Raw genomic sequence first — 144,179 nt, 5'->3', positions numbered from 1 at the left:
TATGGGGAAAGTCAGTGGCGGTTCTGGCTTGAATGACGTCCTGGCCCTGGGTTTATAATAATAATTATATATTATAATATTCATTTTGCAGTGCACAAATCCTTCAATACAACCCCCGAAACCCCCTTTCTTCACCCTCAACACACCCCCGTATAGCCACCAAGTAATGTTACCTTATTTGATCATATACAGGGTCAGGCAAAATGATCTGACACATTTGTAGGTTAAATAAAAGGCAAATAAAGTAAAGAAACAAAAAAGTGTTTTTATTTTCAAAAAGTACATATAATGCCATTTTGCTTTGTTTTTCGTTTCTTTTTCAGTTGCTGCCATGAATTGGACTGGTGAGCATCGCGCTTTCATTGTGGAAACGTTAATCAAAACAAACGAATCTGTAACTGCAACACAACGAGCGTTCCGTTTGCACTTCAATCTTGGCAGACATGATCCTGTACCCGCTCCAAACACCATCTTGTTATGGGTTACCAACTTCAGAGCTACTGGATCTGCGTTGAGTCTGTGGACAATAATGGATCCCATTTGACTGATTTAATTTTTAAAACATAATGAAACAGAATGGCATTATATGTACTTTTCGAAAATAAAAACACTTTATTGTTTCTTTACTTTATTTGCCTTTTATTTAACCTACAAATGTGTCAGATCATTTTGCCTGACCCTGTACATTTCATAATGTGGTGTACATAAAGTGATCTGAACCTGAGCGGTGCTTTCTTATTGGACTTCTGTGCTCATCACAGCTTGTCGATAAACACTATGTTCAAGCATAAGGGTGTCCACGTGCACTTGGCACGAAGACGCCCTGGGCCGCAGTTTGGTTATTGACTTTGTGGTCGTGTCATCGGATTTGCAGCCATATGTTTTGGACACTCGGGTGAAGAGCACCGACCACCACCTGGTGGTGAGTTGGCTCCGATGGTGGAGGAGGATGCCCGTCAGACCTGGCAGGCCCAAACACATTGTGAGAGTCTGCTGGGAATGTCTGACGGAGTCCCATGAAAGAAGAAGTTTCAACTCCCAGCTCCGGGAAAGCTTTGACCATGTTCGGAAGAGGCGGCAGACATTGAGTCCGAATGGGCCATGTTCCGTGCCTCCATTGTTGAGGCGACTGATCTGAGTTGTGGCTGTTAGGTGGTCAAGTGCATGTCGTGGCAGTAATCCCAGAACCCGTTGGTGGACACCAGTGTTGAGGGATGCCATCAAGCTGAAGAAGGAGTCCTATCGGGTGTTTTTGGACTATGAGACTCCGGAGGCAGCTGACAGGCAGACCAAGTGTTCTGCGGCTCTGGCCGTCGCTGAGGCAAAAACTCGGACATGGGAGGTGTTCGGAGAAGCCATGGAGAACAACTTCCATGGCTTGAAGAGATTCTTGACCACCATCCGGCGTCTTAATAAAGGGGACCACCACCCCGGTCTGCCAATCCAGAGGCACTTCCTCCGATGTCCATGCGATGTTGCAAAGGCGTGTCAACCAAGACACATCCACGGCATTCAGGGCCTTGAGGAACTCCGGGCAGATCTCATCCACCCCTGGGGCCCTGCCACCCAGGAGCTTTTTCACAACCTCGGCAACCTCAGCCCCAGCGATAGGAGAGCCCACCGTGGAGTCCCCAGGCACCGCTTTCTCATTGGAAGACGTGTCAGACGTGTGTTCCAACTATTGTAAGATCACGCTTCTCAGCCTTCCTGGTAAGGTCTTAGGGGTTCTGGAGAGGAAGATCCATTGGATAGTTGAATCTCACATTCAGGAGGTGCAGTGTGGTTTTTGTCCTGGGCATGGAACTGTGGACCAGCGCTACAGTCTCGGCAGGGTCCTTGAGGGTGTATGGGAGTTTGCACCAGGAATATAGGGTATCGCACGACCTAATTCAGGTGGTTAGTTCCCATGACCGGTGTCAGAGTTTGGTTTGCATTGCCGGCATTCAGGACAGAAATCAACTAATCCAGACGGCATTTTTCTGCATTTAATCAGCTGACTTGTTTAGAGGTGGGACCGTTCAAGAGCTAATTAGACGACACACATAGGGGGATATGCAAATTTGTTTGTGTCTTTAAAAAGTAACATAACTTTAATGATATAAACTATAACTTTATGCTACTAAAATGACGTTATTTTTCCTTATCATATTATGACATTATTCTTGTATAATTGCAACTTTTTTCTCATTAGAATACAACTTTTTTCACTTAATATTTTGACTTTATTCTTTACTCTGTAAAATTACAGCGCTTTTTTCCCCATTTCCATTTCTGTTTTCATTTTTTTTTTAATTGTCCAACTATTTCAACTTCCTTCTTGCGCTTATGACCCACAATATTTTGACTTTATTCTTGTAACATTAGAACCTTTTCTTTTGACTTAACAAAAATGATATTATACTCTAAAACTGTATAAAGTATAACTTTAATCACTAGAACCTAATAACTTTATTATTTTTCCTCATCGTATTATGCAGTTATTAATTAAAATTAGATTACTAGAATACAACGTTTTTCTTTTTTTTGTTTTTTTTAATAATAATAAGCTTTTGTTATAAACATGAATTTGTGGAATTGAATATGGTTGGGAAAATAGCTCTTCAAAGCATTAAAAATAACGCTGTCAGGTCTGGCGAAGGCCAGGGTGAGCATCTCAAAATGCGGAGGAGACCAGAACCGCTTGTAACAAAAGGTCCTTCAACACAAAAAGTGTCCTCATCCAGAGGTAAAGAGCATACAAAACATTAGACGTACTAGGTACTAAAAGGTAACAAAAAATAGAAGAACTATGAGTTCAAGTACTACTGCATGGTGGTGCTGCATTGTCTTACGGGTGTTGGGAGTTGTGGCAACCATCTTTGAGGCGCATTACTGCACCTACCATGTTGGAGTGTGGCTCAGAATTACGAACGTGATACGGCAACCGGATCAGCCCGATCCTGTGTTGGAAGCCAATATTGTCCAATCTTCACAAATACAGCGGATCGGCAGCCGATCCCGACCCTGAAGATCGTGTCAGGACATTCCTATTTTGTTTTTTTTTTTAATGTTCCATGGGGCAATAAAAAAACTGGGCCGCACTTTGGACAGCATTGGATTAATGCATGCAATTCCAAGTCAGGAGACCAAATTCAGCATTAAACCTTGAATTATTCTAATGACATGTACTGTAAAATATAAAAACAATAGCTGAGTATGTGAGAATTGTGACCCTTCACATCCATTGAGAACGCCACCACGACCACACACTTTATGTGCCGTTTACGCCGCTTTGACAGGGAAGCGTCAGCCGTTGAGTCCCGGCCATGGTTGAGATGCAGCCAGCATAAAATATCCAATCCTCTGCAGGATCTTTTACGACAGGAATTTGGGATTCCCCCAACGTGCACATCAAGGGGCAGCGAGCCAAGCATTCCCCGCTGGCATACAAAATTAGCCTTGGCATTAATATGGAGATAACGCCTTACAACTCATTAAACACAAGTTCTCTTGATAAGCACAAGGAGGATGAGTCTTGGGAGTAGACAAATCCTACATTGTGATATAGAAGATATCATTGTTGGAACGCGGACAAAAAAATATGAACCAATGCGCAGAAAAAGTGTACCACAAGGGAACTTGCGTAACAAAGCTCACGTTGTGCAGGAGATGCACTTCTCCAACAACAAGGGGACGTGAAGGTTAAACACAGATCACCCCACCCCCTCCTCCTCCCCGTCTTCCTCTCTTTCTAATTACTGGGCCAGAGTGTGAGAGAGGATCTGCATAGCGACTCCAGAACAAACCAAATCTTCTTTGCTATCAAATATCGTGCGAGCGACCACAAACTGGGGCACACGCTAGACAATTCTGAATGCAGAAATTTGCAGTTGTGAATTTTTGAACTATCCTCTCTACAGTTCAAATTAAGGCTGGAACTCAGTCGAGCGCAAACCTCCACCAAGGCTCAAAAATCCTACACGTGCGGCAGGAATGGTTAGATTGAAAAATCTGTGTGCCGGCCCATGCAGTCCCACTCCAGTCCTGTTGGTGGCAGTAGCAAATTACAAAGTGTGTGTTTTTTTTTCCACTGCAGAAGCTTCTGCTCAGTCTCGTGGCTCACTTTCCCCACTTGACTCCTAATGCACAAGCAAACAGAGAAAATTGTACAGTCGTCCCTCATTTATAGCTGTTACCTGGGTCCAGACCCGACCATGATAAATGAATTTCCGCGATATAGGATTCAATGTTAATAAATGAATATTTTCGTACTTAGAGCATAGAAAACCTGTTTATGACTTTCTAAATACGGTTTTTAACATTATTAGAGCCCTGCAGACATGAAATAACACTCCTATAGTCACCTTTAGAGTGCTAATATTTTTTGTTTACAACACAATGCGCAACAAAAAAGGAAGAATCATTTTTGTTTGTTTTGTTTTGTTTGTTTGAAAAAATATATGTAGCCTATTAGCAATTGATGTGATACAGAGAGGGCGTAGGATTAAATAAGCTCTGCTTCTTCCTACTCCTTTTTGGGCATGTGGAATTGTGAATTGTAACGTGAAGCATTCAATGTCAACTGTACGCATGTTCAAAATAAATTAAACCATAAACTCACTTATGCTGCAGGGACTTGAGACGGCCGCTAGCTCGCAAGCAAAGCAGTTAGCCTCAAATTTATTTCTTCTAAACTTATAAAGCCACAACCATACCACTTCCAAACGGAATGGGAGAACCTTTTTTCACTCTATCATGTCGGACATCCATGGTTGACTTCATGCAGTGTTAAGGTAAAGTAATGTAAGCTAATGTCTCAATGGTTTGTGTCATTACTTTATAGCATCTTTCCTCGACGGAGACCACGGAAAAACACGCCAAGGTGGCAGTAAGTCAATCCATATTGTTTCTACTATTATTCTCTATTCTATGAATTTTAGAATAATATGGGTTTTCACGCCAAATTGCTAGCTAAATAGCGATTGCTGCCACTTCTAGCCTATCTAGCATTTGATATGTCAATTTCAGTTAGTAAATCCATTTTTTTTACTAGATGTCTTCTACAAATATTAAAATAATAATATGGGGTTTCATGCCAGGGCTAGCTAAGCAGAGATTGCTGCTTCCTTGGTTTTGTATCTTGCAATATAGAGTACTTGTTGTGGCCGGTTTTTATGTGTGTGTTATATCATAGTCATCACAACACACAACAAAATATCTGAAAGTGTTATGTGTGGATGTGTCACTTTCTTCGCTTTGCTGTGCGTTCATGGCCATGTTTGTTTGAATGTGGTTGCCTGGAAGTTAGCTAAACATCCCTGGAGTGGTCGCCAGCCAATCGCACGGCACACATAGACAAATGACCTTTCACACACACATTCATACCTATGGACAATTTAGAGTCGCCAATTAACCTAACATGCATGTTTTTGGAATGTGGGAGGAAACCGAAATGCCCGAAGAAAAGGCACGCACACACGGGGAGAACATGCAAACTCCACACAGACATGCCGATCTCCAATGGAGATTTGAAGCCAGAAAATGTTGACAAAAAATGTTCACAATAATAATATATTAAAATAATATAAAAGTATAATGTATATTATATGAAATAATATATAAATATTATAGATAATCTATAAATAATATTTTTGTGTCAATGTTTGTGACAATAAACATCAAAACTGCATTGTTTTGTGACGTGGTTAAATAAAGTTTGGCTGTCCTGTCCTATTTTTTTTTAATTGTACTTTTCTTAAAATTAATGTTAGAATCTCATCTCGTGGAACCAATCTCGTGTATCGTCTCGTCTCTTGACAGTCCAACAAGTTAATTTGACATTATATAGTATTCAAGGTGTGGCACAGTGTTCCTTCCTGTTACTGCTGAGCCTAATATTACTCCCCAAAACGTTCCATTTTCTAGAATATATTTTCCCCTCATCCCAGACTCTCTACTCAATCACCATAGGGCCTGAGAAATCAATTCAATAAGCCTTTGATCCGAAAAAGATGATTTTCTTTATTTTACTGATGCTGCTTCACCTCCCCTTAAGTTTTGTGTCACCTCCCCGAAAACCCCTGATGTATCGTACACTACCTATCATAATGATACTGTATCTTAGTTGGATGCTTCATGGTGTACTATTTCAACTTTAAAAGTGGGGCAAAAAGTATGAAAGTAATATTCTCACAGATATACTGCTGGTACTTTGATATTAGCATTAGCAGTTACTGCAGCAAGTAACATAATGATTTGACCCAAGGGATGCAGAACTGCTATCAAATGATGGATCTCAAAAACACAGTCAAAAGTTTGCAGATACAATAATGAAAGCATCATGCTAAAACATAATCTTATCAGAAAAAAAAGTTAGTGTCAGGCTTCACAGAGTTCTCCAATAGATGTAATCAGTCTGGAACTTGCCCGATTGTCATCGCGTCGCAAGCTTGCGGGGTCGTTTTATACAGGATGACACTCATTTCACTACTGTAGTTTCAAAATAAAGAGTTTTAGTTTTAATTGGGAGCGGAAAGCGCCAGCGTAGCACCGCGGGTAGTCTGTGTTCCAGTTTAACATTGACGCCTCAAGATGATTTTTTTTTTTCTACTATTCTGTGTACAGCTGGCACGCACGCAGACACACACACACACACACAGGCGTGCACAAAACACAAACACAAGTAGTACAGTTACAGAGCTGTTAAAATAACTGTTGACTGACTGCCTTCCTGCTGTCAATCATCGAATCATCTGAATAGATCATATAATCAGTTGCCAATTAGCATTTAAGTCAAATTACTTCATATTCAGCCTGGTAAAGAAATAAGCAGATGAGGCGTGCTGTGTTCCTTAACAAGAACAATGCAAGGCAAGCTTCTTTCTGTAGCACTGTTCATACACAGAGTGCTTATTTACAAAGGCAGAGAAAAATACACAGTGACATTAAATACATTTCATTACATTAACATAGATTAAATATGGTTTTATGATGATAAAAGTGCACTTGAAAGGCGAGAGTGAAGTTATAGATAAAATGATTATGTATTGAAAAGAACGCAGCAGTAAAACAAAAATGTTTTCAGGCCTGATAAGCTGACATTTTTAGCAGACTTCGGGTATTCAGGAGGGATGAAGGATCGGGAAATGATTAACATAAAGAGCAAATAATGAAAAACAAATAGTCGAAAAACATTGTTATCTTAGTTGCTCGTGTGTTTTCTTCATATTGTTCTGGCTATGCTTTTTTTATATACAAGTCTGACGAGAGGTAGGTATTTTCTAAGAATTCAATTTGAGTAAATATCAACGTACACTTTCAACACTGAACAACTAACTAATTGTGAAAAAGAGATGACCACTGCAGGATTGTGTTGCTATTGAAACTATGCCTTAACACATTTTTTTATATTCAGACAAACCTTTTCAGGTGTGTTGACTGGAAATTGACTGCAGATGACAGTCAAAGGTAAAAAGTCAAGGTAAAATTTCCACTTGTCATCCCTTAAAAAGTTGAATATAAGTCTGAATATGAGAAACTGCACATTGATTCAATAAGAAGACAAAATGAACCTAATCGAGTTACTTGAGAGTTAACACACGGGTGTCAAACTCAAGGCCCAGGGCCCAGATTCGGCCCACCGTATTGTTTTTTGGGGCCCACAAAGCCTGGAAATAATGCATGTCAAAGACACTTTAAAAAAAAATCCAATTTTTTCATAATTTTTAAAATATATTTTAATATTTATTAATTTATTGTTATTATTATTAATATTTACATTAATTGATTTAACTATTTTTAATATATTAAGCAAAAAAAAAATAAACGCCTGAAAATAATGCATGTCAAAAAGACACTTTAAAAAAAATCCAATTTTTTCATAATTTTTTAAATATATTTTAATATTTATTAATTTATTGTTATTATTATTAATATTTACATTAATTGATTTAACTATTTTTAATATATTAAGCAAAAAAAAAATAAACGCCTGAAAATAATGCATGTCAAAAAGACACTTAAAAAAAAATCCAATTTTTTCATAATTTTTTAAATATATTTTAATATTTATTAATTTATTGTGATTATTATTAATATTTACATTAATTGATTTAACTATTTTTAATATATTAAGCAAAAAAAAAAATAAACGCCTGAAAATAATGCATGTCAAAAAGACACTTAAAAAAATCCAATTTTTTCATAATTTTTAAAATATATTTTAATATTTATTAATTTATTGTTATTATTATTAATATTTACATTAATTGATTTAACTATTTTTTAATATATTAAGCAAAAAAAAAATAAACGCCTGAAAATAATGCATGTCAAAAAGACACTTATTTTTTTTATAATTTACTATATTCTACAGTATCTTTAAACATATTTTTCTAATTACAATTATCATTGTTATTAATTTTAATGAATTGCATTTAAAAAATATGTATTATATGAAGCAAAAAATAAAAGCCTGAAAATAATGCACATCAAAAATACTTTTTTTCTCATTTACAATTACATTTTAAATCTATTTTTATAATCTAGCCTCAGGCACAGAGTTACTATTATTAATATTAATATATTAATATTATTAATTTGAATTAATTAACTTAGTTATTAATATACAGGTATATATATATTTATTATATAAATAATATAATAAATAATGCACATCAAAAAGACACTTATTTTTTTTATAATTTACTATATTCTACAGTATCTTTAAACATATTTTTCTAATTACAATGATCATTGTTATTAATTTTAATGAATTGCATTTAAAAATATGTATTGTATGAAGCAAAAAATAAAAGCCTGAAAATAATGCACATCAAAAATACTTTTTTTTCTCATTTACAATTACATTTTAAATCTATTTTTATAATCTAGCCTCAGGCACAGAGTTACTATTATTAATATTATTAATATTAGTATATTAATACTAATTTGAATTCATTAACGTAGTTATTAATATACAGGTATAGATGTTATATAAATAATATAATAAATAATGCACATCAAAAAGACACTTATTTTTTGATAATGTACTATTTCTTAAATATTTTAATGTATTGTTAAAATTATTATTAGTAATAATTTAAATTGATTAATTCAAGTATCTTTTTATATGTTTAAGCCAAACATAAAAGACTGGAAATAATGCACGTCAAGAAGACACTTTTTTTTTTTTTATAATTTACTATTTTATATAGTATTTATATTGCATATTTTTATTATTATGAATTATGAATAACAAATTATTTTTGTATTATTTGTATTTTTTATTATTTTTTCTTTATATATTATATAAAGCAAAAAATAATTTTAAAAAGTGAAAATAAAAACCTTCTTGCTAAATGTATTTGTTCTGTCAATTTTGACAATTTTGGAGTTGTTGTCTAACCCCATTTAAAATAAATTACACAATTCAAATTCCTCTTAGGACCCTTGACTTCTTATTTCAATGTACATTATTGGTAAAAAAAAAAAATACACAATGAAAATGATAATCATCAAATGTGTAATATGATGAGGTGATTATACATTTATATGGTTTCACAGTTACGGGCGGCCCTTGCACCTTCGATGTGGCCCAGCATAAGAGTTTTATGCCCCTGCCTTAAAGGAAAATCCTTATGTGAGACATGAACACACATCTTTCTCTTTTCTGGGCGTTCTAAAGATATAAAAAAAAGAGATGAAAAGAGAAAGCTCATTCCTGCCCATAATGGGACACACCTATTCCGCCTACAAAGCCTGCTGTTAAAACACCTCCAAAACCTCCAACAAGGTTTTATGGTTTTACAGTGGTGTGAAAAAGTTAAATACATAAAGCGAACAATCACACGTTACCCAAAAACACAACACAATTCTTCTCAACAAGAGAGGAGAAATATGATCTTAGGGAAAAATTACACCTAAACCACTTATATGCACGAACAACACTAAACGATGCACTAAATGAGCGATTTCAATGCACATACAATGTCTAACCAGTCTTACACTGACTACTAACTCTTCATATCTAGTGAGTACATTGTCTTTAGCCAGTCATTATCAAACCGTGACTCTGTCAACTAGTTCAACAGCTATTATCAATTTATTACCATCGGTTGTACTTTGAACAAATGTATTGCAACTGGCGTGAAACGGATGAGCGGCAGCATTAAATAAGCTTCCTACTCTTTTGTGGACATGCAGAATTGTGAATTGTGTTATGTGACGTGCTCCAGTGTAATTTGTGTGCATGTTCAAAATGAATTAAACCGTTACACTTCAATGTTTCAGATAATAAAACACATATAAATATTAGTCAATCACAACACAACTGAGCACAACAAGAGATTAATTCAAGATTCAAGAGAGTTTTATTGTCATGTGCATGGTAAAACAGCAGTAATACCATGCAATGAAAATCTTATTCTGTTAAATCTCCCAAGAAAAGAAAGAAAACACAAGAAAGAATAAGAACATAAGAAACATAAACATATATACCAATAAATTAAGCAGCAACAAAAAGAAGAGACATTCATACAAATAAATATACAAATAAATAAGTAATAAATAAATAAAGTGCTATGAGTGTGTGTTGCGTGCGGCGTGTGTGAGTGCTTCGTTGAGAAGCCTGATGGCCTGTGGGTAAAAGCTGTTTGCCAGCCTTGTGGTCCTGGACTTCAAACTCCTGTAGCGTCTGCCTGACGGTAGGAGTGTGAATAATGAGTGTTGTGGATGTGTGCTGTCCTTGATGAGGTTGTGTGTTCTGCGTAGGACTCTAGTTTTATAAATGTCTTGCAGTGAGGGGAGGGCTGCCCCAACAATGTTCTGTGAGGTCTTGATCACCCGCTGGAGTGCCTTCCTATCACGTGTTGTACAGTTACCGTACCAAACAGTGATGGAGGCGGTAAGGACACTTTCGATAGTGCATCTGTAGAAGCAACTCAGGATTGTGGTGGGCATGCCAAATTTCCTCAGTCTTCTCAGGAAGTACAGTCTCCTTTGGGACTTCTTCAGAATTTGTTGGGTGTTGTGAGACCAGGTGAGGTCCTCGCTGATGTGTGTGCCAAGGAACTTGAAGGTTTTCACCCTCTCCACCTCAGTCCCATCAATAAACAGGGGTCTATGCGGCTCCTTTTTCCTTGTTCTTGGGTCGATGATCATCTCTTTAGTCTTATCTGTATTGAGAAGGAGATTGTTATCACTAATTGAGATCTATCAGTCTGAAAAAGGTTATAAAGCCTTTTCCAAAGCTTTGGGACTCCAACGAACCACAGTGAGAACCATTATCCACAAATAGTGAAAACATGGAACAGAGGTGAACCTTCCCAGGAGAGGCTGGCCGACCAAAAAATTACCCAAAGAGGCATCATCCAAGAGGTCACAAAAGACCCCACAACAACATCCAAAGAACTGCAGGCCTCACGTGCCTCAGTTAAAGGGATAGTTCGGATTTTTTTACATGCAGTTGTCCGACATCCCCATCAGCATTGTAGCCCAATAACAGCGATTTACCCCCCACTTGCTTTCCTGAATCCAGTTCTGGTCAGATTTCTGTGATGAAGAACGTAGTTCCACTTAGTTGCTGGGGACAATTAAGTAAAGAACTTATCAAAGCTTCTCAAAACAATATGCGTTCAAAAGATTAAAACTTTTGCATCACAAAAAGGCCTTCTTTAAAAAAAAAATCAGACCTCACAAAACGTTTGCCGTTGTATCTGTCTCCCGCCGTATCCCTAATGTTTTAATCTTTTCAAAGCATATTGTTTTGAGAAGCCAAACTTTTCAAACATGAAGGCTTGTCTCAATTTCACCACAAAACATCTTGATGATCCTCAAGACCTTTGGGAAATACTCTGTGGTCTGATGAGACAAAAGGTGAACTTTTTGGAAGGTGTGTGTCTCATTACATCTGGCCGTCAAGGCCATTTGGGGTAAAATGCTGCACTGCAGAAAAAGAACATCGTACCAACAGTAAAATATGGTGGTGGTATTCTGAATTCTGCTGTCGACCAAAAAATCCTTACGGAGAATGTCCGGCCATCTGTTCGTGACCTCAAGCTGAAACAAACCTGGGTTCTGCAGCAGGACAATGATCCAAAACACACTAGCAATTCCACCTCTGAATGGCTGAAGAAAAACAAAATAAAGTCCTTGGTGTGAGCCTGACCTGAATCCTATTGAGATGCTGTGGCATGACCTTAAAGAGGCGCTTCATGCTGGGAAACCCTCCAATGTGGCTGAATTACAACAATTCTGCAAAGATGAGCGGGCCAAAATTCCTCCACAGCGCTGTCAGATACTCATTGCAAGTTATTGCAAATGCTTGACTGCAGTTGTTGCTAAGGGTGGCCCAACCACAATCACTTTTTCACACAGGGCCATGTAGGTCTCAAAAATAAACACACAGCAGCAGTGGCGCCAGCTCCAGTATGCAGCCTTAGCTTTGGGCAGTGGTCTGAGGCATTGTGAGCGTGGCACTGACACGCTGCGGGCGAGTGTGTGGTGAACCTAGTCGCTAGCCAGCTAGTAGCTAGCCGTGTGTTGTGGAGAAGTGTTAATACGCCAGTAACATAGTTTGATTGGCGTAACAATGTTAATAATAATAATAACAATGTCGCTTGGTTAATATGCACGTCACATTATATGTAAATGCAGTGTTGGTAACGCTTTATAGGCGGAATAAGTGTCTTTAGAACGCACAAAAACGAGAAAGACATACGGTATGTGTTCATGTTTCACATATGGATTGTGGATGATGGGCAAAATTCCAAAAAAGTGCAGATTTCCTTCAACACAACTCCTAAAAGTCAATAGTCTACCCCCGCTGAACAACAGTCCAACATACTCTGCTGGAACATGTGCCACGCCTGATCAAAGAAGCTAGAAAGTGGCTGCTGAAGTGCCAATAACACTGGGATCATGTCTGATTTTTCACTCCCATTTTGCCACTTCTCCACTCTATAAAGCCACTGGACCGTGTGTGCCTTGGAAGGACGCCGCAGCTCCCCAATGTCTTTAATGCCAAGAAATGCTGCTTTGGCCACAAACAGACAAATCACTAGCCAATTCAATACCGAGCGGAGGCCTGTTTTCCTAAATGCCATTGTTTTTTTTATTTGTCTTTTTACATTCAGTTGGAGTGTTCTGTTATTGCCTAACATTCGATGCTTGCACAGCAACTCCCTGTAAAAGTTGACATCGCAGTCTTTCGTTTCTTGCGTTTATATCCCTTAATTGCCATGTCTGGCAGTTTCTCAATAACCAAAAGTTTCTAATGAGATCCGTTTACAAAAAAAAACTAAAAAAAAACTAACTAAGCTGTTCAGTTATGATTGACACAAAGACGTATTTTTATTAGCCCTTTAGCTACATGAGGAAGTCAAAATTGACGACAGCTACAGTGCAAAACCTGTGTCAACTCTGAAATCAAGGTCAGAAATACTTACAGTGTATTTTTGAACAAACAAGCATAGAAAATTTCACTTGCCAAAACACAATTTTACTTGCTTAATTTCAGCAAGTCACACAGTCTTGGTCTGTTGGCTTGTGCTTATTTTATGAAGTATATGAAAGATTTTACTACATATTACTTAAGATTAGCAAATTGGACTTGGAAACCTGGAAAGTGTGTGGTAAGAAAACTCTTGTTGGTCAAAAATATGTATGTTTTACCATGATTTTGTGTATTCAATCGTACTTAGTTTTCAGTTTTTGCTATGCTGTGCAGTTCTATACTAATGTAAACTCTTACTTACCTACAATGAATGACATACAGTGGCACCTCTGTTAGCATCCGCCCGTTAGCGTGTTTTTCTTAACGTAAAAAATTTAGGACAAAGTTTTGCCTCGGTTTTGGTGCATGTCCCAGTAAGCCAACAATATGGCACACGTCTTGTTGTGTTACTCAATACACTGCATGAGTCCAACTGTGTTCTTAATGTATTTTCATCACAAACGTACTTTTTGGCATCTTTGGCTTGCTAACAAAATGGCAACGGGACGTTAGCTATGTCGCCTGTCTATGATGTCATCAGAGGGTGACTAAAAAAATGACAGTTTTACATTCATAAAACAATTCATAGAAATGACGACCGAAAGGGATTAATTATCATAAATTGGAGACTCTAAATTGTCCATAGGTATGAATGTGAGTGTGAATGGTTGTTTGTCTATATGTGCCCTGCCATTGGCTGGCGACCCCCCGCCGCCCTAATGAGGCGAAGCGGCATAGAAGATGGATGGATGGGACAGATTAATTGGATTTACATCATTTCTTATGTGAAAAACTGATTCGGTTAGTGTCCGTTTCGGTTAGAGTCCAACCTTCTGGAACGAATTCATGACGCTGACCAAGTTTCCACTGCAGTGGTTCCCAAACTTTTTACAGTCACGTACCCTTTCAGACATTCGACCTGAAGCCACGCCCCCTACTGCTGGACACATAAAAAACATAAACCTTTGTATCTTAATCAACTTGAAATATTGAACAGAATTAATTGGTTAATTCATTTTATAGTACTTCCATGTTGAAAACGTGTGTATTTTCCATTGTCACATTTTGATAAAGTCTCACATGAGCACTGATAAATAGATGAGTAATCATCACGATGGCTACGGTTTAAGTTTGCATATTCATTGAATACCAAATTGAAGGGGAAAGTTGAACAATCATGATAAAGCAGTATTCAAAGAACAAAAGTGCATACCACCAATGATAGAGCCTCATTTTCGGGCAAATCCCGTAGGTTTTCACCACCGCGCCGTGCGAGGATTGGAACACCAATATAAACACTTTTAATGCACAAAATAATCACCACACTTACTTATGTATTCATATGATGCACACAGCAATGAACGACTTCATGCTGTCTCCCTTCTGCTCCGTTCTCCTCCGCTCGTAATTGTGTGTTAGGTGCTAATTGTTTTTCATTTTTATTTACGCACCCCTGTGATAATAATACCCCACTTTGGGAACCTAGGTTCTACTGTATTGTTAAATACAATCGAAATGACCTTTATGTCCTTGTAGCGGCATATTATCACACTGCTCTTGTAATAGATTATAATATATAGATCAGGGGGTTTTAAAGCTTCACAGCAAGAAGATTGCAGCAGCTTGAGAAGAACAAACAAAAAATCTATTTTTTAAAACTTCTATGCCGCTTCTCCTCATTAGGGTCGCAGGGGTATGCTGGAGCCTATCCCAGCCAGCCAATCACAGGGCACATATAGACAAACAACCATTCACACTCACATTCATACCTATGGACAATTTAGAGTCACCAATTAACCTAACATGCATGTTTTTGGAATGTGGGAGGAAACCGGAGTACCCGGAGAAAACCCACACACACACATGAGGAGAACATGCAAACTCCACACAGAAATGCCCCAAGGGAGAATCGAACCCAGGTCTTCCCGATCTCCAGACTGTGACTGTGTGGCCAACATGCTAACCACTAAGCCACCGTGCGGCCCCTCCACAAAATATACTGCAGAAAATGAATTTTTCTGGGAGTAAGGGTATTATATTCACCCAGGGGGGCTTCCTAATGTAGTGTGTGCAGCTACATTCTGGAGCAGAGCAACAATGAGCAAATCATGGAGCATAACCTCTGCTTTCACAATAAATGCTGAATAATACTGAAGATGAGAACTTTGCTCCTTTAGATTTTCTTATGTTAATGAGTCTTAAAAAAAAAAAAAAAAAAACACACAATTATATTCAAATACGTCAAGCAGACTGATTTGTAACCGTCAAGCGAAGCAGCTAAATCCTAGCATGGCCTCGTACGATCATACATTACAGTGTTTTACCGTATGTCACACGCCCACTAATTTGCATGCACCCCAAGCTCTTGTTAAAATGATGTAAAATTTTTGCACATCTAGAATAAAAAAAAAAATCTACCACTGAGCTCCTCATTCAATAAAGTCCTTCACACTTGAATTGAGTCATTACCAACTCACAGTGCCTGCAGAGAAGGGACAGCATCTGTAAAGCTGATGTTAATGGTGGGCTGTAAGGAAAGACTTTTCTTGTAACAAAAATGTAAAAAACAAAAACAAAAACAAATAGGAGAACAATCCGGCACTACCTGGATTCCATTCCTAGACCTTTTAGCATTGCAAAATAAGCCATTTTTTTTACCTTTTGGGGCAGATTTCCTTATTCACACATTTGTTCTTGGCTTAGAGCTTGACTACAAATATGTTTTTTTCATCTGTCACAGTATGACATCAATACGTGAAAAATACGCCCAACAAACTTAATTTACATGCTTGTCAAGCCTACGTTATATGTAGTGTAATATCTGTGACGTGTACGCCTTTAAGAGACGGGGGCCTGGGAAGGGATGTGTTTGACGTCAGCTAGCTACTGTAGAGTTGCTGAGTGTTAGCATGGTTAGCAGTGTGGAGGGTGCCAGTGACTGGCAACATGAGTTGTGGCTGACAGCAGTTCCTCTGTGAATTTTCACTGCGCCATTGCAGTAGTATTCTACTACACTTGCCACTAGATGTCACAAACGTCACGGAGCGTGCGGAGCGAGCCTATGTAATGTCTGTAATGTCTCATTTATGTTTAGGATGTCTTATTTTGTACTATTATCGCAACTATATTTGGTAATACAATTGTAAAAGTGACTATCGGAGTGTTATTTCACGTCTAGAAGGCTCTCATAAGTCTAAAAAACATATTTAAAAGGTCTTAAACAGGTTTTCTATGTTCAAACTATGTAAATATCCCATTTATAAATAAGGAATCCTACCTCGCAGATCAAAAAGTTAAGAGCAGTTGAAACATTACAAGAATTTACATTTTGTTGGATCATCAGGAGGTTCTAAGCAGAGCTTCAAAATGCAAAAAGAAATGTCTGAGACAAAAAACATTTTGAACTGAAACAGGCTGTTCATCAACTGACCAAAAGTTTACGACCATAGTGCAAAAAAAAAATAATAATAATTGTAATTTGAAATCCCCCTAAAATAGAAATAAAATATTCAAAATAGGACTCAGTAATGAGTAGCTGCACCATTCTTGTTAATCAGCTGAAAAATGGGTTTGTGCATGCTTGATGTCAGTGTTTCCAGGAGGCTAGTGGGAATGTTGGTCCAGGTGGTGAAGATGGCTTCACGGAGGGCATCCACTGTCTGGAATTGATTGTCCATTTTTGTAAACGTCCCTTGCCATCCATCCCCAAATGTTCTCAATTAGATTTAGATAAGAACACGCAGGATCGTCCAAAAGAGTGAGGTTATTAAAGAAGTCTTTTGTCAGGCGGGCATTGTGAACTGCAGTATTGTCCTTTTGAAAAAGCCAGTCATCATCACAGATGAGGGCCTTCAGTCATGAGGGATGCCCCCTGCAACATCTCCACATAGCCAGCTGCTGTTTGACGCCCCTGCACAACCTGAAGCTTCATTGTTCCATTGAGGGGCTATCCACACGGAAATATTTTCAGGTCAAAACGGCAAAGTATTTTATCATTTCAGCCTCTCATCCACACGGAAACAGTGTTCTGGGTACCCTAAAACGGTATTTTTTTTAAACGGGTTCCAGAGTGGGAAATTCTGAAAATGCCGGCTTGTGACGTTACAGACCCACCGCCACCCCATCACATGTCCAGAAGTGAGCTTTGATGACAAACCAACGTAATATCTCAATATTTCGAGTGACGACTCACCCCAGTCAACATTTTCCTGGTATTTTCTTGTGTTATACTCCATTATGACTCGCAGAACTAATTGCACTTCTCATAAGTCTAGTTGAGCCGTGGAAAGCGGAGAATGACGGACTTATGCACAGGCATTCTTTCTTCTTCTATGGTTTGGTCTGTCACAGCGCCACTCGTAGGTGTGCCTTGTGTATTACGTCATTTTCACTCGGTGATCAGTGACTGTCTAGATGCAAATATTTACCAATCTGGCACAGTTTAGATGCAAATTTTTTCAACCCGTCAAAAAAAAAAAAAAAAAAATCTCAGGAGTGTTCCTGTGTGGACAGGGACTGAGTGCTGCTCTGCTGCCACCTAATTGTTATTTGTTGCAGCACATCTACTGACCAGGGGAGGAGCTCAGGCAATCAGCGATGGACTATTTAGACCCTGCATTGCCTCTCACTTGTTGCCAGATTGTCTTCCTACGCACACCTGATTCCAACTCCTCTTTGCCTGGTATTTCTTGTTCCCTGGCTTGTGGTCATTCCTTGTAAAGTACCATGAGTAATACTGTTTTTCTGCCTGCCGGTTAGTGCAGTGTTTGTTTTTTGTTGTTGTTTCTAGTCTTTTTACTCTGCTTGGTTTTCAGCATCTTCTTTTGTTTGTAGTTTTTCCTACCACCTTTTGTGAGTGTTTTTTTTGTTAGTATATGTTTTTGTCTCCTGCTATCCGTGTGTGCACCCTTTTGTCTTACCATTTTCCCGTGGCTCGGCCCGGTGTTTGTGTTTCCTTTTGCCTTGTGAACATTCTCATTTTTGACTTAAACTTTTCTTATACGGAAGTCTTTGGTGTCTCCTCTGTGTTTGGAATCCTATTAGCGGCCACGCGCCATTTTGTGACACTGAAGGATCATTTATTTATTTACAGGGAAAGTGCATATTGATATATAGACATTTCTGTCATTATGCCAGAATTAGCCTAAAGGCTATTTTTCATCTGTAGTCCATGATGGCGCCCCCTCCACTGTGCCGTGTGGAAAACATCTCAGATGGGATCTCCTTGTCATGCCAGTAACGTTGGAAGCCATCAGGACCATCAAGGCTACATTTTTTCCTCATCAGAGAATAAAACTTTCTTCCACCTTTCAATGTCCCATGTTTCCTGCTCTCATGCAAATTTTAGGGATGTTTCGGGGTTTTTTGATGGTCTTGAACTTTTGATCAGCTGAAAAACATCCTATTTCAGTTCAACAACAAATTGCTTACTGAACAATTATTTGTCACTCCCATTTCTTCTTTTTGCTTTTAAAAGCTGTACTTAGAACCTACTTTAGATCCAACAGTGCAAAATGTAAATTCTTGCAATTTTTCAATTGGTCTAAAGATTTTGATGAGTGGATGAGGAAAAAAATCGAACCTGCAGTGTGAACGTAGCATTATTTCCCACTCTCCTTGCTACTCAGAAAATGTCACAGTCAATTTCATGTATGCAGTTGGAAGTTAAAAATATAAATGTAAAAGGCAATGCTACAATTTGTATAATAATGAAGCCCGCAAAAGGACTGCTCCTGAAAATGCACTCACAATTTGTTCACCTGAAAATGTCATTAAGTGTCAAAGTGCACTCATATTGCACATCCCATTTGTGTTATTCTATGTTGCATGGAAGTAATTGGCCACACAGAGCCTGTTTGCCACAATTAAATTAGTCATTAATACCTTTTCTCATAAAATAAAAAAAAAAAGCATGACACATGTGGGCCTTTTTAGCCGTCCATGTGAATGCCGGTAATAAATAATTATTTTCGAAGCAAAGCTTATCTATAATTATATCTGCTATTTGTAGCCCCATTATGTCCTGTTTGCACAAACATATTATGATACATTACAAGTACACAGATATGATCATTTGGAAAAGCCTCACACAGAGCAACTGGTTATTATCTGTCTACGCTGTGGTACATCACGACTATTTCCATTAAGCTGTGGTAATGACTTCACGGGCTAAGCCGTGGGATAAGGGTCACCTCGTTATTTATACTGAAATCCATTCAGTATGTGTGGAAATTCACACGCCTGCTTGCATGGCTCACTCATTATTCGATCAACAACTTGTCAACGCAAAGGAGGCTGCACGGCATTTGTGGAAACGAGGGCGTATAAAAGCAAACCAAGCAAGAATGTGGAGGATTTTCTGCAAGCACTGCCTTATATATAACTTAAAACCATAATAAATGGCCTCATGGTTATTAACAAGTATATAACAACCAGTGTTATATAGCGGTAAGGAGCAAACTGCTCAGCCAGCATTAACACCGCTGATAAGTTAATCGTGAACAAAAGTACAGCAGGTGTAACACACCAAAGGCTGAGTAGCACGACATTTAAAGCACATGCAGAGGTAGATAAAGCTGCTGGATGCCTCCCACTCGTGATACTTCAAATGCAGCAACTGCCATCTTGTAGAGTTAATAAATACTACATCAAGAGCTTGCCCATAGTGCCACCCAGCACAAGCTGTTAATACCAATGTTTTTAATTAGATTAGGGGTTATCTGCCTTTGCGGACCACACACCCGCTGAGTAGGACACTCGGTGGTTAAGGGAAGAGAAGTGTTAATTGGAACATTTATGGTATTTAATATGAGAGGGCCTGTATTCAGCAGGTTCCTCTAGCTGCTCAAAGAATGCCAACCTGAATACAGTAGTGTGCTGGGGGAGCAGCCTCAAGAAGAAGGACGCCACACGCCTGGACAAACTGGTGAGGAAGGCAGGCTGAGCTGGACAGCCTGACATCTGTGGCAGAGCAAAGGACACTGAGGAGGCTCCTTTCCATCATGGACAACCAGCATCATCCAATGCACAGCATCATCTCCTGACAGAACAGCAGTTTCAGTGGCAGATTACTATCACTGCCCTGTTCCACTGATAGAATGAGCAGATCATTCCTCCCCCCCACCATGCGACTTTTCAACACAAAAGAGGGGGAGCACTAAAAACACCCACAGGACTGGACTTACTAATTTACGTATTTCTTTATTTTTTCTTAGTCTATTTTCTTATTTTCCTTAACTCTCCTATTTTGTTTTGTTTGTTTTATTTTTAAGTGATTACGTTTTTTTAGGACACTTGCAGAGTTGCTGTAAACATGAATTTCTCTTGGAGATAAATAAAGTATCTATCTTTCTATTGATCTATCTAAAGGTGCCAACATCCAAATGGACAAATAGCATTTTTCGTGCCTTTCTCTGCTTTGAGCGATTTGGCAAAGTTAAGCTACTAACGTTAGCTATAATTGAACGTATAGCCTATAAGAGTAACAACAACATGACAGCAAATTGTTAATCGACTCTGTGAGACAGCTTTTGTGTGTGTGTGTGCGTGCGAGACACGGACATATACCTAAATACCAACATTTTTGAGTGACAGTCATGAACGCCAATTATTTTTATTTATATTTATTTACAACAATTTTTATACAGTTTAATTTGTAATCGTTTTTTTGCACTCTGTGTTCTTTTAAACCACTATTGGTAACATACGCTCGCCGGCAGTGGTGTTGTTATATTTTTTTGGTCTCAAAAAATGTAATTTGGCCCAGTCTTTTTAATACTTCAAGACACTAATCTTACAGGGACAGCAAATGATGTGTTTTAAAAAAGATTTGTCGTCCCTCGCCAAATCGGTCTTCTGATTTAATGGCTTCACTCTTATCATGGTGTTTCAAAATGTAGCAATGAATAAACCACCTCTGTTTGATGGTTTAGTACAGTCTATTATTGGTAAAAGAAAAAGGGCATGTTTAAGAAAAATTTACATTCATTTTTGCCTAAATTAAGCATTTTCAAGCAAAAAAAAAAAAACAAAACCAAAATGAACTACAAATATAAGACATTCAGAAAACGCATTGAAAGACACATTTATATGTAGTATTCTACACTAGTCACTAGGTGCCAGTAATGCTCCTGTAACGACCTGTTGGTGTAATGTTGATGTTCTAAATTCTGATGTTCGTGAACACACCTCGCTGTTAATGTTATTGGTGTATAAGGAGGAAGTGTTTTTGCTCTGGGAGAGAGAGCAAGGAGAAGAAAAGTGTGCGAGCTGAACTGCGTTCTTTGTTGGAATTGAGCACTCCTCTTGGACAGATTGTGTGACTGTGAGAACGCTACATTACATTAGCCACCGCAAGAAGTCCTGGAAGTAAAAAAAAACAAAACTCCCCCAATGCTAATATGTGTGTGTCTATTTTTTGTTTTATTTTCTATTATGTCTACAATATTGGGTAATAGGAGTGGTGAGCCGCACAGTGGTTAGCATGTTGGCCACACCGTCAGATCAGGAAGATCTGGGTTCGAATCTCCGTTGGGAATCTCTGTGTGGAGTTTGCATGTTCTTCCTGTGCATGTGTGGGTTTTCTTCGGGTACTACGGTTTCCTCCCACATTCCAAAACCATGCATGTTAGGTTAATTGACTCTAAATTGTCCATAGGTATGAATGTGAGTGTAAATAGTTGTTTGTCTATATGTGCCCTGCTATTGGCTGGCGACCAGTCCAGGGTGTGTCCCGCCTCTTGCCCAAAGTCAGCTGGGATAGGCTCCAGCATACCTGCAACAATAATGAGGATAAGCGGCATAGAAAATGATTGGATAGGAGTGGTGACCATAGGGGTGTTATTTCAAGTCTAGAGGGCTCTAATAATGGTACAAAAAACATATTTACAAGGTCGTAAACAGGTTTTTGTATGCTCTGACTACGAAAATATTCAGTTTATAAATAAGGAATCCTACTTTGCTTACCATGGTCGGGTTTGGAACCAATTAACAAAGGATGACTGTAATCCACAAACTAAATGACAATAGTTTCTCAGCTAAGTTTATTTTCCAAGGTTACATACTTATTTACTCCTATCCGTTCTCCATATCAGAGCAAACGCTAATGAATTTGTTCACTCCCTGTGTTCAATATATATTGCTCACAAAAAACGGTCAAGGACAATTACATAATTAAAAGCCCAATTTAAAAGCAAACAAGCACTACAAGTGAGCGAGACGTCTTTGTGAGACGGCATACAGTATGCCTCCAATTGAGGAATTGTGAGACTTTCAAGAAATTCAACTTTTATAATTTGGGATATTACTTACCTGGGTTTAACAAGGAGTGCTATGTGGGAAAGGTTTGACTTAAAATAGGCAGGTATGTCCCTGTTAATGTTCAAGAGTGGGAACTGCACGGCTCATTTGCTGTGAAAGAAAAAAGTAGGAAAAAAACGGACTTTTATCGAGTTGTGTTTCCTCTGGCACAGGCTTTGTGGATTGATCACTGGAGAAATGTTTAGATCGATCTACCGTTGCAAGAACTGGGAATTAGTATCATACAACCTCACCTGAACCAATGGCCTACATCAGGATAGGGCAAATTACGATCATATCCGCCCTGTTAAATATTTTAATCCAGCCTGTCGGATGTTTCTAAATGATTATTTTTTTAATCAAACATCAAAGCTGTAGCCGGCAATATGATTTGCAGTGTTATTTTCAAATTACCGTAAATCTTTAACTATCAAAATTATTATTGGGTCTGCATACAGAGCAGCAATGTGACGGAGAGAGACACGGAAGCAAACTTTCTATAGCAAGGTTCTGCAGAAAAGTGCTATTTCATTGTACATTTGGGCGTTTTTTTATCCTTTGCTTTCAGTTTTTCGTGTTTGTCAAATTTTTGCACTTGGTTAAAGAAGTTGTCGGGGAAGTAAACAAGGCTCTATGTAAATAATTACAAGTTCAATGTTTTATCGCTCATAGTTCATACTATAACGCGAGATTGACAGGCGGGCTTGGTGCGGCGTCTGCAGTGATACGGACTCTGCATTGGTCCGTTGTGGTTATGAAAACTGAGCCAAAAGGCAAAGCTCTCAATTTGGGAATTGGTCGATTTACATTCCTACCCTCACCTATGGTCATGAGCTTTGGGTTGTGACCAAAAGGACAAAGTCGCGGGTACAAGCGGCCGAAATGAGTTTTCCCGATAAGGTGGCTGGGCTCTCCCTTAGAAATAAGGTGAGAAGCACTGTCATCCAGGAAAAACTCTTGAGTAGAACCGCTGCTCCTCCACGTTGAGAGATAAGGTGGCTCGGGCATCTGGTCAGGATGCCTCCCGCACACCTCACTTGCCTCGGGGAAAACCACAGATACGTTGGAGAGACTCTCTCTCAGCTGGCCTGGGAACACCTCAGAATCTGCCAGAAGGAGCTGAACGAAGTAGCCGGGGAGAGAGCTCATATTATAACTCCCACATCCTTTATTTATGTACATTCTGGGTGTCTTATTCGGTAAAAACCTGCAAAATTAAATTCTGTTTTTGAGGTGGTCTGTCCGAACATTCTTAGCATTCTATCATTCACTGAAATCTTTTCCATTAACATGTCATATACTTTTACATTTGTTTTTACAGTACCTTAGGAGATTGAACATTTAATTTTGTTATACCTGTTATAATGACAATAAATGCATTGAACTCTATTCACTAATACAAGCAACCTTCAGATGTTTAAAGCAGTGGTCCCCAACTTTTTTGGACCCACGGACCGGCTTGTGTTCCCAAAAACCTCGGGCAGACCATTATAGGGATCAAATTTATCATATTTCTTATGTATTGCGTAAAACTAAGACAGGAACAACAGCAAATTAAAAGAACAAAATGGCACTTGGGATCTTCATTCCCACTTCCCCTTTATGCTTGTTGAGTGATCTCTCTACAATCAATGTGGAAACAAACCAAACTTCTCATCAGTGCATTAAGCATTGCCAAGAAAACAATTCTCATCACCTGGAAATCAAACACGAAATTGAACATAGCCCTTTACAAAAATCTCCTGTTAGATCATATAGCTACTGAGAGAATGTCTGCCGAATTAAAAGGACTGTCGGAATTTCATTTAATATGGGCATCTATAATTAATTCCCTGACCGAGGGGCTGAGGGTGTCTTGTCTGCCTTGTGGGGTGTGGTCTCTTACCTGTCTCAGGGAGGGGCTTGCTGGGTGGTAGGAGGCAGTCTCTCAGTGACAATTACACGTTCACACATACACATACACAGACATGCAAACTTACACACCTACAGACACACCTGTCCATGCATACATAGTCACACTTGCAGTACAAGTACTTCCCAACAAAACTCACAGATTTATCCTTTGTGTTATCATGTTGTTGGTTTTATTACAGTGACAATGTCAGCAATAACATTATAGTTATGCGTTAGTCGTGCATTACAGTTATTGACTCTGTTCACTATTATGGTTAATATTTTTATTACTACTATTACCGCAAATAAAGATGTTTCTGTATTATTCTGTGTTATAACTGTGGCTGTTGATATTATTTTGTTATATCCATTACGGTCCTTATGGCCGTTGTAGACATTTGCTGATTTCCTGTTTGTTTCTCTTGTTTTGTTATTGTTGTTTCAATTGTTGTTGTTGCTGTTGTTCTTGTCTCTCTTTGTATTGTCCCCCGCTTGTATTGTCTCCCCACTCTGTTTTATTTTCTCTTCCTTTCTATCCCCTCCTGCTCCGGTCCGGCCGCTCCAAATTTGCATAACAATAAACATCAAATAAATTCTAATAAAACATATTTAACAGTGGAAGAGTTTCTTACACTTTTCCCTGGCATAGCAAATCAGTTTAGCATGTAAGAACATTTAGATCAACAATACTATCTACCCCAGTGGCTTGACAAGACAAACAAAAAAATTGAACAAAATGAATACAGACCCACCATCCACCAGTACGACCACCAAATCAGAGGTAAGATGCCGGTATCTATGACAAAAGTTATCCATTCACTTGTAGCGGCTAGTTTTGGAGAAAAACAGTCAAGTGTTTGATAGCAACTGGACGTAAAACGTAAACTGTATGTACAATGAACGCTACGTAGCTATTTTTAAACTGTATGTGCAATGAACGCTATGTAGCTATTTTTAAACTGTATGTACAATGAATGCTACGTAGCTATTTTGACTGACATTACTACTCAGGTTATGGACACAACTGTTGAGGAATTTATGTGTAATTATCTTTATTACCATATTGAATTCAGAGAGATTATACGTCGCTGTTTGATGCGTGTGGTAAAAGGCAGTGTGCCAGCATAAATTAACTTTAAATTGCTAAACAAATATGTGCATTACCGCCCAATAACATCATCAAATCTTACCTTTATGCTTTCCCACATAAAGCTTCAACATTATTTGGGACCAAATATGAGGTGAAAGAAAAATTGTAAAAACACAGTACTGTAGACTATCTGTGCAGTGTGGGAGACAGCGCATGCACAATGGTGCATTCAAGGATCGTCGAACAAAGTGGTCGCTGCTCGCAACATACGTATACAATAAACAATGACAAACATGCAAAATCTTTGAGATTTTTAACTGTATATTATTTTTTGATTAAATACTGGCCCATATTTTAGAAAATTACTCTGCATATACATAAAATTCAATGTAATAATTTACTTTTTTTTTTTTTAAGCATTGCGCCACAAAGTGTTCCGCGGCCCCGCGGTTGGGGACCCCTGGTTTAAAGGACCCAAGTACATACAGCAAATGTTATGATACTTTTACATTTAAAATAAGACAAATGATTCCAGGTGGACTGTTATAATTAGAGGTGTTAAATTTTGTGTGTGTGTGTGTGTGTTTGTGTGTGTGTGTGTATACACTGTATATCAATCACAGTCAGGCAAGATGGACCACTGCCAGTCTAAATCCTTTTACAGCAATTGTTAGATTTGAAACCCGACGGGTGACTTGGCAGCAAATTTGTCCCCAGGTCTTATGAACATTCCAAGCTTAATTCTCCATCCCTATGATGCTCAGCTGTGGGGATTAAATATTCCTTCAATGGGGGAAAAGAAGGAGAAGAAACAAGTTGAAACACACGAAGAATACATGTGTAGCTAATCAGCTTTGGTCCCTCCCTCTGAGTGCTGCTGTCCCCTCTAGGCCCATTGATCCAGGAAGAAATGCCTCTTTCTTCCCTCAGGGGCTCTAATACCTGCAGGATGAGTGCCACACTGCTGCCAACTGCAGCAGATACACCCCAGCACAGCATGTGAACACACACTGAAGCTCCATGCAGCCCCCTGCTGTGCTTCGTGCAGTACAGCCGTTCTCCAAATTTTAATATGCACACTGCTGATATCCCCAAAACCCTCTGGAATAAATGGGATACAAGCATGTGGGGGAGCTGGATCAAATAATCTGCCTGTGCTAAAATAACAATGCACTTAAAAATGTGTTTATTATATTCGTCGTTGTAGTATGCAGTGTTGTAAGTGATGTTAACCACTGCACAACCACACTAACCACACTAAATAGAGCTACAATAAAGTAACACCAAGTAGCTAAGTAACACTCACATGTCAGGAAGGTTTTTGTAGAGCGCTATGGTCACCTGGTGGCATCTTGTTGTATTGTTTGGGACTCACAAGTGTTGAGATACACAGGTAAGCTTATCTACAGCACTTGCACTAAACTGCCACATCCTCTATGTTGTAGTAAGTTCCATATCCTTTTCTATGGCTTTATCGCACTTCTCTTTTTTTCCATTACTGATGGCGCTTATGTATTCTTGGACATTTGAGGCATTTTTTGCAGCAATTTCTGGTTAAATTCAAAACAGCTGCATTGCAGTGCATTGTATTAGAGCATTGGTGCCCACACTTTTTCAGCCTGCAAGCTGCTTTTAAAATCACCAAGAGTGTAAAGTATGTGTAATTATCTTTATTTGCCATATTGAATTGTGAATTATTGAATGATTTCGCCTATTTTGATTGCTTGTAAACTTTGAAACTGTGAATGTGAAATACTAATCATTAGTACAGTCAAACCTGTCTTAGCGGCCACCTGTATATAACGGCCACCTGCCTATAGCGGCCACTGAAAAATCCCTTGCAGAAAATCTACGTGTTATAGACCCTGTGTATAGTGGTCACCTGTCTAATGCGGCCAGCGGTCAATATCTGACCGCATATAGCGGCCAAAATACCGACTCAAGCAGAAGCTTCATGCACGAAAAAGTTTTGTTTTTTAATCAATGAAGCCATCGTGTGTAGACTTTAATTACTGAGTCCTAGCTCAGTCACAATCATTCACAAGATCCACACAAACTGTCAGTTGTTCCACATAAAAAAAGCCGTCTTCTTTGGAGCTTGTTGCAGACAGTGACACCGTTTATTTCCTGGTGTGAGACAATGTGCACTGGTCAATACTGTAATGCCCCTTGTTGTGGGGAAGAAGAGACTCATGTCGCCGATGCACTTTAATCGCTTTATTAACAGCGGAGAACACTGCAGGACTTTACATCCACGCCGACATCCACACACTTCCCAACTCTCTTGACACTCACAGTTAGCACTCAGCCTAGCTCTCCTGCTCGTGACGTCGCACCGTCACTTCCCGATGAACTAAAGCTGTAATGACACTCCCATATATATAGTAGCACAGCTTTGTTCTGTGGGTGGTGTAGAATAACAAGCCTAGTTGTTCTTTACAACTTTGATCCGCAGTCCCACAGTGCCCTCTACTGGTCAACATGTAACAGTATAATTATATGTATCTGCAAACACAACAAGCTTCTAATCACAGACATGTTAATATGTGCGTGCACAAATTCAAAATGGCCGCCAACCTGTCTATAACGGCCACCTGCCTATAGCGGCCACTTTTGCCGTTTCCCTTTAGTGGCCGCTATAGACAGGTTTGACTGTATTTACAATAGTGATTTCAGAGTTTACCGGATGGAGAAAAAAAAATCTAAAAAAAACCTACATGGCCCTGTGTAAAAAAGTGATTGCCCCCTAAGCCTAATAACTGGTTGGGCCACCCTTAGCAGCAACAACTGCAATCAAGAATTTGTGATAACTTGCAATGAGTCTCTTACAGCGACGTGGAGGAATTTTGGGCCACATCTTTACAGAATTGTTGTAATTCAGCTTCATTTTTGTCAGCCATTCAGAGGTGGACTTGCTGGAGTGTTTTGTATCACTCTCCTGCTGCAGAACCCAAGTTCATTCCAGCTTGAGGTCACAGATGGCCAGACATTCTCCTTCAGGATTTTTTGGTAGACAGCAGAATTCATGGTTCCATTTATCACAGCAAGTCTTCCAGGTCCTGAAGCAGCAAAACAACCCCAGACCATCACACTACCACCACCCCACTATACTGTTAGTATGATGTTCCTTTTCTGAATGTGGCGTTACTTTTACGCCCGATGTAATGGGCCACACACCTTCCAAAAAGTTCAGCTTTTGTCTCGTCAGACCACAGAGTATTTTCTCAAAGGTCTTGGGGATCATCAAGATGTTTTCTGACAAAATTGAGATGAGCCTTAATGTGCTTTTTGTTCAGCATAGGTTTTCTTCTTGGAACTCTGCCATGCATGCCGTTTTTGCCCAGTGTCTTCTGATGGTGGAGTCATAAACACTGACCTTAAGGCAAGTGAGACCTGCAGTTCTTTGGATGCTGTTGTGTTTTTTTTCACCTTTTGGATGAGTCGTTGCTGAGCTCTTGGGGTCACTCCTGGGAAGGTTCACCATTCTGCCATGTTTTCACCATTGGGGGGTAATGGCTCTCGCTGTGGTTCGCTGGAGTCCCAAAGCTTTAGAAAGTTTTATTTTTTTTCCTCCCTTAATATTATAATATACTGGATACGTTTCATTTAAGAACTGCATTTTGTGTTCAGTTGTGTTGTCGTTGACTAATATTTGATGATCTGATGATCATTGCAAAAAATAAAAATAAAAAAATCACTTTTTCACACCACTGTATATATAAAATGTAACTGGTAAACTCTGAAATTACTATTCTAAATACTAATGATTAGTATTTCACATTCACAGTTTACAGGTCATCAAAATAGGCAAAATCATTCAATAATTCACAATTCAATATGGTAATAAAGATAATTACACATAAATTCCTCAACAGTTGTGTCCATAACCTGAGTAGTAATGTCAGTCAAAATAGCTACGTAGCATTCATTGTACATACAGTTTAAAAATAGCTACATAGCGTTCATTGCACATACAGTTTAAAAATAGCTACGTAGCGTTCATTGTACATACGGTTTACGTTTTACGTCCAGTTGCTATCAAACACTTGACTGTTTTTCTCCAAAACTAGCCGCTACAAGTGAATGGATAACTTTTGTCATAGATACAGGCATCTTACCGCTGATTTACTTTATCCGTAATCGAAATACTAAAGGTGAACGTTGCATTTCCGTGTGTCGCTTGAGACGACGTCTGTTCACCACTTAATCTTGTTGTGAAGGAGCACCAGTGAATCAGGAGGGGATCTTAAAGTCATCTGATGTCATATAACATCTACAAAGTGTCATTTATGACGTGGGTAACACACGTGCTCCACATAATGGGAACCCCTGTATTAGAATATATTAAGTGTCTGAGATGTGCTCAATACAATGATATTATGTCTGTAGAGGCAAACTGTTTGGAGAAATGTATTTACTCAATGCAACAATGCGCCTCAATTAATTTTATTTGCGGGTTTTCTGTTGTTTTAGAGCACAGTTATTTGACCTATGGGATAATGATAAACCACAGCTGCTTGTTTCATCTTATGCAAACCCCCTAATACATCATCTATTAGTAGAATAAGAATCATTATACTATCACTGTTACCAGGAGGTTGCCCTTATTACAGTTCTATACGTTAGATCAGGGGTGTTCAAACTTTTTCCATAGAGGGCCACGTACTAAAAATGAAATGATGGAAGGGCCACTTTGATAAGACACGTATATGAAGTTATGTATATTTAAAGAAAAAAAAAAAGCATCTCAGCTTTATGATATACACTACCGGTCAAAAGTTTTAGAACACTCCAATTCCAATCGTGAAATAGTAGAGTTCATGACGCGATGCGCAGCCATGAAACAATTGACTTTTTTTCTACATAAGTAGCCGCTACAAGTAAATGGATAACTTTTGTTATAGATACAGGCGTCTTACCGCTGAGTTAGTTTATAGTAGTAGTATAGTTAATTTTTTCCGTAATCGGAATGATAAAAATGAAAGTCCTGTTCCTGTCCTGTTTTGTACCAATCTATTCTTTGTTAAAGAAACAGAATACTTACTTGGTGGTATTGCGGATTCATTGAGTTAAGAGCATCAAACTAAACTTTCCCCCACTGGAAACCAGATGGAAGTGACAATGGATGAAACTATACCTCATAAAGTATCTGGTGATAGGAAAACATGAAGTATGCATATGTTTGTGCCTCAGGTATTTGCCCTTCCTTTGTGTGCTTACATCTTATTTACTCCAGGGAGAATATACTGTCAGCAGTGTGAATACAGTATTGAAATTTTTGGTTTGCTTGAAGCTACACTGTAGTAAACAGAGCAGGGGCCTGTAAAAGCCATTTTTGAGATGGTAGGATGGAGTTGGTTTCATTTTATCGTGCAGGTGTATCTAATGTCGTGCATGTGCATACAAATGAACACAGAGGTAGCATTTATGTTAAAACCCAAACAATTACAATTCCATTATCTGCATGCTATTATTTTTGTGCAGCATAAGACACTTGAAATGGCACCCAGTTAAATATTTCAAAAGTCAACATTTTAACACCAGAAATTTGCTGCAGTGCATTAAAAGCAACTTTTCATGGACGCAAATCCATATGGTTATGACACTTACAGTATCTTTCATTACATACATTTGTATTATTAAATATACATATATACTGTACATATGTATATACATTGGTGTGAAAGTTTGCTCCCTTCCTGATTTTTTATTTTTTTGCATGTTTGTCACACTTAAATGTTTCAGATCCAACTAATTTAAATATTAGTCAGTGACAACACAACTGAACACACAATGCAGTTTTTAAATGAAACTTTGTATTATTAAGGGAGAAAAAAAAATCCAAGCCTACATGGCGTGAAATACGTGAAATATACCTTTAAAACATAACTTACCCGAGATTAATTGACATCTATCAGTCTGGAATAGTTATGAAGCCATTTCTAAAGCTTTGGGACTCCAGCGAACCACAGTGAGAGCCATTATCCACAAATGGCGAAAACATGGAACAGTGGTGAACCTTCCCAGGAGTGGCTGGCAAACCCAAGAGTGCAGCAACGACTCATCCAAGAGGTTACAAAAGACCCCACAACAACATCCAAAGAACTACAGGCCTCACTTGCCTCAGTGAAGGTTAGTGTTCAAGACTCCACAATAAGAAAGACACTGGGCAAAAATGGCTTGCATGGCGTTCCAAAGCAAAAACCACTGCTGAACAAAAATAACTTTAACGCTCGTCTCAATTTTACCAGAAAACACAAGAACAAAACACAAAATGAGTGGGCCAAAATTCCTCCACAGCGCTGTAAGAGACTCACTGCAAGTTATCGCAAATGCTTCATTGCAAGGGTGGCCCAACCAGTTACTGGTTTTATGGGCCAATCACTTTCTCACACAGAGCCATGTAGGTTTGGATTTTTTTTCTCCCTTAATAAAAAGTTTTATTTAAAAACAGCATTTTGTGCTCAGTTGTGCTGTCATTGACTAATATTTAAATGTGTCCGATGGTCTGAAACATTTAATTGTGACAAACATGCAAAAAAAATAAATAAAATCAGGAAACACTTTTTCACATCACTACATACACAGTTGTGTGCAAAAGTCAGGGCACCCTTTTAAAAACAGCATATTTTACATATTAAAAAATAATATTCATATTTATAGTCTCTCTGGAATATGGGAAAAAACAATACTATGAGGAAACATTAATGAAGAGTTACATTTTATTTCATAAATTGAACAAAATTACAAAAATAAAAACCATGATTTTGGCATGTGCAAAGGTCAGGGCACCATGAGTTTCAAAGTGTCAGATGCATTTTACAAGCTCAGACCTTTACCAGCTCATTAGACCCAAAGCATGTGTCAACAACTGTCATTCGGGAGCACCAGCTCGGGCCAATTTCAGGTTTTCTTAAACACAGCGAATCCACAAACTTGTGAAACCACTCAGCAACCCATGGTTCCTCTAAGAAGCTGTGTAAGACAAGAAAAATGAAAGTTATTGATGCCCACAATGCCAGGGAGAGCTACAAGAAGACAGCAAAACGTTTTAAACTTGCAGTTTCCACAATGCGACATTGCACAAACAAGACCTTCATGGAAGAGTCTGCAGAAAACATCACCTGTGTCCTCATCATAAAATGTCAAAGAATATGCAACAGAACATCTACAGAAGCCTGGTGACTTTTGGAAACAAGTGCTGTGGACTGATCACGTATAGAACTCTTTGCCAAATAAGCAAAGGTATGTTTGGAGAAAAAAGCAGCAGCATTTCATGAAAAGAACACCTTGCCAACTGTTATATATGGGAGTGGATCCATCATACTTTGTGGTTGTGTTGCAGCCAGTGGGGCAGGAAGCATTGCTTGGGTGGAGGGAAGAATGGATTCCATTAAAATACCAGCAAATTATGGAGGCAAATATCACAGTATGTGTATAAAAAAAAAAAAAAGCTTTAGCTGAAAAGAGGATGGCTTCTACAACAGGGTAATGATCCTAAACATACCTTAAAATCCACCATGGTCTACCTCAAGAAACGCATGCTAAAGGTTTTGGAATGGCCTTCACAGTCTCCAGACTTAATCATTGAAAATCTGTGGGTAGAGCTTAAAAGAGTGCATGCAAGACGACTCAAGAATACTGCAGAACCGGAAGCCTTTTGCAAGGAAGAATGGGGGAAAATCTCAAATAATAGGATCGAGAGTCTTGTAGTTGGCTATAAAAAGCATTTACAAGCTGTGACCTCTGTCAGGGGGGTGTTACTAAGTACTGACGCTGTCTGGTGCCCTGACTTTTGCACATGCCAAAGTTATGTTTATTTTTGTAATTTAGTTCAATTGATAAAATAAAATGCATTAATGTTTCCTGATCATATTGTCTTTTTCCCCATTTACAAGAGACTATAAATATTAATATTATTTTAATATAAAAAATATACTGTATTTAAAGGGGTGCCCTGACTTTCGCACACAACTGTATATACATATACATACATACATACACATATATTCATTGATTACCATTATGTGAATGTTTGCATCATAACTCCTCATTTGTTTGCTAACTTTTAAAACTTTTTTTTTTTCCAGCGGGTCACTTGTGTGCGTATGTATGCATGTGAGTGAGAGGAAGAAAAGCGTGGGGAGAAGTCATTCAGCACCACCGGTTGGTTTGCATGTGTATATATATAATTCTCGAATATAAGACATTTTTTCTAAAGAAAAAAATAACATCTTATATTTGGGTCAATAGAGTTACCATATTGTGGATTGCGCTGCAAAAGAAAGGTTTACTGCCTTATAGTGAGACATATGACATGTTTTTTTGCCTGTGGTCATCACAACCCTGATATAATCACACCTGAAAACACCAGAGATATAAATCCAGTACGTTTATTATAGCAGAAAGCACATTAGAGACCAGTGAGTTTACATATTGTCTTGTCAGTGTGGTACAGTTGTACACAGCAGGATATACAGTACAATAAATAAGCACAGTTTGGTGAGCTGTACAGTGGAAAACAGGCTGCTAAAAGTGATTTCAGTTGTTAACGGTCATTCCCACCATGTGTCCAACCTGCGAACATGTACCCTCTGCTTATAGTGGTATTCTTTCAGGTGCTTCTTCAAGGTGTTTGGGATGGGCAGTGTGTTGATGCCGTCATAGGTGGTGCAGCTGCTGATGACGGCGCGACAGATTTGCTGCAAGCTGAAGGGCTGCGTGCGAGGCATGGGGATGGACAGTAGCGGCTCGAAGAACATGCATGAGTTGGGGTCCTTGTAGTGCTCAACCAGGCCCGTGACGGTTGTCGCGTGGAAGACGCTCGGATCCCGCACGTCAAAGCTGAAATTGTGGTTCCACTGGTCGACGCGGGCGTGGAGCGAGCGACCGTAGCGGCGGAAGCTGACTGAGAAGAGGTAGTCCTCCTGGGCCGAGTCGCGCAGAAGGAAGGTGCCCTCAGGTTTCCCCTCCAGGAGCATCTCCGCCTCGTAGCGGTCCATGACGCCCCAGTAACAAGGCAGGTTGGTGATCTGCAGCAGGTCAGGAACTAAACAATGAATGTAGTCGATCTGAGTGTGAACGTGTGGGCTAGCTCTTGGGGGCGAGCTGGTCGCCTCTGGGTGGACCACAGACGTGGTGCTAACTTCATTAGCTGCTGAAGAGGAAGAGGAGGCCACCACCTCATCCAGGGTGTCCAAACAACTCTGCAGAAGAAGCTGATGCTGCTTCTGCCTCTGCAAGAGAAGCTGCTTCTGCTGATGAGCTGCAGGAGCTCGCTCGGCTCCCGTCAGCTCATTCACGCCGTGAGCCACTTTGGGCCCACGCCTGTGGAGCAAGTTAATTTGGGACGTCACCTCCAACGTGTGGATCTGTGCATTGGGCGGCGGCTCCACGCCTTGCTCGATGCTGATGCGCCTGCGCTCCCTCAGCCTATCATCCACATCCTCCGTCGGGAATGCCACGGTGGAAGCCAGAGCACCGCATGCCGCAGTGGTGTCGAGTATTGGGAGGTGGGTGATGGGGGCCGTGTGTTGCTTTATGAGATACCATTTCTGAGCCAGCTCTGACCCCGCGGGGAAAGGGCAGTCATCCAACATCAGCTCACTTAGATGGATCTTCCGTCTGGAGGAGGTGCAGCCTGCTGACAAGAAGAACGTGTGAGGAAGTGGTGGCGTGCTCTCTGCACTTTGTGTCTTAATGGGGAAACACTGCCCCATCGCATCTTGGATTTTTTGCCGAAGTGTCCGACTGCTAGCGCTGCTGCTCGATCCTCTGCAGTCTCCTTCACTGGGCGTAGATAACTCTGCGCAAGAGCTGACTGTTGCCAACCCTGCAGTGGATGTCGCTGGTTCAGATAGCAATAAGGTCGCAGCATCCACACTGTGACATCTCCAGCTTGCTTTCTGAGAAGAGGAGGCAGCAGCGGCCTTGTCCTTGCTTTCAAGGTCATTTAAGAAGTCTCCATATTCAAAGCCATCACTGACGGGTCGTTCAACGGCCGGCTCATGGGCAGCAAAACCTTTCCACTTGCCCTTAGCGCCCCTCTGCCCGCACCCTGTGTCTCGTCTCTCTTCTGAACGACTCAGTCTTACCTTGGGCCGGGCTGCCCTTTCTTGCTCCTTTCTACGGGCCCCAGACTCATTTGGTGAGGACATGGCGGATTATAATGGTGACTCGGAACAATCTGCAAAGGAAACAATCATACTTAAACATAACAAATTGCAGATGACATGAACCAGTAACCAATTACAAACACCAATCTTACCCAATACAGAGTTATGCAACAGCCATGACGGCAATAATTAGTTAGTACTTGCTCAGTTAATGGAATTAATATATACTACATAAATACAGGACAGAAATATGATGAGGTAGACTGCAATTTGGAAAAAGATAAATGGCAGAAGGCCTCAAAGTTATTTTTCAGACAAGTATTTAAAGCAACCGTCTATTGGACATTTGGATTTTGTTTTGTTTTGCTTTTGACAATGAACTTCTATTTTATTTAATATTGTTTTCCATTATCGTTTTCTTTTTTTTAATCATGCCAAAAGAAAAAAAACAAGCCAGTAAACACTTCTTTCCACAAAAATTAAAAAGTTGGTTTGGAATTGACAGGAAGAAAATGTTTTTGCTAAATTGCATGGTCTAATTCAAGCACAATCTTGGTTAATGCAACCACATTTTGAAAAAAATCCGTTTTCCTTCAAGGAAAAACTAACTAATCAGTAAATTTAATCATGATGCATAAACAGTCGTTAGTTCTGGTTTGTTATAACCACTAACTGCGGAGGCTCTTCTGACACAAAACTGTCACTACGTAAATAACGTGATTATGCCTGAAAATGTCAGACTGTAAATAAAATAAAAATGTACGGTGAATAAACTCTAGCACTGATGATGCTAACAGTACACTGCTGACAGGAAGCTACGTGCTAACTTGGAACACTTTCAACGACAATATCTTTATATAGAAAAACAAACTGTTTACATACGCACCTTAAGTGCACCTTAAGTTGGCCGCACGAAATTCACCACTGAGAGGACTTTGACTTCATCTTGGGTAAACTAATAACGTTGGCCAAGAGGCGGCTAGCTCTTGTTAGCTAGATAACAAACAGAACCGCTAAAGACCTTCAACCCGGAAGTTCTTACTATTTCGATGATGTCACTACTGATAAAGTGACGGGGAAAAGTATCATATTGTCACCGGATTACAGAACGTAGTATTAATTTTACGACAATGTGGATGTACAACAAAAATACAGTAAATGTGTAACTGTAGAAAAGACAACTTAAAAATACTCTAGTAATATGTTCACACATTCGAACTTCGGGACCAATAACTCCCAAGCGAAAGTTAGACAGCAAACGACAACGCAACAAACTATTTTTTTAATCAAAACGAGCTATTCTCTGTGCAGAATAACTTGGTCAACGATACCAGTGCGCAGAGACCGTCTACAAATGTGCACACCGAAAAGAAACAAACAATCATTCAATAATTTCACTTCTGTGAAGTGTAGTGCCACTAAACAATTAGCAGAAGAGGTGAGCTTGATGTCACTACACCTCACAGAAGTGAAGCCATTGAGTAATCTTTTGTTTTCGGTATGTACATTTGTAGCCAGTCCCTGCGCTGTGGTCTCGCTGCCAGAGAAAAATGTCAAGAAAATTCGTGACGAGATAAAAAACAAATCACAATTCTACATAAATCAAATCATTTTATAAAGTTTTACAATATTAGTAATAATAATTTTACAACATCGGAATTTCACGAGGAAAATTTTTTTATATTGTGAGGAAAAAAAAGACTAAATTCTATAGAAATAATGTTGCAATATTACAATAGTCTAATGATGTGTGCTAGTTAATATACCCTAAAATATATGGTACATGTCTCTAGAAAGAGTTGGCCTAAGATTTGCTCTATTTTGACATTGTCTTTTTTTGTAAACATGGAAAACCAATAGTCCTGTGCAATGTTAATTACGACAAACCACAAATTCTGTTGCAAAAAAAAAAACTGAACCTCTTTATTTGGACTGTCAAAAAGATCCGACAGATGCTGCACTTCAGACCATTCACAAATATGACTTACTAAAAAGTAAGCAATGGGATGCACAGGATTTCATAAAACATTAGAAAATGCCTGCAAATGTATCATAATGAAATAGAAACTGCAAAGACAAAGTAATGTTGAGTGTGTTGCTGTTAAGTCATGAATATAGTTTGGCAGGGACAGCAATGATCTCAATGTGACTGTTCATCTGAGCGGATGTTTATTTCCTGTGCCGAAAAGTATACTTTCTCACACATTTTTATGCATCACTGGAATGTAAACATGGAGTAAACATATTCCTTGGCCAGTTTGTTGTGTAGTGTTTTGATTAGTCATCAACTGTGGCTCAGAAATGCGTTGTCACACCCTGCTGCATCTTTATTCTGCGCTATACAGTGCCTCTCTCTGTCTGTGTGCAGCGCTTGCATGGACTAGGCTATGAAAAGGACCATCTGAGCCATATGTAACACAAGCCAAAGCTGATAACAATGAGTCAGCTCTGTTGAGGTCCTTGCTGGGCACGAGTGTGATGCATTTTTTTTTTTTTTTTTTTTTTTTTTTTTAGTAAGTCAGATCTATCCTAAGAGCCTGCTCTGAAGAAAACCATGACTCAAGATCAGGGAATTAACATGTTGTGCGGTTTCAGGCACCACATGAATACCTTATTGGGACATGACGGTCAACAATTTCAACATCGGAGTCCATAGAAAAAAGGGGTAAAGCATTTTTTTTTCTCCAAATCATGACAGCACATGTGAAGTGGGCGTTAATCTTAGAGATGTAAACAGGCATTATAAACACAACTTTAGTTGCAAGATTTCCGCTCACCATGTCCTCTTTTCTACAACAGTGCTGTATTAGTGTGGCAAAAACATGCGATTATAGAAAATAAGCATAAGTTATCAATATCAAGGGCGAGTAAAAAATACAGGTATCTGTATATGACCTTCTGCTGAAATAAAATGTCAATGGTTATCCTTGCCTCATGATGCAACCAAAAACAAAACAAAGTGACCCATAAAGACCATATTCAACGTGCATGCACCTCCACTCTGCCACATTCCAAGACAGAGGTTGTTAGAAGACCGCTTTTTTGTTATATTTTTTTAAACACTGATACCACTTGATAATGTCGAGGGTTTACTGAAACACAGACACAAACAGAAAATATGGACATCTTCGAGCACCTTGAAACGCATGATTCATCAAATCGTCACGTTGGCCGCACTGATGATGAGGGCGCGGAAAAAGAGCTGTTCTGTAAGTATGAACACTCTAGATTTGATCAAGCTTCGAGTCAAATCAGCTCTTGTGCAATAGTAGTACCACCCTCCTCGGCACAAGGCGAGATTCGTCATCATATGCGCAGTAGGGAGTTAAAATAACAAGACAAACTGCAGCCAACGTACATTTCTCAAACTGCTTTTTTTTTTTTTTTTTTTTTTAAGTTAAATCATTCTTGTTGCATTCATGTATACTCCTCCCAAATAAACCTTCTCTTTGGCTTTGTAGAAGTTGAGAAGGGGAGTGACTTCTTCTCAATGTCCAAAACACAGGTTAACACCTGCTGCTAAGTTACGTGCTCTTCCTTGTGCACTTTTAGTTTGGATGCCACAAAGCATCAAAAAGTAAACCTTGTTAGTACTAGTTCAGGAAGTGTATTCTTCAGCCAATTACAGTCTAGTGCCAACATGGTTGTATAAAAGTGCCTGACATCGGGCTGGAATTTTGCATGATGGGGAGAGGCCATGTTTGTTGCTGTTTGTTTCGGGAATAAGGAAATGAAGAAGAACTCATAGAGGGCCGCTTTAAGACAGCACCGATCCTTTTCTCTCAAGTTGTGCCATGTCACAGTCCTGCAAGTGACACGGTTGTTCACCTTCCTCACTGCCCTGCAATATAATAATTATCTGTATTCTGCTTTTTCTTTAATAAACTTAGTTGTATATAATAAAGTACAAAAATATTTGAACATATACACAGTTTTTTTTGTCATTATGTAGTGACTGCTTTGCCTGGTTTTCTTGAGCGTACGTAAATCTTTGTGCTGGGTGATGAGGAACTGAGCAGGCCTCAAGTATCTTTTATTTTTCTTCCCTCCATTCTTCTTTTCATATTGTCGATGTCCGGTCGGTTCCATCTGTGGCGGGCATGAGGGGGAAAAAAAAAAACAAGTCAAGACACATACAATGCAGAGTACAGTGGAACCTTGGTTAGCATCATTAATTCGTTCCAGACGGTTTGATTAACCGAAACAGACATTAACCAACTTTTTTTAGTCATTCTTACCTCCAGGTGTGCACAACCTACAGTTAAATCAAAATGTTTTAAATAATAGATATAAAAAGTTATTGGTTATCGGTCTTGAGAAGTAGGAAGTGATCGTATCGGTAAAGGCTTGAAAAAGTAATTATCGTGCATCCCTAAAAACTATAATTGTAAAACTATAAAAAGTGTTTTGTGTTAACATTGAGTCCCAGTTAAGGTCAGTGTCCATGACTCAACCACTGATGACATCATCGACAAGCAACGTAACGTAGATGACTTCCGGTTCTGGTTGCCATTTTGTTTGCTAGCTAATGGGATCCTAACAAGGACGTTTTGGGATTTTTAAAAATTACACATTAAGAACACAGTTGGCCTCACGCAGTGCATTAATGACACGAAAAGACGCGCGCCATATTGTACGAATGCACGCAAAATTGTGTCGTAAATTCTCAATGTTAACCAAAACACGCTAACTGAGGCGGGCGCTAACCAAGGTTCCACTGTAATTGCATGCATTACTTTTGAGTAGAGATTCTCAATACTGGCTTTTTACCGATATCTGTACCGATACTGTCCGTCACTTCATTCCCAATACCAATATCAACCGATACTGATATTGACAGCCGCTCTTCCTTCAAACTAACATCAGGCCACATCTTGTGTCATGAACAAATTACGCTCCTTTTACTGTAATGCCACCATTTCACAAATAAACACTGTTTGTCCTAAATGAGACATACGGCAATATGCAATTAAGTTATAAAAAAAAGTGCCATATTTATTTTGTACATTTCGCCTCGACAGTTAACCGCGGTTAATTGGTTCAAAAACGCAACTGTGATAAGTGAACTGCCACAAAGTAGGATTCCTTCTCAATAACTGGAATAATTTCATAGAACCTACAAAACCTGTTTATGACCATCTAAATACATTTTTTTTACATTATTAGCGTCCCTAACACATGAAATAACACCCCTATAGTCACCTTTACACTTGTATTACCCAATATAGCAGATATAATCAGAGAAAATAAGCAATTTAAGACATAAATAAAACGTGCGCTTGTTGTAATAAATGTGTTCCAGACACTTTGACAGGAAGTGACGCCAGGGGTTCAGCGTTTATTTTTAGCTGGATTGCAGCCATAACAGTAGCCCGTGTTATTATTATGATTATTATTATGTTATTATTATTGTGCCTGCTGTGAGATAATTCAAACCTGCAATAACAGCCTGTTGTTCCTGTGATCAAGTATGTTTTATTTACTGTCACCTAGTGACCAGTGTAGAATACTGCATATCACAATTTGAATGAGTCATCTTAATGACTTATATTGTATTTGTATTTCAGATCATTTAGCCATTGAAAATACTTAATTTAGGAAAAAAATACGTAAAATTTGCTTAAATATGAATTTTGTTTTAAATAATTGGCCATATTCAACCACGAAACAGCATGATTTATTTATTAACATATATTTTGAAAAACTGTGATAGAACAAAACTGCCAAATTCGAACCACAATGTGGCGAGGGACAACTGCAGTCATGAAAAATCCTGACCAATAGTCAACTAAAATAACATTATTATTGCTGCATGAACGCAAGCTGCGTGTAAGTCTGAGTGATTCTTCCTGTGGTGTCATATTGGACAAGAAGTATTAAAGACAGACACCTTAATCGCCCGTCGCAGCACTTTACAATCATTGCAAATTGCATATTTACAGTCCGTAGGCGAAACTTAAATAATTTCAAACCACCAACATACTGAGCTAGCAAGCTATGTTGCTGCAAGGAGCACGGCATCATCACTCCCGCGCTCATATCATTATCTGCAAAAAACGATGCTGATATGAATAGTTATCTCTTTTTTTATGCCACCATTGGCCGATATTATGGAAAATTCCTTCTTTATAGAGAGTTTTATACGCGACACAGACAAGCACACTCACCCCCTAAGGCGTGCTCTGTCATACTGAGGCACAGCGACTCCAGCGTAGGGTTGATCTCCAGGTCAGCTCCTGGAATTTGGCAATCTAACAGGAGGAGAGGAAAAATGGTCTCAGTCCACAAAATAATTCAGCATTCAATTTACAGTGCGAAAAAGTGTTTGCCCCCGTCCTGATGTCTTATTTTTTTACATGTTCGTCACACTTAAATGTTTCAGATCAAACAAATTTTATTATTAGTCAATGACAACATAACTGAATGCAAAATGCAGCTTTTTAATTAAACTTTTAATTATTAAGGGAGAAACAAATCCAAACCTACATCGCTCTGTGTGAAAAAATGATTGCCTCCCTGTTACAACATAATTTAACTGAGATTAATAAGAGATGTATCAGTATGGAAAACGTTATAAAGGCAATTCTAAAACTTTGGGACTCCAGCGAACCACAGTGAGAGCCATTATCCACAAATGGCAAAAACATGGAACAGGGGTGAACCTTGCCAGGAGTGGCCGGCCAAACAAAATGACCTCAAGAGCGCAGCGACAACTCATCCAAGAGGTCACAAAAGACCTCTTAACAACATCCAGAGAACTGCAGGCCACGCTTGCCTCAGTTAAGGTCAGTGTCCATGACTCAATCATAAGAAAGACACTGGTCAAAAACGGCCTGCATGGCAGACTTCTACGACGTAAACCACTGCTGAACAAAAATAACATTAAGGCTCGTCTCTGTTTTGACAGAAAACATCTTGATGATCCCTAAGACCTATGGGAAAATACTAACGCCGCATTTCATAAAAAGAACATCATACTGACAGTAAAATATGGTGGTGGTATTGTGATGGTCTGCAGCTCTTTTGCTGCTTCAGGATCTGGAAGACTTGCTGTGATAAATGGAACCATGAATTCTGCTGTTTACCAAAAAAATCTTGAAAGAGAATGTCCAGCCATCTGTTTGTGACCTCAAGCTGAAACCAACTTGGGTTCTGCAGCAGGACAATGATCCAAAACACACCAGCAAGTCCACCTCTGAATGGCTGAAGAACAAAATGAAGACTTTGGAGTGGCCTAGTCAAAGTCCAGACCTGAATCTGACTGAGATGCTGTGACATGACCTTAAAAGGTGGTTCATTCTGGCAAACCCTCCAAAGTGGCTGAATTACAACAATACTGCCAAGATGAGTGGGCCAAATTTCTCCACAGCACTGTAAGAGACTCGATGCAAGTTATCGCAAACATTTGAATGGGCGACCTGGTCTTCGCAGGCCAATCTGCTTCTTGGACATGGAACGTTTCTTCTCTGGTGAGGAAGGAGCCCGAGCTTGTGCAAGACGTTGAAACATTCCGAGTAGACAAAGTCGGACTCACTTTGACTCACAGTTTGGGTTCTGTAACCAAACTCCTAGAGAGGGGCTGGACCTTGTTCTACTCTGGAGTTGCTGCAAGGGAGAGGCGGTGAGCTGGTGTGGGCTTATTAATAGTCCCCCGGCTCGGTGCCTCAGTGTTGGAGCCATCCCTGATGAACGAGAGGGTCACTTCCCTACGCCTTCGGGTTGGGGAAAGAGTCCTGACTGTTTGTGCGTACGCTCCAAATGGCGGTTCAGAGTACCCAGCCTTCTTGCAGTCTATCAGAGGGGTGCTGGAGAGCACCCCCGCTGGTAACTACATAGTTCTACTAGGCGGCTTCAACGCCCATGTGGGCAATGACAGTGTGACATGGAGGGGCCTGATCGGGAGGAACTGCCAAACCACAGTTTGTCCATAACGGACAACATGTTCAAATATAAGGATGCCCACACTTGGCACCAGGACACCCTAGGCCTCGGGTCTATGATCGACTTTGGAGTTGTATCATCAGACCTGTGTATGCATGTTCTGGACACGCGGGTAAAGAGATGGGCTGAGCTGTCAACTGATCGCCACCTGGTGATGAGTTGGATTAGATGGCGGGGGAGGATGCTGGACACACCTAGGAGACCCAAACTTGTGGTGAGGGTGTGCAGGGAACGCCTGGCAGAGTCTCCCGTTCGTCTGAGCTTTGGCTGCAAGGTGGTCGGTACCAGTCGTGGCGCAAGCCCCAAACCATATAGTGGAAAGCCCCAAACCCGATAGTGGACACCAGAGGTCAGGGGTGCCATCAAGCTGAAGAAGGAGTCCTATCGAGCATGAATGGCTTGCGGGGCTCCTGGAGCAGCTGACAGGTACCAGCAGAGAAAGCAGAGTCTGAGGACATTAACGCGGACAGTTTCAGCACCGTGGCCAAGGTATCTGGGGTAGCCAAAAAACTCCCCAGTGGCAAAGCTCCGGAGGTGGACGAGTTCCTCAAGGCTCTGGAAGTTGAGGGACTGTCTTGGCTAACCGGAGAGTGTGTTCCAACTATAGGGAGATCACACTCCTCAGCCTCCCTGGGGAAGTCTATTCCAGGGTACTGGAGAGAAGGGTACGATTGTTAGTCAAACCTCGGCTACAGGAGGTACAATGTGGTTTTCGTCCAGTCGCAGAACACTGGCCCAGCTCTACACCCTTGCAGGGGTACTGGAGGGTACATGAGAGTTTGCCCAGCCGGTCTTCATGTGCTTTGTGGACTTGCAAAAGGCATTCGACCGTGTCCCTGTATGTGGTGCTCCGTCACATTTACAAGAAGAAAAATCCTATTATAAAACTCCTTCACTTAAAACAATTCAGCCATGATTTTACATGACAATAATATTAATTTACAAGAATAGATTGTAATTTAGGTGGAAAATTCGTAGATTTAGAAAAATGAAATCATTCAGAATTTTTCATTCAAGAATTTATGAACATTTTAATATTATTAGAATAAAGTCAGAATATTACAATAATTTTTTTTTAATGAGTTAATTTTAAAAGCATTTAATGAGAACAATATCATATAATGGGAAGTGCAAATATAAGAAAAAAGTCTTAATTTTGGTAGAATAAAGTTACAATACTATAACAGTAATACAACGAGAATAATGAGAATAAATAAAATTATACTATTACCGCATTAATGCTACGAGAATAATGAGAATAAACATTAAAAAATCTAATATTATGAGAAAAAAGATAAACATATAGATAGATACGATATTACAATATAAATACATACATTAACATATATGCACATACATATATGTACAATATACAAAACAATACAGATATTACAATAGATAGAGGCAGTGGCTGCTGGTCTCAAACTTGTGCCTTAATTTGGTGTGAATTTTTAAATTAAAATTACAATTTAGCAGAGGTGTGGACTCAAGTCACAATTATGATGACTTTGGACTCTGACAATATCAGACTCGCAACTGGACTTTGAACTTTGACATCAATGACTCAGGACATGACTCGGACTTTAGTCTGATGACTTTAAAATACTTGAGATTTTCAGTGAGTGCATTGAGTAAAATGTGCCCCCATTCAAAATACTCAACTCACGTGACCTCTTTGTTATTTGTAGCAAGACAAGCAAAGTTCTCAAGACAGGAAATGAGCTATGAATGCTTGCTGACTAATAATTGGCCATGTTATGGTTCAGATGTAATTGTGCTAAAAGATGCTTTACACATAAGTAAATGCTACATGTAGTGATGGCAACTGACCAAGCCAGTGAACAGTTCGCCAGTAACACCCATATTTTGCAATGGTATTCACAGTGGCCTACTTTGGGAAATATAAATAAACTGTGTATTCAAATACAAGTCGCAAGCACCCGCACGTATTTGCGTCTTCAGCAGGTAAGTCTATGTCATGAAAGGGGTCAACATTGACACTGTCTGAACATGACAGGAGCATTAAAAGAGAACTCTGCAACACTGCTTGTGTGTGGCATCTGGCAAATGAGCCAAGGGCCGCAAGAGCTCGTGTGTGTGTCTTGCACAATGTGACAGATTGTTTACAGCGACACACTGCTCGCCTGTCTTGTTATGGTGTCTCCAGCACAGAGGGAGAGCAGCTCGCTTTTTTTGGAATCGGACCAATAACTTTTTTTTCTTTTTAATGTTGTCCAGCATGTCTAGCGTGGAAATGTTTGGATGCCTTTTCGTGCTCTAAATAACTACTCTAGTTGTCTGTGTAAAAAAACAAAACAAAACAAAAAACAACACTCGACAATGTGTCTTTCACAAGCAGGAAAACATGAACAGGAAGTACAGTGGAAAGTTGATTGACTAATTAACTCTGTCTGCGTCAATAATGGGTGCTTGGAGAAGAATGATATACATAGGAAGTTCCACTGGGTAAGCTGTTTTGTGGTTTTATAGCGACTAACTTCTTTTTGCACTTGTGTGACAATTAAAAATGTGAAAAATTTGATCTGTGAGGCATATCTGCAACATGAAACACTTTTGAATTACACCTTCTTCATTAAAGTTACGTCTTGTATGGTTACTTTAGGTTGATTGGGACAGTTTCAAGGCCTGTCCACACGGGAATGTCTTTTTTGGCGGTTTGAAAAAAAGTCGCGCCCACACTGTTCCGGATTAGTATATATTTGAATCCAGACGGGAATGCATCACTGAGTGAAAATGATGTAATACACAAGGCACACCTACGTGTGGCGCTGCGAACAGGCATGCAGACGGAACCATGTGATACTCCAAACCACAGAAGAAGAAAGAATGCATAAGTCCATCGTCAAGGCACATCAAGACTTATTAGAAGTGGAATTACTCCTGCGAGTCATTATGGAGTAAAAGACAACAAAATATCAGGAGAATGTCGACAAAGGTGAGTCATATCCGTTAAATATTCAGATATTATGTTGGCTTGTCGTCAAAGCTCGCTTCTGGTCACGCGATGGAGACGAGGTGGCGGTGGGTCAGTGATGTCATCGTTCTCGTATTGCCTGTCTACAGGGCAACGACAAGCCGGCTTTTTCTGATTTTCTCACTCTGGAAGCCGTTTTTTTAAAAAAAATACAGTTTCAGCTCACCCAGAACGCCATTCCCGTGTGTATGAGAGGCTGGAACGATAAAATACTTTGCTGTATGTTTTCTTGGCGTATTACTGATATCTAGTGACCAGTGTAGAATACTACAACTCACCATGTCTTTGAATGCATCTTCTGAATGACTTATGTTTGTATTTTTGTCATTGAGCCAATTTCATGGCGCAACATCAACATGGAGACATGTGTAGCGTGGCGAAGTTAGTTTTACGTTGGACGTTGGATATTCGGCTTCGTAGCTACAGCGGTAGTTCCCTCTCCTGGGTCATGTTGTAGGCAGCTGGCAGTGGAAGTGCCGCTCTAACCGCTGGTTGATAATAGGAACCGCACAAACACTACTAAACATATCGAAACGGCGGCGAAAAACCTTGGAAACTCCTCTGTTACGGAGCGTGAATGGAAGCTAGCATGGTTCGCTGAGTTTTGCGAGCGCAGCTGTGTGTGTGCGCGTGTGTGTGTGCTCAACTCAGGCTGGATGAGTATTTTTTTCATTGTGTTGTGTTTTACTGCTTTAATGTAAGGACCATTTTACAATGCCCACTGACGTCGTGCAGGTTCTGAGTGAACAAAGAAGAGAGGCACGTTTGTCTTGCACCTAACGCGCATCAACCGTCAATTGCCATTCTCAACACACACACACACACACACACACACACAACAAATTCCGGCCTTCTAAAGAAGAGTAAGTCACATTTGTCTAATTGTGTAAACAAAACAAGGGTGTCATTAAAATAACTTAGCGTTAATAATGCAATTGGAATTACATCTGTGACGTCTGTGTCATTAACCCAAATAGCACACACTCTATTCTCGTAAAACAAGTGGAAAATGTAAAAAACTGAATTCTAAAAAAATTTTAAACAAAGAAAATAGAATTTGAGAACAAATAAAACGGATTTCATAGGGCCCTAAGCGTTCGTGTTTGTAAATCACACCACAAGTTGATCTCTAACCATGTCAAATGATTAGTCCTAACCTAAAAGTATTTTGCACACCCATTTTGTCCAATTTGATCTTTTATTGGATATTTTATTGGATTAGGGACCTGACTCACAGAGGTTTGTTGCAAAAGCCAAACAATATTGTTGGTCATGCTGTGTAATCCCACAAATTCATGTTTGTAACAAAAGTGTATTGTTATTATTAAAAAAACGAACAAACAAAAAAGATCGGTACCGAATTGGCAAAACTATTAAAATAAATAAATAAATAAATAAATAAAAATTCAGTCAGATCAGAAGCCAAAAAATGTGGATCCGGACATCCCTAATAAAAATCTGTTCCAGTGTCCAGGAACAGGTGTGTTCTCAACCTTAGAGCTTCTACTACACAACACAGCAGCAACAGAACCAATGGTGTAATAGTGGAAAGGAACAAACTGCCCACTCAGCATTAATACTGCTGATGAGTTCATTGTAAACAATAGTACGGCAAGTGTCACATACTAACAAGCATTAGTTTCACACTGGTAGCTGAGCAGCGCAACCAACATTTTAATGTGCATGCAGAGGTAGAGTCATGGGCAAAAGTTCGAGAGTGACTTAACTTTGGTGATTCAATAACTCTGCTGCCTCAGTATTTTTTAAGAAAATATTTCACGTGTCTGTTGTACACTGAGAAAACAATTTCCGTGGGCGTCACAAAAATTAAAAATGAATCTGCAAAGTTACTGAACCACAAAATTTAATTCACTCCCAAACGTTTTGGCCGTGACAAGATAAAGATGCTGGGTTATGAAGGTTAATTTGTTTCAATTTTACCAAAGATTTTTTTTTTGTAAGTTTTTTTTTACAGAATTTAGAGTAAGTAACTGATTTTTTTGTGAACTGAACTTTTTTTTTTTAAGTGAAATTATGCTGAAAGTTGAATTAAAAATTTACAAGTAAAATGCCTGTGGTTAAAAATTCAGTTTGTTAAAATACGGTGTTTTTAAAATTCCGTTTATAAAATTCAGAGTATAAAATTTTGGTGTAAAAAAAAATTCAGTGCAAATAATTTCAATATTTCAAAACTCTCACACACAAGTTTTGTAACACCCGTGTCACATGACTACGTAAGCACTTTATACCTAACCAAATTTCAAAACACATGCATTTCGCTTACAAATTTTTATTCAATTACATTTCCAGCGTAAAATCATGTTTAAAAAAAAAATCAGTTCACAAATTTGAAAGGCAAAAAATTCAGTTGCATAAATTCAGTGTCTAAAAAACGCTTTAGTATTAAGGAAACAAATTTACTTTCATACTTGATGCTGACCACTCACGATATTTCAAATCCAACTACTGCCATCTTGTGGAATTCATAAGAAACAATATGAAGAGGCTGCCAATAAGACATGCGGTATTATGTTATTTTAAGAAAAAAATTAAGACTTCTCTATGTTCACGATACCTTGCTGCTGGAACATGAGCATGGTTTGCGGGGAGGTGTGTACAGGAAGTGAGTGGGTCCGCTGCACAGAGCTGCGACTTTGACTTGGCATGCTGTTACTGCCCCCGGGGTTGGCAAACCACAGACTCTAAATGAGGACAAATTTACAAATGAGTCATCTTATTCATTCAGGTCAGTCACTGAACAAAACGTGGTGAAGTTATCTAAAATCATAATGAAGATGGAAACAAATGACACAAAGCACCGTGTGTGCGATACTGACTTGTCGACCCTGGCCTGCCAGCGTGGGGTTAGTGAGTGTGTGGCGAGGAGAAGCGCCCCCAATCCCACCGGGACTCAGCAGACCTATACGCCCGGCCTGAAGTCCTCGAGGCGTTATCTGGAACTGCCTCTGGCCCCGTCTGCCCACACCTCCACTCACAGAGCCTGCTGTGGGGAGGGAGTTGGATCCGTAGGCCCAGCTGGAGCAACAACAGACAACAAGCCAAAAGAAAATAAACCAGGAGCCTGTGCTGCACTGTTGGAATGGCTTACTTCACGTGAAATGGGGGGTGATGTTTTTGAGGGTGCGCACGCTCAGCTCACCCTTTCTGTCGGTACACGGGCATGTCCAACATTGCTTTCCGAGGGACAAGGCGTAGCAGTTTGTGGACCTGCTGCTTCCAAGATACCAGACGCTTCTTGTGTGTTTCTGTGAAAGCCTTAGAGCGAGGAAGGAAAATGCCACTCTTTCACTCATTTTGAGGTGAGACAAAAAAAGGTTTGTTGGATATCTTCCGAGCACTGATGAGATTTACTTTGTTCCTTCTCACCTCATGTGTTAGACACTTCTCAATGAGCTGAAGGTAACAGGTGATATTCTCCTCATCTGGCCGGGACACAAGCAGCTGCGTGCACACTGCAATAAAGATGGAGGGTGTGCCAGTTCATGTGGAATGCGCAAAGAATACTGACAAGTGTGGTTAATAACTTCATTAATTAATGATCTATTAATCAACTTGATTAATAACTTACTAATAACGGGTTACGTACTTGCTCCTGTAAATGAATAAAAAACTTACCATAATTTCCAGTGTATAAGCTGCTATTTATTTCCTCACACTTTGAACCCTGCGACTTACACAGTGATGCGGCTAATTTGTGGTTGCGCTCTGGACATCTCGTGTGCTTTATGCAGCCACCCTCATCATTGGTGATGTGCGATACCACTGATTTCTTTTACGATACTGAGTAAAATTCAGGTTGGTATCAGCAATACCGATCCGATACCGATACTTTGCCAATACAGCTAATGTGTCAGGTGAATGTAAAAAAGTTGCGTATTTCAAATTATAGCATAGCTCATAAAATAAGAGTAATTTATTCATTTATGTTAAACAACTGCATAGCATTTAGACAAGGCCAGTTACTTTTAACTGTGTTCCTGTTAATGATATATATGACCTGAAATGCCTGAAGTGTCAAAGTATCGATATTTTGATTTGAGAATCGATTTTAGAGCCTAAAGATGTGGTATCGGAGGTATCAATATTTCAGTAATGATCCGCACCTCACTACTCATCATGAAGAACGCGTGGAGAGGTGCATGTTGAAGGCGATCAATCTAGCGGCTTTTGCTTGGGTCTGCCGTTGGATCTTGGCAGCGTGGAGCGGTGTCGGGAGGTCCATTGTTGCCGGCGGGTTTCGAGGGGCTGGACTGCTGCGTGCTGGGGAGGACAGCAGGGGCACGGGGGCTTATTTGCCTCGGGGTGAGGGTAATGCTGGCAGCGACAACAAAAGAAGGAGAGAGACCGGCGGCGTGTGTGCTGAGGGAATTGTGGGGCTGTTCAGTTCCAACACTTGAAGAGGACGACTTCAATGGTTTTAGTTCCCAGGAGGAGGATGTGGACAGCGATGAAGGACTGTTCTGGTAGCCTACTGTTAACTAGTCATATTACACGCACTGTTCGGCAATGTTTGGGGAAAAAAACATTTATTTTATTAAGTTTAAAAATCTTTCTGTCTAATATCTTTCTATGTACTAAATATCCCACAACAGGGTTTCACATAGGATTTTTTTAAGCTGTGGTGGTGGGCTGCACAGACTGTCGCCGCTGCGTCATGCCACTGCTGCAGCAATTTTAAAAAATATATTTAAATTTACTGTCGGTAATAATGCCAACATTAGGGTCGTTTTCACAAGCTTGAATAACAAATGCATTAATTAACTTTAAATACCTTTCTCTCTGCCTTCTCTTCCTCCCCTTATCAGTCTAGTGCCAACAGGGCAAATGGGCATTTCTGGCAATGTTTTTATGGTATTTGATATTGATATTTTATATGTTATTTCAAACTAATTGTGGTCAGTATGTAAATAATAGGCTATACATGTATCTATATAGCACAGGTATGCTCAAGCTTTTTAAGCCAGTGGGCTACTTTTAACATGACCAGGTCCCATAGATCTACCCCCTACTATAAACATACAGAATATATATATTTAGAATATTTATTAATACAAGTATTTATGTACATTGTACATGTACATTGGGGTGCACACAATCAAAATGATCTACCTCTTACTGTAAAACAAACAGCATATATAAAATCTAACCAGTACACAACTATTATACTAAATACTAATGATTAGTATTTCACATTCACAGTTTCAAAGTTTACAGGTCATCCAAGTAGTTCTCGTTCATTAATTCACAATTCAAATAAATATGGCAATGAAGATAATTGTGCATAATTCCTCAATAGTTGTGTATATAAACTGAGTAATACAGTATGTCAGTGGAAATAGCTACGTGGCATTCATTCACAACTGTGAACACTTGACTGTCGCAACCCTCTTTACGGATAAAGATTGTGTTGTAATGTCTACCGTGACGTAAAGATGACAAGGAGGTGGCTGATCAACAATCTCTTAATTGCAAAAACAAAACAGGCTACTGCCATTCACCACTATGCCAAAACAACATCAGCAAACTCAACTGTACTCTCTGCACACAGCCGTCCTCGTCCTTGTGAACCCACACACACAGTGTGTCACGTTCACGGTCGAAAATCACAAAACTCTTTAACACTACACATAATTGCCAGGTCTCTACAGTACCCTTGAGCATGCTAAAGGATAAGATCCTAATAAGTCAGCAGTGTAGTGGTCCTATACTACTCACAAGAAGTTAGGGGTATTTCAGATACATCTCAGAATGAACCTAAAATGGACTACTGCATAAACTTTACAGGTGAACTTAATTTGAGCTTCTCTAATTTTGAATGCACATGTCAAATAAGTTCAATACTTAACGGGCAAGTTTCTGTTTTCTAATTAGGGGTGTAACGATTCATTTTAATAACGTTAATAATGTTTAATATTTGCATCACGATTCATGTTTGCCGATACGATTCAAGGACATATTAGTTTATTTAGAACGATACGATACAAATTGATCCAGTAACTTTAAATTGATTCAGTAACTTTTTAGGCAAAAATTCAACCAGTCTGACTGTGAAATAAATACCTGGATACTGATACCTGGTACTGACAGTGCAGGTGAAGTATCCCAGATTCCCGTTGTTTTTTTGGTAAGGGGATCAGCTATAAATTAATATGGATATAAACAAACAAGTAAACAAAAACTAATGGTAAATGCATTCACATTTTATTTGAATAACGTGCAACACTTCAGGTTGAATTAACAATGAATAAATTAACAGGTTGAATTAAATCAAGTCTGTGATTATTTCTATCTGATAAAACATGACTTCAACTTTAATTTGATACGTCATTCACTTATCTACCCCACGTATCAAAGAAGTTAGAGCAAATTCCATACCCGGAAATAGTGCCTTTGGTTCCCATTGCTTTAACATTCAGTCAAGACAAAAGCTGTGATTGACCCACAGACCTTGGCAAGTACAACCGTACTAAAAATATATAATACACTAGGTCTCCAACTTACAAACACCCGACTAGCGAACACTCGCGGATACGAACACAAGTCAACTGGTCTATATTTTATTTTATTTTGCCTTGTAGTCAGTCGCTCTATCAGTATTTTTTACTGCTACTGTACATGCTTGACCAGTAGAGGGCACTGTGACACTGCTAATGCAGCCTTAGAGCTAATGAGACCAACAGAGGAAGAGTTAGACGCTGGGGAGATAGTGTAAAGCTAAATGGAAAGCTAAATTGTACAACCCGGACAGAGCGTGTGATTAAAGTTTATGAAGAGTTAATAGGCCTGCTTAATTCTACACCACCCACAGAACACTACCTCTTTTAGAAGAGTCTAACGACCACGACGACTTGTCCTTTTTTTCAATATCTCCTCCTCCAAGTCCTCAACAACGACGTATGCTCGGCGACTCCTCTTCAAAGGTAAATAACATGTATCATTACGTATTATTATATCACTTTTATTATTGTTTTTTTCATTAATTATCTTCTTTTAATATTACTACTGCATCCAAACTCATAATTACATACATACGCATATACTGTATATGTATACACGTACATGTAGTACCTATATCATTGGTAATCTTACCTTTTCCCCTACTTAAGAACAATTCGACATAAGAACGGTCGTCTAGAACCAATTGTGTTCGTTAGTTGGGGACTTACTGTATATATATATAATAACTTAGGCTGTGACATTTGCTTTAAAAGTCAACAGAGTAGCCATTTAATTTTTTTTTTTTTTAATCAAAAAGTCCAGGGAAGAAAATCAAGTGTTATAATTTTCATGCAGGCCTGTAGCACTCGCAGTGCATCAGCACACTGTATTTTTTTTTTCACGCCACCCTACAAATTGCATGTACACAGTAATTCCAAAATTAACATATTTAACACCATCACATTTTAACAAAATTTCATCTTCAGATAGATATTAAAATGAATTTATAACCTACATACTTTTATCTTGTCCTGAAGTTCTATTCCATGAGTTTGAAAGGCTTAAAGTTGGACTCGTATGACTTGACTTAGTCCAACACTATGACACTATAGTATACAGGTAAATCCAGTATAAAGTGTGGCAATGACATCATAGGCAGACTGAATAGAGTGTAGTGTCCGAGGTGTAGGGCGTGTCAGCTCGGTTTATTCAACTGCACATGCACCATCCACATTGTAACCACAACAGTCGCCTTTACGTGACGTCACCCTTGCGCCCCACTCAACAGGCATGATTTATCAACGCGCCTAATCAAACTGTTACATGAGTAACGTTTAACGTCTTTATCAATAAAAGTGCTAGAAAAAAAAACACACATCCATATAAAGCCTTCCGGGCTTATGTATGTACTACGATGTAGTTGGATCATAGGAATATAGATCGATACATCAATGTTGTGGATGAATCGTTACGCCCCTATCTCTAAGAGGCAGCAAAACAGTTAGTGTGTTACATTAATGTTACGGAAATGAAAACACCACGGCCTAAAGTTTCGTAGGCATATGTCTCACAAAGTATAAAAGAAAAAATTAATGAGAAGAGGCTCCATTATTGAGAGGAATGTGTGATGCAGAACTACAGCTTATTACTCAACGGAATTTCATGCGGTGACACAAAGTGTTAAATCACGGAGCTACAGTAAAATTTAAATTAGACTATGGGAGCTGTCAGTCATGTGCTATCCCACAGAGATCAGGGAAGGAGCCCAATCAGCATCTTATTTAGAAGGCTAAAATGGAGTTGCCATGGTGACACTTTTACAGCTTACCGTACTTTGTATTGTGTGAGAAGGACATGGAGTTGACAACTCAAGCATGACTGCATTTGTTTTAGCTTCACTATACAGGATAGGTTTTCATACATGTGTGGGCTTTTTGGTTTGTGTGTGACTTCCTGTTAACACTTTGTGATGTTTTGTGTGCCGTTTTACATTTTGGTCCCTCTTACCTTTGCCCATGACTCGGGTGAACTGCCCAGCAATGTCGCCATCTGAAATGGGCGTTGCCGAAGAGTCTCCATCACAGGGAGGTGTGTTGTGGGAATGGAAGCCCTCTGGAGCCACTTCTTTATCTGCCGCCGACTTTGTGGCTTCTGAAGGAGAACTGGGCGGGTCCTGGGGGGTCTGTGCGGCACACTGTGCGCTGTAGGCCTTGATGGGTGTAATGATGATCTGTTGCAACTCCTGCAGGGCATTACGCAGGTTTCCTCCTTCCAAAATGTCCTGCAGAAAAATGGAGATTAGCCTGCTGTAATGATACAAGAGAAATATCTAAAACCCAACCAGTCAACCACTGAATTAAGTGATAATTAATTAGTAGGGCTATCATGAGATCTCACGAGACTTTCAAAACGCACCGACATTCTTTCTGTGACTTGGTTAAATAAAAAAATGTGTCCAGTCATACTTTTTCAATGTACTTTTCTTAAAATGAATGTTGAAATTATAATTAATGTTAAAAAAAAGACATCTCGTTTTGCTCTCGTAGACCTTATCTTATGCATCGTCTCGTCTCGTGTGTTTTTTATAGCACGAAAAGTGTGACTTACCTTTTCTAAAGACTTGAGCACACTCTGCCTCTCACGCAGTTTTTGGATGCTCAGGGCAATTTTATGACGCGCTCCCTTAGTGACGTTCTAAAAAGAAAAAAAGATAACAAGACTTCATGTAAAGAAAATAAACACTTATAATGTCACAACATAACAAACGTAATCACCCACCATCTGTTTCATTAAAGCCAAGGGGCAGCAAGGAAATCATGCAACTATTGTGTGTGACTGGCTGGCTACGATTGCTGGGTGCATTGTTTAATTTCACGCCTCATTGACAGGTGACATATTGTCATGTTTAGGGCCGCTGGTGTTTACCATTGATGGGAAAGAGGGGATACACTGGAACCCTCAAGGCCGAACACATTCCCTTCAGGGATGCAGGTCAATAACAAATTTGCTTGAATTTTGAAACAATTTATGCAATGAGAAATAATGGAGACAGAAACAATCTGTTCCATTGTATCCACTTTATCAACTGACTATGCTACCACTACATCACAACATCTGGAAAAAAACATCTACACCTTAGATTGTTTGGTGTAACATCGAATACAGTCAAACCTCGGTTTTCAAATGCCTCAGTTTTCATGTGATTCAGATTTTGCCTTCTCGCATACTGTCTCGGTTATTGTACAATATTGCCCAGAACAAACTTGTATTTTACCCTTTGGCACGTTGAATCTTGTGGTATTTCTAAAGATGTGGCCAGTCTACTCCCAACATTGCTTGTCTATTCAGCCATCTTGCATCACACAACAACAAATGTTGCGAACTTCGTTGACACAATACTACAGTATCCTGGAAGGCAAACTCAAAAGAGAATGTTACACAAACTAGTCTGTTTGCCTGCATCAAGAGTAAGTTCCTTCCTGGCGAAGAAAGACGTAATGAAGGAACTCAAACAATGTATCGAGACAAGCAAATTAAAAAAAAAAAACAATACAAGCAGTTGATGTTTGCTAAATATAAGGCAGAAGAGTCTTGATTATCATACCTATTGTTCTGTCATGCTTGTTTTTATTTTTTATTATTCATTTTATTATTACACTGATTATTATATGGAAAAATATTACATGGAACGCAGGAAGTGAATCATATGTACTGTACAAGATGTGGAATGGATGAGGGGTAGGATTAAATAAACTTCACTTCTTCCTACTCCTTTTGGACATGTGGAACTGTGAAATGATTCATGAGATGTATTCCATTGTAACCTTCATGCATGTTCAAATAAAACTAAACCAAACCAAACCAAACAAAGGAAGCTAATGTTGCAGGATGGGAAAAGGTGTTAATGAAACAGACATCACAAACAAAGGAAGGTGTTGAAAAGTTGTTGGTGTAGATTGTTGGGGGAGGTTCGTACATTATAGCGATCTAATTTATGTTATTTCTTATGTATTGTGTAAAACTAAGACATGAATAACATCAAATTAAAAGCACAAAATAAATGCCGACCCACCATCCACCAGTTAAAGTTCCAGCCAAGTTTTTCCAGAGAGATGATTACATCGCTGTTTGACGTGTGTGGTAAAAGGCAGTGCGCTAGCATGAATTCACTTGAGACAAATGAACACATTAGCACTCAATAAGTCATCAAAACTTACCTTTATGCATTCCCACATAGTATCAGCATTTGACACCAAATATGAGGTGAAAGAAAAATGCTAAAAATACAGTAGTAGTCTATCTGTGTGGCATGAGATAAAGTTAGTACACGCATAATGGACATGTGTCAAGTGAGACAGGTGTAACAGAGAGAATCCGGCCACTTTTCAAAATAAAACAAAAAAAATGAAATAATGGAAATTGTTTTTGCTTTCTGTGCGGCCCGGTACCAAATGACCCACGGCTCGATACCAGGCCGTGGCCAGATTAGAGACCGACCGATGAATCAGGTCGATTATGACATCCATCCATCCATTTTCTATGCCACTTGTCCTCACTAGAGTCACAGAGGTATGCTGGAGCCTATCCCATCTACGGGCGAGAGGCGGGGTACACCTTGGACTGGTCACCAGCCAGTCGCAGGGCACATATAAAAAACATTCACACACACATTCATACCTATGGCAGGGTTTCCACTACATGTAATTGATCATGGCGGCCCACCGCTACAAAATAAAGGCCGCCACACCTTAAAAATTTTGTTTTTGTTTTTTTTTTTTTTTTTACTTGATAACAATTTTAAGTAATATATAGTAAGAATGGATATATATATATATATATATACAGTATATATATATAAGAATGGCTATATAGATACATACTGTATATAGCTTATTATGTACACACATATTGACCACAATTTGTTTGAAAATGATGTCATTAATGAAATGTCATCAAATGTTTCACTGTGCTTTATTTAAATAGAGTAAGCAGGCACCAGAATCGCCTGTCTGCCACTTGCGTATGTCTTCATATAGACTTCTGAATTCAAACTAAAATACTGAGCATAGAATCTCTGACAAAATAATATTTTTGCTGTATAGCAAAGTCAAAAGCAGCTTTCATACAAAATAAGATTTGTGTACCAGCGGCTCTCATACAAGAATAATGCTTGCAGACATCAGTATATTATGAATTACTAAAAAAAACTAGGCTGCCCTTATTCACAATTGCAGTGTCAGTGAAGTAACGTTGCGATGGGTTCCAAAGTGCGCAAGAAAGCACGAAAGCCCTGCTTCTCGACAATCAAATACAGCCCCAAGTCCTTTGCAATAAAAGTGTTTCAATCAGAAACAAAGTTGATACAAAGTTCATCATTAATCATCATTAGACAATTCCTGGAAAAGTTCAGACCTTTCAGCCAAAAAGAACTCTGGTTAGTGCCCTCAGTTAAACTGCGCAAACTTTTATGACCCTGCCTCTACAAAGCATCAGAATCGAGAATCATTCGGAACCGGAATTGAAACAAGGAATCGGAACCAGAATCGTTCAAATTCAAACGATGCCCAACCCTATGTAAGACTATGATACAGCCTTTTAAAATGAAATAAAGATATATGCAACCAGGGATGTCCCGATCCAGATTTTTTGGCTTCCGTTAGATTTTTTTAATAGTCTTGTCGATCCAATAGTTTTTATTTTATTATTATTTTTTTTAATAATAAGCTTTTGTTACAAACGGGAATTTGTTGAATTGAATATGGTTATGAAAATATCTCTTCAAAGCATTAAAATTAATGCTACCAAAGTATTGCTGAATTTACTTTTTTATTACACAGCATGACCAACAATATTGTTTGGCTTTTGCAAAAAACCTCTGTGAGTCAGGTCCCTAATCCAATAAATGATCCAATAAAAGATAAAATTGGAAAAAATGGGCGTGCAAAATACTTTTAGGGTAGGACTAATCATTTGACATGGTTAAAGATCAATTTGTGGTGTGATTAAAAATAAGATTTTTTTTAACAAATTCTTAGGGCCTTATGAAATCCGTTTAATTTTTTTTCCCAAATTCCATTTTCTCAGTTTTAATTTTTAGAATTTATTTTTTTTACATTTTCCACTTATTTTACCAGCATAGAGTGTGTGCTATTTGGGTTAGTGAATAAAAAAAACCTTACATTTATTGATGCAATACATCATTGGCCCATTTTGTCCAGTAATTGAGAAATGGATGTAGCTTAGCTAACTTTTCTAATGGGATGTCAGCCTCAGCACATATTGCTATAAAATCTTCAACAAACTGTAATGCCCACGCTTGTGATTAAGGATGGAGATTGAGTCACAGATGTCATTCTAATCGCGTTATTAATGTAAGATATTTTAATGACACACACACAAGCTGTGGCCTGAAATTGCTCCCCGCACTTTGGACACCCCTGCCTTAGATGCTCACTGAGCTGAAGTCACAAGATTTGCTGCCTCACGGTACAGCAAGCAAAACAGTTTTGAGGTTGGTGTATCTGAAAGCACATCTTACAAACCTGTGATTCCAGGTGCTGCTCTGTAAGTATCATCATCTCCTCATAGGTCATTTGGGAGAAAAGTGATGCATATTTGTGAAGACGGAGACTTTTCAACCATGCGGGAACATCTACAAACAAAAAAAACCCAGTGAGACAAATTGACGAGTCCTGTACAAGTAAAATCACTGCAGGTTCGAGGAGAGCGCAGAGAGTTGGTCTCTGACCTTTCATGCCACTGCCATCCTCCTGGAAGGTGTTGCGTGCAGAGCCCTGCTCTTCCGTCTGCTCGCTACCAGAGGAGGCCACGCTGCTCTGTGGCGAGAGGGGTGCATGATCTGACGTGAGGAGGTTCTGCCGGCTCCCTGTGTCATCCTGGCTGCCCCACTCAGAGCCACAAGCCTGGGGACTGGAAGCAATGAGGGCCATGGGCTTCTTTAGAGGGCTAGGCTGCATCTGCCCACTGAGACTTGGGAACGTGGAGAGGTCTGTAAAATATGAGGCATGTTTGTGTTATTTGTGTGTTAAATATACAGGGTTTCCTCTACATGTAATTGATCGTGGCGCACCGCCACTACAAAATAAAAGCCACCACACCTTAAAAATACTTCTTTTTTGTTTACTTTCAAACAATGTTAAGTAATATATTGTATGAATGGATACACTATACATGCTATATAGATATGTAACTTAATTTTTACGCACATATTAACCACAATTAGTTTGAAAAAAATGTAAAAGATAAAACTGTTTCACTGCACTTCATTTTGATAAACGTGCACCGGAATCACCTGTCTGCCCCGTTGACACTTGCACATGTGTAACCAGATAAATGTGTGCATCTTTTGTTAATGTTCACTTTGTTCCTAGTTATCGTGAGAATGAAAAATAGTCTGTAAAATGTGCAGTCAATTGATGACAGCTAGTCACAGGCTAAGCCAACGTGTGTGATCACTCACGTTTCAGGGGGTTTACTACGAAAGTGGCTCAACAAAACCAGGCTTTGTGCTCATGATGCAGCTCAACAAAACCCAAACTCCTCAAACAGAATTAAACAGTACCACAACGGCGGTGATCAACTTACTCTGTCAAGTCCGGTTCTCGGCTTTGTGCTCAGTGCGCGTTCACATAAACGAGGGCGTTTGACATCATATCAGCAAATCTACCGTCTCTATAAAATGACAATGAAGACTTTTTGATAGCTAGTGACTCACATTGCCCAATTTGTAAAACCACTGCTCTGTTTATTCATGGTCATATCAAAATGAAATCATTAATTACACTCATTATCTGTGACAAATCTCGGCTGCTCCGGTTTCCTCCCACATTACAGAAACATGCAAGTTAGGTTAATTGATGACTCTAAATTGTCCTTAGGTATGAATGTGAGTGTGAATGGTTGTTTGTCTATATGTGCCCTGCGATGGGCTGGCGACCAGTCCAGGGTGTACCAGGCCTCTCGCCTGAAATCAGCTGGGATAGGCTCCAGCATACCCCCACGACCCTAATTGGGATAAGCGGCATCGAAAGTGGATGGATGGATCTGTGACAAATCAATTCTAGGTCAACTGATGAGTTGCATCAGTGTGCTCCTGAGACATTCTGTACCTTACAGTGACCATTATGTGGCAGTGTTGACCGTTTTTTTTGGCGACTTTTCCTTTGTTAAAATAAAGAAGTGTTTCATTGCAGTTGATGGATGCCTCAGAGTGCTTATTCCTCCTGCAAATATTGTAATATAAAAAGACCAACAGGCTGAGTACTCACACAAGGACTGATGTGACATACACATGCTAACATTGGCCCATTTAATATTTCATATTGCAATTTATTCCTTACGCTCGCCTCAAAAAGTGAGCATAACTAGCATATTCCCTCGGCTGAACATCTATCTCGCTTACAGATGGCTAATTCCATCAGGGAATGCTAGCACATCAGCGCGATCTTGAAAAAGCCGCTCCCGTCGTAGTGCTGCTCTTGCTCCCAGGTCCACTGGATTCTCAATAAATGGTGACGCCATCTCCGAATTAGTTCAACAGTGAAACAGTGGCACTTTCATAGCCAATTTTAAACTGAACGTCTGGACATAACCTTGACGGGACCAGGTTATGAGCTTAGCCCAAGGTACCACGGTGATATACTCGCTCTAAAAAAAGAGCTACCTTCGCTGAACAGGCAAGCCTGGCTCTACACACAACACATTTCATTAGCCCACCAAACTCACTTTGCAGTTTCACTCAACAATCTTGCTCTCTTATCATTATAATACTTCTGGCTGGTCTTCAAAACACTGGTTGTGTATCCAAGTTGTTGAACATAAACATGAAGTGTGTCCAGCTTTACGATAGTGACGCTATCACAGGGGTCTCCAACAGGTAGCTCGTAAGCTAGCAGTAGCTCACCAGCTGATGTTTTGCTTCACCTATTAGTGTTCTATTCAAACATGACGCCTGTATGTAATGACAAATAATCACACTGAGTAGAGATGTGCTTTGCAAATAAAGTACAATTAAAATGTTAGCAGTCACATAAAACACAAATAGCTCGCTTTACTTTCTTTTTGTCAAAGTAGCTTTAATAGTGCCACAAGTTGGATACACCTGTGCTATCATAACTCCGAATTTATACTCTTTGTACAGTACAGACTTCTATACCTTCTAGAAAATATGTTTTTTGTTGTTGTGTTATTTTAAAATAAAAAATATATTACTGAACAATTAATTTCCCATGTATTTGTATTACTCTAAAACAGGCATCAAATGAAGGTTAGGGTTAAGTTTTGTGTTAAATAGTACAACATTTTGTACTTTTGTAGTAAACATTTTAGACTCTCAGTTTAAGTGCTCTTGGCAACTTTGCCATTAATTCACAGTTTTGTAATGTTCTTGGTTCATGTTCTACTGGTTGTTGAAAAAAGTTAAATAAATAAGTTAAAGTAAAAGTAAAAATTGTTATTGGTCATAATAAAAAGAAATTCCAGACACAGCAGCAGAGGTCCCATGCAGCCCACCACCACAGCTTCAGAAAATCCTATGGGAAACCCTGATATATATGATAAATAATGAAAAATAAACCTGTGTTACTGCTGTTGACAGGAGAGGACAAGCCGCCCGGAAAAGCCATGTGCCCGTTCTGGCCTGCAGGAGACGTGCTGGATGAGGGGGACTTGTCGAGCCAGGCGTGGCCGGGCTCCAGGGCCTCAGCAGAGCTTGGCCACTCATCCGAGCCCTGCCGTGGGTGGTAAGGGCTAGGGGGCGCCTGGGTAGAGGGCATGTACCCACTGGATAGGTGTTCCTCTAGGTGGTTGAGCCACATGGCTAGCGACGTGCGGTCTTCCAGCGTGGTGGCGGGGTGGATGAGCGCGTAGGAGAGTAGCTGTCTGCTCTCCTCCACAAACAAGCTGCTCTCAATGGTGTGACTCAACACCTTCTGCAGCAGCTTCATGTACTCACATTTGGCCTCGCTGTTGCGTGGCTGCAGCAAAGGCAGATGGGAGAGGAGCAAGGATACCACTTTTTCCTTCGGCTCCTGATGCCACTGGTTGACAATGGCTGAGGATGAACGGCAGACAGACAAGATTATTTGGAAATTAAATGGGAGGCAGACCAGCATCCTTGGACAGAGAGGTTCCATCATGAAAAATACTCGTTCACCTACCTGCATTGTTGGCCTCCGCTTCCAGGATGTGGATCTCTGTGCAGTCTGCCAACCAGTGTTCAAGGCATATGTGTAAAAAGCGAGCCTGGGTGCGGGACACCCTCTTCAGGAGGGACAACAGTGCCACCGTCTGTTCGCACTCATTCCAGCCCTTGAACCAGTCTGTAAGGATACCCACCTGGTCTCGGAACATCATGGCGTGCCTCCTTTTAGGGAAAGGAGAGCAGGAATGTGCGGATGGGGGAGAAGGGGCCACGAGAAGGGGCAGGGTCAGTCTATCCCCCCGCACAGCGGGGTCGTTTCTGCAACAGTCCTGGGATGGACGCGACTCGGCGACCCTCACATGGTTCACGTTTCCATACAACCTGACAGAAAATCCTGACAGGTCCCGCGTGGACTATATGGGGGAGGCCTCGTAAAGTGATGGGGTCCAAAAAAATTGTAGAGCCACAGCGGACGCTTTTCACTCCTGCATGCTCAGGATCACATTGGTTACCTAATAAATTAAGAAAAACAAGAAAAATATTGTTAGTATTTAAAATGAGGGCAGCTTATGACTCAAACTAACCATCATCCTCATGAGGGTCAGAGGTCAGGTGGAGCCTAGCCATACCTCAGTGTCAACCCTACGGTCTTCCCCGGGAAACTACTGTATGTTGCCTCCCATTTTAATACGTTTCTGTATTTTTCCCATGTTTTAAGTTTCGAAAAAAATTCTCTGTTATTGTTAGAGAAGAGGCCGCACGGTTAGGCCGAGTGGTTAGCATGTTGGCCACACAGTCAGGAGATCGGGAAGACCTGGGTTCGAATCTCCGCTTGGGCATTTCTGTGTGGAGCTTGCATGTTCTCCCCGTGCGTGTGTGGGTTTTCTCCGGGTACTCCGGTTTCCTCCCACATTACAAAAACATGCATGTTAAGTTCTATATTGTCCATAGGTATGAATGTGAGTGTGAATGATTGTCTATATGTGCCCTGCGATTGGCTGGTCACCAGTCCAGGGTTTGCCCCACCTGTCGCCCAAAGTCAGCTGGGATAGGCTCCAGCGTACTCTCGCGACCCCAATGAGAATAAGCGGCATAGAAAATTTTTGGATGTCAGAGAAGAAGCGTAACACATCCTGTCAGGTGTCAGGCCTTCAAAATAAAAGCAAACCGATAAAATAACACGGTTGCACCACAGCAGGCAGTCAGGTCTTTCCACCCTGTAGCCCCAATTCAAACTAATGACTATTTAGTTAGTACCTTTGCCAAGGAAACCGTTGTTTCAACGGAACGCTGTGTCAATTACACAGTACATAGCGATTACAAACAGAACAAATATGTACGCTCGAAAATGTCTGTTTAGTAAATAATAATACAGTTATGCTTGCGGCAGGGCACTAAATGAAGCAGGTGTCAAAACAAGGCGTTGTCAATGGTACCAGCCTATTTTTACAACATAGAAAACGATTGTCTAAATACGGCATAGTATACATGTGTACAGTACGCTCAAACAAACATACAAGTTGATACAACAGTCTGTGACCGGCAAGACTCATGTAGCATGTTGAAAAGTCGCATCACTACAACGGTAGCACCTGTAACATTAGGAGATCCTATCCGGTTAAAACCACAAACAACGTGTCAGACTATTAGCTCTGATCATTACCGAACTCCTAGGAATACTCATGCAAAGTTGACAGCGTGAGAAGTGACTTATATGCAACCCAAAACGCAATAAGCACATAGAGGTTGTGCAGCGCTAGCTAAGTCGGCCTTGCTAGTGACAGGGGCGGGGGGATTCGGGATTTGTATTGTTTTTCGTTGACGCTGTTGCTGCCCGCAACTCTCCTGCACAGCGTAAACAGCGACGTTTCATCCGATGTAAACATCTGCTTAGCCCGATGATGTTACGCACAAAACGCACATACAAGAAATGGCCTCAATAGTGTTTTGTTGTTTACCTTTTTGTCAGTTGTCAAAGGTTAGCAAGCTAGGCTAACATGCTAAAGCACAGCTAGCTCGACGCTAGCCTCCTAGCTAGCAAGTTTTGCTAACAGATGCAAGAATGTTGCCTTAGATGGGAAAGGCGTAGATTTCGATCCCAAACGCAGTGTCCATGAAAATATATTCCGTTTACGGCGGCAGCCCGAGCTAACAGAGTGGAATAATGCATGTAAAAATGTTTATTACAATACAGGAGTGTCCGCCTTTGAGAAATGTACTTCGATTTTTGAGTTGCCGTATGACGTAAGCAAACGTCATACGTCTGGACGGCACGTAATGTTGTCAAACAAAATTGTAAAAGTACTAAATATTTACGATACAACAAAAATGAGATAATCATCTATACTTTTATATTAGTTTAGAATTAGTTATTGAATATTTTTAATTTGTGTTTAACAAACTGTGTCTGTGTACTGTATGCAGATATGGGACTGTAAATTGCACTTCAAATTGAGTGTAATCAACAGGGGGCGCACTACGCTTAAGATTAAGCCATTACAAACCAGAAAAGAAGACGTTTGGCTATGGAGAGAAATGTGTGCCTCATTATCCAATCTAACAAAAAAATGGATTTGAAAGCAAAAAATAGATGTGCATTTAAAAAAAAACTTGCAAACAAAAACAAAGGATTAAAAAGCAAAAAAAAAAATACTTGCAAACAAAATTATTTTTACCAAAATTATAAAAATGCTGTTTTTGTTTGTGCCGTGATAAATAGCATTTAAAGGCCCATTTCCTGTGTATGATGTATGCTCGAATGTTGAAATAGTTACTTTTTTTTTTTTATATACTTTTCATAAATGAAACCAGTCAGAAGAAGGAGAAAGTGACTTTTCGCTGAGAACCCACCCACCCGCAGGGGCGGACCTACCATTAAGGCAAAGTAGGCAATTGCCTTAGGCCACAACCAGTAGGGGGCTCCCAACCAGCTGCCCCCACCGCAACCAGCACAGGCCACGGCTCCCACAGGCAGCAGCACCCCCAACTTTATTAATGTACAATTATGTTAGCATACTAAACAAACAAAAAACAGAAAAAAGAAAGGAAAATAATATCGTGGGGAGTAAAATTAGAATTGTCAACACATAAAAAAAGTGAGAGAGCGCCCACAATTACATTGCTCGCTCACTTTTGCTAAAGCACCTCTCACTTTCTGATTTCCACGCTCGCTTCTGTTCTCTGCGCTCCCGATAATGTTTTCTCCTCGCTCTCCATTCTTCACTGAGTTACACTTGCTTTCAAGTTTACTGAGAATGACGTCACGGATTAAGACTCGACTAGACAATCAACGATCGCTACGTGGGTCCAGTGATGTGATACCACTGATTACGTTTCCGATCCGGTACTATTAAAATTAAAAAGTAAAATTAAAATTCAAAAAAGTAAAATTCAGGCTGGTATCGGCGATATCGATACTTTGTGCAAATTCACCTTATGTTTATGATACATTTTTGAAAGGAGTGCATTTTATAGAGCATAAAGAATACAAGACATTTATCCATCCATCCATTTTCTATGCCGCTCCTCCTCATTAGGGTAAGTTTAAGTTATTAAACTCTGATGTATGTTGACGTAGCCAAGCTAATATACAACAACAGAAAAAAACAGCTAAATCGTATAAACTGAAAATGATATTTTAAATAATGAAAAAGAGAATTCGTAAAATAATAACAATTTAAAAATAAATGATTAATTATTGAGGGCTACTGTAAGAATGGAAACATCATTCACAATTTCCACATGGCTGCTTTTACAATTGGTCATCGTTTCAACAGACAAACGTTTCAGATAAACATGATCTAAAATGACTGAAGTATCAAAAGGATCGATATTTTGGTGGTCTAGTGCAGGGGCGTCAAACTCGTTTTCACCGTGGGCCACATCGCAGTTATGGTTATCCTCAGAGGGCCACTTTTTATAATTCTATTTTAGACATTTGGTAATTAATTATTACATTAATTTTTCATAAATAACTAACTAACTAATATATTTATATTAAGTAAAAAAAATATTAAATTACAGCATACAGCATACATATAAAAATACAATAGTGTAAATATAATTTTACAATAGTATAAAAGTAAAAGAATGAAAAATAAAGCTTAAAAAAGTAAAGACAAAATTAATATTAATAACAAAATTACAATACGGGAAAGAACGGGAAGACCTGGGTTCGAATTTCCCTTGGGCATTTCTGTGTGCAGTTTGCATGTTCTTCTCATGCGTGGTTTCTTTCTGCGGGTTTCCTCCCACATTCCAAAAAATATGCATGTTAGGTTGGTGACTCTAAATTGTATGAATGTGAGTGTGAATGGTTGTTTGTCTATATGTGCCCTGCGATTGACTGGCGACCAGTCCAGGGTGTCGCCCGACGTCCACAACCCTAATGAGGAGAAGCGGCAAAAAAAATGAATGGATGGATGGATGGATGTAGAGCATGAAGAGCTGGGATCGGAAGTATCAATATTTCAGTATTGATCTGCACATCACTAGCACAAAACCGTTTTTGACAAAAAAGTCAGACCTCACAATCACTCTATTTTCTCTCACTTTGTATCACTGCGCACAGCTGCCAGTTGTCAGCTGTTCCGGAACTACTTTCTTCATCACCAAAAACCGCCCAGAACTCTGCTCACCGGATGAAGTGGGGGGAAACTGGTTATTTACGGTTGATGCACTACACTGCTGATGGGGATGTCATACAATCCGAACTATCCCTTTAACTGAAAAACGACCTAAACGGGGAGGATGTTAAGCGAGGTACAACTGTGTGAGTATATACTGTATACAGTATAGATATATATATACATAGATATACAGTATATATATACTCATTCTCGTGGGCGTCACAGTACATATGTGGTGCTTGTCTCACCGAACAATTACTGGCACCTAGTGATGCTACATTCAATTTGAATGCGTCTTCTTAATTTCTTGTATTTGTATTTTAGTTCATTTAGCCATTTTTATGCTTGAAAATACCTAATTTAGGCAAAAAATATGTAAAATTTGCTTAAATATGCAATTTTTACTAATAGGCCGTATTCAACCACAAAACAGCATGCTTTATTAAGTAATATACAGTATGTATATACTGTATATATTACCGTACAGTCCTCACATTTCATTTTATTACACCGTATCTTCTCAAGGCGGATTACTATAAGAATGAAACTTCATGTCTCAAGAGCCATGATGGAATATGCAGCCTGTGTGCAGCCACTGAGTGAAGCTGCAAATGCCACAATGGTAATGATGCCAAAATCCTCATTCAGAAATCTTCTGAAATGGATATCAACGACAAGCTGAATCATTAAGAATTCTTCTTCTGCGACTTATTAAATGAGTGGCGGAAAAATAAGATTACTCAAAAATAAAACTGCATTTAAATAGCCCAGTTAATTATATATGTATTACATATTTGCCTGTGCTATTAAATTGCTGGACCGACAAGACTAAAGGTTTCTTCATCTGTCTGCTACGCCCAAACCAAAGCAATTAAGAGCCATCAATCAACCAAATTCATTTGTGGAAAGTCATGATGATCATACACAGTACCAAAAATAATTGAAAGTGCATTTGGTCAGCTTCAGCTTCCTCCCAAGGGCCCAGACGTATTAAAGCACATCTTGTATTGCTATGACATGAACCTCTACTAAACACAACAAACAGTATCTATCTAATTCACATGACTAGTACTTTTTACACAGAAGTGGTTATTTGCGGTCCACAGCTTGTTTTTTTTTTATTGGCCCACAACATATTGTAGAAATAAAATTAAACTAAAAATACACAAAAAAAGGGAAAAATAAACAAAAAACCCAAAAGAGTTGACGTACAAAAACTTTATAAAGTCAAAATATTATGAGAAAAAAGTCAGAATATTGCAATAAATATTTTCAAGATTATTTAAGAAGAAGAAAGTTGAAATAGTTGGAAAAATAAAAAAAAACAACAGCAAAAATAGGGCAAAAAGACCAAATACTGAGGTTGATCCATCCATCCATCCATCTTCTGCCGCTTATCTGAGATCGGGTCGCAGGGGCAGCAGCCTCAGCAGGGAGGCCCAGATTTTTCTCTCCCCGGCCACTTCGTCCAGCTCCTCCCGGTGGATCCCGAGGCGTTCCCAGTCCAGTTGGAGGACATAGTGTCTCCAACGTGTCCTGGGTCTTCCCCGAGGCCTTCTATTGGTCGGACTTGCCCTGAACACCTACCCAGGAAGGCGTCCGGGAGGCGTTCGGGAGGCATCCTGACCAGATGCCCAAGCCACCTCATCGGGCTCCTCTCAATGCGGATGACCAGCGGTTCTACTCCGAGTCTCTCCCGGATGACAGTGCTTTTCGGCTTAGCTCTCTCTTCACCACAACAGACCGAGTCCGTATCACTGCAGACACCGCATCAATTCGCTTGTCGCTCTCGCATTCCATCCTTCCCTCACTCGTGAACAAGATCCCGACGTACCTAAACTCCTCCACTTGGGGCAGGATCTCATCCCTGACCCGGAGATGGCACTCCACCCTTTTCTGGGTGAGAACTATGGACTCGGACTTGGAGGTGCTGATTCTCATCCCGGCTGCTTCACACTCGGCTGCAAATCGATCCAGTGAAAATTGAAGTTCACGGCTCGATGAAGCCAGCAGGACCACATCATCTTCAAAAAGCAGAGACTCAATCCCGCTGCCACCAAACCAGAACTCCTCAACGCCCTGGCTGCGCCTAGAAATTCTGTCTATAAAAATAATGAACAGAATTGGTGACAAAGGGCAGCCCTGACGGGGTCGAACCATCACTGGAAACGGGTCCGACTTATTGCCGGCAATGCGAACCAAACTCTGACACCGGTCATACAGGGAACAAACAGTCTAAATTAGCTGGTCCGATACCCCATACTCCTGGAGTACTTCCCACAGAATTCCTCGAGGAACACGGTCGAATGCCTTCTCCAAGTCCAAAAAACACATGTAGACTGGTTGGGCAAACTCCCATGCACCCTCAAGGACCCTGCTAAGAGTGTAAAGCTGGTCAGCAGTTCCACGACCAGGACGAAAACCACACTGCTCCTCCTGAATCCGAGATTCAACTATCCGGTCGATCCTCCTCTCCAGAACCACTGAATAGACCTAACCACAGAGGCTGAGGAGTTTGATTCCACGACAGTTGGAACACACCCTCCGGTCTCCCTTCTTAAAAAGGGAACTCCGTGCGGATCTCATCCACCCCCGGGTCCCTGCCACCGAGGAGCTTTTTAACAACCTCAGTAACCTCAGCCCCAGAGATAGGAGAGCCCACCGTGGAGTCCTCAGGCTCTGCTTCCTCATAGGAAGACATGTCTGTGGGATTGAGGAGGTCTTCGAAGTATTCTTTCCACCAATCCACAACATCCTGAGTTGAGGTCAGCAGCACACCATCCCCACCATACACGGTGTTGCTTGCCCCTCCTGAGACGCCAAATGGTGGTCCAGAATCTCTTCAAAGCCGTCCAGAAGTTGTTCTCCATGGCTTCTCCAAAGTCCGCCCATGTCCAAGTTTTTGCCTCAGCGACTGCCAGAGCCGCAGACCGCTTAGCCTGCCGATACCTGTCAGCTGCTTCCGGAGTCCCATGAGCCAAAAAGGCCCGATAGGACTCCTTCTTCATCTTGACGGCATCCTTCACCACTGGTGTCCACCAACGGGTTCTGGGATTAACGCCAGGACAGGCACCGACCACCTTACGGCCAGCTGCCTCCACAATGAAGGCACGAAACATGGCCCATTCACACTCAATGTCTGCCACCTCCCTCGGAACATGGTCAAAGCTCTCCCGGAGGTGGGAGTTGAAACTCCTTCTGACAGGGGACTCTGCCAGTCGTTCCAAGCAGACCCTCACAATACGTTTGGGCTTGCCAGGTCTGACCGGCGTCCTCCCCCACCATTGGAGCCAATTTACCACCAGGTGGCGATCGGTTGACAGCTCTGTCCCTCTCTTCACCAGAGTGTCCAAAACATACGGCCGCAAGTCCGATGATACGACCACAAAGTCAATCATGGAAGTGCGGCCTAGGGTGTCCTGGTGCCAAGTGCACGTTTGGACAACCTTATGCTTGAACATCGTGTTTGTTATCGATAATCTGTGAAGAGCACAGAAGTCCAGTCAAAAAGCATCGCTGGGGTTCACATCACGGGGGCCGTTCCTCCCAGTCACGTCTCTCCAGGTCTCACTGTCGCTACTGAAGTTGATACTAATATTCAATCCAATCCACTTTAATTGTATAGCACATTTTAAAAACACTGTTTCAAAAGTACTGCACAATGTAGTCAAATAATAAATAAGTAAAAGTACAAATTAATACATTAAAGATAAATAAATAAAATACAAAGAAGAACATTAAAAACAATAGTAGGTCTTTCCACCGATATCACAAAGATGCAGTATTTCTTGAAATATATATAACTCCTTAGCATATAATAAAAAGTGGCCCTTGCATCCTTTTATTTTTCAGTAGTTGGCCCTGGAAAAGTAGTTGGAAAGGGTATGGACACCCCTGACTTAAGGGTTAAATAGTCTAGAGTGAAGTCTATAAGTACTATAGGAGAAGTACTAGAAGAGGAACTGGTTAACCGGTACGTTCATTCTGCATTTGCACCCTTGTCTTGTTTCCTCATTAAAAGGTAAGAAAATTGTAAAACATATTCTTATTTATTGTGTTTAAGTCTTTCTTAACTTGTCAAATGAATGGGGAATGTCATCTTATAGTTAAAAGTGTACAAAACAAGGAGGAGGGGGGGAAATAAGTGGACTTAATTGAGTATCCAAGTAGAACTGAAATTGCTTGTACTTGTTGATTTAATCATTACATAAGAACAACATGAAAGTTTCCTACTGTGACACACAAGAGTTTCTTGTGTGTCACAGTAGGAAGCATGAGGAAAGAGATCTGGAAAAGTAAAGTAAAATAATTCCAGCACAATGTATTGTTATGTAGACTATGTAGACATGTGAAATGTTTCTCTTTTTTCCCTGCATATGATGTGTGGCTTTTGCTACATGTTGCTGGACAACATTCCCCATACTCCTTCATAGCAACGACATCTAACATGTGTCATTCACTCAACCATTTCTGTAGAACCAATTAGTGCCATTGAAGCGTTTAAAAACGCGTCATCGGGTAATTACACATATTTAAGTGGCTCATAACTGAGTGAAAATAACTTTTTATTGCAGTTTGTTTTTTTAATTCACGGTGGACTGTACCTGGGAGGTGACAGAAGACATCAGGAGAGGGGAAGCAGCTTGAGAAAAACAAAGAAATGTGTTTTTCTAACCTGCTAAACTCATTTCAGTCACAGTTGTCCCTCATTTATCGTGGTTAATTGGTTCCAGACTCGACCGCGACAAGTGAATTTCCACCAAGTAGGATTCAATATTGCTAAATGGAATATTTTCGTAGTTATGGCAGAGAAAACCTGTTAACAATCCTCTAAATATAGTTTTAACAGTATTACAGCCCTCTAGACATAAAATAACACCCACATATTCACCTTTACATGTGTATTAGCCAATATAGTAATTCCGGTGTATAAGCCATTACTTTTTTCTCAAACTTTGAACCCTGTGGCTTATACAGCGGTGCAGCTAATATGTGGTCGTGTTCTAATCTCATGACATCTCCTATACTACACAACTACTACTAATTTTGGAAAACGCCATTGCTAAGATCCATCATAAGGGCAAAAAAACTTCAGGAAACAACCAAAAAACGCAGAGAAGCCACCATTCTTGCCATTTGCTAACCCTGTCGCTGTAATGGAGTGGAGCTGGGTGTACATGCACACACAGTTTACAGTGAGCAACAACAAGCACAACTTATACTAGAATCAAATGTAAAACACTGTTGGATTTGGAATTATTCGGTAAACACCACAAATATACCACCAAGTTTGCAAAGCCTGTTATGATGAATGAAAACAAAAAGAAACGGTAAGATATAAAAGTGGGGACGTATTGGAATTTGTTGAGACATACCTGCATCCGCCGGGGGATCCACGCACTATTATGACTCAAAGGTGCCACTGTGTTGTGGCTCTCATGAAATCCAGAGCTATAACTCCAGGAGCCTGGAAATAGTGTGTAAAATCCAGGCAATTCCCCAAGTGACCCTACGTAAAAACTTACACAATTTCAAATCAACTTCATGGCATATCCGCTCCCTTCCACTATACATCAATAAATAGAAATACATATACATAAAACAAAACATCAAATGCCATGTTGTTCTCTTGGAGATGAATCAAGTATTTATCTATCCATCTAACATTTGTTTATGGCGGGTCGCAACCAACGTTTAGGTACATAACGCCACCTACTGTACCGGAATGTAGACGTCTTGTGCACATGCACAGTGACAACCCGGTAGCCACAATCTCCCATCACAGATAACACACGAAGAAATCGATATGATGCCGCTATCAAGGTAAAGGAGATTTATTTGGCTGTCAGAGAGGAACTGTCCTACTAAGTCTAAGTCTGTCGGTGGATCCTTACAGCGTGGAGCAGAAAAAACACGATCTTCAATGGGTTTCGAAAGACCAAATGAAGAGGACACGGAGAGTACACCGAAAGAGAGAGAGAGACTGACAATATCTGTGACGAAGGAATTCTGACGTGGAAGAGGAAGGCTTTTGTGGTTTTAGTTCCCAAGAGGATGGCGATTAATGACTTTTCTGGTAGGCTACTATTATCTATGTTACATGCACTACTTGCCGAGTAGGAACATAGATCGACCGGTAAATTGAGAGCTTTGCCTTTCAGCTTAGCTCCCTCTTCACAACGGACCGATGCAGAGTCCGCATCACTGCAAACACTGCACCAATACGCCTGTCGATCTCGCGTTCCATCCTTAACTCACTCGTGAACAACACCTCAAGGTACTTAAATTCCTCCACTTGGGGCAGGATCGAGCGAGAACCATGGAATCAGACTTGGAGGTGCTGATTTCATCCAACTCAGCTGCGAACCGATCCTCTGGGAGTTGACGGTCACATCTCAAAGAAGCCAGCAGGACCACATCATCTGCAAAAAGGGGCGACCCAATCCTGTAGCCACCCAATCGGAACCCCTCAACGTTATGTTCGCAACAGTAGCCTGCGTTATTACTATGAATATTATGTTATTATTATTATGCCTGTTGTGAGATCATTTAAACTTGGAATAAATGCCTTTTCTGGCAATCACATCTGGTGCTTGTCTCACCAAACAATTACTCACCTAGTGACCAAAGTAGAATAATACATTCACAATTAGAATGCTTCCTTCTGTCTTGTTTTTATATTTAAGATCGTTTAGTGATCTCATTTTGCCATTTCTATGCTTGAAAATGCTTAATTTAAGCCAAGAGTAAGTACAATTTGCTTAAATATGCATTTTTTAAAATAACAATAGGCCGCATTTAACCACCAAACACCGAAAACCTCCTGTTTTATGACATTTCTGTCATTCTGCAGATGGAGCAGCCAGTCCAAGTTATTACCGTAAGTAAAGATCCTCCAATGCCCTCATACGGTCCTGAGTGTTGTGTTTTTGCATGTGTTTCTACATCACTCAGGCAACTGTTAATGCTGCCATTGATGAAAGCATCAAGGCTAAACTGAGGGATCCAAGATATGGAAAAAACAAATCGGCAATAATAAGTGAGCATTAAAATATACCTCAATGACTTACACCAGGGGTCTCAAACTCGCGGCCCGCGGGCCATTTGTGGCCCACCAAATCATAACTTGCGGCCCGTGACTGGATATCAAAGAGTAGTGTAACTGCAGCCCGCAACATTCGGGCAAGCTCAGTGTTACTTACATACCTACAGGGGCAAGTAAACACCAACACTGAACTAACAGTGGTGTTATCACATGGATGTATCGTGAATTGTATCGTATCTTGAGGTACCCTGAGATTCCCAGCCCTACTCCCAATACTTGATGTGGCCCGGCCTCACCCACAGTCTACCTCCACTGAGTTTGAGAACCCTGCCTCACACTGTTTACTGAAATATATGAAACATCAACAAAAAATATATTGTTCCAGTGAAGATTGACACGGGAAGACAAGCTGTCGTCCTGGAGGGGTCCTATGAGGCAAGTGAACACAAAGAAATGCTGTTTTTACAGACTCTTACTTTAAACGTCAACTTTTCAGGACATAGCATTGGACCATTTAAGGGACAAACTACCAAAGCAAGAGCCGAGATATCCTCAACCAAATTAATTATTCTCCAAATCACCAGTATTTACAGTATTTGTTGTTGTCCTTGACTGTGGTGAACGTTCATTGTCTACTTTTACGAGTACACCTTTGAGAACGGGAACATCAGATTGGAGATGTATTTGATATTCTACGGCCCGTGTGGTAAGTACTTAATTGCCCCGCCTATACACCGTACACCATTGATTCTCAGACTGTGGTACAAGTACCAGTGGTGGGACGCGGGATCCATCTCGTGGCCATCTTGTGGCACTGAGGAACACTCAGGAACTCAGGAACCCTGACCAAATTGGGGCCCAAAGCAGAATTTTATTTGGAAATATTCCCATTTATCTTTCTCATTTCATATGCCACAAGCCATTTTACAAGCCACATATTTGAAGTTAGCGGAGGTAGTACAAATTACATCTCTGAGCCGCTTGTCAGCTCTGAGCCCCTTCTTGTTCGCTATGGTGATGGACAAACTGACAGACGAGGTTAGACGAGAATCTCCATGGACTATGATGTTTGCAGATGACATTGTGATCTGCAGTGAGAGCAGGGAACAGGTGGAGGAGAAGCTAGAGAGGTGGAGGTTTGCCCTGGAAAGGAGAGGAATGAAGGTTAGCCGCAGTAAGACAGAGCACATGTGTGTGAATGAGAGGGACCCAAGTGGAAGAGTGACGTTACAGGGAGAAGAGATCAAGAAGGTGGAGGATTTGAAGTACTTAGGGTCAACAGTCCAGAGCAATGGAGAGTGTGGAAAAGAGGTGAAGAAGCGTGTACAGGCAGGATGGCACGGGTGGAGAAAAGTGTCAGGTGTGATGTATGATTGAAGAGTTTCAGCTAAAATGAAAGGAAAGGTGTACAAAACTGTGGTGAGACCGGCGATGTTGTTTGGTCTAGAGACAGTGTCAATGAGGAAAAGACAGGAGACAGAGCTGGAGGTAGCAGTGATGATGATGCTGAGGTTCTCTCTGGGAGTGACCAGGAAGGATAGGATCAGGAATGAGTACATCAGAGGGACAGCACATGTTAGAGGGTTTGGAGATAAAGTTAGAGAGGCCAGACTGAGATGGTTTGGACATGTCCAGAGGAGAGATAGGGAATATATAGGTAGAAGGATGCTGAGTTTGGAACTGCCAGGCAGGAGGCCTAGAGGAAGACCAAAGAGGAGGTTTATGGATGTAGTGAAAGAGGACATGAAGGTAGTTGGTGTGAGAGAATAGGATATAGAAGACAGGGTTAGATTGAGGCAATTGATTCGCTGTGGTGACCCCTGAAGGGAAAAGCCGAAAGGAAAAGAAGAAGGAGGAGGCAGTACAAATGATGGTACTTGCAGATCAAAGTATTTTTGAGGTGGTACTTGAGAAACATTGGTCTACGTCAGGAGTGTCCAAAGTGTGGCCCAGGAGCCACTTGCGACCCGCCGCTGTTTTTATTCACGTTCTGAAAAAACAGCAGCAAACATGGAAAAGCCAGTAGTAATCTTAGAAGCGTCAAACGTCAAAATATTGACAGAAAAAAGTTGTAATCTAACAAGAAAAAGTCGTAATTGTCAGAGAATAATGTTGTAATATTACATTACAGATTTTAGTAGCATAAACTTGAAATGTTAAAGAAAAATATGTTATTTTTTTAAGTAGTAATATTATGAGAAACAAACCAAACAGAATCAAATTGTAATTTCGGAAATTTAAGGTTGGGAATAAGTCATAATATCTTGGGAATAAATTCAAAATAATCCAAGAAGGTTTACAAGAAGAAAGTTGAAATAGTTAAAAAAAAAAAAGCAGAACAAAAAAACAATAGCAGAAATGGCAAAAAACAGCTGTAATTTTACCTAAATAAAGTCAGAATATTAACAGCAAAAAGGCATATTCTCACAAGAAAAGAAGTTGCAATTTAACAAGAATAAATTCATCATATTACGGGGAAAAATGACGTCTTTTTTTTTTTTTTTTTTAACCCCTGTCCTGTCCAGCCTTTAAAGCAGATAGAATTGTAGATCTAAATGCCGTCAAGTGCTCAACAGATTTACTCTGCCAGGGAAAAGTGTGATATACACTTCCCCTGTTATACAGTATTGATTTGATTCAGATGCTTGTTATTAAGCAAATCTGGAGCGACCGGACCGGAGCAGGAGGGGAGAGAGAAAAAGAGAAAAGAAAACGGGGGGGGGGGGTGCGGGGATAAGAGGGGGACAAAAAAAAAGAGACAAGAGACAATGAAAATTATGAGAAAATGATGTCATTTTAGTAGCATAGAGTTGAAATGTAAAAAAATATATATATTTTGCTTTTTTTAAGTCGTAATATGAGAAACAAGACAAAATAAAGTTGTCAAAATATTATGGGAATGATGTTATAATATTCCAAGATGAAAATGTACGAGAAGAAAGTTGAAATACAACAGAAATGGAAAAGAACAGGTGTAATTTTCCAGAAATAAAGTCAAAATATTAAGAGAAAAAATTGTATTCTCACGAGAAAAAAATTCAAACAAACGCGTCATGAGGAAAAATAATGACATTTTAGTAGCATAGAGTTGAAATATTAAAGGGAGATGGGGGTTTTTTTACGGCTAAAGTCGTAATTTTTGGAAAATTCGGTTACGGAAAATGTTACAATGTTAGAAGAATAAAGTCGAAATACTGTACTATGGGAATAAAGTCATAATTACAAGAAAATACTTTTTTCAAGTAATGATATTATGAGAAACAAGCAATAAATAAAGTTGTAATTACGTTGGGGAAAAAAAGTTATGCTATCATGGGAGTTGAAATATATTTTAAAAAGAAAAACAGCAAAAATGGAGGAATAAAGGCCAGAGTGAAGTTGATACTAACAATAGGCTTTTTCACCTATACTGTATGACAAAGCTGAGATGCAGTTTTTTCTTGAAATATATATAACTTCTAATAGAACTTCTAGTTGTGAATGTCTGTACTCCCAATCCACTCAACACTTCCATCCTCCAGGCCAGTGCAGGTCACCAGGACCCTTAAGGCAGGGGTCAGAGTAGTCCCTTGTTGGTATTGCCCCTTGTGAAGTAATACTGTAATAAAAGTGGTTTCTGAAATGTATGGGATGTACTATAACTTTTGTATTGTCCCGATAAATGTTTTGATTCAATCCAAAAGGCGCTACTGCAATGGACCATTTCAAATATGCATCTGCTGTAAACGGACTGGCCAATGAAATACGTGCCTCAAAGGTAATGATCTCATACTGTCATTTAAAATGATCTAAAATGTATGCTACTCAGCAAATGAGATATTTTGTTTTTTTTGTGTTTTTTTCTTCACTCAGATCTTCACCATAGAAAATGTGGAAGACTTGACCGAGGACTGGCTGAAAAAGCAACTCTCTCTCTTTTCAGACCATTAAACTGCAAATGTCCGTTGTTTGTGCCACTGCTATTAAATGGAGGCAACTAAACCTCAAATTGCCAGTATGGTATTTGTTCATCTATTTGCAACACCGAAACCAATCTCAGGTTAGACACATAAGACAGTAGTGCCTTCTAGTAATTCAGCCCTATGTCCTGTAATGGCGGTAATGTCCAATATCGTTTGTGTGGCACATGCACACATATCTGATATTAGCTGGCGACCAATCCAGGGTACCAAAGTCCGGTGGGATAGGCTCCAGCATACTCCTGCCACCCTAGTGAGGATTAAGTGGCATAGAAAATAAGTGAATATATTACATACTGTGTATGAAGTATGGTTATTGACCATAAGGGCATTGACCTAAATGACCTTCCTTATGTGGTGAATGCTCCCATTCAAGAACTACTGTATACAAAGTGAATGTCGTCTTGAGACACCTTTTCCTTTCTAAGGTTTGTGTCCTGAAAATCCTTTTCCAACACCTTGATTACAGAGGTGTGATGGAAGGTACCTTTTTTTACAGAGATGCGAAGGCAGAGCCCTGACATTTTCTCTGAACTCGTCAATGGCTGAGCTGATCCCAAAATACTCCAGCCAAGGCTGTCTTGACAGCATATGGATCATAATCTTTGCCTAGCCTTACTTCTCTTGGTCAGTCATAACCAATGAGGAGTCCTGCAGGACCGTCCCACAGTTGAGGTATCTCAACGTTTTTCTTCCTTTCTGACTGTCTCAGCCAGGTTTCATCTTGGGATTGTGGATTTGGCAACCCTATTCTGTGTATTTCAAGATCAGCATATACAGTGGTGTGAAAAAGTGCTTGCCGGCTTCCTGATTTCTTTTATTTTTGCATGTTTGTCACACTTAAATGTTTCAGATCATCAAACAAATTTCAATATTAGTCAATGACGACACAACTGAACACAAAATTCAGTTTTAAAATAAAGCTTTTTACTACTAAGGGAGACAAAAAAATCCAAACCTACATGGCCTTGTGTGAAAAATTAATCGACCGCCTGTTGCCAATTCGAAAGCCATTTCTAAAGCTTTGGGACTCCAGCGGAGTTAAGAGCGGAGTAAACACAAGCGGCAGCTTTGCTAGCTCGTAGTACCTCCTGATATGTCTGTGAATCACTTGAAACGATGCTGTTGGTAATATCAACGTGGAAATAGAAGCCTGTGTGGGTGATTGTGAGAGAGGGTAAGAAATGCATTTCAGTCTTGTTTTGTTGCAGGAAAGTAAGATGAAGGCTGAAAAAGTTTTTATTACCTTTACAAGAGTTGCTGCTGAGCTTGTAAACTCCCTGTACTTTTTGTTGTGTTTGAACTTAAAACAAAGATATATATAAAGTCATATATAATTGTTACTTTATTTACTGTGGAAACATTTCGGGGAGCTATTTATTTTAGTTTAAGTAAAGAGACAAATATAACGCCAAGCGATTTGTGAGGTCTGATTTTTTGGAGGAGGCATTTTTGTGATGCAAATGTATTACTCCTTCGGACGCATTGAGAAGCCAAACTCTTACCACTTAAGTGGCCCCAGCAACTAAGCGGAACTACGTTCCTCGTCATGAAAATCCGACCAGTACTGGACTCACGGGACCAAGTGGGGGGTAAGTCATTATTGATGTACTTCACTGCTGATGGGGATGTCATACAACTTCATGTCAAAAAATCTGAACTATCCCTTTAGCCATTTGACCAAAGGCCTGTAAGCGTCCTCCCCCGTCATGTGACACGACGTGTGACAATGCACAGTTTAAGCAGCAGAGGGAAGTCTCTGAGATGGCTGCAGGTAGTCTCTTTGATAGTGGCAGAACATTTGCATCACACTGTGCTATTATGAGCACTGAGGGGCTGCGTTCAAAGACACCCTGTCATTTAAGTTGAATTAATGTCAGGGATTTCCAAGTATATTTAAATGCAGCAAATTGTACCACTGCATGAAGAGTTACGCAGTGAACTTGAACACATCATGGTGAACAGCAGTGATGTGCGATACCAATGATTTTGTTTCCCATTCGTAAAATCCAGGCTGGTATTGGCGATACCTACCCGTGTGTCTGGTAAATGGAAAAGAGTACGGTAGTGTATTTCATATTATAGCATAAAGACATTTAATTAATTTATCAAATACATTATTAACTTACATACATTATTTATTTATATAATTGAATAATTATTTGAAGTAGCCAAGCTAATAAAAAGGACGACAAAGGGCAATACAACAAAAAAAACCTCAAATGTAACTAAAAGGTGTGGCGAGGCCAAAAACTAAACAAGGACGCTGCAGGAAAAACTGGCAGGAGCTACAAAAAGTACAAAGAACAAAAGGCGCTGCTGAGAACCAAGCAGGAAAAATAACTAGAGCATAAACAGAAAACACCAAGCAGGGGACAAGTGTATTTACAAAAGGCGACCAGAAAGCTTGGAGCAAGGCATAAGTCGGTGAGCAGGTAAGCAAGGGTACCATCTGGCAACAAGGTAATGCAGGCATGGCGTTTAAGTAGCACAGGCAGTAATTGTCAACAGGTGTGTTTCTCCTGGCTCCGCCTCTGCAGCAAGGAGTGCAATGGAAGAGAGTGACTTTATTATTGAATTATTTCTGAATGATCTGTGTGAAGTTGGTGATTCATGCAAACATCCAGTGATGGCAAACAGGGGAATGACTTTATATCGCCAGCCAAAGTAGAAGCAAGCAAACAAAAAACACAGGCATTGACCGACGCAACATGAGCCGTTTACAGCTCTGTCTTGTCAAATGCACCGCATATGTTAGAAAAGAAGTTTACCAAGTAACTTTAGATTCAAACCGAAATTGGGGCGAGCTGAGGAAAACCTAAAAAAAACCCCGTCCGGAGTGGAAGCAGGGACCAATGCGACACGAGCCGTTTTCAACTCTGTCTTGCCGATTACACTGCGTACGTTGCGAAACAAGTTTACCAACTGACTTTAAATATCATACAAACCGAAAAAGAGGCGAGCAGAGGAAAACCGAGTACTGAGAGAAATAATTCAGTCACTGTTTGTGTGTGAAAGAGTGAGGCACGGCTCCTCCGGCTGCAGCAAGCAAGTCTGTCTCGGGAGGGGCAGTCGCTGGAATTTACAACCATTCTTAATAAGGTTCAGACCAAAAGTGAAAATAATTTAACTGTAAACGACTAAAAACTGCAGCACTTTAACTATTACACCCTATCTGTACAAAAGAACACCTTAAAGAGGCATAAGACAGTCAAAAGTGATCATTTTAACTATTACTACTGGGAAATCACAATTTGGCCAAGCCCGGCCCTTTAAGAAGAATTGGATTGTGGGAAGTTGAGTGTCTTTCTTTTCTCACTCGTCTGTCTGCACCGCCAATTGTTTTCTGTGTCCTCCGTCCTTGTCAATCGATCTCCTTCGTGCCGCCCTGCGTGTCTCCTGTGTCATTGCTAGCTCACTTGCTTGCCAGCTTGTAAATGAATCTTCGGTTTGTCTGCAGCAATACGTTTTAACAAGGATACAAAAATGCTATTGAGGAGCGGAACGCCGCCAGGACAAAAGGGCACCTGTAGGTTGTGTGTGCTACCTGTAGGTTGATCATTAAAATTCAAACGAAGGTTTGAACTTCTTTGAGAGTGTTTAAACAAGAGAGCAATGTGAGAAAATGTTCATGCTCGTCTGAAAAAAGTGTAGAAAGCGTATGGTGAGGGGTTAGCTTTAAAACATACATAATAATTGTAACAAAAAACGAAGCTGGCTACTTCACGGATTTCACTTATTGCGGCCTATTTTGGGAACCTATCCCCCATGATAAACGAGGGAACACTGTAAACCGGCTCGGGGCAGTTTACACCCTGGCCTAGGACACCGTATACATATATTGTATGTTTATATATACTGTATATTTATAAATATTGTATATTTTGGTTGGGCGTTAATTTGGCCTGCTACACCTCACATCTCACAGATTGTGATGTTTTTGTGTTGATATAATGTTCTGTAGCGTTTGCCAAGATATTGGGAGCGTGACGAAGAGGTGGTCCATCAACACTTTATTGAAGCCAACAACTACGCCAGAACAGCCATAGTCGCATATCCACAGACTATCAGAAAGTAGAAATTTCAAGCAGGAATGAACGGACACAGTCCACAATGAAAAAATGTGTGTCCACATAAAAACACATTCACCAGCTGTCATGCGCATTTTGTCCACCCACAGGGGTGCATCATATTGTATGTTCCAATCCCGGCGTTGCATATGGGGATACATATGGGGAACCGGGAAAAAAGATGTGTAGGCTGCTTATTTATGTATTTGTCAGCGCTAATGAGACATTTTCTCAAAATCTGACCATACTAACTACTACTTTTTCATCTCGGATTATTGGGGAATGTTCTGTCATGTTGGCAACTTCAAACGAAGATGCAAGATGCGTACCCGTGACTCCCGATTCATTAAAACCTTTGAGTAACTCGTTCATGACTCACACATCATTACGGCACAGTATACACCTGTAGCACAGGTTTATTGACCTGTTCCTACTTTCGCCTGCTTCGTTAACAGGTAAACCGACTATACTTTCATCCAAAGAGTATCAGAATGCTTATCAGTAAATGTTCAATTTGAGATCGTCAACATAAGGGATTCATTCTGAAAGCTCACAAATAGACGTAAAGATTTAACTCAATTAATGTAGACCTTGCAAAATTGTTTATTACTCTTTATTTTATTTTTCCATGTTTTAAAACATTTAAAACGGAGATACATTACAGTTTGTCTTGCTTAACTGAACTGATGCAAATGTGCATCGTAATTTCACAGTTAACACGTATTTCTTTATTTTTGGGGGGGGGCATCTGTCTTTTACTGAGCAAAAGTGCAGAAAAGATTACATAACACAAAATGAATGAGGAACTAAATTTTGAGGAGTGAGAAAAAAGGGGTATTAGAGGTATTTCATCAGTCCTGATCACCCCATCCTTGGCCAAGCGGCTCCTCTTGGAACACGTTCGGTCTGTTACGAGTCTTCTTGATGCTTTCAGGTCATGTACAGCACATACTTCTACTGCACTGCTCAAGTGCGCTCTCAGTTCAAGGGCTAGCAACCCTTAATGCTTGCTACAAAACCTAAACTCGGGAGAATGGTACGTGTGACCAGATGGCTCATTGTGTTCTTGGTAAATCACTAGGCTTGCTAGAGCACTTGTGATTTATGAGCTGGCTGGACTCCATCCTTAAACTGCCGGAGAACAGTGCAGTAAAACCTGGTTCTGGCGGGGCGTAGTTCTTCAAATGAGTTTCCAGCCGTGCACGCTCCCTCCGCTTTTATTTTTCTTTTAAGTACATGAAGTGTAATTTTTTCCCCCATCTTTTCGCCACCCATTTTACCTTTTCTGAGCAGCAGCGAACCATTTAATTGACCTAATTTGGATCTCTTGTAAGCAGAGACACCTGAATTAGCGATTGTTTTCGTTTGCACGGGATTAAAAAAACGAGTTTTCCTGCCAAACCTGATCTGCAACATTACTTAGACCGTTTTTTTTAGACTGTAGTTAAAATGAAAAATAATAGCTTAGCTAGTTGTGTTAATATAAATGTGCTACTAATGAGATGTTTGGCCAGAATTTGTTTGGTCTCCTTTCTTCCCCAGCCTGTAAATTTTCTCAAAATTCAAACACAATTATAGGCTGAACACTTTTCAAAGCATTGCTGCACCAGTGCCACTATCCTAAGCCTAAGTGCTTCTCAAATAGTGGGGTGTGCCCCCCTGGGGTGGCGGGGTAAGGTGCTATCTGTGTTATTTTGCTCCTGTTATTTCAAAACCCCTGAAAACTGAACATACAGAAATAAAGCATGTCAATGATGACTTGTGTAAGACATTTAAGAGAATTTGTCAGTGACATTCAACAAGGGGCTACATGGTGGCCACTAATTAGACATTTAAATAAACATTCCACTTAAACAGATGAAGCATCATAAGCATAACGTACAGTACTTTCAGGCAAACATTTTCTACGGCTCAACAAGGGACAGGGCTGGCACATTGCACTTCCCGGTGGCAGGAGTTACTTCCTGACTGCGGCAATACCCCGAGGACAAACTTCACGTAAATTATGAATTTATTTTATGACTTTAACATTAGAATTCTTTTTTTATTTCATGTCTTCTTGCAACACACCATGCACACTCACACAATTAGAGCAAATCATTTCAACGACATGTTTGTTTTTCAAACACATTCAGGAAACCAAAGGAAAGAGATCTGGAAAATGGTAGGTATAATTAACACAATTCTAGTACGATGTATTTTTATGTTGTGTGTCATGTTTCTTCCCAGCAGAGATGCCATTTTTTTGCGTGTTGCGCTGAAGAAACGAATGTGCCACGCTTCCATGCAAACAGGTTCATTTTTGTTGTAAAAGGAAATTGTGTATCACGATGCAGGCATTCTTTGAGCTTGTGAGTGAGATGGATGGAAGCCTCGAGGCTAAAGCCAAGGAGTTCTACTGTAAAGGAACCAACTGTGGCATAATATGTGAGTATCAAGGCTCTGTGATCAAGTCACTGTTCTTCATATTGAGCACGATAGCAAAAGCCTGAATAACATCTCTCCTATAGTCGACATTGACAAGGGCAAAAAACTTGCGGTCCTGGAGCAGGCCTTTGAGGCAAGTGGAAATGAAGGCATGATGTTGTTATAATCTCACCTTCACAGGTTCAACTTTGTCTTCCAGAACATCTCACTGGATGATCTCAGAGGCAAAGTACCAGCAGGGCAGCCTAAATATCCTCTATAAATAGCCACACTTATTCTACACAAAGAATAGAAAAGAAAAAGAAACAAACAATTTTGACAGTATTCTTCCTTGACTGTTTTGTACGTTCGTTCTCTACTATTATGAACACATCACGAGTGACGGGAACCACCCATTCCATGTGTGTTTCATATTCTGTCACCCATGTAAGTATTTGTCAAAAGTGAGTACAGTAATCCCTCGTTTATCGCGGTTCATTGGTTCCAGACCCGCATGTGATAAGTGACTTTCTGCGACGTGGAATTCCTTATTTAGAAATGGAACATTTCTTTGTTCGAGCATAGAAAACCAGTTTATGATATTCTAAATCTGTTTTTTTTAGCATGATAAGAGCCCCCTAGACACAAAATAACACCCTTATAGTCACATTTACATTTGGAAGGTCCGACTCAAACCAAAACGGACTCTAACCAAGGCAAGTTTTCCCATAGAATGTATGTAATGAATGTACATGTAAATCCAATGAATCCGTTCCAGACACCCAAACGTTTTAACACAAAAAACATTTTATACTGTAGGCAATAATTATAGTTTTACATGCAGAGAACGATGCAAAATAATTCTGTTAATGACTTTTTAACATTCACAGTTTTATATTAAAAAAATAATGCCACAAACATGACATATAAAATTAAGAAATAAACATTAAATATCATTTTACCCGTAGTGGACACCCTTGGCCGCTGGATTTCGGATGCCTTGTATGTGCCTTACAGGCTGCCGTAGTGTCGTGAGATTTCGTCTCAGGCACATGATCCAAGATGGCTGCGTAAACCAACCGAGCACAAATACAACAGTTTGTTACGCAAGCCATATTGCACGCTAACCAGGTGGGCGAACGCAAACCAAGGCAAAATATTAGCAAAGATGTTTGGATGTTAACTGAAAAAAGCGCCACCCAGGGCGGACGTTAATCAAGCTATCACTGGATATGTAATCAAAGAAAATAAGACAGTTAAGACATAAATAAAACTCATCTTGGTGTGAGTTGCAGTAAATGTGTTCCAGATATGTGGAGGACAGGAAGTGACGTTGACGGTTCAGTGTTGAGTTTTAGCTTGTTGTGGGTTACAGCCGCAGCAATAGCCCGTGTTATTTGTAAGATCATTTAATGCTGTGAGACCATTTAAACCTGCAATCAAAGCCTCTTGTTCCAGCGATCAAGTCTGATGCTTGTCTCACCAAACAATTACTAAAACTTAGTGGCCAATGTAGAATAGTACATTCACAATATGAATGCGTCTTTTCAATAATAGTAGCTTAGCTCATTTGTAGATGACAATGCAATTTCCTAAAACATGCTAATACATGAGTTAAGACCCGGTCCCAACCCGCCGTACTTGCAAGTGCGTGCTGTCGATGTGCAAAATCGTGAGCAAAATTTTGGGATTCGTACGTGTTGAGTACCGCCTCAGTACGGATTTGGGAGCATGCGGATACGGCGTAGCACTTTCAGTGCAGGAGGAACTTTCGCTGCGTTCAGGCTGCATCGGGCTACGGATTTCACCCCCTACCGTGAAATTTCAACCGCAATGTGGCGAGGGACGACTGTACAGTCCTCACATTTCATTTTATTACACCGTATCTTCTCAAGGCGGAATACTAGAAGAATGAAACTTCATTTGACAGCAAAGTTCTCAAGAGCCACGATGGAATATGCAGCCTGTGTGCAGCCACTGAGTCAAGCTGCGAATGCCACAATGGTAATGATGCCAAAATCCTCATTCAGAAATCTTCTGATTGCCGCCGACAAGCTGAATCATTAACAATTCTTCTTCTGCTTCTCTCAGGTCTTCATCGTTGACAACGTGGACGACTTATCAAATGAGTGGCTGAAAAATAAGATCGCTCAAAAACAAAACAGCATTTAAACAGCAAAGTTGATTACATATGTCTATTTGCCTGTGCTATTAAATTGCTGGACCGACAAGACTAAAGGTGTCTTCATCTGTCTGCTACGCCCAAACCAAAGCAATTAAGAGCCATCAATCAACCAAATGAATCTGTGGAAAGTCGTGATGATCACACACAATATCAAAATCATTCAAAGTGTATTTGGTCAACTTCAGCTTCCTATTCCTTCAGCGATAACATGAACCTCTACAAAACACAACAAACAGTATCCATCTAATTCACAGGACTAGTACTTTTTACCCAGCGTTTTGGATTCAAATGAATATTTTTAGGTGGGTATTTAACAAGTAGTTGAATGAGTACTGACATGTTGGATTAAAACTTACTACCTGTCTTTTCCCAGTCAAAACATGCAGCAAAATATCCCAACTTGTATTGCATCCTGCAGGGAAGTCTCGCTAGTGTGTGTTATTATTTTAGGGTTCTTTTGTGTGTTGAGCGTTGACTGGCCTTTGAAGGACTAAATCCCCAAAACATAATTAGTATTGGATATGTCGGTTTCAGGCTGAAGTCGTTGTGAAAGACTGACTTGTTTAAAATGGAGAAAAAGAAATAGGAATGTCTCATATTTTTACAGCAGTTCTCAGGAAGTTCACATTTTTTTGTCTTTTTTTTTAAAATCTGACATAAGACAGTAGCGATGAGCGAGCACACCACCATCTGTATCTGTATCTGTTCACCCATCTACATTATCCGTATCATATCTGTACTCGGGGAATAAACTGGAAGTGGGCGTGATTTTTTTAATGGGTGGGGCATATGTAACGGATGCCAGCCTGTGAGGCTGTGCGCGTGTACGTTGGTATACCTCACTCCCTCTGCCTTAAGAGAGGTCAACAGTCTGGTCTTTTAGCCGTGTGGTCAGCCTAATCTGTCAGCCTTGTCGCCACTGTAGTTTCCTCATAAGCACCGCGTTCAGTACTACAAGCAAAGTTTTCCAAATTTATATCACCAGGCAAATTGTAAGAAGGCAGTCGGGGAAAAAAAAGCAATCCCGGCAGTGACTGACGTTAGGAGCCGTATACAGCTGTCTTGTGGAAATGTACCGCGTACAATACGAAACAAATTTAAGATTGCAACGTGCACACTGCAACGTATTGAGAGGGGTGTAATATTTGACCACGCTTATGTATATAATGTGGTATGATAGCCATACAGGCAAAATGTATGATGCAGCTCTTGTGCACGTGTACCTAATGTTGTGGCCAGTCAATGCGCGTTACTGTTACCACTGTCCGTGTGCTGCCAAAATTCTTACATTGTAGGTAGAACGCCTGTTTTATGATGACTTCATGGAATAAGACAAAAACACATTTCAAGGAAAAAAGCAGTGATGCTACCCCAGTAGAGTTGCATTAGTGTCTGACGCAACACAAGCCTGTGTAGCGCTGTCTTGCACCGCGTACTTTATGAAACAAGTTTAGCAAGTAGCTTTATATTCAAACCGAAATAGAGGCGAGCTGAGGAAAACCTAATGAAGTGGCGGAAGAGGGCAACGCCACACGAGCTTTTTTCAACTTTCAACAGAGAAAAAAGGCACAAAGAGGTGAAGTCTAAAAACTTCTTAAAATAAAAATACAGTCAAACTTGTCTATAGTGGCCACTAGAGGGAGTCTGCAAAAGTGGCCACTATAGACAGGTGGCCTCTATAGACAGGTTGGCGTCCAGTTTGAATGTTGACCAGTAGAGGAAAAAAAAGAAAAAAAAGGGGAAAAAATAATAATAATAATGTTGACCAGTCGAGGGAACTGCGGACTGCGGATAAAAGTTGTACAGCTCTACTAGGCTTGTTATTATCATGGTTCATGGGTTTAATCCTGAACATGCATGAGTGAAACAGTAGCACATCACATAGTACAATTCACAATTTTGCATGTCCAAAAAGGAGTAGGAAGAAGCAAAGCTTATTTAATTCTACCCCTCATCAGTTTCACATCAGTTGCAATACATTTATTCACCTCTTGTTCTTCCAAGTGTACTTTGTAGGTCTACATGACAATGTAGTGCAATCATAGCCAATGTTTTTACTTACTAAAAGGAAGCTAGAGGCTTAATAATAACTGATAGAATATATCCACCACCCACAGAACAAAGCTGTGCTAGTAATGTCTTACGCTTGTTTTTTATATTTTACTTTTTATACGGCAGTGTCATTACAGCTTTAGTTCATCAGGAAGTGACGGGAAGTGACGGTGGGCGTCCCCAGCAGGAGAGCTAGGTTCAGTGCTAGCTGTGAGTTTGGAGAGAGTTGGGAAGTGTGTTTATGTTGGCGTGGATGTAAAGTCCTGCAGTGTTCTCCGCTGTTAATAAAGCCATTAAAGTGCATCGGCGACGTGAGTCTCTCCTTCCCCACAACAAGTGACACACATTGTGCACATTGTCTCACACCAGGAAATAAACGGTGTCACTTGTTACAGGCTTTGGCTGGACAGCTATGTAGTGGGGCTTGTTTAACCTTTGCCTTGTGGGCAAGCAGGAAGGAGAGACGATGCTGAGAGATGTGTGTGTGTTCTGAGCTGCTGTCTGGTGGCCGCGTTCAATAAATAAAGTTGGCAGAAGCAACAGGAGAAGTTTCCTTCTTTGCTTCGGAGCTGAATAACACTGACAAGTTAACAGACTAGTAGCGAACGGAAAAGAAGATGGCTTTGTTTGTGTCGAATACAGAAGATGAGGACTTTGATGGATTTGTGGATGAGGATTGGTCAAAAATAACGTGAGTACATTCTCAAATACTTCAATTAAGTACATCCGAACTCAGTTTTGCTCCCGCTGCCGCATGCATGCTAGCGTATGTTTTTTTTTTTTTTATTGTAGCGTCGCTGGGAGCATGTCCTGTTCCCAGCCTACTTTGCGGTAATGTTTTGGTGCAAATGCTCTTAAAGTTACATGTTTGACCAGGAAATAGCAAGCTCAAAAGAAGACGGCTTTTTATGTGGAACAACTGACAGTTTGTGCGGATCTTGTGAATGATTGTGACTGAGCTAGGACTCAGTAATTAAAGTCTACACACGACGGCTTCATTGATTGAAAAACAAAACTTTTTTGTGCATGAAGCTTCTACTTGAGTTGGTAATTTGGCCGCTATATGCGGTCAGATATTGACCAAGGGAGACAAAATGGGTGGCCACTGGCCACGTTGGACAGGTGACTGCTATACACAGGGTCTATAACATGTAAATTTGCTGCGGGGGATTTTTCAGTGGCTGCTATAGGCAGGTGGCCGTTCTATACAGGTGGCCTGTATACAGGTGGCCAAACCTAAGACAGGTTTGACTGTATTATGAGAAGAAAGTCATAATATTACAGAAATATTTACAAAGATGGTTTAAAAAGAAAGTTGAAATATCTGGAAAAACATTTGAAAGCCACAGCAAAAATGGGGCAAAAAGGCCAAAGACCTTAGTTGATACTAATAATTGTCTTTTTCACCTACGGGTATATCACAAAGCTGTGATGCATTCTTTTTTTGAAATCTATATAACCTCTTAGCATATTATAAAAAGTGGCCCTTGCATCCTTTTAGTTTTCAGTATGTGGCCCTCTGTGGAAAAGGTATGGACACCCCTGACTTCAGGGTTAAATAGAGTGACGTCTATAGGTGCTATAGGAGTAGGAGAAGAGGAACAGGTTAACCTGTATGTTCATTCTGCATTTGTTCCATGTTGCTGCACAACATTCTCCACACTCCGTCACAACAATGACAGTTAACAAATGCCAGTCAGTCAATCATTTCCTAAGAACCAATCACTGCCACCGGCTTAAAAACACTTCACCGGATAATTACACACATTCCTCATTTCTCATTCCTCACTCATAACTGAGTGAAAATAATTTTGTACTGTTTTTTTTTTTTTAAATTCAAGGTGGGTCGTCCCTGGGGGGTGTTGAACACCCATAAGTCAGCAAAACTCAAGTCTTTTTCGAGCACCTGTGTAACGGATGCCAGCCTGTGAGGCTGTGTGAGTGTACGTTGGTAAACCTCACTCCCTCTGCCTCTAGAGCGGCGCTGACCACGCGACCGACATTCCGGGCTTTTAGTCGCGTGGTCAGCGCCCTCGCCTCCCATTACGAAGGTCTTGTGTTCGAGCCCCGGTGCGAGCAGGTGCAAAACAGGGCGGGTTACACCTGCAAATCAGTGCAACTCAAACCTTCATGACGGACCCATGAGTCAGTAATACTTGAGTCTTTGTCGAGCACCAGTGAGTCAGCGAAACTCAAGCATTTGTTGAGCACCTGCGAATCAGTGAAACTCAGAGCGTCATCCAGCACCCGTGAGTCAGTGAAATTCAAATCTTAGTCGAGTACCCGCGAGTCAGTGAATCCAAAGTTTTCGTCGAGCACCCATTAATCAGTGAAAGTCAAAAATTCATGAACGACCTGTGAGTCAGTAAAACTTGAGTCTTTGTCGAGCACCAGTGAGTCAGCGAAACTCAAGCCTTTGTCGAGCACCTGTGAATCAGTGAAACTCAGATCAGCATCAAGCGCCCGTGAGTCAGTGCAATTCAAATCTTAGTCGAGCACCCGTGAGTCAGTGAAACTCAAGTCTTCGTCGAGCGCCAGTGAGTCAGCGAAACTCAAGCCTTAATGAAGGACCCGTGAGTCAGTAAAACTTGAGTCTTTGTCGAGCACCAGTGAATCAGTGAAACTCAGATCAGCATCAAGCGCCCGTGAGTCAGTGCAATTCAAATCTTAGTCGAGCACCCGTGAGTCAGTGAAACTCAAGTCTTCGTCGAGCGCCAGTGAGTCAGCAAAACTCAAGCCTTAATGAAGGACCCGTGAGTCAGTAAAACTTGAGTCTTTATCGAGCACCTTTGAGTCTGTGAAACTCAAGCCTTTGTCGAGCACCTGCGAATCAGTGAAACTCAGAACGTCATCAAGCGCCTGTGAGTCAGTGAAATTCAAATCTTAGTCGAGCACCCGCGAGTCAGTGAATCCAAAGTCTTCGTCAAGCACCCGTGAATCAGTGAAACTCAAATCTTCACCAAGCACCCGTGAGTCAGTCAAACTCAAATCTTTGTCAAGCACCAGTGTGTCAGTGAAACTTGAGTCTTTGCCGAGCGCCCGTGAGTCGGTGAAACTCAAGTCTTCATCAAGCACTCGCGAATCAGTGATACAGTGTTTGCCTGCTTCCTGATTTGTCACACTTAAATGTTTCAGGTCATCAAACAAATTTCAGTATTAGTCAATGACAACACAACTGAACACAAAATGCATTTTCTTGCACACATTCAGGGACACTCCAGACATCACGTCTTTATTATGCACGTGGACATTCTCATCACTAACACTGAAAGTAACGTACTCTTGATTGCATATGTAATAGGTAAGTAAACACACCACTACTACTACAGGCAATAAATAACTTAAGTCTAAACACAGGCCCGTAACCGGGGGGGTTCGGGGGGTTCGAACAACACCCCCGCGGGCGACCAAAGGTGTGCTTGGTTAAAAAAAAAAAAAAAAAGTTGCTATCAAGGTGTGCAATTGTAGTGTAGATGTGCTGTGATAAATGACGGCAGAAGTGTTGCAACAGCGCCTGTTGCTGGTGAATAGTGGCATTGTATGTATAGTACTTTATTAATACCACAGCAGGGAAATTCACTTGTTACAGCAGCAAGAAAGATACGCAAGTAAAGAATACATACCTGTAGTGACACATGGTTCAGGTGGTGCAGGTGTTGTAGAGCCTGACAGCGGTCGGTATGAAGAACCTGTGGAACCTCTCCTTCTTACACCTTGGGTGTAACAGTCTGCTGCTGAAGGAGCTGCTAAGGGAACCCACAGTGTCATGTCGGGGGTGAGAGGTGTTGTCCATGATGGATGTCATCTTAGCCAACATCCATGCATGCATCCAGCATGTGCAAATTGCTGCAGGAAGTTGTTAGCTGTTAGGAATGAGCACTGGGAATGAGACATGCTGAGTCACGTTTTTACACTGTCGGGGATATTTGGTGATGTAATGTTTACTGTGTGTTTATATTTTGTCATATACAACGTCATGTGCATTTGATAGTGTTCACTAATTGGAAAAAGCCCGTCTGCACTGTTGAGTGAAGTTTTATAGACTTTAATGCAGTTTCTTTGTTGAACTAACTTGGAATCATTTATGTGCAATGTAGATGATCACCTGTCATTCCTCTGTAAAACTGTTGTTACAGGTAATATTCTATGTCATTGTGACGATGTTTTCTATATGCTGTTTCTACTTGTTGCTACTTTGCTAATGCTAATTGCTGGGCCTCATTTAGTATTGCACGCTGTGCAGCAACAGCCATGTTGGCCACGTGAGATGTGTTCAGGGACATCATGGAAAAGAAGTTTGAATGTGTTAACTTGTCCTGTATTGTAAATTGGATTACAAAATATTTCATTGTATTAATATCAGCGCACCTGTGAGACAAATTATAAAATGTGAAGATAATTTTAAGGGGAATTAGAAAGGGTTAGCCAACCAATATAATATACCATCACAACCAATTGGAACACTTTTTGTTTTGTAAAATGGAATCCAAATTGCTGTAGAAAGTGCTGAGAACTGTTAGGAATGAGACATGATTATCCCGTGACCAAAGTCCACGCTCACCTGTCATTCCTCTGTAAAAGTGTTCTTACAGGACACACTGCCATTAAAAGAAGTCCATAATCCACCTGACTGGATGTGATGCATTCAAACGACAGCATTGTGGAGCTGCATTCCCGCACATCAAGTTGTGGACCGTCACACAATCCCGTTCACTTCCCCAACATCAGGGTCCTCCTTCAATTGGCCTGTACCATCCCAGTAACATGGTGTGAATGTGAGCCAAGTGCCAGTACCTTGAAGCGTCCGAACATCTACATGAGGGCCAGTATGACGCAACGGCGGCTGACCTCGCTGGCACTTTTCCACATTCACTACAAAAAGGTTATCAACCTGGAGGAAGTGGTGGACATATTTTCCAAGAAAGATGATGCTGAATGAGCGATAGGTAAGGCTGAAACACATTGTAGTGATTCATATTATGTAGGCCCGTGTAAATAGCATCCACCACTGAAGCGATGGCATGCTCAGTCGCCCAGTAAACTGATGAACTTATCTAAATAGGGCAAGCTTGATGTTGGCATTTTGCCCTTAAGCTTGTCATTTGGATGAAATAACGTTGTCTAAAATATGCATGAGAAAAATGTTTTTCGGCCTCCAAATGATACATTTTCCCTGCCTAAGGTCCGTTCACTCTGATTTTTGCACCCCCCCCCCCGAAGAAAATCTGGTTACGGGCCTGAAACATAACTTTCGCAGCTTTTTACGAAACAAGTGCCGCAAAACAAAGTGTTGTTCCAAGGATGGGGGTGTATGTTTCAGTTACATATATGGTGTTTGCTTCTGCAGGGACACTACACTGTGCCTCCATCTTCCATCATAACTGAGATGTAGAAAGGTGCAAACGTGCTAGGACTGCTTCCAGCTTTGCAGCATGCCTTGCGGCACTTCTTTCAGAAAAAGCTGCTAGTGTTTAGTCAAGTTATTTATTGCCTGTAGTAGTAGTGGTGTGTTTACTTACCTGTTACATGTGTAATCTTCGCACTGTGATTGTAGTTGTGTTCCATCTAGTGACCCAGTGTTCATTTCTCAGTGTGACAATCTCACTGCGAGATTGCCAGTATTGTATTTGTACATCTATGTGCTACACTGAACCCAATCTCAGGTCAGACACATAAGACAGTCTCTACTAGTAATACATGGCTATGCCCTGTAGGCGGCGGTAATGTCCATGTATGTGAGGCACATGCCGCACCCCTCCACTATATTTCAGTGTAGTTTTGGAATAGGTTACATACAAATAAACTCCTACAGTTAGAATTCTTAAAAAAAAAAAGCCTACATTTTATTCTTCCTAATGCCACTACATAAGGTAAAAAGCTAAGAGTTCATCTCGGAATGGCGTTCGCATAGCAACAAGTTTTTGATTTATGAAAAATGTGAGGTGTATCAAGTCCTAAAGTAATAATGAGCATGTTTTATTGGTGGTGACATGGAGACTGCATATCCATAGTGAAAAACCATCATGGCTCTCATTCACTGTCACTGGCATCGCTGGAGTCAGAAGCCCTCTCGCTCCCACTTCCACTCTGAGCCTGAACTTCCGAGTGTTCGCTGCTGTGCTCGCTGTGTGCCGGAGAAGCGCTGCGACTCCTGCGGCCTCCTCCTTCCTCGTCCTCGCTGCCGCTGCCCTCTTCGCCGCTGCTCCTGGCTGTGTTCTTGGGTTCGTTGTCATCGCTGTCATCGTCGCTGCCAAAGATCTCCTCCTCGTCGCGCATCTCTCTTGCCCTGTCCTCGCCGCTCTCACTTCCGCTGCCGCTCGATCTCCTCCTCCTCTTTGCTCTGTCCTCATCATCCTCTTCGTCCTCTCCCCTGTGGTCTTCATCCTCCCTGTCAGATTCGCTCCCAGAGTTTTCAGCCTCGCTGCCACTGCCTTTCTCTTTCTCATCACCTGAAAGCGACGTCAAATATCACAGTGTTAGCAAAAAAGGTGAAAAGTCTGTTATATATAGAATGAAAGAACACAGACCAGAGTCCTGCATGTCTTTATCCATGTCCATGTCTTCCTCTTCATCCTCCGGCTCGTGGTTCTCAAGCTGAGCTTTACGGGCTTCCTGCAAATCAGTTTAATGATCAGCAATCAGGGTTCATGGACAAACAAAACGGAAGGGAAATGGGCTAAGAGTCACCTGCGCTTCCAGCTCCTTCTCATTCATGTCTCTGTGCTTACACACCAGCACAGCATTGGTGGTCGACTGTGCCCCAGCCTTGGCTCTCCTCTTGCTCAGACGCACCCTGCAGGTCACAAGCAATGCTATCAGATGAACACCAAACACCATTTTACATAATCTCAACCCCTAGTCCAGGGGTGTCCAAACTTTTTCCAGTGAGGGCCACATAGTGAAAAAGGAAAAGGATGCAAGAGCCACTTTGATATATCTTTTCCCATTTTAGCTGTTTAAAAAAAAAAAAAAAAGTACTACATATTTAAACTTTAATTATTATTTGTACATTTTCTTTGTGTAATATTATGATTTATCCCCATATTATCACTTTTTTCCCCACTTTTTCCTCCAACCTAATCTTCCAAAAATTACACCTTTAAAAAAATGCATTTTTAATATTTCAATTCAAAAAAAATTTTCTCATAATATTTAGTTTATTCTCGTAAAATTGCGACTTGTTGTCTCATTACAATAAAACTTTTTTCTCTTAATATTTTGACTTTGTTCTTGTAAAGTTACAGCTGTTTTGCCCATTTTTGCAGTTTTATTGAATTTCCAACTTTCTTCGTGTAATCTTCGACTTTATTCTGATAATATTTTGATTTTGTCGTATCATTGTAACTCATTGTAATCGTTATTCTCGTAAAAATTACGACTTTTTCCTTGCTAGATTAGAATTTTTTTTTTGTAACATTTTGTTAAATTATATTTTTTAAATGTGCCACTGGCCAATAAATATACAACTATGGGCTGCTTATGGTCCCTGGGCTGCACTTTGGACACCCCTGTGCTAAACGATCCAACAAAACATCAACAGCTTTGTGTTATAGGTGAGAAAGCAATATCTAATAATATATCTCATTAAAAATGAATGTATTTTATTTTTTACTATACGCCAAAGGCCAATAAAAAAACAAGCCGCAGGCCAAAAATGGCCCTCGGGCGGCAGCCCTGCCCCAGTCCGTTATGCCTCCGTGCAGCTCAATGACGATATCATTGAATTGACTTGCATAGAAGCCTGTTACCCATTACCAGGGAGGTCAAAATGCTTATTTTAGTTACCTTGTTTCCAGCTCATTGTAATAAACACCGTCCCCATCCCTGAAGATGAAGAAGTAGTTCTCTTCGTAACCTTTGCTGGCTTTGTTCTTCACGTTCCAGTTGTACTCCCTGGCAATCTTGTAGTCATACCTGCAGTGGAGAAGATGTTATTGTACTTTGGTAGAAATGAACACAGGGTTTAGACCAGTGGTCCTCAATAGGCGGCCTGCCTAAACACATGACAAAGCGTCCTTACAGATCCTCCGGCATGTAATCCAGCCCCTCCTCAAAGTCCCTCTTACGCTTGCGAAGCGTTTCCTCGTTGGGTAGGAAGTAGGCCACAAACTGGTTTCCTTCCTCGTCCATCATACCTCTGGTATACATGAAAGATAAATGAAGTGTTCATGCCCAAAATGCTTGCGTTTGACACACTGACAAATTAGACATTGTGTGACGTTTACCTGATCATGGCTTGTGACATCATTTCCACTCCTGCTGGTCCTGACATGTCTTTAGGAGCCGGATCAGAGTCAAAGATGACCTGAGCACATGGGTTGATCCACATCTGGGGAAACAGAAGACAGACATTATGGAATGAATATGGGATGACATTTGTGTAACCCCGGAATACTGTACAGTACAGTTGTCCCTCACTACAAACATCACACCCTCACTCTATTGCCGTTTTTCACAGATTAATAAATAAATGTTTGGTGATTGAATACAGCCTATTATTAGTTTGAAAAACATGCATATTTAAGCAAATTGCAATTATTCTTGGCCAAAATTAAGGATTTTTAAGCATAAAAATGGCTAAATGAGGTAACTAAATTGAATATAATACAAATATAAAGGCAGAAGAAACTTTCTATTGGGACTGTAGTATTCTACATTGACCACTAGGTCAAGACGTGATTGCCAGACGTGACGTGATTGCCAATAATAATAATAATAATAATTATAATAATACGACCTATTGTTGGGGCCATGACCAACGACAAGCTAAAACTCAACTCTGAGCCTCCAATGTCACTTCCTGTCCTCCCCACATCTATCCACCTGCCACTAAGGTCCCCTAAGGAACATATTTACTGTGACACACACATACAGGGGTTTATTTACATCTTAAATGGCTTATTTTAAGGCCGGGAGGTATACCGATATTTTTAAAATATTGATATTTACTTTTAAGCACAATATCAAAACCAACCATATCATTGATATCGATGTAGACTGGATTTGCACTGTATCTTCCTCATCCCTGCATGCAGGGGGAGGGAGGAGGGATGGAGCAGAATTAGCGACAGCGTCTGAGGTAGTCAGCAAGGAACAAGCGATAGCTGAGTAATGTGGAGGTACTTCGAATTCAGAGCATAAATCTTTTTCACCACCTTAAAACTTAGCACCAACTCCAGACGTTATTAAGATAGATAGAAATATGAGAAGTAACGTAAAGAATCTTTTTTTCTTATATCATATTCATGTTGCAAGTGGACAATTTATAAGCCCTCTTTCCTTTGTTCCATAATTTATTTTATTTTTATTTTTATTTTTTTTTTTTTAAACTTGCATGAAGCTTTAAAATTTCAAAAAACATCCTCATGTTCAGTATTTATTTGAATAAAACAACATATTTGGCTTTGATTTTGTCTAAACTCACTTTGCTTAAAAAATATATACGATATATATCGTATATCAATAGTCAACCTAAATATATCGGGATATGAGTTTTGGTCCATACCGCCTAGCCCTAACTTATTTACTCTTATTATGTCTACTATATTTGATAATAGGAGTGTAAAGGTGACTATAGGGGTGTTATTTCATGTCTAGCAGGCTCTAATAAAGGTAAACATATTTAGAAAGTTGTAAACAGGTTTTCTATGCCATTACTACAAAAATATTCCATTTATTAATTGTGTATCCTACTTCGTGGAAATTCACTTAATCCGAGTCTGGAACCAATTAACCGTGATAAACGAGAGACGACTGTACTTGTAGTTGGTTTCATAGGCTCCCAACTGTACTATAATGTTTGTCATTTCAAAACAGCAGATTTAATAGCATTTTAAAAGTTAGCTCACCTTGAAGTCTGGGAAAACAGGCAAAACCTCCACAGGAGTAACTCTGGGTTTGCTGTAATGCTGTGAAATCTGAGAATGACAAAATAAAGTATAAGCGTGTATAGTCTAATGAGATCCAATACAAGAGCTGTGTCAAACATGTGCCTTTATAAAGATATTGCTAATTTTATGATACTCTATGTTTACGATTGCTGTTAATAGTGATCCCTCACTGGCTTCTGTGCATCCTCAAATGTCTTCTCAATGGCGGAGATTTGGCTGTCTCTGTCCTTGTAGATTTCCTCTTCAGTGAACTGCTGTTTGACAGACACTCCGATCCTAAACACACACAAAACAGGCTTAGCGTGCACTTGAAAAAAAAAAACAAAAAAACAAAAAAAAACAAACATGGAAACAACTCACTTGACTTCCACTTTTTCATTGGAGACACCGTATCTGTTAAACTCTGTGGAAATATATTCTGTCTTTCTCATCCATGGCACCACCTTGGCGTGCTGCTGGGATCTAAAACGGTGGAGGTAGAAAAAAAAAACCTTGAATGCAAACGCTCCAAAGGCATCACCAGAAGGGTGGATAGGGACATCTTTTAGTTTGACCTCTTTGAACTGGATGGTGCCTGGATGTCCTCTTCCAACAGTTTTTCATCCGCCGGATCCAAATATACTGTAGGAAAAGAAAATATATAGTAGGGTTGGGCGATATGGACCTTAGCATGTATCACGATATGACGATATAATTAAATTCAGTGGAGTCTTTTATAAAAAAAAGAAAAAAGACAACTACTACTCAACTCTGTGTTTGCGCTTGAGATGGTAGAAAAAAATGTGTCGTGTTCCCACCTTTTGCAGTCACCATTGCATATTATGGTCTCTTGCTTCACATCTGCTCTATCAAAACCAAACCACTTCCATACTACAGAGGTACCTCCCCATTTAGCAACAATTTATTTGCCTTTAGTCTTTGCCTTTCCTCCAACTTCAGCCATGGTCATTTCCTCTTGTTGTCTCTTCTATGCTCTGCTTTTCTCCGGTGACATGGACCATACTGTGGTACACGTGCGGCACCAATGCGTCAATACAGTGCGCCGCAGTGTGCAGTCACAGGAAAAACACGTCATCAACTCTGCTCCCCCCTCCCCATTTAAAATTATAATTTCTACCTGTATAAGTCATTTTCTCCATGTACCACAATATCATGGTGACTTAGTCGATGGACAGTTGTCTGTGTGGTCCAGCTGGTCTGGGGCGTCATTTACAGTTTATTTTGGGTAGGTGGAAAAAAGCTTGTACCACTGCAGGGTATAGCGCTAACTAGTTTTCAGTCATTGTGATGCAGTCTCTTGGAGCAATGTTCTCCTCACCATACACACGAAGCTTTTCCATCGATGGTAACACTTTATGCCACTCAGTGCAGCAGAAACACTCCATTTCTGTCGGCATGGCTTGGCAAGCTAAACATTTACACCACCAAGTCATGCCAGCTACTCCGAAGCTTCACATTGTCTTCTTGCCCAATCAGCTTCTAAAACCTGTAGCTCATGCTCTGTAGATTCAGGATCAAAATGATAAGCTTCTGGATCCTTATTTGTCCAAAAGTAGTTGGTGGCGCCAGTTCTCACGAAGTCTTCCATGATTAATATTTGTAGTTGCAAAACAGACACACGCTTGCTGTTGTTGATGGAAATAGCGGTAGTTGCAATCAATAGGCATTGTGAAATCAATGCGCCAAAGAAAAAAAAGTTCCGGTAATGTTTGAAATGATCAAAATACGGCAAAATACTGTAAGTATTACATGTTATCATGAATGTACCTGTTACTGCATGGTCACAGCATTTATATAAAACCATAAAACGCTGGAGGGTTTTTTTATAGAGGGCTTTCTAGTCGAAATAGATGTGTCCCATTACATGCAATGTTAGCTCCCACATGCTGTTTTTCGCTCTTTAGAATGCACAGAGAAGAGAAAGATACATGTTCATGTTTCACATAAGGATTGTGGATGATGGACCAAAAAAAAAAAAAAAAGTGCAGTTTTCCTTTAAGTGTGCAACTAACATTTCAATCAATGTTATACACTGCTAAAAAAATAAAAAGGTAACACTTGAAACAACACAATGTAACTCCAAGTCAATCACACTTTTGTGAAATCAAACTGTCCACTTAGGAAGCAACACAGATTGACAATTTCACATGCTGTTGTGCAAATGGAATAGACAACAGAAAATAAGTCCTTTTTGTCTGTTTTGCCTGTGTGTGCTGATATGCTATGTTCATTCCCCTTTAAGACGAGGTACAGTGTGTGTACCCCACCCATCTAGCCTGAACAAGAAGGGAAACAGACGATGAGGGAACGTCTGTACAGTCCAAGCATTTTACTCGCATTTGCGGCTAGAAATAGGCTGTGTGAGTAGAAAAAATAAACAGTGAGCACACGTGCGACTACATTTTTCAACTCTTTCATTTGCATTTTGCTCCATACAAAGTGAAGCAAAGTAAAGTAACATTTTGGCGCATCTGTATATAAATCTACAAGTCTCTTACAACTTTTCTTGGCTCACATCGGCAAGTTTCACGATGACATCTCAGCCGTACAAGCTGCACTCGCTGACATAGCTAACTAGCAGTTGGATACTCGAACGCTGCGGGAAAAATGACTGCTCCCTGTGACGTACTATAGTGTTTTCCCATTCATGCGCTAAAAACCCTTTTTTTCTGTAATGATACTAATGATACTAAAACTAGTAACACAAATAAACAATTTAAATATATGGATTTTTAAAGCCTTAAAAAAAAAAACATGTACATCATGGCCAATTATGCAAAATTGACAATTCACAGATAAAGAACAAAAAAACATTATAAAAGCATCTCTATAGGGAACCATGATGCTGTTTGCAGCAGTTTTTCAGGATTTCATGCTTTATTTGATGTCAAATAGATGGTCACATGGCTACAAGAACATGTGAAATTCTCTTTTCATGATGATGGTTCTCTATCCAGTTTCTAAAGCCAACATGGCACACACACATGGGCAAATAACATCACAATGGAATGTCTGGAATTGAATAGAATTGTTAGAAAAATGAAAAAGTCACTATATTTATAAATGGTATTATTATTATTATTACAGCGCCATCGCGATCATGTTAAGTTGCTTCCCAGGAGCCAGTTGACATGGACATATTTCCTAACACATTAACTTGTATCACTTTGTCAGAACACTGATTTATATCTACAAGTATTTATTGTGAAGAATTGAAGGTGTGTGTTCAGTTGTCCTGTTGAATACGGATGAAAAAAAAACCTCATCCTGGTAGCCTTACAATGAACAACCAGCGCCACCTGCTGTTGTGTCCAAATTATAGGCCATTTCTTAGAAGGTTTACTGGCATGTGTGTGTAAATCAAGAGTGCATGTGTGTGTGGAACTGCAAGGTGGAAGATTCGTGACAAAAGTCACGTAAAACAGCAGTAAGATTGCGCCATAAGTCACGTGACAGTTTTTCGTAGTTGTAGTCCTTGAAGGATATTTTTTGTATACTTGAAAGGTATTTTTTTGTAATTGGAGACACATGTTCCTTTGTATGTGTAAAATATGCTGTATTTGTTTCTGAAGGAGGATGCATCTGTTTGATAGGTATATTTCTTAGCCGCAAAACAAAAAGCATTAGTTTGTGAATTATGTTTTGTATTTGCAAACAACACCGAGTTTGTTTGTGAATCGCTGGGCGTGAGTAAAACATGTATGGTGTGTTTGTGAGGTTTTGGCATGATTTTAACTCCGTAAAAAAGATATTCTATATTACAAGAGCATTCTTCTGCGTTCTGAAAAAACACGAGCAAACAAAAAACATTATCCATAGGCAGTTTTGAACTGAACTCTGGTCTGTGTCCTCAGTTTTGCATGACAGGTATATGTTCCCTGAACATTCTGCTACAATTATACAATTGTAGGGGCATTTCAGTGTAACCGTGTGTCCACTAATAAAGCACTTACTGTTTGGGTCGATGCGGTATGTGTCCGGGTTGATGAGATCAATGGTGACGCCGAGGTCCGGCTCAGTCAGGAGCTCATGCTTGTGCTGCTTTTCCAGAGACGTAGCTTTGTACTGCACAAACCTGTTACCACAACAACAAGAATCAAACTGTGTCTTGTGTGTCTATTAGGTTCTTTTCCACAGAAAGCAGCTCGCTATGTGGAATGGGGTATACTCAGTACCTGTGCTGATCAAATGGATATGTGATGAATTTGGGGTCAAAGGGAATATCAGGCAGGCTGTTGCAGTACTTGACTCGACAGACTACCCCCGACCTGTTGGACACAAACAGTTATTTTCTCCACAACTTACAAGATTATATTGTCTTACTCGACAACTTACCTCTCGGGAACAGTTCTGTGAGAGGATGGCCTGAAATAGTGGAGAAAAAAATTATTTCAAAGTAATTTGATCAAAATTAGACCCTCAGGTAAATCTACACGAGGTCCAATACAAGAGCTGAAACACAAGTCTGCTTTTACAATGTTGTATAACTGCACTGCATCTTGCTGTTTCTAATATTTTGACCCAGGCATGTACAGAGCAAACAATTTCTGATTCATACATTTGTGAAGTGTGAACTAAGTGAATAAATACTTCAAAATAAAAGTGGACTAAACTGAATGGTGGTTAAAGACAGGCTATCAGTTGTGACGTGAAAACGTTACGTATTAAGTTGTGTGCCGATTTTACCTCGCAGGGCAGCAAAACGCAGCTTTAACACTGACGTAGTTATGCACCCCGCACATTTTTAGCTAACTAATAATATACTTGCAAATGTGTAATTCAGATGATAAATGAACTAGTGTGACAGTAGTAAGACAAAGTGAACATTCTTTTACCTGTGGCCGTCCTCTCGTTGTGCTTGGGTCTGGATCGTCGGCGCCATTTTCCTTGTCACAGAACACTCACAATGAGTGAGCTTTTCGGTTAAATAAAACAGTCACTAGTAATGGATCCTTACAAATGAAAGTATTCAAACACACAGCTCTCAAAATATATTCTCCATTCTCCGACCATTAGCTTTGAGACCCGGAAGAACTCGACGGCAATGAGGGCGCCTGCATTTTGAACAAACCACCAGTCGCCGCACTGAAAATGTATTTACTGTTTTTGTGAGCGTCCCCTGGTGTCTCGGCATATTTAACGCAAGGCTTCATCGAACACGAGCCATTTAAATTTACATTGAATTGACAGTACTTTCACTGATTAAGTATTTCAAGTATGGCTGTGAAATTATTACAAATTTGAATCAAATTCATCACAGTTTTTAAATTAATTGATCACGATTGTATAAGTGTGAATGGTCGTTTGTGTATGTGTGCCCTGCGATTGGCTGGCGACCCGTCTCGGGTGTACCCCGCATCTCCCCCAAGTTTGCTGGGAAGGGGTCCAGTATTCCCCCGCAACCATCGTGAGGATTAAGCGGCATAGAAAATAAAAGAATGAATGAATGAATGATTAATCGCCCTTTGCAACCCATTTTTACTGTATTTTATGTAAAGAAAAAGAAATGACAAGACACAATTATATGTTTGTATGTATTAAAAGCTCCAAATGAACTGAAAAATGAACACAAGTTAAAAGATACCACACATGCCCGACAATGTACAAACTTGTCTATAGCGGCAACTAAAGGGAAAAGTGGCCGCTATAGACAGGTTCGCGGCCATTTTGCATTTGTGTGCGCACATATTAACATGTCTGTGATTAGAAGCTTGTTGTGCTTGCAGATACATATAATTATACTGTTACATGTTGACCAGTAGAGGGCACTGTGGGACTGCAGATCAAAGTTGTAAAGAACGAGGCTTGTTATTCTACACCACCCACAGAACAAAGCTGTGCTACTATATATATATATATGGGAGTGTCATTACAGCTTTAGTTCATCAGGAAGTGACGGGAAGTGACGGTGCAACGTCACGAGCAGGAGAGCTAGGCTGAGTGCTAACTGTGAGTGTCGAGAAAGTTGGGAAGTGTGTGGATGTCGGCGTGGATGTAAAGTCCTGCAGTGTTCTCCGCTGTTAATAAAGCGATTAAAGTGCATCGGCGACGTGAGTCTTCTTCCCCACAACAAGCGGCATTACAGTATTGACCAGTGCACATTGTCTCACACCAGGAAATAAACGGTGTCACTGTTTGCAACAAGCTCCCAAGAAGACGGCTTTTTTTTTATGTCGCACAACTGACAGTTTGTGTGGATCTTGTGAATGATTGTGACTGAGCTAGGACTCAGTAATTAAAGTCTACACACGACGGCTTCATTGATTAAAAAACAAAACTTTTTTCGTGCATGAAGCTTCTGCTTGAGTCGGTATTTTGGCCACTATATGCGGTCAGATATTGACCATGGATACAAAATGACAGGTGACCGCTATAAACAGGGTCTATAACACGTAAATTTTCTGCGGGGGAATTTGTCAGTGGCCGCTATAGGCAGGTGGCCGGTATATACAGGTATATACAAAAGAGTGTGGAGTCATTTTGTGGAAGCTGCTCTTTATTTGTAAAAGAAAAACAAGATTTCAGTCATTGTCTGCTACAGGTTCTAATGACAAAGAGAATAGATCTGCAGAGACAAAACGCAGAAGAGAATCCTGAATCAAACTTAGGTAGAGCCCAATTTGATTGAATTGTGTTCATATTTCATACATCTTTCACTTTTGCAATCAAAGAACAGTCACTTTTTTTTTATTATATTTACACAAGAGCACCGATCAACAGTGCTCATCACCTCTGCCTCCTCCACTGCCGCCACACATCTGGATCGTTTATACAATTAATTTACATCAAATTTAAGCCCCTCTTAACGCAAGCGAGCAGAGCCACATTGTTTTGAGCCTCTGAGGGGGGGGCACAAGCGGCGTGGAAAGATGTGTGCAACATGAAGACAACTCTGCACATTCATAGTAAAGGCAGCCTTGAGTACGCTCAGTGAGTCGATGGCATGCCGAGCTTTAAAGCAAATGGAGCTTGCCGCCGTCTGGATGGTGCATGAAGTGTTATTCAACTGATCACTTGCAAACAAACCAAAAAAAAAAAGAAAAAAGAAAAAAAAAAGACCCCTATAGGCACAGAATGTACTCTTAGTGACTCTTAATGGAAACCCTGCACTCACAGTACAGTGGTGGCTGTGATTTTTTTTCTTCTAGTAATAATAATAATTAAAAAAAAAAAGAAATTAACACAAACTCAGAATATTTAGTGCTCTATCATTCAGCTTAATAGGTGTCATTTATATAATAGCTATTTGTCACTACCTCTTAATGATAGTCCATGTTTAATGCTTAAGCACTCCCACGCGTGTTCAATGCTCATTATGTACGGTTTGATTTTACAATAGATTCAGCCCCCTCCCCCACCCCCTCCATCTTAAACCAATAATCATAAATAAATACAAACACACAGGGAATGTCTACTGTAAACACGGTAAAAAAGACAAAAACTAAACAGGTGTAAACGTCATTAGCATCACTACTCGGTGATGGTGATAACTGCGGGGTGACTGACGATCGATGGCGTAGAGAAAAGGTAAGGTCGCCATTGCCCTCCTACAACTACCCCCCCCCCCCCCCCCTCTCGCTCAACATCCAACCACAGTTTCTTGTATTTTTTTTTAACCAAATACATAACATCAAAGAAAGGCTCTCAGCAGCCAGTACTATCTTTATCTTACAGATGACACTGTAAAATGTAGAAGGAATCCTCTTTAAGGGGTCAGACAGCAGCATCGTTCCACGTCTCGGGGGACAGGATACAGAATATGGTGTGTGTGTGTGTGTGTGTGTGTGCGAGCAAAACGTCATTTTTCTTTTGACATTGTTACCATAGTTTCTGACAGCCGCTGCGCCGTCACGGTGGTGGTTCTTGACGTGATCAGTTATTTGCGGAGGGGGTGGCGGGTGTAGAGGTGGTGGGGGTGAATGTCTCTCTCTGAAGAGTTGTTGGACTGCAACGAGGACAAAGCTTTTTGCTGCTAAGTGCTTCATCTTCCCGAGAGATGAGCTCCTCAAAATTACATGAACTGCGTCTGCAAGGAGACAGGACAAGACGTTAAAGGAAAGGGATCTCAGTTAAATGTCTATTCGATAGGCCCCTCCCACACTGAGGCAAAAACTGACGCACAGTGTGTCAAGTCAGCATTCTTGGGGGTTGTGTGCAGCAAATCACAGATTTACATGGAACATGTTTTGTTTACTCCAAAAAAGGACCAAAAAAAACAATTACTTTTTTTTCTTCTTAACCAAAGGGTGAAATAAAGCGTAATTACAACACAAACCCACTAGGTGGAGCAGTGATGCTATTGTGTTTTCATTTACTTAAGTATTGGAATGCATTTCCAGAGTCCGGGGAACCACCAGGAATTCTGGGGCACATGGGGAAAAATAAAAGATAAAAATCAAATTGGGCCCCTCCCCTCTGAACAGCTGTTGTGACCACATCTTTATTTTCTGGAATTGTTAGAACTTTCCCCCCCATAGGACACCCCTGACCAGAGCGATGCATCGAGGTGAGTTGAAGTCAAAATGATTCAACCAGCACAATTAATTGGGTTTATTTGCAAAATTGAGAAATGTGCACTCGTGTGAAATTGACCAACAAAAGAAAAATAGTTGAAATACCTCTACTTATGTTACAAACAGTGACTCTTTATTGAAAATGTTGGTTGAACAATGTTGAGGGCAACTGCACGTAAAGGCAGTTCATGCAGATCTAACAGTAACTAATAGTGCAGATGTTGAATACAACGTGTGTTTTGCGTTTCCTAAAGCTTTTTTTCATGGATTAAGTTCAGCCATACCTATAAAACACCATACAGTCATGTAAAAGATGATTAGACCACCCTTGTTTCTTCAGTTTATTGATCCATTTTAATGCCTTGTGCAACTAAAGGTACATTTGTTTGGACAAATATGGCTCATAAGAGTTGAAATCCCGCAACTTCCATGGTTTTCTTGACCAAAATCACTTAAGTTTTTACATGAATAGCTATAGCATTGTACTGCCAAAAAAAAAATAACTTTTATGAGCTATTTTTGTCGTCATTGTTATATTTGTCCAAACAAAAGTGCCTTTAGTTGTATCAGGTATTAAAATGAACAAGAAACTGAAGAAACAAGGGTGGCTGAATCATTTTTTGCCATGACTGTAAGCTAGTGGTGCCCAAACTTTTTCCACCAAGAGCCTCTGAAAAACAATCAAAGAATGCGGAAGCCATTTTGATATTTGACATTTTGATGCAGATCTGCTGTTTTTTATATACATACACACATACATATATATATATACATACATGCACGCATATATACACATACACACATATACACACACACACTTTTTCCAACTTAATTGCACATTTATTCTTTGATTTTTTCCTCATGAAATTGATTATTATGAATATGATTTTTCGAAAAAAATAACTTATTTCGTTTGTTTAACATTTAAACTTTATGCTTAAATATTTTTTCCTCATGACTTTATTCTTGTAAAATCAGTATTTTTTTCTTGTAAGATTACCACTTTCATCTCTTAGTCTAACTATTATTTTAACATTATTCTAGCACAATTATTGCTCTTTTCTTCCATTTCTGCTTTTTTCCCCCTGTTTAATTATATTTTTAGAATATGACAAAAAAAAACAGCTGCTGGCCGCACTTTGGACACCCCTGACATAAGGTCTTCTACATTATGTTTCAGACATCGTCAAAAGGCAAGTAAGTTTTGCTTTATTAGTTTCATTATACAGTGCTTAAAAGGTGCTGTCATGGTCGGGTATTGCGATGGGGGACACTAGCGTTTGCACGTCCTTTATCCCACCCTCTTCCTGCTCAACCATGACTGTCAATAGCCTCATTGAGATGTACAGTGGTGTGAAAAAGTGTTTGCCTCAGTCCTGATTTCTTTCTTTTTGCACGTTTGTCACACGTCAATGTTTCAGATCAAACTAATTTAAATATTAGTCAATGACAACTGAGCACAAAGTTTTTATCATCAAGGGAGAAAAAAAAAATCCTAATCTACAAAAAAGTGATTTCCCCCTTGCAGAGATGATTAAAGATCAGTCTAGAAAAGGTTATAAAGCCACATCTCAAGCTTTGTGACTCAAGCGAACCACCAGTGAGAGCCATTATCCACAAATGGCCAAAGCATGGAACATTGGTTAACCTTCCCAGGAGTGGCCGGCCAACCAAGATTACCCCAAGAGCGCAGTGACAACTTATCCAAGAGGTCACAAAAGACCCCACAACAACATCCAAAGAACTGCAGGCCTCACTTGCCTCAGTTAAGGCCAGTGTTCATGACTTCACCACAAGAAAGACAATGGGCAAAAACGGTATGCATGGCAGAGTTCCAAGGCGAAAACCACTGCTGAACAAAAAGAACATTAAGGCTCATCTTAATTTTGCCAGAAAACATCTTTATGATCCCCAAGACCTTTGGTAAAATACTCTGTGGTCTGACGAGACAAAAGTTGAACTTTTTGGAAGGTGTGTCCCATTATATCTGGCATAAAAGTAATTTCAGAAAAACAACATCATACCAACAGTAAAATATGGTGGTGGTAGTGTAATGGTCTGGGGCTGTTTTGCTGTTTCAGGACCTGGAAGACATGCTGTGATAAATGAAACCATCAATTCTGTTGTCTATCAAAAAATCCTGAAGGAGAATGTCCGGCCATCTGTTCGTGATCTCAAGCTGAAACCAACTTGGGTTCTGCAGCAGGACAATGATCCAAAACACACCAGCAAGTCTACCTCTGAATGGCTGAAGAAAAACAAAATGAAGACTTTGGAGTGGCCTAGTCAAAGTCCAGACCTGAATCCTATTGAGATGCTGTGACATGAAGGCGCTTCATGCTGGAAAACCCTTCAATGTGGCTGAATTATAACAATTCTGCAAAGATGAGTGGGCCAAAATTCCTCCACAAGGCTGTAAGAGAGTCACTACAAGTTATCGCAAACGCTTGATTGCAGTTGCTGCTGCTAATGGTGGCCCAACCAGTTATGAGGGCAGTAACTTTTTCCACACAGGGCCATGTAGGTTTGGATTTTGTTCCTCCCTCAATAATAAAAACTTTAATAATTAACATTAATAATTTAAAAACTGCATTTTGTGCTTGTGTTTTCATTGACTACATTTGTTTGATGATCTAAAACATTTAAGTGTGACAAACAAAATAAATTCAGGAAGGGGGGCAAACACTTTTTCCACACCACTGTATATAGGCCGCACTTGTCTATAAGCCACAGGCGTCTACGTTGTAACATGGGATATTTACACAGAAAGACAATCTATAAACCTTGCAATCTTAGCTACACTCTGCATTCACAGCGTCACTCATTTTCTCCAGTGAAGAGTGAACCACTTTTTTTTTCCCCCATCAAAGTTCCACAGCTGCCATGGTCCAATCAGAAGTTGTAGTAATTCTACACTTGATCAAACTAACTAAAGATTTGTCAGATCAAAACACGATAGCTGCCAAAGACTTAAAAAACACTCCTATCATTGGAAATGTAGGGGTTTTTTTGTCATAAATTAGCTGCATGGTTGAAAGCGTATGAAAAAAAGTAGCATCTCAGTCTGGAAATTATGGTAATAACATTGTACTGCAATACCTGATGGTGCTTTAATGTCTGTCTGTCTTTTTGTTGTCTGTCTGCTGCAGGAATGAACACTGTAGTAATACTGTGCTTATTAGATAGTGCAAGTGTTCCTAACATTGTGGCCTCCAAATTTAGAAGGTAAATTAATGTCTTTTAGCTTTTTTTTTCTTCTTAGTAAGCCACACTCCAATGTTACGGTCCGTCACTTGAGTGGTACGAGTCCCATATATGAATGCAACATTTACCCAGTGAGAGACCTTATGGGTGGGGCTTAGCAAACAGTCTGCTAGTTCAATTCAGTAAAAAAACAAAATCAGTCTATAGCAGTATGTGGTGAGTGACAAAATAAAAGGATTAGCAGAAACATTGCCATAGTCTCAGTGCTCTAACAAAACAAGCAAATACACAATTCGAAAGCATGAGAATTGTTGGTGAGATGGAGAAAAGAAAGCGTGCAAATGAGAAAGGAAAACCAGCCACACGGATGTTCAAACAGGCCATGTGTCGGATGCATCCGCGAGCAAGAGGGACATGCTGTACCTAAAGAGACGCTCTACAAGAAATCCTTGAGAGAGAGGTGTGCAAACGGGTCCTGTCCAGGGGCTCGGAGTGGACTCTGGCTGGAAGGACTAGAGGCTGCCGAGGGCTATTTCACAGGAAGAGACACAGGAAGTAGGAGGACCAGAGGACAAGTCAGAGAGTCAGCGTAGAGACGCAAGGAGGGATGAGATTAGTTGGGACGAGCAGCGATGTTGAATCAAATGGGTTGATAAAAAGGAGAAGGAAGGGAAAAATAAAGAACAAGGAGATGATACGCAGTTTGGATCTTTCTGCTCAAGAGAGAGCAAAGCTTCGTTCAAACCGCCATCATCGGTGCTCACACGCATGATGACAGACTATAACAATACTGCACAACCTTGCTGTCATGCACCCACCTGAGTACTGGATACAGAGCCAAAAGGGTTGGGCGCCCTCATCACAGGTTGGCCGTACATCATGGTGGGCGGATTCATCATGCCCATTGAGCCCATTTGTGGAGGCTGCACAAGACATGGAGCCCATCGCATTATTGTGTACTCCATTTAGTTTGATGTTAAATCATTTCTTTACACTCAACTAACTACTAACCATGCCATATCCCATCATGCCTGTGGGCGTGGTGGCAGGGAAGGCCATGATGGATGGCGGCTGCAAGAATACAAAAAGTTAAAAGACTGCAATCACAGGTCATGCAGCGATGAAGTTTAAAAAAAAAAAAAAAAAAAACTGCGCGCATCACCATGGAGACTGGGTTCCAGGTTGTTGACGGTGCCGCTTTGGGTTGCCAGTTGGTGCCGCCAGTCATCCTCTTCTCGCCGGGCTGACTCCAGTGAATGTCACTGTGGATTAAAAAGCTCATGTTAGGTTCTCCAAGCACAGAGCTGCTGGCTAGCAAACATCCACCTGAGACTTACTTCTTCATCGTGCCATTGCCGATGCCGAGGTCTAGGGAGAACATGGAGAAATCCATTTTTTTTCTTTCTTTTTTTTTTTTTTTTTTACATTGCGAATGACCAATATTCAAAGATGCATACGTACTGCCGACAAGGTTGGCCAGGGAGGAGTCAAGGTCATCCGACACTAGCTTCTCTGGCTGCTGATTGGACGGCTGGTTGGAGCCGGCAAGAGTCGGTTTCAGGATGTCTGACAAGACACAAAAGGATCAAAATTTGTGTGTGTATATTTGGTTTAAGAGTAAACAAGCGTCAACCAGAATTAGTGTGCAACTTCTACCATGACTTTTGATCACAATCTAAAATTCTGGTATATACTAAAATATATGGAATACTGGGTTTAATTTATTTATCAAGGGAGATACATATTAATGAACAGTTGACATGTAAATATGTGAGATTGTACAGTCTAAACAGTTCTTTTTTTATAAACCAGAGTTGGCTAGTTTTTCATACAGTTTCGACTGCTCACTTGCAGTCTTCTTCAGAGTGGTCACGTGATGTCATCTCAAAAAGAACTGTTTAGAATGTATGAATGATAGACCAAATGAACCTCATTGAACTATGTGAGATTGTAGCCAATGGCTATTTTCCATCTCCAGTCCCTAGGTATGTTGATGTTAAAATGAAGCAGTACACAGAATAACAATATTAAAATATAATTTCATACCACAAGTGCTGTTGTGGATTGTACAAATTCATTTTATACACTACATAAATTCATAAAACAATAAGATTCATATTATATGTGTAGAAGTGCAGCCCGGGGGCCATTTGTAGCCCATAGCTGTTTTGTTTACTGGCATTTAAAAAAAAAAAAAAAAGTTGGAATATTATGAGAAACAAAAAAAAAATAAAGTTGTAATTTTTGAAAAATTTGGTGGCAGAAGAAGTTATGTTCTGAGAATAAAGTCATAATATTATGGGAATAAAGTCATAATTATGAGAATAAAATTGAATTAGTTTAATAGCAGATTAAAAAAACATCAGAAATTGAAAAACAGCTGTAATTCTACAAGAATAAAGACAAAATATTAAAAAGACAAAAAAGGCATTCTAAAGGGGAACAAAAAGTTTCAATTTTATGAGAATAAAGTCATAATATGAGAAACAAAAGAAAATAAAAATGGTCATTTGTGGATAACTAGGTTGGCCGCCGAAGACCAGGTCGCCCAGGTGCTATCCTCAAATTCCACCCAAAGTACATTGTACCAGACCCTTATGCCTCCCCCCCCGGCCTTGCTCCAGGGTGAGTCCCCAGTATCCCACATCTGGACGAAGTGCGATCTCTCCTCTTATTTTTTTTAAGATGGACAAATTTGTGGTAGGTCATTGATGTACATACTGAATAACAGCGAGCCTAAATTTGACTCTTGGGGCACAGTAAGGTTATTGTCAAGATGTAGGAGATTTCAGGTTTTGTACACGTTTATACACACCAAATATGATCCCAGCAAACTTGATTCCCTCAATCGATAAACATTGGACAGTTTTGTTCTTAGATTTGTGGGATTTTTGTGAAAACTACAAATGTCGGTGGGGGACCAAAAAAGCCCAAACTACACTGCTTAAAATAAACTTTTCAGCCCACTAGTAGTTCATTCCATCCAATAAATTAATATGTTACATCCTCACCATCGACATTGTGACTGTTGCTGCCTGTAGCTTTTGTTCCAAAAACGGACTCAAAGTCCACTTGAAGACCTCCTGCAGGTGGCTGGGGAGGGGGCTGAGGCGTTGAGTATCCTTAAAAAACATGAAAAGAAGGCAGCTGCAGTTAAGACAAGCGATGCCTCTCAAACAGGGATTGGGTTTGCTTCTATGAGCAGGGATTATCAGCTAGCAGTAGAAGCAGGATTCACACTGACTGAATGCACACACAGAGAGCCTTCAGTACCTCTGAATAGACCAGCTACAGTAGAGGGCTCTGTGGGGAAGGGAGCCTGGTGTGGGAGGTGCTGGGCTATGGACACTGGACCACAGAAGGAGTCTGACACGCCACAGGAAGCAGGAAGAAGAAAGAAGAAGATGGAGAAGAACCAGAGCAATAAAGTAAAAAGGCATTTCAGGAACAAGCCAAACAAAAAGGCAAAAGAAGACAGGCAGAAAAAAGGCAGCTAACAAGTATAGTATTTGAAATCTGTGTGAAGAAAATCCACAAGTGTGAACTATTATAAAATATTATTGTAATTACCAGAGGGAGTCATTGATAGTATCTTATAGGGGTGTCACGAGACATGGCGACGCGTGAGATTTGGTCCACAAAAACAAGATGAGATGACATTTTAACATTAATTTTGAAAAAAGTACATAAAAAAATATGACTGGACACAATAAAAAAGAAAAAAAAAAGGATTTAACCGCATCACAAAACAATGCAGGTGCGTTTTGAAATGTTTATAGTCCCATAGATAAACAGTAAACATTATTGTCAACATTTTTTGAGATCAAATAAACCACTTATGATAATATATAATAAATTATTATAATGCCATATTTCCTTTAATAGGTCACCTTTCAATATGTAAAGTTGCAGAATTGGCGTTTGTATTTTCATGTATTTTCTCACAGGCAATTGGGTACTGTCTGCCAAACAGTTGCAGAATTTCTTGAAATGCGGGCTTTCCAACTGTATTACAGAGCAGCATTTCTTTTGCACTGTTCCATTTGTATTTACTTTGCCGACCAAACGTCTCAGTAGGTGTTGACTGTCAGAACAACGGTTCTGCATCGCGATATCTAGTTTGTTTTAATTTTTGTTTGTTTGTTTTATTTTTACCCCAGAAGGAAAAACTGCGGCGGGTGGATACATTTGAGGTGGGCAAGTTCGTTCTGTTGCCTTTTATGTTGCTACCACTTTCGAATATATTCGGCATACTGGCTTGTTCGTGTGGACGGGCTCACTGTGCTCATTATTAATATTCCCACACTGGGGCTGTCGCATTTGGCTTTGCAAGCATCTTTTTCCATCCTAACTTCCAGTACGTTACCTTACATTGCTGCTCACGAAGTTCCACTCTTTTGCTGTATGTGTATGCTAACGGCTCTGCCTCCTTCCACAGAGACAAAACGTCTGTATGCCTGACAAGACACTCTGTTCGCCGTTCTATGAAGTGTCTCGGTCAGGGGTTGGCAACCTTTGCTATCAAGAGCCATTTCCCCCCCCTCTTATACTAAAGAATAATAGCCTGAACTCGCAAACGTAACAAGTTTGTCTTTGTTATATTACAACAGAATACAACCAACGGAAGTGCAGTTCTGCATTAACTTGTGCAAAATTAACATAAAAACACAGCCCGCTTTAATACAATTTAAAAAAACACAAAGTTCCATCTTTGCAGTTTTAAAAAAGTAAACATCCATTTAGGAACGTTTCTGTATCTGTCTGAAATTAATGTTTTTTTTTCTGAAAAATAACAGCCTTTTAAATGCTTGTGCTCTCATCTATTTAATGTGACTTGTATTTCTGCACCATGCTGATCTTGCCTATGTCGGGCCTCTATACACAGTACTTTATGCTCTCATTTGTGACTGATACTGATTTTATTTTAGTTTCTATATATTCATGGTTAGCTTACCATAGGAACTGCACACTCAAGAAGCCACCTGTAGGTAAAGGCAAAAGCCATAGATGTGGATGTGACATATTTTAATTGACAAATAAGCATTTTTTAAAATTTGATGTTTAAGTTTCACTTAAAAAAAGATTTAAAATAAACCACTATAAAATAATATATAGATAATTCCAATAATAACCTTTTTTTTTTTTCTTTTGTCTTGACCAAAAGGAGACAACAAGGCTGAAGAACCGCGGGTTGCCTACCCCTGGTCTACGTGCTGAACCAATGCACAGAGTGAGCTCTCTTCCAGCCTGTTTGGAGGCGAGAGATGAGGAAAAAGGACAGGCATGCTCATGGCAAAATTATCAATTTCATTTTCATTTATAGTGTGATTTTTTTTATTTATTATCGCGAAACAGTATCCTTGCGTTTCTCGTGACACCCCTAGTATCTTATAATGATTATAAAAATAAATATCTTGCATAATGCATAGGATCCAATGTTTGCAGCGCTCTGAGCCATCAAAGTACCTGAGATGGAGTGTTCTAGCCGCACTGTGCATTTGTAATTGGTTGAAACAGACGAGTTTGTGTCAATAAAGGGATTGTAACGATCTAGGGAATCAAAAATAGTGTTGGTGAAAGAAAAACAGGGTTTAACTTAAAAGCTCTACAGCATGTTTGTGCTACAAGACAACACAGAACCAAACTGTTCATCAAAAGAGGGGAGAAAATGTCATTTTAAAAGCAGGTGGGCATAACCTTCTTTGGGGAAGTGATGGACGTCTTTATAAAAAAGAAACAAGTGCCACACAGACAAGAACACAACGCTAACATTCAAACTACGGCAGCATGGAGAACAAACCAGGTAGTCATGCGTGCACACGTACATGAGCAATGAGGAAAAACAAAATGAGTCATTACCACCAAACATTTCATGAGCAGATGTCCTAGTGGAAAAGCTAACACCGTCTGAAGACACGACAGGTAAGTGAGAGGCATCGACAACGAGTTTTGAGAGGAAAGGGTTAAGGTTTGGCATGGAGTCGTCTCCAGCTTCTGCGGAGGTGAAAGGATCTAGGCAGGCAGAGAGAGAGAAAAAGAGAGAGAGAGAGAGAGAGAGAGAGAGAGAGAGAGAGACACAGCAGAACATGAAACAGACCAAAAACAAGTGGAGAGAAACAGGTGGACATCAGAAGAGAGCATGCAGAGCAGGTACACCAAATAATTAAAAAAAAAAAAAATGTCCACAAACACAGGCGACGTTCCGAGTTGCGTTGGCGGCACTTTACCTGCCCACGCGGTTGCCACGGGAAGCCCTGACGAGGCGGACTGCATGGAGGGCTGGAACGTTGACTGGAGGTCAAAGAGGTCGCTCTCCATTTTCACTGTGCTGGAGACACAATAAAAAGGATGATCTGTTTTTGAACATTTTGAAATGAATATGCTCCTCTCTATTGATTCATTCATTGGCAAAAACATTACTGGTTATCTAGAACAGGGCTTTTCAACGTGTGACAAAATGAACCACCACCCAGAGAATTACACTGGAGTTAGCAAGTTTAAACGTTTGTTTTTCTTAATTTTTGTTATTGCAACTCTTTCCACTGAAGGACGGGGGGAGGGTGAAGAGAGAGACAGGTACATTATTGCGATCTAATGCGATTGATTTATTATGTATTGTGTATAAATCTACGACATCCACAACATCAACTTATAAACACAAAATGAATACACGCCATTCAGCATCAGTTTGAGCCTGGAGTTTTGTTTTCAGAGAGAATATTAAAACGTTGCCGGACGGTGTGACAAATATGCACATTAGCACTCAATGTCATCAAATCTGACTTTTCTTGCATTCCCACATATCAGCATTTGGCAACATTTGGCGGTGAAAAAGGAACGTGAAAAATACAGTATAAGTCTAATTTCTGCAGTGTCTGAGAACACAACTATGGTGCATTGAGGAACCGTCGAAACAAAGTGAGAAAGGTCGCCGCTCTCCGAAACATAATGAAAGAAAATGTAAACTTACAAAAACTGTCTGATTTCTAACGGCGTATTATATTTTTCAATAAGATAATAGCCCTTATTTCCAAAATTGGTATGCATGTACACAAAATGTGTTGTAGTTATTTACAAAATGATTTTATCTTTGCACCTGTAAGTTTTCCACAGTAACACTCTGTGGGCATGGCCCAGTGGTTGGGGACCTCTGCCATAAAGTATAAAGTAATGTGTTATGAAGATGTTATAAATCAATAATAAAACATTGGTATCCAATGGAATGTATATGTATACACATTTAAAATGTTATTTCTTAAAAATTTTGATGTTTTTTTTCCTCATGAGTCAAACAAAAATGTTTGTCAAAAACCTTTGAGGGGGCATGCTTTAACTGGGCTGTGACATAATATGTGTATGGAACATTTATTGGAACAGGAGGTCCTCTGTTTACAACCTCAGTTATGACATGCTTCCAGAAATGACTTAAAAACTTAGCTATGACCCAAGCGGTTTAGTTCGTAGTTACATGCATGTGTCAGAAAAATATACTGTATGTTGTTGCGAGTAGCTATACTGAGGAAGACGCTGCTTTTGTTCTTTTTTTTATTTTTTTTTTAATTCACACCCCTTCCACTGTTCAAGCCAACCACAAGGATAAATGCATGGAATTGATCTTTTTTTTATTGTACTGTATTTTATATCCTTCATGTGTTCTGTTTACAGTGTGGATGATTTTGGTGTATTTAGTTCAGACTGTTTGTATGCAGCGCCATACAAGATTTAACGCAAGATACCCATTGGAACAGCTGGGTGTAGAGAAGAGATCGATAGCTGGTGCCGTGCTAATGGTGCCCCCGGTGGTGGAGATGGGCGACGTATCAGTGGTGGCAAAGGAGGGCCTTTTGGAGAGCTCTTTGAGCCTCTGTTCCTGAGGAGAGAAGCGGATTCAGATCAAGCAAACAAGTCGCGCGCACACACACACACACACACACACGCACACACACACGCACGCACACACACACGCACACACACACACACACACACACACACTGTATGTACACACACATATACATACACACATATACAGTACATACACACACACACACATACAGTGCCTATCATAAGTATTCACCCCCTTTGATGGTTTACCCTTTTATTGCTTTCATAAATAAATCATGGTCAATAAATTTGAGCTTTTTTTAAAAAAAAAAATATTGGAAAAAAACTAATGTCAAAATGAAAACAGATCTCTATAAAGTAATGTCAATGAAAGAAAATTATATAAATGAAAATAATTGTTTGCATAATTATTCACCCCCTTCAAGTCAGTATTTAGTAGATGCACCTTTGGCTGCAATCACAGCAGTGAGTCTGTGTGGATAGGTCTCAATCAGTCTTGCACACCTGCCCACTGCAATTTTGCTCCATTCTTCTTTGCAAAACTGCTCAAGCTCTGTCAGGTTGCGCGGGTATCGGGCATGAACAGCCCTTTTCAAATCCAGCCACAAATTCTCTATGGGATTGAGGTCTGGGCTTTGACTCGGCCACTCCAGAACATTTACCTGGTTCTTTTTTTTTTAACCATTCCTGTGTAGCTTTTGCAGTATGTTTTGGATAAGTGTCTTGCTGGAAAATAAATCTTCTACCAAGATGTAGTTCTCTTGCAGACTGAAAAAGATTGTCCCCCAGGATTTCAGTGTATTTTGCAGCATTCATTCTGCCCTCTATCTTTACAAGCCTTCCAGGTCCAGTTGCTGAGAAACATCCCCACAGCATGATTCTGCCACCACCATGCTTCACAGGGGATGGTGTGTTTTTGGTGATGTGCAGTGTTTGGTTTCCCCCAAACATGACGTCTTGTCTGATGGCCAAAAAGCTAAATTTTGGTCTCATCAGACCAAAGAATCTTCTTCCACTTGATCCTGGAGTCTTCCACGTGCTTTTAATATGACTTTTCTTCAACAGTGGCTTTCTCATTGCCACTCTCCCATAAAGCTTTGACCGGTGAAGAACCCAGGCAGCAGCTACATGCACAGTCTCTCCCTTCTCAGCAGCTGAGGCTTGCAACTCCTTCAGAGTAGTTGTAGGGTTCTTGGTGGCTTCTCTCACTAGTCTCCTACTTGCACGGTCACTCAGTTTACGAGGGCGGCCTGATCTAGGCAGATTCACACAAGTGCCATATTCCTTCCATTTCTTGACAATTGATTTCACTGAACTCCGAGGGATGTTCAGTGCCTTGAAAATGTTTTTGTAACCATCCCCTGAATTGTACTTCTCAATAATCCTTTCCCTGAGTTGCTTAGAGTGTTCTTTTGTCTTCATGGTGTAATGGTATCAACAACTCTATGGACCCTTCAGACACAGGTGTTTTACAACTCATCACTTGAAACACACCCACCACACTCAGGTAATCTTCCTTTCACTAATTGTGAGACTATTGGCAACAATTTGATGGACCTCTATTGAATTAGACCATTAAATTAAAAAGGGGGTCAATAATTACTACTAATAATTTATATAATTATCTTTCATTAACATTACTTTATAGAAATCTTTTTTCACTTTGACATTAAAGAGTTTTTTTTTCCAATATTTTTTTGTTAAAAAAAGCTCAATTTTATTGACCATGATTGATGTATGAAAGCAACAAAAGGGTAAACCATCAAAGGGGGTGAATACTTAAGATAGGCACTATATATGCATATACATACACACTGTGTGTGTGTGTGTATGTATATATATATATATATATATATATATATATATATATATATATATATATATATATATATATATATATATACATACACACACACACACACACACACACACACTGTATATACACACAAATATATATACATATATATACACACATACTGTACATACGTGTGTGTGTCTAACAAAAACTACCTTAAGCGCTTTAAGACGGGCCTGCTCTTCTTCGAGGGCTGCCTGCTTCTCCCGCTCGTCCACTTTAGTGAAAGACATTCCCGTGCTCGCCAACGACGACACGGCATTCGACAGAGTGCTGGCCCTGCGGCACACACAAACTCAAAGCTGGATACAGGTATCACACAGAGGCGTCCCACAGGGAAGGAAAATGGTGACAGGTGAATTAACATACCTGCTGGCTGCAGTAGAGTCTTTGACCTTCTTGCCCTCTAAAGACGCCAAGTGCTGCTCCAGAGCTTCCAGAAGGCTGCTGGGAGCCTGTCATGGTGACAGAACACACAGTCAGCATGCCACTTCCACACACGGACCACTCCATGTGTGTGGACATTGACACCATGAAGGACAGTGGTGGGTATCCAAGCCAGAGCAGAATAGAAGCCACTCTTCACATTTCACTTTTGTGTGCGCCGACAGACTTGGAGTTACCCACCACTGAAGCGCCAAAGAATGCATTCCAGCCACACATTTACTCTGGATGAGAGCAACACATGTATGGTATGACATACTGCATCGAGGCACGTTCAACAACCGGCAGGTTGTTGAAATTGGCCACAACTAAGCACAACAGGGCAGCCATTCTGCAGCAAATGAGCTACTCTGCTTTTTCACCTCACTATGACGCCAAGTCACCACACTGGCAGTTGTTTTTTTTTCTCCTCTCTTTCACGTTGTTTGATATGTGGGAGACGGCGCGGAGGCATGCAAAAATACAAACAGCGAAGCAAATCACAGACACAGAAGAAGAGTGAAATGATAGTACTTACACAGACTGTGAACTAAAGTGGAAAGATAAGGGGAGAATACAGAATATAAAGGTGGTGACAGTCAAGAGGGGAATCCATTTGAGCTGCACAGCAAATAAACTACCGACAGCACAGCACCCTGTACGTGTGTGTGTAACCTTAACTGTCACTGTGCAACTGTGAGTAGACTGCAATTGCGGTGAGCAACACCTTTGTTTGTACAAGACACCTTTATTTACTGTAGGAGGCAGCAAAGAAGAAGGTGAAGCCCAGGAAGAAGAGATTAAGAAGGATGAAGAAGAAAGAAAAGGGGGGAAAAAAAGTGCACCTCCTTTGGAAACATGCGCTCAAGATGGAAAGCATGCAAAGTAAAAATCTGAAGAATGAGGCCAATGTGGGCCCGTGTTAAAAATATATACAGTATATATACATATTAGGAGTGGGAATCTCTGGCCACCTCACGATTCGATGCGTTTACGATTCAGAGGACTGCGATGATAAAACGATTATTGATGCATCTCGATGCATCTTTTTTTGTGATCAATAGTTTGTCAGTTTTTTCATGCATCATTTATTTCTATTTATAATTTCTTTTTACTCACTGTGTACTACTAAAACAAAGCATATTTGTTATGATCCACAATTAAAATAAACATTAAACAGATTCATTTAATTACCGTTATCTTTTAATAATTGGATGGTTACATCTACCAACGTATTTTCCATTGCACAGAACCAGCAGGAAAGGTAAAGCGCACCAGTAGCAGCATGTATAAAATTAACTAACTTCAGCATAATCTCAGTAACCAACATAAAAAAAATCTGCCATTATCCACAATAGGGATGTCGCGATTTTTTGGCATCCAATCCGATCCAATTTTTTTATAGTTTCAGATGCCGATTGTTTATGTTTGTTTTCTTAATCATAAACTTCTTCTACAAACATGAATTTGTGGAATTGAATATGGTTATGAAAATAGCCCTTCAAAGCATTACAAATAATACAACCTAAGCATTGCTGAATTTACTGTTTTATTACACAGTCAACAATATTGTTTGGCTTTTGTGACAAATCTCAGCGAGTCAGGTCCCTAATCCAATAAAAGTCCATCCAATAAAAGATAAAAATTGAAAAAATGGGCGTGCAAAATACTGTTAGGGTAGGACTAATCATTTCACATGGTTATAGATCACTTTGTGGTGTGATTTTTTTTTTTTTTTTTTTTTTTAGCAAACTCTCTTAGGGCCCCATGAAATCAGTTTTATTTTTTCCCAAATTCCGTTTTTCTGTTTTAATGTTTTAGAATTTTTTTTACCAGCATAGAGTGTGTGCTATTTGGGTTAGTGAATAAAATGCAAAAATCCTTACATTTATTTATACATCATTCGCCCATTTTGTCAGTATTGGAGAAATGGATGTAGCTTAGCTAACTTTCTAAAGGGATGTCAGCTTCAGCACATATTGCTACAAAATCTTCAACAAACTGTAATGCCTGTGATTGTGATTAAGGATGGAGATGGAGTAACAGATGTAATTCCTATTGCCTTATTAATCCTTATTAATGTAAGATATTTTAATGATACCTTTATTTTGTGTACACAATTAGACAAATGTGACAGAGTGCTCTTATTTTGAAGGCTGGAATGTGTTGTGTGTGCTGAGAATGAGAGAGAGAGAGAGAGAATAAACGTGCCCAAAAAACACAAAACACAACAGTTAAAATATACTCATTCCGCCTGCTTCTCGCGCGCGCGCGCGCACACACACACACACACACACACACACACACACACGCTAAACTAAGCTAACCCCGCTAACTTCCATTCACGCTCCGTAACAGAGGAGTTTCCAAGGTTTTTTGCCGCCATTTCAACATGTTTAGTAGTGTTTGTGCAGTTCCTATTATAAGCAACCAGACCACTTCCCCTACACCATGATGCAGCAGTCTGGGCACAGTGAGAGGGAACTACCGCTGTAGCTACGAAGCAAATGTCCAACGTGAAACTAACTTCTAACTTTGTTTTCTTCTTCTTGCGAGTGGCGGGAGTCGAGTGGCAACCAGCTTTGAGGCCCATTACTGCACCTGCCATGTTGGAGTGTTGCTAAGAGTTACGAATGTTATACGGCAAGCAGAAGCCGATATTATCCGATCTTCACAAATACAGCGGATTGGCAGCCGATCCCAATCCTGATTATTGGATCGGGACATCCCTAATTCCCAATTGAATTCAGAAGTCCATTACTTAAACTAAAATCCTGAGCATAGAATCTCTGCCAAAATAACATTTTTGCTGTATGGCAAAGTCAAAAACAGCTTTCAAATGAAATAGTGATTTCTGTACGAGCGGCTCTCAGACAAGAATGCTTGCTGGTGTCAGTATATTATGAATAAACAAAAGAACTACGCTGCACTTATTCACAATTGCAGTGTTAGTGAAATAACGTTGCGATGGGTTCCAAAGTTGCAACAAAGCATAAAAACCCTGCGTCTTAACAACCTAATACAGCCACAAATCTTTCGCAATAAAAGTGTTTCATGCAGAAATATTTTGGGTGGCAAATTAGTTATCCCCTTTTCAATGGTTGGCAGCAACTTCAGCTGGCTGTTGTTCTCCTGGTTTGAATGGAAACGTGCTACATCGTTTCTTATATTTGTCGTGTTCTCAAATATTTTAATCTTGTCTATTTTAATCTTGCTTATTGTCTGGCTCTTGTCCTGCTCATTTTTACCTTCAACTACATGAAGCCAAAGTGCTTCCAGACGTGTTTACGCTCAGCCATTTTGGTAGCATCTTCCACTTAGGTGCACCATCATAAACTGTCTGGGCGGCACTTCCACTTTGTCTTTTTGTTCCGTCAGCATAGATTATTGACATTTAAGAATCGATTAATAATCGGCAATGTCCGCGATGCATCTAAGAATAAATGATTTCCCCCACCCCTAATACATATTATATGGTTTTATGCCTGAATGAGCAGATGGCATCTTAAATGCTCACAGGTTACTAAAAAAGTTGGATAAGTTTGGAGGTGGCACGTCAAATTCAAGTACACCTGCATAATCCAATGAGGTCGATGCCAACGCTTTGAGTTTTGCCTTTACAATCATATCAATGGTCAATATTTGGTCAGAGGTATGGGTTCGTTATTGTTGCATGCAGTGAATTACAACTGCATAAGATTATACCTGTACCTAAAATGTGTAACGCAGTAAATGTTTGTTGGTGGTTTGTGGTGAGAACTGCAGCTGGAAAAAGAGAAAAAGGAGGAAAAAAAGAGAAAGGAAAGATGCCAGCTTGTAAGAGTATGAGTTTACCTGGGATAGGTCTGGAATGTCTCCTCGGTCAATGCCCACCTGCTGTCGGAGCAGAAAGAGAAGACAAATTACTTTTCTCGGAGTAGAAGTCAAGCAGCACATAACAGACGGCGCATCAAAGACCCACATGTACCTCGGCTACTTTGAGGAACTCTGATATTCGGGTCATTCGGGTGAGGAATTTCTTGTAAATATCCAGACCTTCTTTGCACTGGGTCTTCTTCATGTCAAAGTATTTCTCTGTTTGGTGACAAAAGGTGCTGGTTACATTTTCTTCCAACCACAACACAACTGTCCACAGGAGGAGGCTTGAATATGAGGGGAGGCTTCTTACCGAGCAAGTTGATGATGCCTTCGTTATAGGCGGCAAAGAGCCTGATGGAGTCTTTGAAAAGGAGCATGAAAGCTGCATTGATGACTCCATTAGTCAGCTCATTGGCATTGACCTGCGGGAAAGCAATCAGCCCAGGTTTGCACACATGCCTGACATTTTTTTGCTGGTATACAAAAAGTGGCAGCAGACTGAGAGAAGGCTTCTTCTACACAGCAGCCTCATACTGTACATGGATACTGGGGGTGTCACGAGACACCTCACTCCCGAGACGAGATGATATGTGAAATTGGGTCTATGAGAACGAGACGAAACTGCACTTTTTTTTTTAATTTTGCCCATCATTCACAATTCTTATGTGAAACATGAACACATATTTATTTCCCTTTTCTGTGTGTTCTAATGAGAAAAAAACTAGTTAGTATGAGCCACCTAACGATGCACATCATTGGAGGTACCTATTTTGACGCTAGAGCCCTAAAAAAAGCCCTCAAAAAACACCAACAGTGTTCCATTTACATAACTGACTTGTTTCTTAACCAAGCTACGGCGATATTGCTATTGTTGCAGCTAACACAAAAGAAACACTGCAACAGGACAGACGCAAGAGTGGATACTACTGGTTCTCAATTTCGCTATGATGCTCATTTGCTGTCAACATTTTTTCCCTGATGACTGGAGCCAAGTCTTGTGCTGGAAGACACAGCCATCCCAATGAGAGCAGACATTATCGGTGGTGTCGCTGTTTCTATGCTGTTGTTGTTGACGGAAGTCGCGTTAGCTCTTATGGGCTATGTCAAATCAATGCGCCTCGGAAGTAAGTTTCAGTAATGTTTTAAATCATCAAAATACGGCAAGATACTGTATTACATGTTATCTTTTTTTTTTTTTTTTTTTTTTTTTACATGTTATCATCAATGTACTTATTAATGCATGGTCACAGCATGTATATAGAACAGTATAACGTTGTTACAGGTTTTTCCAGAAGGCTTCATTGTCAAAATAGGTATTTCTCATGACATGCAATCTTAGCTGGCTCATACTAACTCCTTTTCTCTCGTTAGAATGCACAGAAAACGGAAAGAAATATGTGTTCATGTTTCACATAAAGATTGTGGATGATGGGCAAAATTTAACATTAATTTAAGAAAAGTACAATAAAAATATGACTGGACAAACTTTGTTTATTTTGAAACATTTTGAAATGTCACCCAAATTGATGCTAACCAACATTATTGTCAACATTTTTGAGACCAAATAACCCACTACGATAATGTGATGTTTGTCAAACCTTTGGAGCATTTCTTGAAATGCTTGGCTTTTCAACTGTATTAAAGAGCAGCATTTCTTTTGTGATGTATTAAACTACACTCTCTGAATGCAGACCATTTTGAGCTATTCTGGTTGTACTTACTTTGCCATTGTTTGCGTCGAGCTGCTGAACCAAGGCACAGAGTGAACGCTATTCCTGCCTTTTTGGAGGCGAGAGACGAGGAAAACAGACGCATGCACATGGCAATATATGGAGGCTGGCAAAATTATTCTGTTAATTTTAATTTGTGCTTAATTTATCTATTTATCAAAAGTGATCGGTTGTGTGCTGCATAACATCTGAATATTATACTTGCAGACTCCCAGTTGACATTGTCCCATTTATTTTTCTTACACTCCAAAGCGACTCGCAGAAGTAATTCTACTTTGTTATCAGTACGGCCAAGCGGAAGAGAATGAGATCATGCACATGAATTCTTTCATCTTCTACAGTTTTGGTGTGTCACGGAGTTCTGTTTACAGCGCCACACGTAGGTGTGCCTTATGAATTACAGTATATCGTTTTCACACTGTGATTCATTCCTATGTGGATGTGACTATTTACTGATCCCACACTGTGTGGACGCAATTTTTTTTCAACCCGTCAAACAACCCAGGAGAATTCCCTTGGGGACAGGACCTTAGACTCACATTGAAATCGAGGAGAGCGTCCATCTGGTTCTGAATAATGGGGATAGTCTTGAGCAGCTTCTCTGTATTCATGGTCCTCATGACGCCATCCACTCTGAGTAGACATGGAGTGAGTTAGAAGACAGAGTCAAAACAAAAATTATGCTACAGTGCTACTTGTAATATATACTCTACTCAAAAATGCATAGTGCTCTAAGTATTCATTTTGAGCAAAGGCAACAATATTTGTTTTCAAGAAATGCATATTTCTTTGTATTTTCGTCAATATTATTTAAATTGAGTGCGCATGTCGTGTTTGATCCTCGGCCCACACCGTGGTTTGAAAAAACGCAGTGGTGGATGTGCAGCAACAAGCGGGAACAAATATTGAGCAGAAATACAGAAAGAAAAGGGTATTTTGAATGTTAAGTTTAGCTTTAAACTCTGGCAAATGGCTCTCACAACAAGACCAAAGTTATTTGTATCGACTGTCGCAGTGAGTTGGAGTACATAGACTGCCAGAAAAAAGTTACTTGACCACTGTTGGTATTTTTTATTGTCATTTATACAGTGGTACCTTGGCATATGAGTGTCCCAACTAACAAGTGTTTTTTTTTTTCTTTTTTAAGATACGAGACGTCTCTCTGCTGATTTTTTGCTCTGAACTGCGAGCCAAAATTTGGGTTATGAGCTGCTAGTTACCAGCAGGCATAGCCAAGGACAGCTATTTGGGGGCTTGTGGCAATGTGACCATGACTGAAAATGAGAATGGCATAGCATTAGCAGCGTGCTAGCTAGTCACTGTGCAAGATTTTCAACACATCAGCAAAACATACGTAAATTATAATGATCCAATTTATCTTATTTAGTATGTATTGTGTAAAACTATGACAGGAACAACATCCAATTAAAAGCACATGATGACTACAGACCCGCCATCCACCAGTACGAGCCTGGACTTTGTTTTTCAGAGAGGTGCACCGCACACATATGCACTTTAGCACTCAATAAGGTAATCAAATCTTACCTTTTATGCATTCCCATATAGTCTTAGCATTTGGGACCAAATATTAGATAAAAGAAAGAGGGGAAAAGTACAGTATAGTAGTCTATCTGTGCGGCGTGGGAGAACGTTACACGATGCCCTCAAGGACCATCGAACTAAGTGGGACAAGTCGCCACTCGCAAAAACTGTGGGATTTCTAACTGTATATTATTTTTTTGAATAAAACAATGGCCCATATTTCCAAAACGGATGTCCCTTTACATAAAATTTGATGTAGTTATTTACAAATTATATTTAATTTTTTCTATTTAAGTGTTTTTTTTTTAATTATTGTGCCTGAATGTTTCCCGCGGCCCAGTGGTTGGGGACCCCTGCCTTACAGTATGCTTGGGGATATGATGTGCTCTTTTACACATTTCAAAATACTGTAAGAGTGCTCTTTATTTTATAATGTAAGATTGTCTACATCAACAAATGTAGCATGTAGCCGTTAAATCGTATTAACTTGAATCGTTTGTACTAGAGATTGAGGCAATGTGGGTTTTTCAAGACCGATACAGATACCGATTATTAGTAGTTAAGTAGTGTAAAAATTACACAATTTTGTAAAAATGTTGAATAATACTGTACAAACACTTAACTTTGTTTAACTGGCTAAAGCATGTTCATTTAACCAAACAAATAGAAAAATAGCTCCAGAAGAGCATGGAGTTCCTAGACCAGAAGTATCTGTTAAAAGTTGAATAAAAACTAAAATAGCTCACTGAAATGATTCCACAGTAAATAAAGTAACATTTATATGTACTGTATATTATCTTTGCTTTAAGTTCAAACACAACCAAAAGTGCAGGGAGTTCAAAAGCTCAGCAGCAACGCTTGTAAAGTTAAATAAAAACTTATATAACGGCTCCCTGAATTTTTTTTTTTGCCTTCATCTTAGCGTACTGCAACAAAACAAGACTGAAATGAATTTCTTACCCTCTCTCACAATCACACACACAGGTTTCTACAATCATGGACTGTTTCCACATTAATATTACCAACAGCATTGCTTCAAGTAATGACATATCGGGAGGTACTACGAGCTAGCAAAGCTGCCGCGTGTGTTTACTCCGCTCTTGACGTAATGTGGAACAGTGCATTTTAAGTTTTTAGTAATAAAAAAAAAAATACTGTTATTATTGGGGGGTTTGTTCAATAACATTCAAACTGTACTCTAAAGGTTGATGACTTCCAAATTATGACTGTAATTTATATTGACTATTTAGCAAAATCAGAGAAAAATACAATTTGCATAATAATTTGGACCACCATGTACATGCTATAAATACGAATAAATAAATGAGTTGTGCTTGACAAGTGCACATTGTCATTTTTTCTACAATAATGTATATGATGCTGTTTGTATGTGTGCGGTGGTGCTGCCCAATACATGCGGGTGCAGAGGCATTTAGCTGAAGGGGGCACCTTCAAACTGCAGAACACGACAACATTAATTTCAGTTACATACCCTCGCTTAACTTTGGTGAAGTCAAAGGCAACCTGTCTGTATGAAACGGCTTTCTCATTGAGGTAGCGACTATACCTCCGGATAAAGGTGGACATGTCGTACCCTGGAATGAACAGAGCATTACCAACTTTAACGTGTGTTGCTTGGTATGGAATGACAGTTTGATGAGCTGCCAATGTTACCTTGCAGGCCACTTTTGTCCAAGAAATTACTGAGGTTAAACAGTGTGTTTCTTGAAGCCAAGTACTGCACAAAGCGCTGCAAATGAGTGGGACAAAAGGAACAACGTTCAAAAGAAGGCATTAATTTAATCATAAATGCTCACAAAATCAGCTTTTTCCTCCCACGGCTACTGACATCTACTCACCTCGTTGCCATACACCATGAGGTGGTGCGTAGTGATCAGTGACTTGAACACAACCACCCAGCTGGTGTTGGTGGTCCTCTCAAACAGTGAGTCGGCCAGTTGGGGAATGTTCACGTTCATCTCATTAGTGCAGTGGATCAAGTCTGAGACAAGAGGGGCACAGAAGATTGGGACTTGCCATCAAAGTTTTGGGGGTTAAGGACCCCCACACACACAATATATACATATTAATGACAATGAAAACAATTGCTGTTTTGTTACACTGCCTAAAAATATCCAAAGTAGGATTTACAAAAGAGCGTTTTATTTTGCCTTTTGAGAAAGCAGGCTTCAGAGTTGTGCTCGGTCGTTGATAAACGTGAGGGAGTGAAGTCATTTATTTCCAAACGCATGTTGAGCCCGTGAACGGGCGCACACCTGCTGCTGCTGACGACAACGACTAGGAATAAATAGAGAAGTGACGGCAGAGGAGTGCTCAACTGAATTTTGCATGCCTGAAACTAAGAAGGCTGGGCGCTTTATTTATGCTTGTGTCCTACAAAGGTTGCAACGTGAGCAGCAAGAACATAATTCTTATGAACTTACAAGGTGTTATCGTGTATACATAAAAATGACACGTGCGATGATAACCACAGAATTGGAATGGTAACTTATTGCAAATGGTCCAGCGGGAAGATGAGGCTGTGTCCTGGCTGCTTAGTACAGTATGGCTAGTTAAGGATGTCCCGACACAGCCGTTTAACTTCCAATCCGATACCGCATGCTTGAATATTGGCGATATCGATATCAATCAGCACAAATCATACACATTTTTATTACTTATTTTGTATTGTGGAATGTTGGATGTGGAAAAGGCTTGATAAAAGTAATATGTTAAAATAGAGAATAATCAGCAAAAGTAGGTGGGAGAAAAACGGACCCATTTATTTAAGCATGTGGGGTATAGTTTTATCCACAATGTTTGAGGTGCTCAATGAAGCGTTTAAACCCGACTTTACTCATCACTGACAGGGGCTGGTCAATTAATTGGGTAAACGATTGATCATTTTTTAAATTTAAATATCCTCTGATTTGACTTTGACTTTGGAAAACAGTGATGGGCATTACCCCTTTTCTGATATGTTGCGGACCCAACCACTAACTGTAGGTGTGTTCTTCATATTAACTTGGCCCGTCTATGGCCTAACAGATTACTTCACTAATTGAAACAAGCTTCAAATAAAGTGACTAAGAAAATGATCATGATTGTATTTGTGTGTACATTTATTGTTTTACTAAAGCTATTTCACAAACATTTAGATTTTTTATTATTTAACGTTATTTTAACAGAATATTCAAGCGGCAACCTGGTGTTTGTGCACTTATTTGCTCTGTCAGTTCAAATCTTTTATTTTTGAATAAAGACGCAAAAATTAAAAATGTTTTTTTTAATCTGATAAATCAACAATCAACCAATGAATCGGTTATTAAAATAATCGTTAGTTGCCGCCCTATTATAGATAGTGACTTCTAGTCATCCTGTGGAACGCTGCTTCAAAAACTTGTGGGAAACTTGTGCATGACAAGCTTTGCACTCGGCTGCAATGTCTTGATTAGACTTTAACAAAAAATACACACCGCCGACACTCGTGTGCCATGCTTAACACATTAGCATACGCCGTTGTGATCACGTGGGGTCTATGTGGCCGCTGCTGGATAGACGTTCTGGAGCAGAGCCGAGAATCAACTGCTTGTATCGGAGTATTGGGGTTACACAAGTAAGGATTTTGGCCTCTCAAAACAATATGCTTTCAAAAGAGTAATACATTTGCATTAAAAAAATAAAAATAAATCAGACCTCACAAATGAATCTGCGTTATATTTGTCCATTCTTGTGTATGTGACGCAGACACTCGCATCTTCTTCTGCTGTGTACGTGTACACTCACGCGAACAAAATGGCCGCAGCCCTCCATCGCGGAAGAAGATGCGAGCGTCTTCATCACAAACACAAGAATGGAAAGGCGACAGTGCGCAGGGATATGGCGGGAGACAAATATAACGCCGAGCAATTTGTGAGGTCTGATTTTTTCGAGGAGGAATTTTTGTGATGGAAATGTACACTGCTCAAAAAAAAAAAAAAGAAAAAAAAGAAAAAGGGGAAAACTAAAATAACACATCCTAGATCGGAATGAATTAACCATTGAGGTCTGGATTTGGAGTCACACTAAAAATTAAAGTGGAAAGACACACAACCTGTTGTCTATTCCATTTGCACAACAGCATGTGAAATTGATTGCCAATCTGTGAATCTGTGTTGCTTCCTAAGTGGACAGTTTGAATAATGGCGCAACAGTTTTGACTTGAGTGTTCCTTTTCATTTTTTGAGCAGTGTATTACTCTTGTGTATGCATATTGTTTTGACAAGCCCAACTCTTTACTTGTGTAACCCCAGTGACTACCTGGAACTACATTTTTCATCATCAACATCCGACCAGAACTGGACTTAGGGGACCAAGTTGGGGGTAAGTCGCTGTTGTTGGACAACACTGGTGATGGGGATGCCATACAACTTCATGTCAAAAAATCCAAACTATCCCTTTAAGTTGAAAAATTGTCTTTAACTGCCAATATTCGGCATAAGTGGAACCCCTGAAGTGCCTGATGACCAGGTGTTTAACTTTTTATATTTGCATGACAGTTAGTTTGATTTTTTTTTAATGCCTGTACAAAAAATACAGTAATAATTGTTTTGTGACAGCAACAATTTTACCCAATTTTTCCATAATATCCTATGGAGAAAACCTGAAGAAATCACAACAGATGTTAATAGGATCCATTGCAAACACAACTAACACATGCCAACACTCTTCACATCATTTGAGAATCTCAGAGTGCTCTTGTCTGATCCACACATTCAAACTTCTAACATGACCTCTTTTCTGGTCTCCAATAAAGAGCAAATAGTGTGCTAAATTGTTTTCTCCTAACTGACAAGCTCATGGGGACGCTGCCAGAGATCAGTAAATCATACATGTGCTGTCCCACTTCCTCACAGCTTTTTTTTTTTTTTTTTTTTACATCCGTGTGCATAGATGAGTGATGTGAGTCAAAAGATGCCCCCGTCAACCCCCGTTGGCGCTCGCGACCCATGCAGCCCACACCACGGATCAGACTGATGGGGATGAAGGGGTGGGGGTGGTTATTGGGCCTCCCTTTCTGTCCTATATTTGACTCCCTCAAAAGGAAGGAACTCTAAGTAGGACAGGGTAACCTTCGCGAGAAGCGGCGCTAGTTAGCATGAGTGACTGGCTGCACTGCCTGGTGAAGAAGAGCGAATATGGAGGCGGAACTGACAGCACCGCCATGTCACAGTCCACATTCACTTTTGGTCTCGCACTTTAAATTCAGTCACAGAATGTATTCATGTGACGGACTGGAAGGTGCACCACCAAACAAAGACCATACAATCATGAATATATCACAAAATACTACTTCTTTAGATCTACAAGGTAAGTGTCACTGTTCAAATGATACAGATTACTGTATTACAGAAGACATGACACACATAGGGAGGGAAATAAATCATGTTACGTGTGTATTTGGGCTCAAAGTATATTGACACACACAGTGCAAAGTCTACAACTCCTGACACCTCAGGGGGAGTCATATGAGCAGGACCACAGGTGTGCAACCTGCAACACAAAGGGAACTAAAGGCAGTGTGTGTGTGTGTGTGTGTGTATATCTATCTATCTATCCATCTATATATGTCGATATTGTCTAGCTCACAATTTACAATTTCGATATCAACCAATAATGATATGTGTAACATGACATATTTTTTCTTGAGTTAAATTGTTGTAAAGTAACAATACTCTTAAATCAGTACTGGTGTTTTGTTGGCTACTCCACCCATCTCTGTGTAGATAATAAATGTATTACATAATTTATATAAGAATACATTTGTGTTTCTTGTGGCTTGATTTATGTCATTTTTGGAAACATTTAATTTCTTTTTAGTTAATTGCTGATTACTATTTTGACTGATAACTTTCATGTTCTTATTTAATATTCTTATTTTATTGCATTAAAACTACTATATAGATATATATACTGTGTATGGTTTTTCGGCACTACTTTGTGCTCTATAGCAGATGTAATGTGAATTACTTCTGTCTTGGATCAATAAAGTTCTTATCTTATCCATCTGAGAAGATCAAATAAATTGTTTTGGTGCCTAACTGTTTCCCCAAGTATATTAGCGCATGTGTGAATGTATAAACAAGAGGCATTAACTTCAATTTCTTTTTAGAAAGGCATTTTATGAAGTACATTTACCTGTATTCACTTACAGCGCAGCCTTGCCACATCCAATATGGCGGCGACGATGACGTACGGCTCAGCGAGGCGGCGTCTACATATGTGGTTTTGACAGCAGCAATTCCTGTTTCCCAGCCTGCTTTGCTGTACTGTCGTTGTAAATAGCCGCTAAGTTACATGTTTAGAGTTCACATAGTTGTCGATTATTCTGTGTTATTCGTTGGTAGTGTCTTGTCTATTGTTATCGACCTATTACGTTGCTGTGTGATGTCCACGATTTCTGGTAAAGAGCTGGTTAAATTAATTGTAAACGTTCTTGTTAGTTACTTTATTCTCACAGACTTGTATTAACTTCATGATGCTGCATGTTCAACAGTGCTGCAAATTTGGGATGTTGGCACTTTTATTGTGGGGAAAAAAGCTGATACCGATTTCAGCCGATATCACGTTTTTATGTCGATATCGGACATATATATATATTTATATAAAATATTTATATATTTATATATATTTAAAAAATTGAGGTTATATATATATATATATATAAAACCTCAATTTTTTTAATTTGTCCACTCTGAGCATTAGAGAATCACCCAATATGACCAATGACCATTTAATAACTAAACATCATTAAAGGGTTCAAATTGATCACAATACCTTGCAAAAAGTGCACTGCAATTAGGGACGTCTCAAGCAATCATTTTACTGTAATAATTACTTGACTTGTGCTCCAGCAATCTAACACAGTTTGGGGATGATGATGAGAGTGAAATCCTATTGCAAACATTATCTGAAATGTCAACTTGGGCCTTTTGACTGTTGCAATCTTTCCCCTGCTGGCTGTTAGCAAAGTGCAGCGTTAGCCGCAAACGCTGCCATGTCTGCTTGATATTTAAGCCTGCAGCTAACCCATGTCGACAATATAGCTGACTTAAACGCCAGGTTTTTAGTTAGTGGATAGCAACAATAACAGCTTATTGTGACATATACTGGCAATGTGCTGTATTGAATGTTGTATACACTTAGTCTGATTCCATCCCCTTGACGTGAACTAGCGTTAGCATACAGCGGCGCCTCGGGCTTTGAGGCCTAGTCGCTGTACAGATCGGAATCCAAGATGGTTTTTAGCGTGAATAAGTTGTTTAAAAAGAGACATTTAAGCTCATACTCACAGTCCAGATGCTTCTTTTTCGGGCCCATTATTTCGTGAGTGGTGGCCTTGCATACTGTTTTCGACACAGCAGATCCCGTCACACTGTGCTGGGCTGCCGTTATCCGGTCCGTAATGCTCTGCCCCGACATCTTCGCTCACTCAGCGCAACAACAACAACAAAAAGACTTCAAAAATTTTAATATATCTCTGTTTATCTTCGTGAATGAGCCAGACGAAAAAAAGTGACATAAAACATCCGCCTCCTACCGAAACCTGGCTGGACTCCTCCTTCCCTTCCCCACCGTGGTGGAAGTATGAAATCAGAGCTAAGCTAGTAGATGCAGGCTATTATAATACAGACAACAATAACAAATGTTACAATATGTCGTTGCGCCGCGAACTACCCTCGCAAATTCAAGGGATGCAGTGTTTGTAACTCATCCGGCCCGGCTCTCGGTAACCGCGCTCATCCCACTGTGGAACACACCGGATCCCCGCCTGCCTGCTTGCCTTCCTGCCTGTCTATCTGCCGCCGCTACGCCTCCCCGTACCGCCACCACTAGCCGATAACAGCGCAATGGAGGAGGAGGAAGAAGGACGCAGACGGGTGGGGGAAATGGCGGAACTTGTCAGGAACAACGACGCCCCGCTGACCCTGGATCAGATGTGACACTGCCGGGCTTGTGAGTCTAGTGTGGCGCAGGTGCACGTTAACTGACTTCAGTCTAGCTGAGGAAAACCAAAAAAAACACAAAATGCTCAATCTGAATGACACAATAAAGCTTTTATCGATTGATTGATTTATTATTAATCGAACAGTGGACGTAGAAATACAAGATGGCACGGTGAAGGAATGGAAAGAAACTGTAGGAAAAAAAATATTTACTGAGTGGATAAATAATTATTACAAGTAGATTTTAGAATAACTGTTTGCATTGATGTCTATTGATTGTTTTATGGTGGATTGTTTTAAAATAAGTACAGTATAGATATAACTGTTTAATCAATTAGTCCAATAACTTAGTGAATGATTACAAGTACTTTATAGAAATAATGCTTTATTAAATAATTAGCGGAGTAGGTGAACATCTTTTTAAATGTGTCAAAGGATAAACAGCCAGAATGTAGACAAAACTACCTTGACATAGGCTGAGGAAAAGAATATTTTGTTTATGTCAACACCTACAGTAAGTCTTACTGGGACAGCAAAGGTTCTGTTTATGTTTGTCAGTAAAATATTATGTGATTTATTACTAAATAGTATATATAATGTTATATACATGTACATATGGTCTATAAGGGTCTTAATAATCCTTGATGACTCCACTATGGGAAAACAATAGAAATGTTTTGTCTTTTTGTTTGCATCTCATCACCTTGGCTGAATGAATATAAATATGTTCAACTACCCTGAATTTGGAAGTTGTGTCAAATTTTAATATGGGTCCAAATTGCTGTACTGTTTGAAAACACACTTGATATTACATTTTTTGGTACCATAATTAGTTCACTCTAGTTCTAGTTCACTCAGTCAATGGCATGTGTCACATGTCTGTGTTTTGAATCAGGAGATACTGTACTCCCTTACTGTTTCCCTTTTCTCATAGAAATATAAGCATGGAAATTGGCCAGTGAAATATTCGCTATCATATATATGGGTAGCATGTATGCTCAAAGTGTTGACCATGACAAAAAACATTTTTTATTCTTTAAATCTGGTGGTAAACATGATGCGTTAATTAGGTTAACTAACGTTGCTATTGCTGTTAGCGCATTTGTGTAACACACATTTCTCTGTATTGTATTGGGTGATATGTGGTAAGGGGGACCCTGTGTAAAATAACCAAAAAATATATGGCCTTGAAAAAAAAAAATTATATATGGCTATGAAAAAATATATGTGGCTTGTCTTCTGAAACACTGTTCTGTTGTGATAACATGTCTTTCAAACAAGACAAACAAGACTTTTTGGCCTACTTGTAAGATTAATTTGGTTTGGTTTCAAGATTAGCGAGTTTCAGCATACAGTTTTTTTTCCTTTAGCACTAATATGTCATTTCATTTTCGCTTATTTGTGTAATATATAACTTTTATTGGTGGTATGAAGTAGTTTGTTCTGAATAGAAGTATTTCCAGCTTAAAGGTCCTGCTTATTTTAGATATAGAAATGTTAACTGAGGACTCTTAACTTACCAAGTAAAATTTACTTGCCGCATCGACAGATGATTTCATTAGTTTTAAGTAGTTATTTTTTCTCCAGAAACGTAGTCTTTTTATCTTATGTTGGAACAGCCCTTTTTCCACTGTATTAATATTCATTATTGTTTCCAGAGCTGTGCTGAGTGTCCTCCTGTTGCTCTTGCTAGACCTCCCAGCCTCATTCCTGCTGCAGGTGAGTACTCCTTTTGACCAGGTATGATCCAACTGGTTACAGTATTAGTCGTTTGGCATAGCATAATTCATAATTTGACCACCTTCGCGAGTGGTTCAGGGCAATACGACCCCACCTGGTTTGTGACCCAGGACGTGGCCAAGGTGGACGTATGGTGGGAGGAACAGGAGACACCCACATTTACTGGCCAAATGGACTGGCACGTGTGCACTTGTGCATCGGAGTGAACCTTCCTATGTTTTCCCCAGGGGAGGCGGAGCCCTGCAGGTGGTTAGGATGGGACCTGGGATTTTGGGCCTTTCCAGAGAGAGGAGGAGTCTTCCTTGGGTGGGCTACGGTCCGAGGCTCTGCATCGACACCATGGGGTCGTCTCAGGGTGTGCCAGGCGAGCATAAAGCTTGTAATCTGGGGGGACGAGCTTTGGGTTGTTTTGTTATGGTGGTTCACTGTCCATAATGTAGATTGGATCAGCTGCAATTAACTACAATTGACCAAAGTTGTTAAATAAATCAGGAGTGCTGTTGGGGTGTAGCAGAGCAACTGGACGCTTCTCTTCTAGTCTAAGGGCGTGGCAAAATAGAATAAGTAACGTCAAAATGCATTCACTATAGTTCCTCAAATAGTTCACTGACCCAAGGAGTCAGTCAGTTATCGTTTTAGATCTTTGAGAGCTTCAGTTGATCAACAAAATTGTTAGTATGGTATAACTCAGGAAGCGTTTCATATTTTAGCTACCGTCATTTAGATTACATCACACACAGTTACCTATATTAAAGGTTGCAGTTAGACACAGTTTCAAGAGTTTCCAAAAAACAATAGTTTCATAGTGAAGCAAAATCAGGTTAGCATCAGGCATACAATTAGCTATGGGAAGGAGCCAGTTCCAGTCCATCCGGGTGATTGGGCGACCATATACTTCCTGCATGTGACATGCAAAACTACCTTGACATAGGCTGAGGAAAAGAATGTTTTGTTTATGTCAACAACTACAGTAAGTCTTATTGGGACCGCGAAGGAGCCAGCTATCATCTGCTGGCTTCACAAGCTTCGTCAAGGAATTCAAGAGAAAGTTATCTTTGGAGGGACTGGCGCCAATGGTCTGAGCGAACAAGTATAAAAATGACTATGGGACGATCAGGGGGGACTCTCTCAAATGAAATGGGGTCCAAGTAGACTGTGGAAACTATCCTTTCTGACTTATTTTTCAATACATTTGAAAAAAAAATCTAATTTGTTGTGAGAGTCTTTCTTCCTTGTCATAACTAGAGATTAAAGAGCACCCAAGGGGGAAGTGAAATTGGCTTAATTCATTTCCCAAAGTGGTCCTTTGACCTTTAGGAGGTTGTGGAGAATTTCATCTCCGACAAAACATAATGGTAATGGTTTCGCTTGTTTGCAACAGGGAACGTCACATGTTTCCACTTGCAATTCAACTTGTCCGAAAAGGAGTAGGAAGAAGTTACCTGAGTTTATTCAATGGTAATTACATTTGAAAATAATTTTCTGACAGTGAGAAAAGACTTTCAAAAGTTTACCAAAAAGCATATTATTACATGTATGAATGACCTTAATGCCATGATGTCATTTTAAAACAATAAGTTGTTGGCCGCATCATTCATCATTGTTTCCGAGGAGCTCACCAAAGCATCTTATGTACTGTGTACTAACATTATGTACTTTGTCAAATGATGAAAATTGCAGATCGCCAATGTTAGCTTGTCATTGTTTTTCTTTTTTTTTTTAGACAGAACATGATAACATTATGGGGCCGCACGGTGGTCTAGTGGTTCGCATGTTGGCCAACACAACAACAGCCTCGAGATCGGGAAGACCTGGGTTCAATTCTCCCTTGGGCATTTCTGTGTGGAGTTTGCATGTTCTCCCCGTGTGCGCGTGGGTTTTCTCCGGGTACTCCGGCTTCCTCCCACATTCCAAAAACATGCATGTTAGGTTAATTTAGCAACTCTAAATTGTCCATAGGTATGAATGTGAGTGTGAATGGTAGTTGGTATATATGTGCCCTGCGATTGGCTGGCGAACAGTCCAGGGTGTACCCCGCCTGTCGCCCGAAGACAGCTGGGATAGGCTCCAGCATGCCCCCACGACCCTAATGAGGATGAAGCGGTATAGAAAATGGATGGATGGATGATAACATCCACGACTACACATCCCCACCAAATGAGAGTTGAGTCGAGCAGCGCTAACCAGTGAGTCAAAAGCCCAGCCCAGCGCAGCTCTTAAGACATCAGGGAGTGACATTTACTAAACATACCATCGCTCAACTACACTAGCTGGCGTCCTTCATTTACATCATTTTCATATTTTCCCTCCAGCGAAACCACCAAAACAAAAGAAACAATGGAGCAAATTAAGGAGCATAAAATAAGTTGTTAATAACATTGTTATTTTAAGATGAGTTCCAGCTCCAGCAACGATCTGGATGCCGTTTCAGTCGCCATTGTTGACTACAACACTGTTGCACTGGACATTGAATTGAGAGCTTTAGCTTTTAACTCAGTGACTAGTGCTCTCAACATGCAGTGGGGTGAAACAGTGTTTGACTGATTTCTTATTTTTTGCATGTTTGTCACATTTGAATGTTTCAGATCAACAAACAAATTTAAATATTAGTCAGTGACAACACAAAATGCAGTTTTTAAATTAAACTTCTTATTATTAAGGGAGAAAAAAACCCCAACATAATGGCACTGTGTGAAAAGTGATTGCCGCCCCTCATTAAAACATGTGCTCGATCAGTCTGGAAAATGTTCTAAAGCCATTTCTAAAGATTTGGGACTCCAGAAAACCACAGTGAGAGTCATTATCCACAAACAAGAGCGCAGCGACAACTCATCCAAGAGGTCACAAAAGACCCCACAACAACATCCAAAGAACTGCAGGCCTCACTTGCCTCAGTTAAAAGTCAGTGTTCATAACTCCACCATAAGAAAGACGCTGGGCAAAAACAGCCTGTATGGCAGAGTTCCAAGGTGAAAACCATTGCTGAACAAAAAGAACATTAAGGCTCATCTCAATTTTGCCAGAAAACATCTTGATGATCCCCAAGACCGTTGGGAAAATACTCTGTGGTCTGATGAGACAAAAGTTGACCTTTTTGAAAGGTGTGTGTCCCATTACATCTGGCGTAAAAGCAACACTGCATTTCAGAAAAAGAACAGCACACAAACAGTAAAATATAGTGGTGGTAGTGTGATGGTCTAGGGTGGTTTTGCTCCTACGGGACCTGTAAGACTGGCTGTGATGAATGGAACCATGAATTCTGCTGTCTACCAAAAAATCCTGAAGGAGAATATCCGGCCATCTGTGACCTCAAGCTGAAACCAACTTGGGTTCTGCAGCAGGACAGTGATCCAAAACACACCGGCAAGTGGTATGACACCCCCATCAGCAGTGTACTACATCAACAATGACTTACCCCCCCACTTGGTCCCACGAGTCCAGTTCTGGTCGGATTTCCGTGACGAGGAACGTAGTTCCGCTTAGTTGCTGGGACATTTAAGTAAAGAATTTGGCTTACAAATATAAAAAATACAAATATAACGCAGAGCGATTTGTGAGGTCAGATTTTTTCGAGTAGGTATTTTTGTGATGCAAATGTATTACTCTTTTGAACGCATCTTGTTTTGAGAAGCCAAAACTCTGTCACAAAGGGCTTGCTGCTGTCAAAGACTTGACCCCCGGTATGCAGAGAGGAGGCAGCGAAGTGCAAAAATAAAAGTCAAGACAACAAGAACAAAACCAAAAGTGACCGAGGAAAAGCTCTGTGGGAAAAATAATACAAAAGTAACATAAACAGGTAAGTCTAGGTGACAGCACCGGTAAGGCAACGAGGTCCATCAACAATGACAATGAACCAGCACCGCGCATTCGACGGCGCTGGTCTTTTAACTGCCACTAATGAACATTGGCCGGAGCTGTGCGGCCACCAGGTGTGGAGCGGCTGTCCCATCCACCACGCCGGAAGCACCGCTCGCCAGAATAAGGGTGCAGGACAGGAAGTACTCGCTCCTGTCCTGCGTAACATCACAAACTCTTTACTTAAATGTCCCAGTGACTAAGTGGAACACCCTTTTATAAAGGCGGTTCATGTTGGAAAACCCTCCAATGTGGTGGAATTACAACAATTCTGCAAAGATGAGTGGGTCAAAATATCTCCACAGCGCTGTAAGAGACTCATTGCAAGTTATCACAAACACTTGATTGCAGTTGTTGCTGCAAAGGGTGGCCCAACCAGTTATTAACTTTAGGGGGCAATCACTTTTTCACACAGGGCCATGTGGGTTTGAATTTTTTCTATCATTTTTTCTCTTCAGTTTCATTTAAAAACTGTATTTTGTGTTCAGTTGTGTTGTCATTGACTAACATTTAAATTTGTTTTATGATCTGAAGCATTTAAGTGTGACAAACATGCAAAAAAATAAGAAATCAGGAAGGGGGCAAACACTTTTTCACACCATTGCAGCATTTTGGCAAAAGGTTGCAAGTCACACGCTCAGCTTCTGCGGAAGAGCTACTGTATAACAGGATCAAGTCACCATCAGAAGGGCCGCTGTACAGTCATGGCCAAAAGTTTTGAGAATTACACAAATATTAATTTTCACAAAGTCTGCTGCCTCAGTTTTTGTGACGGCAATTTGCTTATAGTCCAGAATGTTATGATGAGTGATAAGATGAATGAAAATTCATTGCCATTCCCTCTTTGTCATGAAAATGGACTTAATCCCCCCAAAACATTTCTACTGCATTTCAGCCCTGCCACAAAAGGACAAGCTGACATCATGTTAGAGATCATGTTAGCGAGAGTTAACAATGACAAAGGATGGAGATGACTCTGTCATCCTGATTGTCATCCTTTAAAGAGTGGGGCGATACTTGAAATCTTTGTTTTTCCTCTGTAAACCATGGTTACCTGCAAGGAAACACATGCTGTCATCATTGCTTGGCACAAAACGGGCTTTTAGCTGCTAGTAGGATGGCACCTAAACCAACCATTTATCAGATCATTAAGAACTTCAAGGAGAGAGGTTCAGCTGTTATGAAACAGGCTTTCAGGGCTCCCAAGAAAGCCCAGCAAGTGTTGATTTAGCTGCGGGATCAGGGCACAACCAGTGCAACACTTGCTCAGGAATGGTAACAGGCAAGTGTGAGTGCATCTGCACGCACAGTGAGGCGAAGACTTTTAGAAGATGGCCTGGTGTCACAAAGGGTGCATAAAAGCCACTTCTCCCCAGAAAAAACACCAGGAACTGACTGATATTCTGCAACAGATAAAGGTACAGTAGTTTCTGATTGTTTGGGGCATGCAGAAAAAGCTTGAGCGCTACCATCAGGTATGTGTCACACCAACAGTAAAGCATCCTGAAATTATTCATGTGTGGGGTTGCTTCTCAGCCTGGGGAGTGGGTTCACTCACAATTTTGCCTAAGAACACAGCCATGAATAAAGAATGTACCAAAACAACCTCAGAAAACAACTTCTCCCAACCACCCAAAAACAGTTTAGTGATGAACAATGCCTTTTCAAAAGTAATAATGCAGTTGTTTGGGGAACAACATAGTAACATCTGACAAAAAGATTGAAAAACACCGAAGCAGAAAACTTTGTGAAAACCAATTCTTGAGTCATTCTCTTTCATTTTAGCCACGACTGTAGTGACTATGCTGGAGCATATGTAAACCTCACTCTTATCCGGGCCACGGCACCAGTGTAACAGTGGTCATCAGGGTTTGAGGCTTAATTAACGTACTGTATTATCTCACACCCACACTAGCTGGCATCCGTTACACACTTCCAAAAGTTGGAAGTGTTCAGCCAGCACTAGCTGAAAAC

At 40.1% G+C, this 144,179-nt stretch overlaps 4 protein-coding genes and 1 long non-coding RNA gene across 16 annotated transcripts; 1 reads left to right on the top strand and 4 right to left on the bottom strand.

Moving 5' to 3' along the window:
* Positions 1-32,736: 32,736 nt before the first annotated feature.
* Positions 32,737-37,268, bottom strand: socs9 (suppressor of cytokine signaling 9). The gene is made up of 2 exons (XM_054794240.1): positions 36,753-37,268; positions 32,737-35,937 (listed from the first exon to the last, which is right to left on the bottom strand). Exon 2 carries the CDS (start codon positions 35,906-35,908, stop codon positions 34,307-34,309), a length of 1,602 nt encoding a protein of 533 aa, XP_054650215.1. The 5' UTR covers positions 35,909-35,937; positions 36,753-37,268; the 3' UTR covers positions 32,737-34,306.
* Positions 37,269-38,016: 748 nt separating this feature from the next.
* LOC129191275 (protein Smaug homolog 2) lies at positions 38,017-65,659 on the bottom strand. The gene is made up of 13 exons (XM_054794484.1): positions 65,382-65,659; positions 63,440-63,935; positions 62,857-63,333; positions 60,010-60,270; positions 59,804-59,913; positions 55,869-55,955; positions 55,269-55,542; positions 50,190-50,275; positions 49,963-50,078; positions 49,640-49,838; positions 49,378-49,504; positions 42,034-42,117; positions 38,017-39,955 (listed from the first exon to the last, which is right to left on the bottom strand). Exons 2-13 carry the CDS (start codon positions 63,633-63,635, stop codon positions 39,927-39,929), a joined length of 2,046 nt encoding a protein of 681 aa, XP_054650459.1. The 5' UTR covers positions 63,636-63,935; positions 65,382-65,659; the 3' UTR covers positions 38,017-39,926.
* A 19,384-nt stretch (positions 65,660-85,043) lies between these two features.
* On the top strand, positions 85,044-85,779 carry LOC129191715 (uncharacterized). Its single transcript, XR_008573257.1, has 4 exons — positions 85,044-85,123; positions 85,261-85,289; positions 85,462-85,552; positions 85,636-85,779. It is a non-coding gene; the product is annotated as an uncharacterized LOC129191715 (long non-coding RNA).
* Positions 85,780-95,728: 9,949 nt separating this feature from the next.
* paf1 (PAF1 homolog, Paf1/RNA polymerase II complex component) lies at positions 95,729-104,734 on the bottom strand. Its single transcript, XM_054795253.1, has 14 exons — positions 104,494-104,734; positions 103,994-104,023; positions 103,834-103,926; positions 103,612-103,733; positions 100,213-100,279; positions 100,019-100,120; positions 99,829-99,934; positions 99,617-99,685; positions 97,994-98,097; positions 97,789-97,905; positions 97,554-97,682; positions 96,456-96,561; positions 96,296-96,380; positions 95,729-96,217 (listed from the first exon to the last, which is right to left on the bottom strand). Exons 1-14 carry the CDS (start codon positions 104,538-104,540, stop codon positions 95,799-95,801), a joined length of 1,596 nt encoding a protein of 531 aa, XP_054651228.1. The 5' UTR covers positions 104,541-104,734; the 3' UTR covers positions 95,729-95,798.
* Positions 104,735-106,591: 1,857 nt separating this feature from the next.
* On the bottom strand, positions 106,592-136,553 carry picalmb (phosphatidylinositol binding clathrin assembly protein b). Of its 12 annotated transcripts, none has more exons than XM_054793841.1 (24): positions 135,957-136,553; positions 130,485-130,627; positions 130,300-130,375; positions 130,118-130,220; positions 127,623-127,716; positions 125,664-125,775; positions 125,463-125,569; positions 125,330-125,371; positions 122,034-122,045; positions 121,442-121,527; positions 121,228-121,351; positions 119,112-119,245; positions 117,603-117,703; positions 117,235-117,387; positions 116,842-116,925; positions 114,649-114,741; positions 114,387-114,497; positions 112,837-112,941; positions 112,713-112,743; positions 112,538-112,637; positions 112,387-112,446; positions 112,194-112,298; positions 111,799-111,904; positions 106,592-107,684 (listed from the first exon to the last, which is right to left on the bottom strand). In XM_054793841.1, the coding sequence occupies exons 1-23, from the start codon at positions 136,084-136,086 to the stop codon at positions 111,812-111,814; spliced, it is 2,199 nt and encodes a 732-aa protein (XP_054649816.1). In that variant the 5' UTR covers positions 136,087-136,553; the 3' UTR covers positions 106,592-107,684; positions 111,799-111,811. The 12 variants fall into 12 exon arrangements, with proteins under 12 accessions (XP_054649816.1, XP_054649818.1, XP_054649822.1 ...); XM_054793843.1 differs by having other exon boundaries at positions 117,235-117,369; XM_054793847.1 differs by lacking the exon at positions 114,649-114,741.
* Between the last annotated feature and the right edge of the window lie 7,626 nt (positions 136,554-144,179).

The sequence above is a fragment of the Dunckerocampus dactyliophorus genome, chromosome 12 (genome assembly GCF_027744805.1).
Source record: "Dunckerocampus dactyliophorus isolate RoL2022-P2 chromosome 12, RoL_Ddac_1.1, whole genome shotgun sequence".
In the NCBI taxonomy this organism is placed as follows: Eukaryota; Metazoa; Chordata; class Actinopteri; order Syngnathiformes; family Syngnathidae; genus Dunckerocampus; species Dunckerocampus dactyliophorus.
The sequence above is the reverse complement of the archived record's forward strand: the minus strand, read 5'-3'. Positions and strand labels throughout refer to the sequence as shown.

Coding starts and splice junctions, on each gene's coding strand:
- socs9 (XM_054794240.1), bottom strand. CDS start 35,908: ATGTCCTCACCAAATGAGTCTGGGGCCCGTAGAAAGGAGCAAGAAAGG.
- LOC129191275 (XM_054794484.1), bottom strand. CDS start 63,635: ATGATGTTCCGAGACCAGGTGGGTATCCTTACAGACTGGTTCAAGGGC. Junction 59,914..60,009: donor GGATGGCAGTGGCATGAAAG/GTCAGAGACCAA, acceptor TTTTGTTTGTAG/ATGTTCCCGCATGGTTGAAA. Junction 50,276..55,268: donor CACCCGAGTCATGGGCAAAG/GTAAGAGGGACC, acceptor TCTTTATTGCAG/TGTGCACGCAGCTGCTTGTG.
- paf1 (XM_054795253.1), bottom strand. CDS start 104,540: ATGGCGCCGACGATCCAGACCCAAGCACAACGAGAGGACGGCCACAG. Junction 99,686..99,828: donor TTGAGGATGCACAGAAGCCA/GTGAGGGATCAC, acceptor TGTCATTCTCAG/ATTTCACAGCATTACAGCAA. Junction 98,098..99,616: donor CTGTTTTCCCAGACTTCAAG/GTGAGCTAACTT, acceptor CTGTTTCCCCAG/ATGTGGATCAACCCATGTGC.
- picalmb (XM_054793841.1), bottom strand. CDS start 136,086: ATGTCGGGGCAGAGCATTACGGACCGGATAACGGCAGCCCAGCACAGT. Junction 130,221..130,299: donor GGACAAAAGTGGCCTGCAAG/GTAACATTGGCA, acceptor TGTTCATTCCAG/GGTACGACATGTCCACCTTT. Junction 112,299..112,386: donor GCATGATGGGATATGGCATG/GTTAGTAGTTAG, acceptor TGTCTTGTGCAG/CCTCCACAAATGGGCTCAAT.